We start from the raw sequence: 144,179 nt of genomic DNA, 5'->3' as shown, positions 1-144,179 counted from the left end.
TTAAGCATAAACGATTTGCATCAAGGAACTCTGTCAGGAGATAAGTCTAAGAATTTTTAACTATTCAAAGAACCATTGTTAATTCCTACTTTTAGTGTGGCAATTGTTTTCATCAGGTGCCAGAAAGAAGATGGAGTTTGCTACACGGAAAACACTGACGTGAGAAGAAACCCATACAATTTTAGTGAAATTCTTTGAAGGTTCCATGTAAAACCTCAGAATAGTTAAGCACAGAAAAAAAAATTATGAAAAATAAAAAATAAAGGTCATTGTAGCATGGCAAGTGGTGGATAAGGATCCATTCACAGAAATGGAATAAACAGTTAGGCAATGTGAAATTGCAATCCAAATCAAAATTCAACAACCGTACATGCGGGAGTCATAATACCACATAGTAGAAAGATGAAGGATATTCCAGAACATGAAGAACTAGGAAAATAAGGTAAGGGTCAGGGATAGGCTAGATGAATGGTTTAATTCTATGCAATATGAACATATGAATTGAGCTTTTCAATCGAAGGCCACAGGAAAAATGTCTATTGGTTTTGCAAAGGGACATGTTCACTGTCCTTGTCACAGTAAAACCTGATAAGATTCATAAGATTCTGCTTGTGTCCAACAACAATTATTTTAAAGATCATCTGGACTTGGATGATCTGAACACATCTGAAAGTAAACTTGTTTAAGTAGAACAGTAAAAAAGTTTAGAAGACTCACAAATAAATTTCCACCTAGCACCAATAGTCTGTGTCTCTTAGGGAATTCTTAAGTGTAGAACCTGTGCAAAAAGTATTAACCATCCACAGAACCATGAGTGTAGTTGCAAAAAAAAGTGTTTTTTAGATAGTAAAAATAATAACTACTTAACTTAAAAGGTGTACTTCTGACAAAGGTTCACCTGGAAGTGGAAATAATAATAAAAATAACTTTTAGAGTTTAAAATTGTACCATCAGTAAAATGCCAATGAAGTAGATACCATACAATGGCAAAAAGTACCATTATCTTTATTTGTATAGCACTTTTACTAATAGACAAAACTGAAACTTAAAATTACAGGGGTAATAAAAATATGTATGTTTGTTCTTTAAAAAGTTTATCCTTAATGAGCGAGCCAGTGGCGACTGTGACAAGGAAAAACTGATGACATGTGGAAGAAACCTTGAGAGGAACCAGACTCAAAAGGGAAACCCATCCTCATGTAGATGGGACAGAATGTCCATTTATTACAGTTCCATCATTGTTAAGGTGTGCAGGGATAAGCCATTAAATACCATCTGTGGTCCGGAGCCATAGCAGTAGACTGTTGATATTAATTACAGTCCAAATCTATCCTCAAAATTCTTGAGTTGCTCAGTTTCTTTATGGATCTTTACGCTGTTGATGTTGACCATCCCCAGCTGCACAGAGTAGTCTCAGATGAAGAGAACTCCATCCAGAAGTAGGGTGTTGGAATGAATCGGGCAGATCCAAAGAGAGGAAAGGGCAGGAACACTGGTACCTTAGGAGCATTTGTATCTCGATAGAGAGATAGAGAGAGAGAGAAAGAAGAGGGGTGACAGAGAGAGAGAAATAATAATTTTTTAAGCATTCTTACTGTTTTATTTTGAGACTGTACAGTGTGATTGGGGTGAAGTTATTCAAGTATGCTAAAAGGAAGAGCTAGAAGGTAACACAGACTTGAGTGTACTCTCTTCTACAATACAGCACGCATTATCACAGTCAAGCGATCTAACAATCAGTTATTCTGTCTTATGTCCTCAGTGGTAGTCTGAACCCATTTAACATCTCTCAGCCACATGAAATCATATTAAAATGTACTTTACTTGAAATGAATGCAGATGTTTCAATTTGCAATTAAAAATCAGCCTTTGCTGTTTCCCTCAATTACAAAGCTGGCAAAGCAGGGAACCAATAATTCTTACACTCTGCACCTGTTTTTAATTAGATTTTTCCTCACCAACTCACTTAGAAAAGTATAAAAACATACCCCTCTCTCTGTATTTCACACAACAGTCCAGCATTTTGCAGCAATAAATTATTTCTATTATGTTCTGTGAAATGATGGAGGAAAATGACAAGTGCATAATCCTTGTTTTTACAACCTACTTTCACATGTGCAAAGCTTTTCTTTTCCAGTACAGGATTTATATTCTATTTTTGCTGTAATATAAGATTGCTGTGTGCTGGAGGCTCAAATTTATATGCTTTGCTTGTACGTTTGTGCACATGCATTTCTATTTCAGGAGATCAAGCCATCTAATCCATCTCTTGCTGATGCTATTAGATACTTCAGGTGTGACTAAACACTGATGAAAACAGAGAACACCAGAATAAAAAACCTGAACTCAACCTCTTAAATCACTTAATGCTTATTTATATTCTAAGGATTACAGATGTGCTCCGGAGAGTGTGGGAAAGTCCCGCTTGGTCTTTGTACTCATGTAATGAAATATAGGTAAATAAAAAAAAAAACATGTGAGGTAGATTGGATTGGAGCTAAAAGAGTTGATTAGTAGTGGTGTTTGAGTAAGGGCCTGTAAAAAAATTCAGGCTTATCTGTGGAAAAATAGAAAAAGGAAAAAGGAAAGTTTTAGCCATGGTGTAAAGATCTTTCAGGACAATACTGGCCCAATCTACAGTATAGAATTTCACTTAGTATTATGAGATATTTTTGTGTATGGGATTGTTGTTTATTTACTGCCATTTTTTCATTTTCCAACAAGAGTGGCAATAGTCACCGATTGCCAATGTATCATTTGGATTGAACAGATAATGTGCTCTATTTGTATACAAATAAATACACTATATGAAGAGACACACCTTTTTCACATGCTCATTAACACAACCTGTGAGCTCTTCCACTGAAAACAATCACATTAGCATGCTAGTAAATGCCATAAATGTAAATGTAAATGTAGTAACAATGAAGAATAACATTTTATATAACAAGGTTAAATTTTCCCCTTTAATTCCTTCTTCTTCTGTAAAACCCTTGCATGTCTTTGTTTGAGATCACTGAACAGAGTGTGTCATGTAAGGAGCAGGGAATGGATTTAAGTGCAATATATTACTTTTCATTTAGCATTGCAAACATAAATAACTATTACAAAACAAAAACTAAACACCACGTAAAAACGAACCATGAACATTAAAACGAAAACCATAATGTTAGCAAGCTGCCAAAAATTGCAAAAAACATTATCGATGGAGAACAAATGTGAGGTAAACTGTAAGCTGCAAGGTGAGACTCAAAAACATGTACTAATCAAGCTTGACAAGGAATAGGTGACTAGGTCACATGGCATGCAGGGACTGATGGGACATGTTGCTCTGCAGCCGTAGACATAATCCAAACAGAGTGTAGTTAGCTGCTTTAAATTAAGCTTAATTTAACTGAATTAGTTTGAAAATATCATAGGCAAAAATAAGCAAAACACTGTACATGATCTACGGACCATATGTTGACCATGCTGGCATTCAGGGTTTTAGCCCTGATTTCAGATTCATGATGGTAGGATTAAAATTATGTAATAAAAACATAGAGTATTTAACACCACCTGTATTCATCATTCATTTGTATTCATCATTTGAAAAACTGAAAAGATGAAGATAGAGATTACATTGTTATTGTTTTATAGTTTCCTCACACCCCTAGCATTAAAGTTCAGTATTCATGCCTTACATAAACTCGGCTGAAAAACTAGGCGTGAAACTCAAAAAACATTTTGTATTGTGTCTTTCTTGTTGTTGAGCTGATTATATTATTATCCCTTATCTAATTATATGTTTTTTTTTATTGTCAGCACTGGTTTGTGGTTTGACATGAATTTGTTTTTATAATGACTATTTGGAAATGTTTAATGCAAATGGTATCTCGTGTCTGATCCAGTTTGAGCAGCCAAAATGGCTGACTTGCAATATCCACACTATTATAACAATGACAAATAGTTGGCAAGAAGAGACACATGGCAGTCCAGGTTTTTTTTTATTTCTTTTTTTGGCTTTCACCCAGAATTTATTTTTCAATCTTGGCCGACAATGAATCACGTTTGCCATCGTGTTTTCTTTTGCCTCACCGTATTTACCTAAAATTATGCTTTTCAATTCAGGCTTTTGGCTTTAATAAAGCTTGGTCCAATAGTTTTTAATGCTAGCCTGCACCATATTGCGCAGCTATTATTTTTATTCCTTTCCTATTCATTTCTAAGCAATTCCTCATTTTGCATTATACACATGTTTAGAAAGTTGATTTATTGTCTTGCTAGGATCGCATCCAGATGTCAATATTTGATCTAATAAGGTATCAGTCAAGCGTTTTTTACACAAATGGTCCATGGCTTGTAAAGTAGCGCAAAGAAAGGTGTAATAAAATGCAGGCCCAGGTCTCTACACAAATCTCAATATCCACTACAAAGTGGATGGCTTAGACAGCATGATCACTGATACAGGTACCAAATAAAACATTTTTTTTTATTATTAAAAATATATATATTTTTGTGTGTGTAGTTGCACTTAGTTAAATCCTAGGTTGAAGTCAGGTTACTCACAAAGGGATAAAGGGATGCTGAAACCCTTTTTTTTAGTTGGAAGAGATTTTAATCTTCTGAAGCCAACCAGGCAAAAATAGCAGCATATATACATACATAATGCATATATAATAACAAAATAACAAAATCCCCCTTATACTAACTTTACCACAAATATATCCCTAACTCCATAACTAACCTATAATATATAATATATATATTTTGTGTGTGTGTGTGTGTGTGTGTGTGTGTGTGTGTGTGTGTGTGTGTGTGAGTGTGTCATTTAAATTAAAAGACACACTGGGTAATTTGGAATTACCCATCAGAAATTTCCAAAATGACAAAAAAAAAAAAATCTTCCAATGACAACTCCAGCTGGCAAAATATGAGAGGAAGGCTTATCCCTGGTAGCATATTTAAACTGTCTACACCTTTTTATTAAAAATATGACAGTTTATTAAGTATAAGATTTTACCTCTGCACTGAGGTTTGAGTTTAACGTGAGATCAAAGTTAATATCAATATTCTGCATGTAAAACTTTTCTGTGGCACTGCTTGTTTGAGTACAAAATATGGGCGTGACTCGTGCATTAAATGTCAGTCAACCTTAAGCCATTTTATTATTCTGGTGAGCAGTTGGACAGTTACATAGTAAAAACCATTTTATAAACATATAAACATCATTTATATTATATACTGTATGTATATTTGGATATATATTATATTTTATATTTGGATATATATTATTGCTGTAATTAATCAAAATTTTCTTTTGTATCTATCCACATAGCTGTTTTTGTAGATTAACTGATTATGACTCCTAATAATTATTTAACTGGGGTTTGTTTTTTAGTGTATTTGTGCGTAAGCGAATTACCGTTTTCAGTAGCTAGTTCTGCAGTAGAATTGACCAAAAGATTTGATCTTGGCATTTTGTTACAATCTAAATATGAATTTCAACTATTAAAACAGTGTGATGAATTGAAAGCGTGTGACATGAATATCAGCATCGTGTTCCAGGCAAAAGTGGGGAGAAGAATAGTGTGCTGTGACCATGGTGGTAACAGTGTGCATATGTGTGTGTGAAATCAGGTAGAAGGTCAGTTATTTTTTGCAGCTGATCTGGCACTATTTTACCCAATGGTAGCCGGAACCAAAAATCTGGCCCAGATCAAGAGGGGCTTCCAGAGAAAGCTCTATTTAGTTATTTAGTCTATTCTCTTTGATCATTACCAATCATGAATCGATAGACTGCACTGCACTGTCCTACAGTCTTTCTTTACTACATGAATATTCTATAAGTTCTTGTGTGTGTGTGTGTGTGTGTGTGTGTGTGTGTGTGTGTGTGTGTGTGTGTGTGTGTGTGTGTGTGTGTGGGAGAGAGAAGAGAGAGAGAGAGTGAGAGAGAGCGAGAGAGTATATCACTCATTGTAATGTAATAATAGATGATACACGCTGCTTCAATTATGACTCGGCTTCAAATGTCACTTAACTACTCATATTAAAGAAAACCCCAGGTCAATCTTAAGAAAGAAGCCTGAGTGGGATCTATGCCTACCCATTAACCTCTGTTCTACTGACCTAAAAATATCCCACAAAGAGGAATGATGTGACTGAACAAAATGTGCTATCTCGGCTACAAGTTAATCTTGTTAGAGGGCCTCCAGCAGCAAATTTTTTCTTGGAAAAGGAGTAACGACTTAATATTACTCGGTGCAAATAGGATAAAAGTTAATATAGTTTTAAATGCAAAAAAAAAACCAGAACCCAGAACCCCCGTTGTGCAGCTTAATAAAGTGCCTCCCTGACTTTTTATTTCATGTAAATTTTACCCCGGCTCATTCAGTTTAGTAATAGATAATATTATATTTACAATGTATTTTATGTATATAATATAACACAAAGTGAAGTCTCTTCTGGGTCAGAGTGGCATGATAATCAGGCTTCAAGCTTGAATCATTTTTGGGTCAATTTGTGGGGGGCTAGGAAGTGCAGAGGTGTTTCATGCTGGAGATTGTGCGACATTTTACTTTTTGTTCGGTTTGATAACTTTGCCAGGAATGTGCTTATGCCCTGCTTCATGAAGGAACACTGGGAATTAAAGAATAAATAGTACAGCTCGTTATCAGGCCCTGTACAAGTGACTTCTAACCAAGTATATATATATATATATATATATATATATATATATATATATATATATATATATATATATATATACATACAGTGGAACCCAGGTGAATGAGATTTTCTACAATTTCTGCATTTTAATGATTATTCTTTTTACAACCTTCCTTCCAGCACTTCTACTACACTTCTTGGGATGCTAAATTTATAGTGAAATAAAACCAAAACACTATAAAACCAGACACAAAGCACAATATTCACACAAGAGAATGCACTCAGAACAATGTTTATAAAGCGACTGAGCAGGAAGTGTGGGGACGGAGGTGACGAGCGACGAGCAGAATGCACGACTGGAGCCAAAAGCATCAAAAGCAATGCGCCTTCCCAAAATATGCTCGTAAAAAAGATTTTTACTAGTACACCGTACACTCGTACACCGATATTCTCCTACTACAAGCCATTTTTACACCGGGGTTCCACTCTATATATAAATATAGCTATCTATATACACACACACACACACACACACACACACACACACACACACACAGACAGACAGACAGACAGACAGACAGTTAGATAGATAAATAGATAGATAGATAGATAGATAGATAGATAGATAGATAGATAGATAGATAGATAGATAGATAGATAGATAGATAGATAGATAGATAGATAGATAGATAGATAGATCTTTCTTTATTTCCCTCTGAATTTATTTACTCATTATTACTACATTCTTTCTTTCTTTCTTTCTTTCTTTCTTTCTTTCTTTCTTTCTTTCTTTCTTTCTTTCTTTCTTTCTTTCTTTCTTTCTTTCTTTCTTTCTTTCTTTCTTTCTTTCTTTCTTTCTTTCTTTCTTTCTTCTTTATATCTATCTTCTCGCCACTTTATATAAAAAAAAACTGACCCCCTATCCACAGTGATTATAAAATTATGAAACAGAACTGTTTGTACTCTCCACAGCCTTCATCCTCGAAGCTACGGCCCCCTGCTGCCAATAAAACAAAACCAAACACATCCATCATGCCCATTTTTCATGCTGCTTCATGTAAACTGGAGCTTGCGAGCAGGCTGTGTTTCCGACACCGATTCTCACACTAACTCATTTGTGTGTCATCGCTGGAGACTTCTCTCCTGAAGTGTGTGTGTGTGTGTGTGTGTGTGTGTGTGTGTGTGTGTGTGTGTGTGTGTGTGTGTGTGTGTATTTGTGGACATGTTCCCAACCTAGCCATGCGCAAAAGCTGCACAGATTGCAGAAATCCCAATCATCTACAGGGAGCCAGGGCTCTCAGAGTCTCGTTACAGAACACTTTAACTGGACTGAGCCCAGTGTTCTTCTCGGCAAGCCAAGAAAACCAGCACATGGTACACACTGTGTGAAAAAGTTGCTCTTTACACTCTTATAAGCACATTTTAATTCCCATGAACATGCAGCTTTGCTTGGGACATAAGAATGGAAAACTACACATGTTTTACCTCACCGTGTCATAGAGCACAACCTGAGCTCGGCTCAAAAACAATAAATATATATATTTAGTCCTTCTGACATTTTTAATTTAACATTTATCCTGTTCAGTTTAGCAACCAAGATCAAGCTACCCAATGTAGATAAAATTATAAAGTTTCACAAGAATTTCTCAACGCCAAAGTCTTCTCATTTAACTAAGCGTAATTAGTGCTAAAGCTATCCATGTGCGTTTAAAAATGTATACATCACCACATGCTGCGATGAATACTCCCAGCCTTATCTCTGTAAAATGCTTTAATATGAGTTAGCATGAGTAGGCAGCGACTCTTTTGAAATGAGGCATCTCATTTACCTACCTTGAAGTTATGCACTGCAGTTAAATGTGTTTGGTAAGTTACGCCAATTTGGTAATATTAACGTGCCATATTTCATGTTTAGTTTAGACTAGCGTTCATTTATTATAGCTAGACTCGCATCCAAGTAAAAATCTAGCTAATGGCATATATTGCATCATTAAACAGCAAACTGGTATTGCTTTCAATCCTCAAACAGTTTCAGATGTATAATAAAAGTTAACTTTCACATAAAAACCTCAAATTTACATTATTCAGTTAAAATCATTTTTATTGTGAGTATACAGCAATGTTCTGCAGACTTGTTCAATCTAATTAGAGGGGCATTTCGTACAAATACAAACAGTCTGGAAATTTTATAGACCAGCATGACTCCATTTTTATGACAGTAACACAGAGCAGGCAGAGTGAACAAGTGAAAGTAGGTCATTATAAAGGATATTTGTAAATCCAGGAACACTAAGATTTTGTAATCTGCATTAGCTGATCTGATCGAAGGTGAGTCGGCTGCTCATAGACATAATCTCATAAAAAAACATACTGTACTGCGACAGTTTAAAGCCTCATTACTCACCATGGTTTATTGAGTCTTGTGACACATGCCGCAAGCAGAACCACTTTCATGTCGACTTGGAGGAAAAAAAATGTCTGCATGAGAAAAGATTCCTAGAAATTCGGTGCATGTGTGTGGGAAATGGGATAACTGGTGCTAAGCATCCATTCGTTTAAATTTGTCTTAGTGTGTACACATGCAAAATCAAAGGGATGAGGATGATTTGTACGTGGATGAGGGATTCACTCTGTTCCCTGGTCTTTGGCAGATGATGCTACAGTCCATTTTTACTGTAAATTATTATTTACTGTAAATTTTTATTGTACTGCAAATATAAATTTTTTCATTCCTTTCATTGTGTTTTTTTATTAATTTTTTAATTTCATTTGATCCATTTTCTTTGTTCCTTTTGATTTCATGGAACACTCTTTAATAACATTTTACTGCAGGCCGTAATATGAATAGTTGTTTATGTGACAAATAAAATTTTAATACGAATTCGCAGCTTTGATTTTGAATGTGTGTACATAAGAAAAGAAGTTTACCAAGTGAAACGTGCTGTTCAAGTAGATTTTGCATGGTTGGCACAGGTGGGGGTTATGTAGTGTTTATAATGCATGCAGTATTTATTTTGAGTATACACCGATCAGGCATAACATTATGACAATATAACATTATGTTGAACACTTTTTATAACATTATAACACTTTTTATAACATTATAACATTATGTTGAACACTTTTTATCTCTTCATCATGGCACCTGTTAGTGGGTGGGATATATTAGGTAGCAAGTTAGAAAAACATTATGTTCTCAAAGTTAATGTGTTAGAAGCAGGAAAAATGGGTAAGCATAATGATTTCAGTGAGTTTCATGAGGGCCAAATTGTGATGGCTAGACGACTGAGTCAGAGCATCTCCAAAACTGCAGCTACTGTGTGATGTTCCTGGTCTGCAGTGGTCAGTGTCTATCAAAAGTCATGGGCGGTCAAGGCTCATTGATTAAAGTGGGGAGCGAAGGCTGGTCCGTGTGGTGCGATCCAACAGACGAGCTCCTGTAGCTCAAGCTGCTGAAGAAGCAGAAGTTAATGCTGTTAATGCTCGATGGGTCAGGACTGTTTTGGCACCAGAAGAAAAGCAGAAAGACCAACACAGTATTAGGCAGGTGGTCATAATGTTATGCATAGTCAATGGCCATAAAGTTATGCCTGTTCGGTGTATATTGCTAAAAGCTTGTCTCTGATTGGTCAGAAGGTGTTGATATTTTTTCTGTAATTGAAGCTATGACAATAGTCAATGTGATACATTTTTTTTTGTAAATAATTGTGAATGTTACTTATGGTAAACACACTACATGAACATTGTGTTAAAGTACATAATCAAGATTTTCTGTGATGAAATGTTTATTTAGAGTTTGTTTATTTTTTATTTTCAGTGTAAGTGTTCTGTAACATTCATATTTAAAGCAGTAACTTTTCCAAAATAGGAAAATCCTCAAGATGGAGGTGATCTGTTTTAACAAATAATGCAAAAACAGTTTTTCTTAAAAAATTGTAAGTATATTAAATTTTACATAAAAACAGGTATGAAACACTTCAGGGTGTGCTTTTTATTTCGGAAAATAATAATCTGTGGAACCTGGCTGTGCCGCACCGCTGTGTTATTGATTGTTTTGCTATAACATCACATCCTGTCATGTGGTCTCCATTGAATTATATTGTATCTGAAAGAGTTATATCACTCTTCTTCTATTTGCTTTACTTATACTTGACATCTGCATGCGCTTATGCAACAACAAGTGCCGAGCACATCAACTGTCGAATTTAATTTTGCATTTAACAAGAACTTGGGACTGCCTGCCACAGAATCATTAAGGTCAAAATTATGTTTCATGTTGCATGAAATAAGAAACTGCACTAAAAAACATTCCCAGACGCAAACTCTTCATTTGCATATCAGCTCCTCTTAAGCTTGGTAGCATAGAATTGCAGAGTTACAAACATCAGACGTGCCTTCTGCCAACCCTTAGAGCAAATTCACAAACAAACACGTACACCCACACAAAGTAAATGGAAAGAGCTCCACTCCTTGGCCTATTGTTTATAACCACAGGCTTTCTAGCACGTTTCCAGTTCTGTTTCACAACCAGGCCAAATCTCACATGTTTCTCCTCTCTGCATGAGCTCGGCCGGAGTCCAAACCCATGCTTTTCAGCCACTTATTCACCAAACGTACGTAGGGCTTTTGGTTTCAAAATTGTTTGAGGAAATCATGTGGCATCTTTTCACTGTTCATACAATTTCACATGGTGTCATTTTGGGTGTAATTAGTTTTAGAAGGAACTCTGTTCAAGCAGTGGTGGGTTTGAATGTGCATGCTTGCATTCTTTCAACTGTTTCAACACCAAACCTCAATTCATTGCACTAGTCATCTAAAAACAACGAAGTGTTTAACGGAAGTGTTTTGACAAAGGTTTGGAAAAACAGAATAAGCTTCCTGAAAACAGGGAATTCTATAACTAACTAACTAATGAAGTAACCAAAATAGTGGAATCATCAGTACCACAGAGCAAATGCAATGGTACCAACAGAAGGTACAATGGTTCACATGTAGCAGAAAGTGACACTGCTACAGCACTCTGGAGGGAAAACTAAAAGCAAAAAAAGGTAACCAGTCATTTATCCTTGTTTGAAAATCAAGAGGTCTATAACTTGTTTTTAGCAAGGCTGCTTCCTTTTACTTACACCTTTTACAGACTTTTCAAACCATATACAATATGGTCCCTCAAACTGTTAGCACAAAGTTAGCGGTACAAAGTTGTATAGAATTTTCTTGGATGAGGTACAGGTAGTTGTCGACTTACAACCTATGCAACTTACGACCATTCGACTACAATCGCTAGCCGCGGCGTACGTTATTTTTTTTACCAGCTTAAAATTGTACCATAATTTTACAGTACTGTACATATAGCCTACTCTACTTTTGACCAAATCGTGTTACGAGTGTCATACGCCGCGGCTACGCCGCTAGCCGCTTCGTACGACAGTGCGTACCAGCTTCCGGCATCATTTTACAGTACTGTACATATAGCCTACTCTACTTACGACCGATTTGTCAGTCCCAATTGTGGTCGTAAGTCGATGACTACCTGTAGTATTAAATTATCTCCTTCACTTCAACTAGGAGATCCAAACGTCTTCCAGCATGTCAATGCCCTTGTGCACAAAGTTAGCTCAATAAAGGGTTGGAGTGAAAGTTTTGAGGGGCCTGATATAGAGCTTTGAACTCAGCCCTATTGAACACCTTAGGATGAATGGTAATGCTGATTGCACCTGACCCCAGGCCCCCTCACCCTTCAGTACTTGACTTACTATTGCCCTTGTGGCTGAACACAAATCTCCAAAAACCCATTTTAAAATCTAGTGGAACATCGTCCTAGAAGAATGTAAGTTATTATGAAGGCAGTTGTGGACTAAATGTGTAATGGTATGTACAAAAAGCACATATGAAAAAAAAAAAAAAAATCCTTCAATCATCCACATATCTTCCTTAATGATCATGAATCTGTTTATTATTAAAAGATAAGACATTCTATTATTAAAAAAACTGTTTAATCGTGTTCAGAACACTACACATGAGATGGGAAAATAACCTGAATGGGACATTATATATGCAAAGGCAATACTCCCTCGCACACTCATTAACACCAAGTATAAATAGATCTAAGCCAAGCTAAATGCACCCACCAGCATGTTTTTCTCCGGTGGGTTTATGCTATATATTTGGGTTTGAATTAATATGCAATATGATCTCTGGTATCATCCATGCTGTAGATTATATAGCCTATAAACCAGAACTAGAATCTATGAAATCTGTTTAAAAGGCTTGAAACAAGCTCCTTGTTTTATCAACACTGTCTTGTTGATGTGACAGAATTCTAACTGTAATGTACAATAATCTTGTGTAAGTCTAATGGAGCATTTATTGTTTAAGGAGTGGAGAGTTGTGGGGTGGTTTCTATTAGATGGAGGTCAGATTCATGCCAGTTCCCATCATAAACAAGCTCAATCATCCTGGAACTCTTCTTTCTACAGTATACACAAACACACCTACACACACCCACACACATATAACATTGTAAATAGAAATACCACACCGAATGTATCAATCTTGACACACAGAAATAGTTTTAATCCCTGCATTCTATACACAGTCTTAAATACATGATTAAGTCTTTCGAAGTCTAATTAACCTAATAATTATTCTGGTTTTTCATTTCCACATTTATCCACCAAATTGTATTTTTGTTAAGTTGTGTTTCATATACTGCGCATGTGTGAAAAGAGGTGTTAATGGGTTAGCACGTTTTTCTAGGGGTATGTTGTAGGTGATGGGTGAATAAAGTGGATTTTTCTTCTCATTGATCTACCTAATAATCGCCAATTCAGACCAAGACACCTTTTCCTAATTTATTTCATTTACCGGTAATTTGCATGTTTTGTGAATAGGTTATGTGTGTCAGCACAAAGGGACCTTCATATATACTGTATGCTCACTAAGGAACCTCTAGGTTCTGGACATGTATTCAGTATCCTTGTCCACTTCTAATTCTAATACTAGATTTACATTTTAAGAACTATTTCTGAAACTCACAAAGCACTGATCTTTACACTTTAATATGGGATATCCAAAACATAATTCCTAGATTACCCCAGACTCTATATTGCATGTAGCCAACAACAGGGGGCAGAGCTGATATAGGTTTGATCTCTAGCATTGGCAACTTTGACGATGTCTTCAAATCTGCTTGACCATGCTCCAGACAACAGCGGAAGCAACACTGCTAAAGGTTTCCTCCAGTTTTAATATAAACATTTAACAGAATTTTATTAGTGTATTATATTACTTGGCTTCAAACTCACCATAAAATTGTCCAATATAATTTCAGGTAATGTGCAATCACTGCTGTGAAGCAAAGAACTGTGGTTTACTATTCAAGCCTTCCTTCACAATACTTGGCCTGGTCTATTGTTTAAATACTGTACTTCTCATAAAATCTGCCATAGGGGAATAGTAAAGATGTCTTCTATATGGTAAAAAGAAAGGACATCTCTGTTTTGTGGAAGTTCAAGGCAACAGATTTGGTGTAATTGATGAAGCTCGCTGACTAAAATAGGAAAATATTTTTCTTCCCTCTTGTTTTACAATTTGTAAGATTTTCAGGTACCCCTGTTGCGTAAACATCAAACACATTTCATAACATTCCATTATCTATTAGTTCTACCTTATGCACAATCAAAATGTAAATAAATGTAAAAAAAAATCATATTTGCCAAACTTTAAGAAACTCGGTTTTCATATGAGTTCTTAAGATAAAGAGGTTTCCATTGTACATTAATCACAACACTTCAAGCAGGACTGTAAAACACTAACAGAAAATAAATAAATCTTTGGAGGTTTTATAAATCTGCATGATCTTTCACAGTGAAGTGAGAGGCCGAGGTTGAAGCAAAAGGTTAATAAAAACGGGCACTGAACCACATTTCAGTGTTTCAGATTACGAATTGTCCACTAAAGGATGACAATGACACTGGATACTGGTACTGCAAAAACAAAAAAGAGGTTGACATCAAAAGAGGACTGTATGTTGGCTGCCATCCCATTATTGCCATATTTAAAGAGAGTTATGGATACAGCAGACAAGATGAACAGGTGTGGGATACAATGATGAAAGAAATAGTGATGAAAGACGTGACAGACGAGCTGTTTTGGTAGGCTGAAGGTGAGTGTGGTTATAGTTATAAATCTCAGCATGATGGATTGTATAAAAGCAAATGAAGGACTTAGCTTTATTAAAAAAAGAAACAGTGGTTAAAAATTTTGATTTATACAGATTGGGAATTAGATTTAGGAAGTTTGTTGATTAATACTAAGACAAAAAAGTAATTTGTGAATATTTATACTTTTAATATACTTTTTATACACGTTATCGTTTATTTTTTATATTCTATTTTCATCTTCAGATGTTGGACAGTCATTAAAAGTCGTATGTCACAAATAAAATTAGAATTTGATTAGAATTTTAAGTCAAACATTTTAGCAATGTAATTGTGCTTTCTTGTTCTAGTTTCGACTATTTGTTTTCTTGTCATTGGTTCATGCCTGATTTGTGTTTCTACTCTGGGTTAGATAATTTTGTCTATTTTTACAATACTTTGAACATGAAATGCTTTCTAGTTCCATCATTTCCTGCTTTAAATCCTATTTTTGCTTTCCACAGTCATTATAGATTATTCTTGTTCACCAGTGGCTGCCTATGTTTTGACCCCCTGCAATGGACTCTAATAAATCATATAATTATCCAATAGATTGGTTCTGGGTGCACTTATTTCCTGCCTCTATATAGAGTCCATAGCTGCTATATGCTGGACTATATGATGTATGTGCTAGCTAAACTCCAGACCAGTCTCTAGAACTGTGGATTTACTGTATGTAACAGTGCACTGCAGCAATGAAGCATTAAAGTATGTAAATATTGTAGAAACATGCCATCACATTGCTAGTAAGACTAACAATATTTGTCTGATGAAATTGATTCTTTGTTTTATATCCCTTCAAATAAAGATTTGTTTGCTAATATCATGCTATAGAATCGAACTAGCATACCTAATGACACTCTACCAAGAAGTCAGAAATGTGCTTAATAGAGCAACATATTTAAATGCACCCCTAAAATAAGTGTTTTTGCCAAAAGTTGTTGGAAAGCCAATTTTCAGTTCTGTAGTTCTCTGGTCACAAAATGTATTTTTACTTGCACTATTCAGAAGAAATGTCATGCTGTACTCTTATCCACCATATAAAAACCTCTTAAGTAGGATTTCTTCAGGAGAATTTTAAGCCTTTAAAACAATTACTGATAATTATCAATGCATGCATCCTCACTTTCTTCCCTTCAGGGAGTTTCAGTGTCACTTCACTATGCCCAAATTGTATGCATTCCTCAGATGGACAATCAACACTTTGCCCCAAGCGTGGTGTGATTGGATGGTTGAAAGCTATGTCCTCGATTGCGCCTTCAACAGATTTGAACAAAGAGTTCACATACCGAAGGACGTATGTCTAGCGTATGCTTCATCTCGCTGAAGGCTGTAACGTGCTCGGGTGGGGGGAGTGCGTGGGATTGGAAGCTGTGTACCCTGGAGGTCACAAAGTCAGGGAACAGCATGTACCAGAGACGTCAGAGTAACTCAAGACAGAGCTATCAGGACTGGAGACTAAGTAATACCTTTTCAGTTTTTTTCTGTGAATTTTGGCATGTACTTTAGATTCTTGCTTTATTCCTAAATAGATATAAAGTAATTTTTTCAACCATTCATTCAGTCTTTCCTGCACTGATGTTTTTCCAGTAACCAACTTGATCAAGGTTAAAGTTACAGTTCATTTTTCTTTTCTTAGACTGATTGACTGCCAAAAGATGTAGAAGAAAGGTGTATTTATTTTCCATTCAAAAATCATAATAGGTGTTTGCTTTCAGCTGTATGTAGCCACCGGAGCGAGGAAGTCTTGATTTGCTGACATTTTGGGCAATTTAAGGGTTCCTTAAAGGGTAAGGGAACTTTCTTTTTTTTTGCTTCAAGATGAAGATTTAATAGCACCCTTGTTCCAAATGAAATTTTTTTTATCTCTTTGGCTGTCAGCGTTAATTTGTGGACCTTTCCCCTTTGACAATAAAGAAATAAAGTGAATATATGTTCGTGTGTATCCGGTTGACATGTATCCGGCTGGCTGTAACCAATGGAAAAAAAAAATTCTGAGCTCAAAGTGCACACCGCTGTCAAAATGTTATCCCTGGAAAACATCAAAGATTGTTCTTTTCCACACAAGAGTTTGGTCTTGGCTGTGATCAATATTTCTTCTCAACTACACACACACTTCAAACTTGCAGACACATGAACAGGTGGTCAATAACAAAGCTGTTGGATCAAGTCAAGTCAAGTCAAGAAGCTTTTATCTTCATTTCTACCACATATAGCTGACACAATGATGCAAAGTTGCACATGTATGCAACGTTGCACATGCTTTAATTTTATTATATAATATAATATATATACATTTTAGATTTAATCATTGTTTTAGGAGAAACAAGTTGAGACAAGTTGTTTATTTGCGCCTACATTATTCAATAAAATCACAACAGAAGCTAGAACAAGAGATGAAACCCCATCACCCCATAAAGATGGAAATGTCTAAATAAAATGAGTAATTGCTCAAATATTTAAAGATCTTAAGCCTTTTAATTTCTTTATCTGATTAAACTCTGAGAACTCTGAACAGTTTACAAAAACTGAACAAAAAAACTTAAATAAATTAAATAAACATCTGAAATTGTATATAATCACAAGTCCTTTGACTTGAGCTGCAATTACAGAAAAAATATTACTCTAAACTTAACTGCCTTTTTAAATTTCTTCTCCTGCAAAAACATGCAGAACAGTGAAAATTTATATAAGTGCTTATCATGACTGATTGGTCATTACCGATTAATTCCTAGCTACAAAAGCTAATGAAATTGTAGCACTGCTGCCACCCACAGCTCCAGGCTTTTTGGTTTAATCCTGGTGTCAGGTGACTGTCAGGCTACTGTTTTAAAAGAGCATTTCAAAATGTGTTTTATCAAATTTTTACTCAAGTCATAACTTACGTGATATATTAAAGTGTAAAAAAATACAAAAAACAAACACAAAATAAAATGTACATAAATGTATAATATCTTTATTGATCTACACACGTGTTACAATTCATGTTTAATGGATTACATTTCATTTTATTTTTATATCTTTTCAACTGTATATCTTTATTCAAGTCACAAAGGGATGGTAATACATTTGGTATGAACTGCTTTCTGATTGTACTTTGATATCTATGTACTACAGAGGAATAGCCATGAGCTGTTCTTTGTGCAGTAATGCAGGTTATGTCAAATTCAGATTAGTATTAAACTATTTGATTGTGTTTGTTTAGGATGTTACAACACAAAAGCCACACTCTGAATAATCTTGGCAAGACACCACAACATTACATTATTGTTTCATTGTTTATTTAACTACACAAGTATTAATTTTCAAGTACTTTTCTGGCAGGTGAAAGAAAAAAAATCCAACTGAATATGTTCGTGTTCTAGGTCTGCTATAATAATCCTTATATAGTAGTTACATAATAATTGCATGTTTTGTTTGTTTAACTATTTTTTAATGATTCTTACTGCATTTTGGAAGTTGCATGTTTCGTATAAAACTATTCAGCTGATAAAAACATTTCAACAGATGCCTGAGTGTGTGTGGTGTGTGTGTGTGTGTGTGTGTGTGTGTGTGTGTGTGTGTGTGTGTGTGTGTGTGGTTAACAAGAAAAAAGGAATTGTGTAGCAAAAAGAAAAATCTAGAATGCAAATGGTTAAAAAACAGAGGGAAAAGAGAGAGAGAGAGAGAGAGAGAGAGAGAGAGAGAGAGAGAGAGAGAGAGAGAGAGAGAGTGAGAGAGAGAGAGATAGGACATAATTACCATATCTATGGTAATATGAGAGACTGGGTGCTAAATACTAAGAGCCAGCCAGAAACCCACTATTTAATGACACCTGCCTATCACACACTCCAGCTGAACATTAGCAGCCTTTATTTAGAAACAAAGAGATTTAGATAAGTTAATTTTTTTTTTTAAAACAGTAGCCTATGCATGTAACACACACACACACACACTTCCCTTTTTCACGATAGACTGGACGCAATCTGGCACAGAGAAAGAGGGAGAAAGTGTACAAAAAAGTCTAGGAGAGGAGAGAGGACATGCTTTCATGGAAAAAAGAAAAGAAGTGTCTGTGCATGTGTGTGTGTGTATGTGAGAGAGAGGGGGGGTGGATAATAATAAGTGTAATAAAACTTTGGGCATTGTGCTCTGATTAGATCCGTCTCCAAGTAGCTCCTCCCTGCTCCTGTGGGGATGTGTATATATATGCTCACACTCTGCTCAGCCAAATCACCGGCCTGCCTCGGTGTTGCAGAGTGTGTTAAGTCAGCTTGCACTCTTCTGCATGTGTGTGTCTGTGGTGTGTGAGTGTATGTGTGTGCAAGTGTGTTTGTGTGTAAGAGAGAGAAAGACAGAGGGAGAGAGAGCGTGTAGGTGAAAGGAACCACAAGAGCAAGCAAGCACGTGGGTGCACACTTCTATAAGAGATAGATAGAGAGAGGAAAGAAGAGCTGCAAAAAAAAAAAAAAACTAAAGACAAAAAAGCAGCACACAGCAAAGAAAAGAGAAAATAGAGCTAGAGACCTAGAGAAAGAGCACAATGGATGACTATGCCCTGTCCTTCTGGATTTACATGGGAGTGATGTCTGTGTTCGTCGGAGGCACACTGAAGAAGTTCCTGGCATCCCACGCCAGTGCTGTGCCCTCGCTCGTGGCATGGCTGGGAGCCATGCTGCTGGTAGAGAGGCTGTGTGCTATGTGCATGCCCGCTGTGCTGACACTTGCCGTCTTCTGTGCCACCTGTTGGCTCTACTCACTGTGGGCTGCCCCACCACCGGTCCTGCCTGTCGAAGGCAAAGCAGTTTTCATCACAGGTAAGCACAATGAATGTGCTAAAGCACATCACACAAAAACTCACAAATCTGTCCTTTAGTGTTAGAAAGGTCTCATGATTATTATTATTTTTTTATTTTTTTATTATAATTATAATTATTATAATTTTTTTTATTATTATAAGTAGTAGTAGTAGTAGTAGTAGTAGTAGTAGTAGTATTTGTGAAGTTGTAGTAGTATTTGTTTTTCCATCTAACAAATATATCTAACCTGAAACCTGGTTGACTTCAGTTTTCCATTAACATACAAAGATTTCAGATTAGATAACATTTGTTTAGACCAGACTAAATTAGAATAGAGATGGCCCACAAAGCCATACAAAGAAACCCATTCTGTGCTTCAGTGACCAGTGTGAATAAATTTGAGCTCTAACATTAGTTTGTATAACAAGCAGCTATCCTTCTTCGCCCCCCTCCCCTTCACCCCTCAGGGCCAAAATGTTCAGAGTGTAAGTTTATCCGGATGCTAACCAAAAGTGATTTGCTGTGAAATAATCGACAGTTAGTCTAATGTTGTTAATTCAGTGTGCAAACTGAAATTCAGCAGGTGTGTGTGTGTGTGTGTACACGTGTGTTTTCTTATCCTATAATATAAAAAAAATATTGTTTCTGATTGAATTATATCAAAATGGCAGTTTATTTTTGTAAAGTCCACATGTCTCAGTTGGTTGGAACTGTCTGCTGGATGATATTATAACACATAAGGTTTATCAGATTGTGCAATTACACTTGGGGATGTTTGGGAAATCCTCAGAGTAAAAGAATCCAGAAAGTTTCTCTGCACATTTCGTCCAAACACAAAGCTGCATAGAGCTCATATCTATTTTGGCACTGGACTCTCTCTATGTGCGTGTGCATGTTTGAGTGTGTGAGTGTATGTGTGTACAGGAAGGCAAACAAGTGTTTAGCTTTTTGTGTGATATAATGATAGGTTTACTTGACAATTTTGCTTTTGTGGGAACATAAAATCTTTTTAAAAATAAAAATAAAAATATTCATGCTAAGATTAAAATGAGGGAGATATTCAGAAGAAGAAACAGAATTATACTGTGCTAAAATTTAATTTTTAATTATTGTGTGTGTGTGTGTGTGTGTGTGTGTGTGTGTGTGTGTGTGTGTGTGTGTGTGTGTGTGTGTATTAGGGTGGGGGGGGCACTGTGTGTCCACTCTGTAGTGGACACTGAAAACTCAAGTGACCACAGCATTTAATTTCTACAATTGTGATCCTCGTAATTCCACAGTAGACATTTGATGCAAAAACAGTTTGTAAAATATGGGTAAAAAATTGTCAGATCTGTTTTGAGGTGTCTCTTGTATAGAAAAAAGTTTCAGGAAAGTAATCATTTAATTTGTACGTAGTCAGGTTTAGTTCTGGCAGAAGTATCTCCACTTCAGGAACGCAAGTAAGTGCCACCTGGCACTCGCAGTCGACTGCTATAAAGTCCACGTCTGCTGTTACACATCGAGAAACAAGCGCACAATTCTGCACTTGATGCACTAAATGTAGGTTACGCCTCCTGTGCCAGTTTAGAAAGGTGTTTGTTTTTCCAGCTTCGTTTTGCTGCTTATCTCCTCATTGCTTCCTGAGTCACACACACACGTTGAATGACGCTTTGAACTTTGTTTCGGCTTCTTCCTCTGTAGGTAAATCAGGCTACACAATGAGAAAGCAGGGCATCCCACAGAGATGGAGAAAAGCATTGTGTGATGTAGGTGACCTACATTGTGCAGCCAAAACACCACTGTATCAAGGACATAGTCACAAAATTTAATAGCAACAGAATTTTATAGATTTTCCATCTTTTGGTTAATTTAAAGGAGATTATAGCCCTGGTTTAGAAGTGAGATCTTATTTGGGTTCCTTAAATACCCTATTGCATATATATGTTACACATTTCTTGGCACACACACATAAGCAAGCAAGCAAGCCAAGACTTGGCACACAAACTGCTGTGCTGGACGAAGTCACTCCCAGCAAAATCCCCCACTGCTGATTTATCACCTACAATGTAATCGTTTAATATTAGCATGGAGAAAAATGAAGACAGTGGCTACTTAAATGCTGAGGGTTTCTACACAAAACATGAGAAGCCTGCTGGCTTTTATAGTGCACACATAAACTGTGTTAATGTGCCTAATATTTTTTACGTCACCCACCACTTCTGGGAAGTTAAACCTCTTATTGAGGCAAAGCTGAACAGAACTAGCATTCCACATAGACTAAGTCATACAATTGGTTGAATTGAGCGCACATAGAAATACTGCAGCCAAAGACGTCTAGGAACATGACTCGAAATGACCTTTTGTCTCTTTTTACCTTTGATATCTATTTCTCTTTTCTGCTCTTATCTTTAGCTTATTTTATGCATCATAACTCTCTTTCTGTTCAATTATTTTGTGTTTATCTGTCAAGCGACAAACAAGTCACAGCCAGATGACTTTCTTTGTATCATATTCATGATATCATCATATATCTAAATACTTGGTAAGAAGTCATAAAGGATAAATATGAATCTATGGTTAAGATACATCCTATGAAGCATGTTAGCAAAAAATTTTACTGTAGCAAAAAAATATTTTTAAATTATTATTATTTTTTAATTATATAGTCTGATATAGGGTAAAGCAAGCTTTTCGTTAAGGTGGCACGCGTCAGCTATGTCTATGGTACTGATTTTAATTAAATAAATTCCATGCAGCAATTTTTTTCAGTGTAGGTGTACTGAAACCCTCAACACTATGACTAATGAGACTACTATAAATCTGTTGCATAAGTGCGAGTTGCTCAGTGCCAATCCCCTTGTTGGAGCTTGTGCTGTTTTGCTAGTGTTTCAGTGTACACTGAGAATAACACGGTAGCAAACGAACAATTTGTTACAAATACATATCCAGCGAGAAAGAAGAGCCTGAGAGTGTGAAAATGACAAGATGACATGTATGTGAGTGTGAGCGTGTGTTCATGTGCATAGCTGCTACTCCTTCAGAGTTTTGGCATGCCTTTCCTTTACTCAATGTCCCTGGAGAAGCTCCAGAACGCAGTTTACCCCTGAGCCTGGCGATACCCTGAACGTTTCTCTGAAATATAAATATCACTTTCACGTCGTCCATCTTTCTACATGTTACAATGTAATTATTTGGCTGAACCTTTCATCTAAAATGACATACAAGGGACAAACAGTATTAGCAATTTAAATGTGAACTTTAAAAGCTTCGGGCTGGGAATCAAGAGTTTTAACCAGACATGGCCATAGTTGAAGGTCACCACAATGTTGCAATGTTGCCAGACAAATCAGAAATCCCCCCTTCCCCCCCCCCACTTTTCCATTGTGTTTAATGTTATGATAATATAATAATTAAATGGCTGATTATACAATAGATTTAACAAATTGGCAAAGTGAAATTGCTGTGAGTTAGCAGAGGGAGGGAGATAGATGTGCAAGCTTTTTATTGAGATCCAAATCATCAGGATGTATTATCGAAAGAAAACAGGCAGAGGTCAACACAGAACACCAAAAGGCAATCAAAGTCACAAAAGTGAGTTTAAGAGGATGTTTTCTCTGTTTATAACTAGAGGTTATAATGGTATTTTCCTGCCTTAAGTTTATAGTTCTTGGAATAGGTGTCACATTCGTCATCAGCATGAAGAGGATAAAGCAGTAATGAATTAATGTAAAGTAAAGTATTCACAAAAGAAGCCTTTTTTAACATTTTTGCAAAACCTTAAAACCCTTCTATTTTAGTAACACACAGACTGTAACTAAAACCTTTGAGTGTTTTTTTGTTGGGGTTTTTTTGTAAGAAAAAAAGAGGTTTTATATTTCAGATATCATTTGTGGAAGGAGTCTCCAGTGTCAGTGTTTTACTAGAGAACATTTTCCACCTCAAGAAAGTCACGAATACTGCACAACATTCAACATAACCGTAAACTGAACATTAATTACTGGTGTCATTGTTGACATAATTATAAAATTCAATTTGTGGAAAATTGCTTTCACATTACAAGAACAATATACTTTGTGGCATGCTGGTTTTGGAAAATATTCGGATCAGTGACTTCACCCACTTATTATTTTCCTGCACACTCCCCCAAGGGTTTATTTATTTACTTATCAAGCATTAGTTTTTGCAAATTGCTAGATTTGTTACAGTTTGTTACAAGGTTACAGTTTACTATATATATATATATATATATATATATATATATATATATATATATATATATATATATATATATATATATATATTGCAATAACAAGATAAGGCTAAAACTACTGACTTTTTCCCCCTTAGTTTTGAGAAATAAATCAATACTCATTATTCATTAATTCAACACTGAATGTTAGATTTGGAACAGTAGCAACCAGTTAATCTTTGTGGCATACCTGTTCTACTCCCAAAATAAACACCCATGCGCACACACACACACACACACACACACACACACACACACACACACACACACACACACACGCATGCACGCACTTGGAACACATCTAAGTAATCGGTGTGTACATTTACTCGATACGGTAGGGAGTGGAATGCACTGGTGAAAGAGCTGCCAGATTTTACCATGTCCTCAGAAGACCTTGTGATAAACTTGTGTTGGAAATCATGTGTATGAGCCCATGTTAACAACAATCCCTGTGTGTATAGTATTTAACGATTTTGAACAGCAATACATCACACATTAGAGGCAAGGTGATGGCCCTCTGTAATGTGTTGCAATATCCACATTTTTGGATGTATGCTTTTTCCTTACAATCACCAGCTTACTCTTTTTTGAGAGTATGTGTCATACTCTCTGGTGGAGACCTTATGATTAAAATCTATTGATTGTATTCATTTAGCATTGTTCCTAAACCAAAGAGAGAAGTGACAGCAAGTGTAAAATTTCTTCCTTCCTAGTTTTGTTTCCATTTTCAGTGGAATACACTCCAGTACTGATCATTGAGGTTAAAAGTCCAGCAAGGATTACTCATTTATCTGCTTATTGCAATGGGGTGTTTGATTTCTTATGAATGTGTGATAATGTACTGTAGCTTTTGCCAGCATGTGACCGGTCACACTGCAAGTGTGTTTTTGTGTGTGTGAAGGGGGAAGTTATGTATTGAAATCATTAACTACAAGCTTGGTGATCACAGGTTTGACGTGTAAAGCAGTTGTATTGTGCCATGATGGAAAAACTCCCTTCAACAACATGTCACAAATAAGATTCCCCTCCGGTGTCAAATTAGTTTCATAACATTGCAGAGTACAGGTTTAAATAGGAAGAGTAAAAAAAACATACTGAGTGTGTTAGGATGACCAATATGAACAGGCTGTGAGTGGAAGTGGGGATGAGCTCAGGACAGCTCGTACCATTATAGCTGCAGTACAAATCTAAAATTCTCTACTGAAGCATAGGTGATATTTGGACATATACTGAACTGTTTTGAAAGAAAATATATCACTGCTTACTGAATAAACTGCACATTTACCACTTTATTTTAAATTAAACAATTACATTTTATAGTTGTCAAATTCCTTAAAGTTCAGTAACTTTCTGCATGTGTTATGGTGGTTATCCTGGTGTTAGAGGTCTGGTGAAAGATATAATAAATATCTTATAACCCAAAACCTTGGCACTTGGTTTACTGTTTATTTATTTAGTTATTCATTCAAAATCATATACATGTATATAAATAATACATGACCTGTATCACCTAATTATTTTACCCTGCTGTCTAATATTACAAAACTACAAAAAAATATATTATTTGCATTAAAGCTGTGTTAAACACATAAAAATATGTTAAAATCTTAGATAAGATGTTTTAGATGTTTCACTATAAAACAATTAAGATGTCAACATAATATCTGAAATAAAATGTCAGATTTTAACTAAATTTGAAGGCAATTTACTTTGCAACTAAATAGCTTTAAAAGAAACTACAGTAAAACATGTAACATGGCTTTAGCTACTTGTTGTAAGTAAAAATCATAGTAGGGAAGTATATCGTACCATGTTAGTAGTGTAAAGGATTAAAGGTTTTATCTTTACATAATATTATATAATTTATATTATAATTTACTTAATAAGCTGATCCTAAGTCTCCTCTCTCTCTCTCTCTCTCTCTCTCTCTCTCTCTCTCTCTCTCTCTCTCTTTCCATCTGAAGGGTGTGACTCAGGATTTGGGCACGCCACAGCAAGGCGTCTGGACGCAATGGGGTTCCAAGTGTTCGCCACAGTATTGGACGCAGATGGTGAGGGGGCGAAGCAGTTGAGGAGTAACTGCTCACCTCGCTTGACCTTGCTTCAGGTGGACATCACTCAGCCACAGCAGGTTCAACAGGCTCTGCTCAACACCAAGGCCAAGCTGGGCATGAAAGGTGAAAGATCACAAGTAACACTTTAACACATCATTTTTAGTTAACAACTACAATTCACTCAAAGATAATTCAACAGCAAGAATACTGAACAAACCAAACAATACAAGCAAAAATTTTAAAAAGAATATATTAGAAACAAAAATTCTTTAAAATAAAATAAAATGCAAAGCTTATGAAATGCTAACAAGAAACCCCACACCCCATCATTTCACGTTACACCTGTGCATTTCTGCTTGAACCAGGACGTTCCATTAACAAAAAACTCGAATCTACGTCTCACAAGTAGCATAAATGAAGAATATTGCACGGACACGTTATAAATACCACTGTACAACACTTTCACACAACCATAAACAAGTGGATACGCTCTTTCCCTGTAACTCATGAGGGGGAAGAGACGAAAGCATGGGAACCACACTCGTACCTGACTGACTTTTTTTTTGTTTCGTTTTTTTTAAAACAACCCCAACACAATCACCTAAGCAGAAAACACTTTTAAATATAATTATGCAAAACAGGTGTAGGAAGTATTTACCATCTAGCTACATATATTTGTGATCTACTCATTTCTTTAAATGTGCATTGGGAAAATGTCCATTGTTAATAGTGATATACACATAAAATTGAACCAAATAATTGTTTTCAGAAGCTAAGCGTAATAGCTATGAATTTTGAAGCCCCATTATATGGTAGCATCACTAGCAAGATCAGCCAATGACTTCATAATGAAGCAAGTGGTAACTGCTCAAAGGAATAATAATAATGATTAAAAAAAATATTAGCAACAACAAAAAATATATAAATCACCAGAACCACAAAACACATCGGGACTTCTCCTTCAACACCTACTTGCAGAAATGTCCTCCTCTTTGTTTCCATTTGTCACTGTTCCCTCTCATTTCTTGGCAGGAACAGTGTGTTATAAATATAACTTTGCACACAAACTGTAGCGTAGCAATGACCTTTTTAAGGCAAGCGAAAAATATGCTGTCTTTGGATGACTTCCTCTACTATTGTTTACATTGCAGGAGTCATTTAAGGAAAACAGCATGTGGGCGCATTTAAATGTTGGTAATGCCCTTTTTGCTGAGCCATGTGTATGGCTTGGCAGTGTATCAACGGCACACTTTTCAAAGTGCAAGCTGCTTAACAGGCCAAATGTAAGGACAAGAGGTTCCTTATTGCCTACATAAGATTCCAACACCCAGATGTACTTTCCCCTTATTTTACTGCCATTAATCAAATATTTAAAGTGATAAAAGATAAAAGAATCACAAGGAAAAGTCGAAGGAAAAGTCTCGTATCACATTGTGTGTATATATAGAGTGTGTTCATTTTACAATGCATCTTCATAATTCACTATAAGAAAATCACTTTTACCAAATCACTAAATCACTTTCTGCGTGATGACTTACTAAGTTAGGATTTGGTGTGACGCGTCTGCTTTCCCAGAATTTTGGATATTTTTATATGGCGAAAGATAATTTCCCCTAGGTGTGGTAAATGGGTGTGTGAATATGTGTGGGTGTATGTTTATATGTATAAATAAAAATATTCCTGCGATTGACTGGCATCTCCTTCAATGCATCTTTGCTAACTGCTCAATCATCCTCATTCTGCCCCATGATAGCATAAAGAAAGGCAGTTCGTCTACAATTTGTAATCCACAACATAAAATAATAAATGGTTGTCAAAGCATGAATTATTGTTCATAGACTTAATTGCAAATGCTGACTAATAAGAATAATGTTCTTTAATTCAGCCATTTATGATTTTCCTATAACAGCAGACCATCATATTTTATTTCTTGCATATATCATCTACATCTTTTTTTTATATTATGCTTTCTCTGAAGGTCTATAAATATGTTACTGCTCTGGATAAACATATCACAATAAAACTTTGAACTATTTAGTAATACATTTGGCAAAGAAATACTGCTCTGGGGTGATTACAGAGACGTTTAGTGTTCACTACAAATTACAGATCGAAGCACTCCACAGACATTTAATTTTTTCTTCCAGAGCCACAAGCCATCAAGCACATTTATGTGTGTTTTTCATTTGCACCAGTGATAATAAACTTCAGATAAGTGCTTATTTCTCTGTTTTGTCCATTGCATGAATTCAATTGTTCTTCACTCCAGATGTCTGTAAAAATTCAGGTCAAAACCGACATGCAGTAAGCATTAGTGAAGGGAGATAGGGTCTATTTGTGTGTGTGTGTGTGTAGGAGAGAAAGACAGACAGTGGAAGCCTACAACCAAACCAGCTGGGCTGTCACAGCTGGAACAGTTGTGCAAGAGATCTGTGCATTTGACCTGCTCACAATTAAATTAAAGAGAAAGTGTCATTTCTGGAAAGTGGTTCATTTTCTGCACTCCCAGCATTGTGCAATTTGGAGTGCATATCCTTTAACCTAGTAATACACTCCCTTACACTCATAATCATGCATCTATTTCTCATATGTTTAACTCAGTAAGTCACAAGTTAAAATGCTTTACTTCACTCTCAACAGTTATGACACAATCACAGTTTTTTAAATGTTATTTCGGTGTCATTGGTTATTTTGTAGGACTGTGGGCTCTTGTGAACAACGCAGGAGTGTGCGTGAACTTTGGAGATGCCGAGCTCTCTCTCATGTCAAACTACAGAGGTTGCATGGAGGTGAATTTCTTCGGAACTCTCTGCATCACCAAGGCCTTTCTTCCTTTGCTGAGACAAAACAAAGGCCGAATAGTGACCATCTCTAGTCCATCAGGTACATACACCATTATATACACATCATCTGATTTTACTTCCTTGTTGGAAATGGTCTAAAGGTTTCCATTATGGCCTAATAGTTATCAAGGTGTCTAAGAGTTCAAATCCAGTCAGTATTCAATCTGGCCAGTTTTATGGATTTACTGTTGTATCAAAAGCTATCAAAAGTGCAAAATCTGCAAGCAAATCCCTAATCCTAAGCCTAACATTAACCCAAACATGAACAGGTTGTGGTCATTAAACCACAACCTGCTATCACAAGATTTTCATTAGGTCCCATTAGTCCTATTAGAAGAAATGCATTTGGAAATGGATTTACTGTTCACCTGTTAAATCTTTTTACAAACCTTTTTTTTTTTTTTTTTTTTACCATTTACAAATAAATGTAAAACTTAAAATTTTATTACAATCCAGTGCAAAACACAAGGAAAAAACAACTATAATCGACAGCCACGTGCACGCGCGCGCGCGCACACACACACACAGACACACACACACACACACACACACACACACACACACACACATACTTCTCAAACTAGCGTAAGACCTTATCTTCTCCCATTTAAAGACCTGGAGTTCTTCCAATTATCCCAAAAATTTCTAAACATAGTAAAAATAGAAATAGAGGTTGACATTTAATACAGATTCTTATCTCCCAGATGTGTCTTTGATTCATGTGGGCTTACTGATTACCTCCTCCGAGAACAGCACTTGTCTCTCTCTCAGATGTACTCGATAACACAAGTACGGTGCAAAAGCAGCATTTCTTTCCCTCTTTCCGATTTTTATCATTCCTTGTTTACTGCTATCATGCCAATTCATGCTATGGCCTTGGCATGCTGCTATCTGAGCCTTGGCAAAAGTACTGGCATCCGGCCCTGTTTAACAAAGATGTCTCCATCAGAGGGATCTCACTAGGCAGTGGCGGCAGAGGCGTTTGGGGATTTTTTTTTTTTTTGTTTTCTTAAGAACAGCACACGCTACCATGTGATCATCTCCTTGCCATGTTCCAGTAAAGCCTCCACACAGGTGGGCTGTGTTTTCAAACGTTCTTCAGATCCTGTCAACAGTTAAGCTGGCAATGCTTAAAACACAAACCCCCTTTTTTGAACTTCTCATTCCTTTTAGCAAACCACATGTTTATATAAAGCGATGTGCAACGTACAATTAACCCCCAGCAGACTGCACTTGTGAACAGTTTGGTCCTGGCGCTGTGCCATTTCACTCATTCGTTCTTGCTGTCAGGAGCAAACACTTCACTTAACAATAGAACAATTATGTGACTGGATCAGCAGCTGACATGGTTTGTCTGAAAAAGAGACACTCCACCTACTAAGCCTGGAGAGTAAGCTTATTCAGTTCTTCACGTGTCCTCATTTGCCTACAGATCAGCACGCATTTATAAAAATACACCATAAAAACAAGACAGGAAATCAAAGAAACAGAGTGGTTTTATTGTTTGTTTTATGAAATCTTATGTATGTGGTACTAATAAAAGGAAGATAAGCAAATAGCTTTGATAATGACTTTAACGGACAAACATATCAAACATATTGAACATGTTTTACTTTTTTAATGTGTTTTTGTGTGTGCACACAGGTGAACAGCCCTTCCCTTGTCTGGCGTCCTACGGAGCCTCAAAGGCAGCACTCAACCTCTTCATGAACACGCTCCGCCATGAGTTGGATCCTTGGGGTGTCAAAGTGTCCACTATATTACCCTCTGCCTTTAAAACAGGTGAGAAAAATAAAACATTTACCTACAATTTTTAAGTGGTTCTTTTACATTTATGTGGATGGCCTCAAAGATTTGAATTCAAGAGACTTCACGATACTTTCTTCAAAGGTAGCAGGTGTGGTTTCAGTCACACACACACACGTGCATTTCTGAAGTTCCTATGTCTCTTTCCTTTACCCAATCTTTGCAACATATCTTATGAAAGCAACGGTTCTGTCGATCATAGACATGCTGTCTGCACTTACAGATTGAAGACAAGTCATTTCAAGTACCTGTATTGCCTTCAAATGCATACAGTACACTGTGAAACAAAACAGCATTCCTTCAAGGCCACAGTGCTACTTAAGACAACAAAGAGTTATATGAGATAAAAATATTAAATTTCATTCTGATTTACTTACAAAACCAGCTTGGTGGCTGTGGTGAATTATAAATCGAGAAAGGGGCAGCATGAATCCTGTCCAATGGGCTTCTAGTAGTGATTGTTGCAATTCCCATTTTTGACTATTAGCTTTAATTGGAACTTTGTAGAACCAACTTCAAGGCTGCACTTCCAGAAAAGGCAAAACCTGTAGAATAATCATTAGAACATGAAGTTCAGGTCATTCTGTTCTCTAAATGCACATACTATCATACAGTTTTTGAAAAGACCATCTGACCAGAAATTAAGAAGAAATCAACATTTAAAAATGAAGAAGGAATCAAAATTTGCAGACAATCTTTTTTTCATGACTTAAAAATGAACAGATTCTAGCCATACCAATTTAAAAGACTAATATATGCCCCATTAAACACTTAACTACATTTCCTTTCACTGCTGGGAGAATTTAATAGACATTTGTGCTATTTTTCAAGACCCTTGAAAACCTCTGTAAGGAAGAATAGATTGCAACATCTTAAAACAAGCCCCCCATTTCAGCTCTTCTTAATTCGAACCATTTAAATCCCATATTCTTTTTTTTATATACTTGTTATTGTAACACAGCCAAAAGCAGTTTAAAGGGAGTCCTGGAGAAACAGCAGGATAAAGTGTACCCAGAGCTATGTTTACATTCCCTCTTAATTAATTCATCTCTAATCTCTCAGAAAAAGCATTTTCCCATTATGCTGGAATATGAAGCTAAAATCTTTACTGTATGACCATAGAACAAAAGCGTTGTTACACCAAATTCTGACAAATTACTGTGAAATGTCTGTTTTGTCTATTTTTTTTTTTATATCCAGGTTTAAGTTTTCAGATCTTTCCCGGCTGACCCTTTTTAAAAAGCACACCTCTTTTACTGTTCCTAGGGCAAAGTAGTAACACAGAGTACTGGGAGAAACAGTACCAGCACCTCCTTCAGAACCTGTCACCAAGCCTTTTAGAAGAATATGGCGAAGATTACATGATGGAGACCAAGGACCTCTTCCAGAGTTTTGCCAAATCAGCAAATGAGGACCTAAGCCCTGTCGTTAACACAATTGTGAAGGCACTGCTCTCGCCACAGCCTCAGGTATGCTACTATGCGGGGCCTGGAGTTGGCCTAATGTACTTTATATACAGCTACTTCCCCCTGAGCCTCAGTGACAAGTTCCTGCAAAAACTTTTCCTAAAGAAGAAGTTGATGCCGCGTGCACTCAGGAAACAGAATGAGCTGAACCTCATCAAGTACAACAACAACGACATCATCAGCAACAACAACATCACCCAGATTGAGTAAATCTGTTGTAGTTCCATGTAAATACAAAAAGCTAGAGGACCACTGATGCAGTCAATTCGTAGTGACCTAATGCCAATATGTGAATTGGTTTTTGTGTTGTTTTAAATAATGTATAAAGTATTGTTTATTTTTTATTTTTTCATTTTGAAGGGATTGTTCAATGGGTTTTGCTTTCTAAATAAAAATTCAACACATTTTTGTCATATAAAAATCAATATCAGATGATCCATTCCCCCTAAACTACTTTGGTAATAGTGAATTTTACTATGTGATAACACAAGATGTATATTACCCATACACCTTCCAATTTTCAATACTTGCCTTGGTTACTCCACAGATCATAGTCTTTGCTCTGCTTACAAAAGACTTTCAGATGACTTTGAATATCAGCAGTGTGCTTCTCTAAAACATATTCATAACCTCAGGTTCATAAGGCTCAGACCATTGCTGCTACTAAGTGCAAAATCTATTTATGGGTTTATTTCCGATCATCAGACACATTCATCTACTTCATGTACTCTTGGAGCAAGCTTAAAAATCATTTCCAGCCTACTTACCCACCTTCAAACAAGATAAAGTTCTCCTAAAGTCACAATGTTTTAATCTCCTGTACATACAGTAATTCAATTTTTGTTAAGCAGATCAAGCAGAACTTGCATTATTTTCCTGTTCTTTTGTTTTTTTTATTTTCCATGCCACCATTATACCCACAAATTAAAATATTTATTATTTTTTCTTTATGAATCACTTAAAACTGTGAATTTTTATACGAAACAATTAAAACAAAGAAAAAAGAAAGAAGTGCAAATTGTCAACTTGTTAATTTTTCAATTATAATAAACTGACTTTTTGAATAAAACCATTTGCTGCCTCATACCTTAGTCGTTATAAAGATAATTTATATTAATATATACACTGATCAGCCATAACTGTAATACCAAACCCACCTGCCCAATATTGTGCTGAAAATATGCTCTGGAATCTGGCACCAAAATGTCAGCAAAACGTTTTGCAAATTGTGAGAGTTTGAGTCCTTCACGGATTAGACTTGTTTGTCCAGATGCTTAATCGGATTGAGATATTGGGAATTTGGAGACCAAGCCAAAACATTATCATTTTCCACAAACCACTGCTGTACATTTTTTTTGTTTAGCAGGATGCATTACTTTGAAGAGGTCACTGTCACTGATTACCTTTGCTACAAGAGTATAACTGCAACATTGTTAAGGTAGGTGGTAAGTGTCAAAATAACATCCACATGAGTGGGAGAATTCAAGGTTTCCCACCAGACATTGCTCAGAGTAGCACAATGTCACCAACTGCTTGCATTTCTCCCAAAGGACCATCTCTTCCCCATGTAATTACATACTGTCATCAACATGTAAAAGAATACACAATTTAGCATACCAGGCCACCTTCTGCTACTGTTAAATAGTCTAGTTCTGATGCTTACATGCCAATTTTTGATGGTGGGCAGAAAACAGCATGTGCACTCTGACCAGATATGCAGCCTTGCACACAGCTTTTATGTGCTTTTAGAAAGGCTACTGTATAACAAATTGCTGAAATGTCATGCTTGGGGTCAGAACACACAGTGCGTGTGTTCTGACCCCAAGCATGACATTTCAGCAATTTGTTATACAGTAGCCTTTCTCTGGCATTGTATCAGGATAGCCTTCACTCTCCATATGCATCAGTAAGCCTTGGGTGCCCATGACTCTGGTTCACTCGTTGTCCTTCCTTGGAACACTTTTGGTAGGTACCAGTGCATAACAAGAACCTGACCTTCAAATATGAACAAGACCTTCAATTGCTGTTATGATCTGACCAAGTCATCTAACCATCACTTGTAATAAATTGGCACTTATTAAAGTTGATCAGATCTTTATGCTTGTTCACATCAAAGTGGAGACTTGACAGTGCCATTGTAATGAGATAATCAATGCAAATCATGACGGTCACTTTTCAACATGATTCGGTGTGTTGAAGGAAAACAACCTTAAACTCCTGGCAAAGGTAACCAAGTAAGTTTTTAAAATAAGGAAGTATTGTTTTATTATTACAGATTTAGAGTAGCAGATCAGAACATTCTTTGGGAATTCCACTAAGAGTAAAATGCAATTCCACAGACCTGCTTTAGCATATTAAACTAATTCATTAAATGTGTATTAAAGCTCTGAAGTTTCCCCTGAGCTTTTCAACAAGAAACCCATTAACCCTAAGTTGGCAATATTGACTGTCATTAATGTTTTTAAGTTGGTGTGATTTGATTGAGCCGTGTCAATTGAAGTGACTTGCAAATCAGTCTTTCAACTATGGAAATTCAATACTAAATAATCATTTATAACTGTGAATTGTAATTTCCTGAAACATTTTAGTTAAATCACCAACCCCTTGTCTATGCCCGAGGGCCCCTTGGCAGTACAGGATACCCTTTAAAGGAAGGAAAAATACATGCATACAGTGGTTTTGCAGTCGTTTAGTGAATGGTCAGCAACTGAGAAAGAGCACGGATTTAAAAATGTCTCCTTGTCCACTAAGGAAATAGGGCCGTGTTCCATTTCCGTGCTTGGCTGAAGCAGACACAGTGTCCACAATTCTTGGAAATGGCCTTAAATTACCTGGAATCGAGGATGAGAACAGAACCATGGGGGAACAAGTGGACTGCGATTTTCCCTCTCAAATGGGAAATTTGGCCACCGGAGTGTGGTTATGGTGCCAGACACATTTAGCTCCTGTCATGCATGTTTACCTCATTAATTGCACATTAGCTTTGGACGGTGTTGAGTTTTTTTTAGAGCAGAGACTGCACTCTTTACAAAAGGAAGGAGATGTTGCACATCATTTGAAAATTTGGGCAAGAAAATGATAAGCACTTTGCTCACAATCAATGCCAAAGTGTAAACAGTGAAAGGGTGAACAGGGCTTGTGTAACATAAACAGTGCAGTAGGACAATAGTAAAACTAAGCTTTGCTCTGTTGTAGTTTATATCTGAATTTCTAGACCTTAAATTCAATTGACAGATGCCTGGAGACCAGTGGTCAGTTTAATATTAATAGGCATTTTGTTCTTAAGGGCTTAGAAGGTAAAAGTGCTAGCTTCTGTAGGGTTCTGTGCTACCTAAAAATACCCATAGGCCTGTTCCAAACTTCTAAAACACCATGAATAAGAAACATATGCTTTGGCCTTCAAAGTTAATTGTAGGCTAGTGTCCATCCAGTCCCATTTGCAAGTGAAGACATACATGGTCAATTTCAAGTCTTTAGAAAAGAAATTTTAAAACTGCCAAAGTGAATCATTTGGGCTGGAGACATGGGGTCTCAGGCTTGTTTTTTTTCCAGGAATTAGTTAAAGATTTTTATTGTAACACTGTTAACTAAAGGCAGTCCAAGTGACATATTTTTCTTCCTTTTCTACTAAGTATGATTGATCTGAGCACAGACCACATTTGCTCTTTGCCCAGTCTTTCTAAATCCATGCATCCCTGTGAAGCCTGCTCCTTAAATCAATCCCACACCAGTTTCCCTCAAATCAACAGCAGAACACAGCTGTGCCCAAGTACCTTGAGTATACAAGGGGAGTTTAGAAGCATGTAACTGTGTCACACATGTTCACAAACTAGGGCATCTACTGTAAACAGTGGGGTATGGTGTGCAATCAAAGCATTCACCATCTACTTCAATCATCAATCATGTTTTTCCTCACTTGTGAAGTTGGTTGAGCCAAAAATCTGTTTAAATCCCTCTTGTGTAACATTATGCAAGATGTTCTGCAACAATGCTGCTAGCATAACCAAATTACAGCTAGCATGAATTAAAGGACAGTAGAGGACACATTGTTTTAGCTCGATTCCAAATCACCCACTCAGAAAGTACAAATGTTTCCAGGATGTCTGTCCAAGATTTGTAATTTCAGACCAGCTGTGCAGGAGTGAGAACTAGGATGCAAATGTTTAGCCAATCTTAGCCAAACCTCAGAGGTTAAGAAAAGAAAAGGGAGGAATTGAATCAAAATGTGGCAAGAAAAAAAAACCTAAGTAAAGGTTAAGAGATTGTCATCTGTCCTGTTTTTGGAAAATTATTTCACTATTATACATATTTCACCTTTAAGCCTAATCCAACACACCTGCCTCAGTCTGCTTGATTAGTCACATAAGATCTTTTGAATCTTTAGGCATATATATGTCTAGAAGAATGAAAATTGTAAATAATAAATCATTGCATGTTTTCCAATTTCACCTCAAAGCAGGGGTCACACAGCTGAAAATGAGCCATCTGCAAGCTCTGGTGTATAGTTAATTACTTCATCATGTCAGCTAATTCACCATATTCAGCCTTATCAAACCTAACCCTCAGAAATCTAGTATTATTGAGGGTTGTGTGATAGCATTTTATTAATTAAGCTAATTTAATATTTACAGTATAATTAGCACAGGCAGACATGATCTACAGTAAGTAACTTCTGTAGTTGCAGATTGGTGACTGATAAAAGTTAACTGAGATTAAAATTTGACCATCCACATGGTTTACAATTCTTAGCACACAAACCTGTTATTTATTGATATTTTTGATTGGTGTTGTAAGTGGAAAATAAGTTCTCTGATTAATCTGCTATTAATATAATCCCACTTATACTCCACCTGCAAGTTGGACAATATAATAAAAAATATCATTGACAAATATACTTCCTTGGCACAGTGCTGGTTTTTCCAGTTTACAAAAATAACCAAAATAAAATTAAACTATTAAACTATTAAAAATATCAGTGTCTGCATCAAGACATGGTCTTTACAATAAATTATTTTTAAACTACAAGCTATAAGTAATGTAACCTCTTTGGGTTAATGCTGGGAAAAGCAAAAGAAAAAGGGAGTAATTGTAGCATTGGCATTGTTGTTGATGACAGGCTGGTTTAAGTAAATCAGAAACTGCTGATCTCCTTGGATTTTCAAACACAACAGGGTTGCACAAATTGAACTTTATTTAACAGGGTTGCAAAAATTTAACTTTATTTGAATCATCAAAGTCATATGAAATGGTTCAATATTACAATCTAGGATTAAAAGCAGAGTACATTTAATACCCAGTTTTATGACTTAATTCATATAAAACTTAATATTCATATATATATATATATATATATATATATATATATATATATATATATATATATATATATATAAATGAAAATCAACCAGATCCAAATTCATGTACATTTCTTGTGAGATCAGGCTAAGCATTGCCAAACACTTACAGGAACACTTTCTGTATGGCTACACACAGAGCAGGACTGCACATAGTCACAGTTCAGCAGATGTTGGGAATCCTTCACGTGGCTTTCTGCTTCACCAACACATTTAGCGTAATCAACGCCTGCGACTACTCAAAACAAGACGAGAAGCTGAGCTGATGGAAGATTATTTGACTACCTGTCATGCTCACTTTTAGTGCTTATGTGAGATAGATCCAAGACCACAGAAAGACGTCTTTCCAGGAAAACCAAGAACTGTCAAGTTGTATATTTCCATAGTGTGATTTGAGAGCTTTAGTTCTGTGATCAGGGGAACAGAAAAAAATAAACATGACATTTCCCCACTTTTTAAACAAGTGCTTTTTGAATACTAGATGACTTTACTAGAATTTCTTATGCATTTTGTACAACGTACATAGAAATTAAATAAACAAGTTACAGTAAACTTTACAAAAATGCATCTATTCCAGAAACTGTTAATTAAAATATCTATCGGATATGATTCAATAAGCCAGACTCTGCACCTCCAGAATTCTTGGTAATGAAAGAAATAGCAAAGTAATGCAATCCTAGTGGTCAAAATGGAAACTGCAGCAAACTCTAACAGAGGCCCATTGGGGAGAGAATCATGCTGCCCCATACTCGTACTTTAAACGTGTTCAGCAGAGGAGCACTGGAGCTGTGAATATGCTAGATAACGACATTTTTTTCTGCAAAGATCACAGCTTTTTAAATGCATATAGTCAAGTCCGTACAAAATGGTTTTATTCATCAGAAATGTTTGTGCAACCTTTTCAGTGCTGATTTTTTGACCTAGATTCAGGCCTTTGTGTGATTTTTGATGTGCTTATAAGGACTGGAAGCTTAGCAGCCCCACACCTGCTGTACTGATCACAGTTAAACAAAGGTATGTCTAAAACCAGACAGACAATTCTGGGCAATTAAGAACAGTTTTTGCAAAAGTGCCTGTTGTTTTTGCTTCTCAGGAGACCGCACAGATTTTTCTCATTTTGAAAACCAGAGGTTATACATGTGCTATGATTATTAGTATTATTATTGTGCTCTTTGTCTTTTCACCAGATCTTCAACAGTCTGTTTTCACGGAGAGAATGTGGAGACTGCTTTGTTTACACATCTATCAGCAGGGTTTGTGGTACTAAAGCCAAATATTATTTGCTCAATAGAAACTTCCTCTCTCTGATTAACCTACAGACACATCTTTTGAAAACACAGTGTCCACTTCATTTGTTTATTTGTCTTGGTTTGCTGGTTTAATTCCTGTCCCATGCTCAAGCCTGGGTTATTTGGGCTTGCTGACTGTCAGACCACCGAGTGGGATCTTACCTAAGCTATTTCGAAACAAATGGGGAATTTGTCAAGCTATAAGAGAGCATGAGGAAAGGGGGAACAGAAGGGTCAGTAGGGCATGAAATGGAATCAATCAAGGAGTCTTTGTGAAAATGAAATCAGTAATGGTAGCAGATGTTCATCCATTCAAACGTAGAATTGGAGAAATAAGTTAAACAATGATTTAAGGATTGATAAACTATGGGCAAGTAACTGAGCGATTATTATACGTTACAAAAACATCTGCCTTTATTCTTCTTCTACATGGACAAAGATTTTGAGGAAATTGTAGCACAATGGCAATATGACTGAGGGAAAAAATGAACAGATATAAGCAGATAAGGCTGTGTTGTAAAAGATGCAAGATGTACATGAATCACTCTGGGTTTCTTCTATATCATAAATGTGTGTGCATTTTACCCTGTGATGGACTGGCATCTGTTTCACTGTGTATTTCTGCTTCACTTTCAGTGTTCTTGGAAACAGTCCTAAACCTATCCCCATTCTGAACATAGTAAAGATGAATGAAATGTTTTGAAATGGCACATTGTTCATACTACTTTTAGTTAATCTCAGAAAAATTGTGTTTTGTATGCCATGTATGAACAGAATACATTTTTTTAGTACTGATCTACACTTCATGGCCCAAAGGATATGGACATTTGTGCATCCCAACCCTGTATGCATATTACATCGTGGGCATTAACATCGAATTGAAAATCGAACTTTCTAGAAATCGAAAGTTCTAACAATCTCCACTCTTTTTGGGATGCTTTTAACTGGATCATTGAGTAATTAACATTAGTCAGGTAAAGCCATAGAGAGGGCCAAGAGTGGAGCATTCCAAATGATCACAACCTGGTTTGGTGGCGTTGAGGTCAGGGCTCTCTCAGGACAGTCGAGTTTTTCCACATTAACCCTGGCAGATCTCACTTTGTTCACTGGCACACTGTCATATTGTTAATAGAAGTCATTTGAGACTATCTCCGAAAGCATTACAACATTTCTGAGGTAAAGTGAACTGTATAATCAGTACAAGAAATAGATTATAGTTTTTCAAAGTTCTTTCAAAGGGCCTCACATTTATTAATGGCCAAGCTGCCAGATACATCTAATTGGACTGTACAGTGTGTTCCTTTTTTTACAACTTAGTATCTGGTGAATAATAAATTCCAATGAGGTGAAGGGTGAACTGAGCTACAGTACTGTCTTTAAATACATGATACATTTCTACAATCTAAGAACTATTGAACATGGAGAAAAATGCAAAGAGGTGCAAAATCTCTGTGCATTTAAAAATTGTTTATATATATTCTATTTATATATTTTATATATTCTCTATATAGTGCATTTGGAAAATATTTAGACCCCTTCACTATTTTTAGTACGTTATGCTGCATCCTGATACTACAGTTCAGTGGCGGGCCGTGCATTTGGTACCTGGGCCTTCAGTGGGGACTTAGCCAACTTAATCCACCTCTTAATACCACCACTATCACGTCGCAGTTAAAGAAAGCATCAATACAATACAAAAACGCAATATAACAAAGTGTGGCATTACAGCGAGAGAACTTTCATGTATTGAGGGTGAATACAATTTTACTAAAAAAGAAACCCTGCTGAGGATATTCTGGGCCAGCTAGCTACCCTGTGAGGCAAATATGAAATCTGATTTGTTAAAGAAACCGAGCTATTTATTAAGGAGACTATGGTAAAAAATGCCAGCAGAACAGTCTTTGCAGGCCCTGGGCAGATTAGACTGACATGGCAGCACATAGAGGCTGAAATCTGATCGGACAAAAAAATCTAACATCCACATACACGCAGTGGAAGCAGTGCAGTCAAGAGAAACACTACGAAATGAAGAAAATAAACAATTGGGAATAAATTAATACAATTTTATGGAACAAATATTACAATTTAGGTTGTAAGTGTAGGTCAGTGCTTCTGATAGTGTTTCAGCCTGCAGAGAAGCCTTTTCTGGCCCTGACCATGCGCCACTGCTACAGTTGTTCAGATTGCCTTCATCTTTCATAATTGGAAGAAGTGTGGCAAAACCGGAACTCTGGGTGACCAAGAACCTGATGGTCACTCTGAGCTCTGGAGATCCTGTGTGGAGATAGGACAAAGTTCCAGAAGATAACCATCACTGCCACCCTCCAGCAATCTGGGCTTTATGGCAGAGTGGCTATATGGATGCCTCTACTCAGTGCAAAACCCATGGATGCCACCTGAAGTACTCTCAGACTGTGTGGAACATGATTCTGTTGTCTGAAGGTTTACCTTTCAACATGACGATAACCGTAAGCACCCAGCCAAGACAACACAGGATAGGCCTAGGCACAACTCTATGAATGTTCTAGCATGGACCAGCCAGAGCCCTGACTTGAAACCCATTAAACATCTCTGGAGACCTTAAAGTGGATGAAAAAAAAAAAAATGTAAACGATTTTAGTATCCGGATGCAACATAATAAAATAAAATAAAAAGTGAAGGGCCCTGCGTGTGTGTTTGTGTGTTTGTGTGTGTGTGTGTGTGTGTGTGTGTATCAGTGGTTTCCCACCTGAATCAGTCAACCTCTTAATACCATCATTATGGCACCACTTCTATAGAAGCTATCGATATAATATCTATAAAACTATCTACAAAGCATCACTAAAGCAAGAAACCCAATTAACACAATTTAACAAGTCTCTTTTCACTGCAGCCACAGCTGCACCACTTAAATTATCTCTAGCAGAAGCATCAATATTAACCTCATAAAATGACCCAAAGTTTACCACGCATTTTTGTGCATTTTATCTCTGCTTTCCAGTTTTCTTAGGTATTTAAATCAAAGCAAATTGTGTGTTTTGTGCAAATTCTGTAGGAAAGAAAACCCAAATTTATAAATGTCTTTGAAAAAGCTTAAGAACTGTTTTGGCTAACTTTTCCTCATGATGTCCAGCTTTTCTTGAAAAGCCCGTAAATGTCCTTGTAAGTACATTCATTTTTTTTCCCCTGACGATGCAAGATTTTTTCTGCTTGATGTTTTTTTAAGTAATGGATTCTTTGCTGCAGTTTGACTATGAAGGCCTGACTCATGCAGTTTCCTCTAAACAGTAGATGTTGAAATATATCTATAACTTGAACCACCCAAGAAGCATTTATGTAAATTGCTGATTTCTGAGGCAAGAAATTCCAATAAACATCTTCTGTAGCAGATGTAGTTCCTAGCCTTCCTTTCCTGAAATGGTCCCCATGAGAGCCTGCCTCACCATAGTGTCTGATGGTTTTGGCACTTGAGGATACACTTAAAGTTCTTGAGATTTTTTGGACTGTCTAACCTTTTTTTCTTAATGTAATGATGGACTGTCTTTTCTCTTCACCTACCAGAGTGTTTCTTGCTGTAGTACAGACTTGTACAGTAGTTGTAGTAACACTAACTAAAGACTACACTGATGACACACGTCATTAACAGTTATTGAGGAAATGCATGTGAAATTCTTGTAATAATTATTTTATAGATATTTTGTCATTATTGGATCAAACTGTCTTTATAAAACATATGTTGACTTACCAAATTAGGCATAAACATGACATTCTCATTCTTAAGAAATGCAACATTACTAATTTAAAATAAAACTCTACATAAAAAATTCCAAATAAATACTTTGTGTGGAATAGTTTGCTCCACCTCATATAATGCATTGCTACATCTTAATATTTTCATTAGCAAAATATTTATGGTGAACATCAGGATTTAGCTTCCCACTCAACAACCAGAATATATACTCAGCCTGTTTTCATTTTATGTCATGTCATGTCATTTCTTTTCTTTTCTTTCATCTATCTATGAGTAAATTTCACTTGATGCAGAGCTGACTAAATCTGGATTCAACACGATGCACATGCTTAATTGCTCTCTTTTTTTCTTAGAATCGTTGAAGTTTAATTATCTCCGGTGTTTCAGCCACCCATACTTTACACACACATTTAATTACAGAGTTTCTTTCATGTACTACATATGGCTCTGTTGATTTGGATCAATGTTACAACGTTTACAGACCTCAGCAGAAAAACTAAAGGTTTCTCTGTGAGTCATCTTCCCATTTCTTTTCTTCCACAATTAATTATGGGGGTTTGTAATCCAGGAGAAAAGGGAAGCCATTGTTCTAAACGGCAAAAAAAAAAAAAGATTCTCAATAATTAGAGAACAGTCAATGGGACCGTACATCAATAGTACAAGAAATGCAAATGCCAAAAATTTCCAGGGTTATGGTGCTATATTTAAAGCCTAAAAGAAAATGTTAGAGAAAGTGACTTGTGAGAACCAGGCATTTAATACATCACTAGCTGTTTATATACTGTTTTAACAAAAAAAAACATTTGAATGCTTGCTGATTCTGTCACGCACAAGAGTGTGGTTCATTGCTCATCTTTGTAATGTTTTCTAATATGGCAATAAGGCCTCAGTCAGGCTTCATGCCTATTGTTTTTCCATATCATTGCAATAAAATTACATCTTATATATTGATCATCAAATATAAATATCTATCCAATAAAGACAGAATTATTTGTTATAAGTATTCTGCTATAAGATATTGCACTGTAATTGAACTGGCGCATTGCCAAGATTTTCAATTTATCATTGCTTATCATGTCAGTCATAAATGTCAAATGCAGAGGTAAAAGAAATACTTTTGAGGAATGTCAGGTGTGTGTGTGTGTGTGTGTGTGTGTGTTGGTGTTGTGTGCATAAGAGGTGAATGAACGTAGGATAACCCTGAGATTGCAATGTTTTCCCAGCAGATCATTTATTACTGGCTGACATCATTTGGTGTTGGTACTTTGTCTGCCCTCAAATAACTTATAAACCCAGAGTACTGATAGGCTTTCTTTGAAACCATAATACTTAACTGTTTAAGTGATGGGTGTCAAGACTCAGAACTTCCTAGTTAACAGAATTAATTTGGTGTTTAGAAAACAGAAAAAAGAAATGACATCCAATATTTTCCCAATTTGAAAATATTTAAAATATCAGTTCAGCACAAATCATACATTTATTAGCATTTATGGACTGCAGCCATGTGACTATATTAATTTGCATTCCACTGTGCATGAATGACATTATACTGAAAATCTCTAATGATCTGTCTAGATCTTTTGTCTCATTGCTTAAGTCTCTGTGGCTACAGATTTTGGAAGAAATTTCTGCAAAATATGTAAGAAAGTGAAAAAGAATGTAAAACAGTAGTAGTTTCATTCTACAAGTGTATATTTGCAGCTGTATCTACAAATCTGCAACACAAAATATTACTGGATCATTTGCACCACCTTCTGGAGGCTCGGAGCTGTTTGAAAGAATTAGTCTGTGAAACTGCTTAGTTATAGAAGCTGAAAACATTTTTCCTACTCTATTATAAAAATGCTATAATGTGGTTGGCCAATTAAAAACTATCAATATCCTACATGCATTTAATAATCAAATTCACTGACACAGACTTGGACACAGATTCCATATAATTCTCTGAAACACAAAACACAAGCAAGATTACAGAAATACAATATATTTTTACAGCACAGGATACCTGAATGTAAGGTCATATGTTTAAATCATATTCTTATATAGGTTTGACCTTTCACATTTGGCTCTCCTTGATAAAATCTGAGATACACCATAAGTTAATCAACAGTAATTTCCAAAAAGAAAAAAAGAGCACATTTCACATTAGCATCAACACAGAGTAATGCATTCATACACAAGAAAAGAAAAAAAAACACGTCCACTTGTTTCGAATATAAAATGTCATGTTATTATTATAATTTTTTTTTTTTACACCTATGCTTTCTTAATACTCATTACAACTGGATACAGGTAAACCCATGTAAATGATTGATGGAATTTTCTTCAGAAACTGAAAGTGACATGTCCACACAGCAAGGTTTTACCTGGAAACATTTCAAAATTCTTAATAGTTTGTTCTATGCAGCTACGGATGTACAGACGTTAAAATAATGGAATGTTTGATTCAATCAATCAAGTAGACCTTAATGTTCAACTACACATCTGTTGCTTTATCAAAATTGACTTCCAATGAATTTTTCTTCTCTCTGTCCTAACGCCTTTCAGTATAATAATGAATACAAGTGAAGATTACCAGTGGATCTGTGATAAAAAAAAAAAGGACAATCAGTTCTGGATAACTGAGGGACCAGAATCTCAGAGAGAAGCTGTTACTCTGATCGGACACTATAGACATTAGACATGGCAGCTGCAACAAAATTGGTGTTTCACTTGATGCAGTTTTACTCCCTAGGTACCATAATGAAGTGTTAAAAACTTTAACTGAACCAAGAGCCACCAAAGATAATTCCCTTCTAGACAGAATGTAAATGTGTTAAATCTTAACCAGATAAAGCTCTTGCCTGAAAGCTGGACTTCTAGACAAACATACATCATTAGATATTTTAGAAATGATCAAAATATACAGCACTTATAAATAACAGGGTGTGAATGACAATATCAAGACAAGAGGTACAGAGAGGGTCTAACATTAGAAAATGGGGATATAGTTGTCTATCTTAGCACGGTGCCTCTGTGCAATACACTCTGCAATCCACACAATGTTACGGCATTCCTGCTCCTTCAGCTTTACATAAGCGTAGAACACGCTGAAGTGGAACTGGTTAAGGAAGGCCAGTTTGTTCAGCTTCACCTGTACAAATGACAGACATGCAGGCTTTGTTAATAAAGAGAAAGACAAAAACCTGCTGCTTGCACTTCCAGGGTGATTTCAAATGATTTATTAAGTGGGTTATTTTCGTTCTGCGACAGTGTAGATAATAATTACTAAGATCACTTGTGTTGCATAACCCAATGCCAGAAGCGAATACTGTGGTCCTTTTGGTCCTCTCTAACTTCACTAAGCTCATTGTCTCCTCTCTCATGATCATGCTCACCTCGTGCTCAAAGAAGCGGTCCTCCAGTGTTTTATCTCCTGGGTTACTTCCAGCACCCTCAAACAGAAGCTTGTATTCCTGGGGGAAAAAAAAAATGAAAACACAGAAATGATGCGGTTGTCATAATGTGGCCATGTCTCCTATTTCTTGAAACACATCAAAGTATTCCCTGCAGCATTCTAAAAGGAAAAACAATTTTAAAAAGTCCAAGTGTCTGGGAAGTTGAAGTATAGATTTATTGCTCAAAATGAATCGGATCAGGAAATGGTATTAAAAAGGCATTCAGGACCTTAATGTAATCTGGTGAAGGCACATTTCATTCAATATTTAATTCAAATTAGTTAATAATTATTAAATATCTCGGTTTTGGTTTTCTATATTCCACAAAAAGGACTGAGAGATGAAGCCAAACAAACAAAAGCAAAGCATTTATTACTCAAATGACAAGCATTTGAATTAATCAAACCAGCAACAGACTACTCTATATATATATATAGTACATTTGCACTGGTGTTGTGTGAGAACTTACAGGGTAGTAGTCAGCAACAGCTTTGACCTGCTCATAGTCGTCAGCCCGTGCCAGCTGTGCAAGGCCTTCAGGGTAAAGCTTACCACAGTGAGGAAAGAGTTTAGCCCGGTCCTCTTTAGACAACTCAGTCCCAAATGAGTTGATGGTGATTATAAAGGCTCTCCGATCTGCTTCAAACTGAACAGGAAAAACTCACTTATATATGAAAGGCATCATCAATATCATTCTAGAAGATCAGAGATAAAATGGATTAATGGAATTAAATTACATTTTTGTTTTTTATGTATGTATTTAGAAAAACCCAGTAAAAGGATGTGGAATATCTGTAATACATGTTAATTCCTGTTAATGCGTGCAGCTATCTAATTTCTTCACCATAAAAAAAATTTGGGGGGTTTTATTTGGGGTTTTTTTTTATGCAGCTGGTGCTGTTACAGAGAAACCAATACTCTCTATCCAGAGATACTTTAGCTCTGGCACTGAAGACCTCTTCTAAAAATGTTAAAAATCAACAATGCCACATTGTTGATAACTAAAGTAATGAAAACCTATTAGAACAAATGCATGTAGATTTGCCTTGCAGCTGGCACAAGAATAAAACAGAAAATGAATCAAAACAGCTTTTGACAGGTTTTAACATGCACTGTAGCAAAGGCTTACTCACTTCCAAAATAGGGCACATTGTGTCTGCTGTGGTTCCCCCTAAATTAGTGCAGAACTTATAAAAGGCCTCAAGATAAGCCTGGGGGGGGGAGACAAAACATTTTATTTCAGTGTAAGACTCCTTCTCTTCATTTCAGGTTTACTAATCAAGTTTAAAGATTCTCATGGAAAAGTGAGCTCTGGTTGACACCTTGTAGAGGGTGTTACGGATAATCTCTATGTTCATCTCATCGAGATCCTGCTCGGAGATGCAATCCTGAAAGAAAGCAGCTGAAACAAGACAGATGAGAAGATTATTTTAAAGAAGTAATTATTTTACTATAAATGTTGAGGGAATCAGCACTTAAAAATCTTACAATAGCCACATGGCCAACCTATCAAATTAATTTCTCACCCAATGGTGTATCAACTAGGATGGCGTTGTAGAGCTCAGCAGGGGTCTGAGCAATGTTGACAGCCTCCATCTGCTCAAAGCTGCCCAGCGGGTGGCATTTAGGCACCAGCTCTGAGATAGCCCTCTGGTGCAGCGTGCCCGTGATCAGGAGGATGACATTATCAATCATGTAGCTGTAGCTGCAATAACAAGAGCATGACACAGCTTTTACCAGAGTTTGCAAAAACATTAGAGTTCTTCTAGTAGCTGACTAGCAATAGTAAACATAACAGGAGAAAATTATGGAAATTAGTGAAGGTGATTTCCCAGCATTAAAATTGAAATTACTTCTGTTGATTATGGTCACACACATTCTGCTGAAATATTATTCCAGCTGACCTAATTAAATGATATGCTTACATGTAAAACGTACTCAGATAAATACAAAAATCAACAATGTGAAATATTTACGTGATGAAATCCATGAAGCTGGCTAAAGGCTCATATGACTGGTTCCTCATGTGGCGGAACTCGACCACCATCTTCTCCTTCAGCTTGTCATCGATGACTGATACTGTGAGGGGAGAAGCTTCATTGGCCAGAAAGCTTCCGTAATCTGTGCTCTGCAGGTGAAGCTTCAGATCTGAGGAAATGACAGTAACCGCAAACTGAAGCAAAACAAAATAAATTCTTTTCAGATCAATTTTCGAACAATTAGTTTTTTTGTATCAGTTATGTCACTGGAGCATTTTAAGTAGCTATGTTTATGTTGGTTAGTGCCAGGTGCTGCTACCGATTAACTGCTCATTTTTTTTTTATGTTTCAATTGTTATTGCATGAAAATGATGTCTGTAGAGAACAGTGCAAATGTGGCTGACCTGAACTTCCTGGAATGTATCTTTTAGCATGGTCAAATGGTCAAATGAGTGCACGGTGCTGCAAACTGCACTGTGATTCACAAGCAACATGTCTAAAATGGGAACAAGGGGAGAGGAACAGAAAAGTACGTGTCTTATGCCCCTATTCCTACCTATCATTAAAATGAATCCTCGCTGAGCGGATTATAAGTGGACGGCACAGAGTGTGATCTGATCGCACATGTGGAATGCATAAGGCCAAGTCATGTGTGTGGTGTAAATGAGAATGCATCTTGATGCAGCCGAGGCAGCCACAAAAAAAATTTATAATAATAAAAATAATAATAAAACCTCTGCAACATTGCCAGACATTACTAAAATACATTATGTTTAGACATCATGTTAAAATGAAGGCAGGGCCTTCTCTCCAAAGCCACAAATATTAAAGCACACACATATATATATATATATATATATATATATATATATATATATATATATATATATATATATATATATATATATATATATATAAGCTTCTTTCATTGTCTCATCTGCAGAAGGCGGCCAACATCATGAATTTATATATATATATATAAAAAAAAAAAAAAAGCAGTCACAGGAGATGCATTCATGATGCCATGTATATAAAGAATGTGTCTCAAATGTCCACTTGTAATTAAATCACCTGAGACGGATGTTAATCCAATGTGTGAACAGGAACAGCTACATGCAATAGGATCTCGGTATACTTCTTTCTGGTCCACACTCACAAAGCTTTGTGTGGGCACAATTCAAAGCATCTTGTTTTCGTTTTTTTAATGACCAGGATCACTGAAGATGCTCTACACGCTCAGAATGCCTGCTTTCCTGCACACTATTAAAGACACTGTTTAAATGTCATCCAGAAGGTCCTTTTATATATATATATATATATATATATATATATATATATATATATATATATATATATATATAAAAACACAACCTGCAGTCTGCCATTTCTATTGAAAGATCTCAAATCGTTTCATGTCATTTGTTCCTACACTGCATTTACGCCACACAGTATATCCTAAACATCAATATCCTTGCAGTGGTAAAATCTGTTTGCACGTTAAAAGAGAAGATTCAGACAATTTGCAACTTTTCCAAGATTGTGACAGAACCGTTTCCAGTTCCGCAAACTAAGAAGCTGAAAAAAATAAATCCATGTGACTCAGAGAAAATCAGATATGGTGAAACATAAAAACTATTTGTAACGTAGTGTCATGGATAAAACATTTTTACACGTGTTTAACTAAAGAAAAAATTGGAACTATCTAAGTTGTTACAGATATTAAGACCTATTTAATACTCATACTGTCTATATTGTCTCACATTGTCTGTATTGTCTTGCCTTGTATAGTCCAAGCTGAATGTATAGTTTTTATTTATGTCTGTACTTTGAGAGTAACTAACAGCTAGAACCAAATTCCTTGTGTGTGTCAACACACTTGGCCAATAAACCTGGTTCTGATTGTGATATAAATGAGTTATAGTGAGAATTTGCTGTGTAAGCTGCATCATTCAGCATACCTACTGTACATCACATGACCAGCTAGTAACGCTTTAAATGGCTGTTTTTCCGCCAGACCAACACAAGTCAAAAGGGACATACTAAAATGAATTGTTTTATACGTTGATTTGTGTGTGAATAGCTGTCAAAATACATACTCGTCCTTAACATGTATAAAAAGGGCCGTGTATGTGAAATAAACGCGCTAGCATACCGGTCAGCTGACTCTCAGACCTAGCTAACTGGCTAACAACGCTGTGGTGATGGATGCAGAAATTCTTTTTTTGTTTGTTGTTTTTGTTTCCGTTTTTAATATTAATGAAACACCAAAATATTTTACATCAAAAGCCTAATGCATTTGAGAGCAATTATATATTAATTTCTTACTAAGTGTTTTATGCTAGCTCATCACACGGCTGTGTAGCTAGCTAGCGACATACCGTATTCTAAGCGTCTGAAGTACTGCACTAAAAATAGACTTTTAATGAAAAAAACTGTCACTGGTTTGTATAAAAGACGGAAATCACAAATAATTATGAATATTCAGGCTCACCTTCAAGTGTTTCACACTGTACCAGGTTCAGGTAATCGCTCTGAGCGAGGATTCCAGCCTTAAAACCTCTCACAAGGCCTTCCAAATAACCATTATCCACGTTAAAATATAACTCCGAAAAAGGCATGATGGTTATTTTTTTATTATTTGTCTAATAAACGGTAAATGCTGTTGGAAGAAGAGAGTGTGTCTGTGTCTGAGCCTACAGGCCGAACTGCAGCGGAACTGAGCTGCTCATGTGACCGATCACGTGATCCAGATGTCTGCGTCCTAGTCACTGTCATCAACTCCCAAAGAGATTCACTGTAATGCACAGATGACATTTGCTAATGCAATATATGAGAAACTGCATTAGCAAAGATCTCCATTTCTAATATACCATAACATATATTCTTTTATGGTAAAGTTGCATAAAATGTAATATAAAAAATATAAATGTATTTGACTGTTTAATGTACAAAATGTAGGCAACTGTCTGCTATTTTGAAATAATATAATATTTGTCTTTACTTTTCATGCAAATTCAAATCAATCAAGTTTAATTGTTAGGCTTATATAGAAAAAAGTTTGGGCATCCCTGGCATAGACTAACGTGAGGATGGGAGAAAATAGAAAAATATACAGTTACGCATTATATATACACTTATCAACCACTTTAATAGGAAAACAGATTGATTTATGCACATACCTAATTTGCGAATCGTCTTTAAGCCAATGCATTAAGCACCCTAATCATTGTCATAAACTCCCAAAGATATTAAATATAATGCATAGAGCACAGATGCGCAAACAAGAGGCCGGGGCTAAAGCTGGCCCGTGGTGACCTTTGATTTGACCCACCATGCAATATATGACATGGAAAAAACAAACATCATTTCTAATGTAACATTTAACATGTTATATTCTGAAGCTACAAAAATATAGAATAAATATAAAGAACATAAATTAATTAAACTTTTTCTGTAATTTTATGAACATGCGTACTTCACGATGCAGGTACAGCCTGCTTCGTCACACTCTACAAAGAGCTAATTATGGAGAGATCAAGGTAGTGGTAAACAAACCAAAGGAAATTGTGCAACATCATGCAACATCAAATCAATCATGTCTGATTTTTAACCCTATATAGGAAAATAATTGGGCCTTTTGGAATAGACTAATGTGAGTATGGGCTAAAACAAAAACAATTCGATTCATGTCATGTTGTATATACACTCAATGACCAGGTCAAGACATTAAAGCATCTTAGTCACTGTAACAAACTACCAAAAAGATCAAATATAATGTGAAGACAAGAGATGCCCAAGCAAGGGCATGGGGGCAAAGTCAGCCCATGGTGACCCTTGATTTGGCCCACCATGCAAAACTGTATATAGGAGAATGGAAAAAAGAAGACAAAATGCCCCCAAAATTGGTCTGACAAATGCCATAAATGTAAATGTGAAATGTAAATACGTACTTTAAGTTGCAGCATGCTTTGTAAAACTCAACAAACTAGGGCTGCAACTATCAATTATTTTAGTAATCGAATATTTATCGAGTAATCAGACAAAAATTACTTTTCTTTATTAAAAAGCAATACTAAATATACAAGAGAGAAATAAAACAGGTCTCTTAAAATTAGCAAGTAATTTGTTTCATGTTTAGAAAAATATAAATTTTATTGCATACAAGAATATCTGTGAAAATTTAACATAAAATACATAAAACACATAAAAAAGTAATAAATAAAATTATAAAAATCAATTTCAAATTACTTAAAAAAAAAAAAATAAGTCCAATGCACTGCACTGTGTTTTTGTATTAGTTTGAAATAATCTGAAACTTTAGAAACTTTCTGGGGTTTTTTTTGGCCTGAATCTTCTCCTTGCTCCTCAATGTTTTCTAGATGTTCCTCCATTTTTATTCTGCAGTGTCTTCAGTGTTTACCTTTCCAGAGCGCTGCAGAGTTAAGTATGTGGTGCATCAGTAATAATGGTCCATGTGGAAGCACAGTGCTTCTTGTGTAGTTAAATGGACTAAACAAAGCATCAAGGCTAATAAATGACTTTAATGATTCAACAAACAGCTAATTATGGTGAGATTGAGGCAGTGACACACAGACAAGAGAAAATTGTCTGCTGCTTTTGAAAGAATATAATATTTGTCACCGTAATGAAACCAAAAATTCTTCAGCTTTGAAAGTAATCTAAAAAATGCACACTGTGTGTAAACAGCATCCTTTACTTCCTTACTGATGTATAGAATGAAAACACTGAGTTGATAAAAAAAAGCCATAAGCAATCTTGACCTAAATGTACACTACGACTATATAAGTGCTCTACGTGACTTTCCACATAAAAAAAATAAATAAATAAATCGGAACCACAATAAACAGGAAATGAGATAAAACTACCTTAATTTGTTCCCACTTAAAGTCTACTAGAGTCAACTAATACGAACAGTTAATGGCTGAAGTACACCTTAGGATAGTAGCCTTCCTTCTGTTTTATAGGAAATAAGATCCAGTAAATTGTTCCAGGAAAATGGATTGAAACTGAAATATGTTCAATTTAACAGAATGCAGGTTTTTATGATATGGTGGATTTAATAGATTCCATAATTTGTTGTATTTGTGAATTGATTACATTTTTAGTTAATGAATGAAAAATAATTTTTTAAAACAAAGGAGTTTATAAAATTGTACTTGTGTGTGTGTGTCAAGTAAAACAAAAATACAACAAGAAATTACATTGGTGATCCATGGTAGTTTCACCACACAAAGTCTAGCAAACCAAATATTTAAAAATCCAAGTATAAAACAAATGCCAACTGTGCTACATTTAAACATGAAGAGGTTGGAGCCCAATATTTCTCAAAAGGAAAAAATATACATTTATATTAGCAGTTCATAAGACATTAATAGGAATCCTGATAAATTCTGAATTTATGATAAAAAAAACAAGCAAAAGAGATTTACACTGTATACACTGTATGCAACAATTACAGCCTGTTTTCATATGGATTCAGCATTAAACCCCAGTCCCTGGAGTACAATGCTGCTAACAATCATGGCTGCCACTGACAGCAACTTAAAGACATTAACATTCACAAAATTACTGACACTCACCTAGAGTTAATTACACCAGAGATGGCAAAAAAATACACACATCCTTCATTCAAGCAGAAGTACAAATGCTCATGTTTTTAAAGACTCTGGTAAAAGCTGAAGTAATGACTACACTTTTTCACTCAAGATAAAGAAGTATGGACTCTTATATGTACTTAAGTAAAAATGTTTCTGTTCTCAGTCATGTTTACATCGCTGACTCTCCATACTTCTTGTTGCCTTCTGCCTTGCTCATTGTTAGCTTTATAGGTTAGCATACATCTGTGGTGCAAGGAAATGATACACCAGTGGTAGGTTGAAAAAGCCGCACAATGACAAGAAATAGGTTGATGGTTCGAAAACAATGCGCAATGAAAAAAAATAAATATTGATCAAGTCACCAAATAGATGAAAACGAGTCAGTAAGAAAAGGTAAGAAAGTACAGATATTTGTGTAAAAAAATTAATGAGTAAAAGTAAAATGTTGTCCGAAAAATAAAAAGTGAAGTAAAGTACTGACACTAGAAAAATGTACTTAAATACAATAACAAAGTTACAGAGTAATATTTATATTAAGTTTGTAATCTAGCGAACCAGTGTATATTTATTTATTGCTAGAGACTCAAAGCATTTTTGTATGTCGCTCTGGACAAGGGCGTCTGCTAAATGCCGCAAATGTAAATGTAACAAAGTATTTGTACTTCTTTACTTCCCACCTCTGAATTACACACGGTACATAAGCATCCTCACTGCACCTTTATGCTGTGGATTATATGCTCTGCTTTCACTTTGTTCCAGTCATTTCCAAGCAGCTGTACGATTGTTATTATGGTTTTGCCCATGTCTTTTCTAGCTCAGGTTGTTCATTAATCACATGACCATTGCCTGCACCTTGTTCTTGGATTACATTCAATCCTTGTTTTGATTGCCAACATTAATAAAGTCTTGGATACCTGCACTTATGTCCACACCAATTTCTTGTTATCGTAGTTCCTGTCGGTATCATTCATACGCAATTTCATATTTATCAAAACAAAACCAAAGCAAGAAACATGTTTGGATTTTCAGGTAATTTAATGTTACTTGATGTTCATGATTAACATCCTACAAATATTGCTAATACATTACTGCCAATTTCCACAAATTTTCTGTCAGTCGCTCAAATTCAGACAAAAAGCAAAAAAATTACGTAGCTGAGCTGATTGCAGTTAATAGGCAGATCCTTGATCATTTGTATTGACAATTCTTCTGCCTACTGTGTTGTGTCACTTTTAAAACCACCGGACGTCACCAGTCCATGGAAGATAGGCTTTGATGCTTTTGTGAATGTAATGCTCTGTTTATCAAGCTGTAATAAACATCTAATGGAAAAAGAAGAAGCCAATTGGTCATTTTGTACTCTGTTCCGTTCAGCATGCTGTCTAACACGTACACACACACTTAAAAAAAAATCTAAGTGGCATTAGGAAAGCACCATAATGGAAAATCCACAAGCGGATCAAAGCTATCTATGTGGTTCTTGTGTGCTAGAAAAACACTCATGTGTGTTAGTTATGTGTCATTCACAAACAACTAAACTCTCACTTTTACAAATAAACAATTCAAGTATGAGAAAGTCAAATTTCCTGCAAAAACACACACACACACACACACACACACACACACACACACACACTCTATCTATCTATCTATCTATCTATCTATCTATCTATCTATCTATCTATCTATCCATCTATCCATCTATCCATCTATCTATCTATCTATCTATCTATCTATCTATCTATCTATCTAAACAATTTTAGCAGGTTTTTTGTTTGTTTGTATTTTGAGGGGGGTGGAGATGGAGATTGGAAATTATGTGAAAAATAAACAGATAGAGACAATTTTTATTGCTGAGCCGAGTACTCGGAGGTCTGACTCACTGAAAAAAGACTGAATTTCCATCACTAGCATATGTATGTGTGTGAATGAAAAGAGCACAATGTAAGAGATTAAACCCCCACCCACTGATTAGGATCATGTGGCCCCACTCCTCCTACTTCATGGAGGCTTAAAAACAAGAGTTGGGTACACACCCTGAACCAGGGGTGAAGAACTCTGCAGGTAGGCAAGATCACCACATACACGCTAACACATATACATTTATATAGACGCATTAACAGGCATAAAAAAAAAACACCTGGCACATAGCTTCTGGCTTACTTTTGTCAGTTGGTAGACATGATATATAGGTGAAAAACATTTCTTGCAGTAAACTGGCTTTTTATTGTCCTGGGTTAAATTACATGGCTGATAAATTTAGACCCCAGACACAATTAGCTAATTTCAGTCTGCTAAGCATAAATTTTAAAGTATCTTTTTACAGTGGCTTCACACTAGATGCATTACATATGGATAGATAATAATGAGGTCATTGGCATCGTCATGGAGTTTTTCTCATTACTGCAAATTGTAGCTGTCCATTAGAGCATGAAATTCTGATTTTGATGACTGTCCTTTGCCTCTAAAACTTCGTCTCAATACAGTGAATAGGCAGCCTGCTGACAGTGTAGAGGAAACATTTGTGACTAAGTGGTCATGTTGAATGTCATGATCTTCGGCTGGTTGAGTCTCAGCACTGTCCGTGTGGCGTCAGGTCTTGTCCGTACTAACCGCCTGGAGGTCTCGCATCCGAGCCTGAGGAGGACAGATACCTCGTTTTTCCCTGGCATTTGTAAGTGACATATTTCAGCATATTTTGTACAAGGAGCAATTATGTGTATACATTTATTTTTTTGAAGGGCTTACTAGCATTGAGTTTTGTTATATATGTTAAGGAATGTCTCATGAAGTTAAGAACTGCCTTAAAACTATAAAAAAACTTTTCCAGCATATTGCTGAAGTGAAAATGCCGTTTTAAATAAAAATACAGCTAAGTACTCCTACTGAAGTACTATTACAGACTGACACTCATGATTTCTTTTGTATAGCTGTACAAGATTCAGCTCCTGCAGTGGACACGGTACAACTTCGAATTGATTCAATGGAGGAACAGCTGATGGTGGATCCTGTTTCTTATGATGAGGTAGGCGTAATTTTCACTTAATCCTTATGCACTCTTTACTGTTTAGCGACAGAGGGTTGCTTTAGTAATAAAGTGCATTTTAACAGGCACAGAGAGCCCACAATATTGATCATGTACTGATGCACAGACACACATTCAATTCCCTCACTTCCTCTTCTTCTTTTTTCAACTTCTGCTTCTTCTTCTTCTTCTTCTTCTTATTATTATTATTATTATTATTATTATTAGTAGTAGTAGTAGTAGTAGTAGTAGTAGTAGTAGTGGTAGTAGTAGTAGAAGAAGTAGTATTAGTATTGTTGTTGTTTGTGTGTGTGTGTGTGTGTGTGTGTGTGTGTGTGTGTGTGTGTGTGTGTGTGTGTGTCAAGAAAGCCTGTGATCAGTGATGGTGAGAGTGATACAGAAAGAAAGAAAGGAGCTTGTTGTTGTCATGTGGTGAGATCAGTTATAGTTGATAATAATAAAATCAGCCTAAGCCTGCTTAAGTAACTGGACCTCCCTGTACATTTCTCACTTAAATTCACAGTCAAGAAATCACATATTTGTACTCGTAATAGCTCAAATTTATTTGCTAATTAACAAATTAGCTTTTAGGAATAATAGCTGCTACTTAGAATTTATTGCTGAATTTATTTGTATTAGCAGCTATTCTATAATACATTTTTATAGAGTATAATAATTTAAATTTCATAAATAACATTTCATAGCTTGCTTTTTCCACCATGATGATTAATCTTAAATTTGCATCCCAAACCATACAATAGACACTAATTAGTCTGCATCGGAAAAATCAGATGAATGACATGAACCAGATCCACTGCGCTAAGTAATACACAGTGTGAAGAACAAACCTGTAAAATGTTCTCAAGTATTTTATTACTTAATCTGTGCTTTCTGTGTATTTGTATACAAATCTGTGTGTTTTAACATGAGGTATATTAAAATGAAGCTTGGTATGTCTACTTGAATAAATAGCATGTATAATCATTATTCCTTTATATCAATTTAAGTGTATTCAATATAATCTTTTTAAAGATGACCAGGGTCAGTTGTGCAACTTTTGTTAAGTACAATAAGATAAGATAAGATAAGATAAAGCTGACCTTTCAGTATCCACAGGATATGGCAGATGCTGTACAGCTCCAAAGGAGAGGCACACGTTCACCAGGCCGCTGTATTCCACACCAGCAGTCATGCCTGGGCCACCAGCTGCCCTGCTGCGACTCGTGTGATACCTGCTATTGCCGCTTTTTCAAAGCCTTCTGTTACTGCCGCAGCATGGACCACACTTGTAAACACAGGCGTGCCTAGCACCCATAACACTGCTCCTGCAGTAGTGGCTGGGTTACAGATGATGTGCAGAAATAAATCTTATGCCAATGTACATTTATTAGTATGCACAAGAATCCATAATGGTACTGCTTTACATTAAAGTGGCCTGAATTAACATAAAACTAATCAGGAACTTAACAGTTATGAGCAAATATTATTTGAAAATGATTATTCAGCATCTACATTAACAATAATAGTTTTAGGTTAGTGGTTGAGCATTGGACTTGGGATCAGAAGGTCATGAGTTCAAATCCCAGCCCCACCAATCTGCCCTGCTGGGCATTTGTGCAAGAACCCTAACCTATGATTCTATATATCAGATCATTGCAAGATGCCTTGGATAAGGCTGTTTGCCAAAATTATAATAATGTAAACTTTTAAAGACATGATGAATAGATTAGTTTATACCAACATTTCTCAACACAGTTAAGGAACATTTATAAAAAATGTTGTGAAGGTGTTAACGGTAAACTTTATTAATATTTTATGTGTCCATTTCAACAAATGAGGTAAATAATATTATTATGTAAAGGAAACCTTAATGTGAAGTGTACCATTCATGATAAACATGCCAAAATATACATTTACAAAACCTCACAGGCCTAAACTCAGATCCTCAGTGCAACATGCAGACGAAAAATGTCTATGAATTGTTGTAATTGTTTATACATGTACAAATATATATGTGAAAATGGTGTCCTTTTTTTTTTACGTTGTTAAAGCAAATTGGTATGCAGAACTGCATTGTATTATTTATAAATTTTTAATGTAATAAAACCTATATAATTGTGTGTCATTAATAAATAATAGGCAAAGCACCTGGCTGTGTTTTTGGTAAATACTTTAAAAAAAAGATTTTTAGATCCTATTTCTAGATCTACAACAAAGTAATAATATCTCAAAATGTATTCTGCAATGTGATACTAATTAATATGACTATCACCTGAATGTTGTTATTCTTTGTTGTTACATTTTATGTTATTATTTGTAGAATATCAGAACAAAAGTTAAATTCAATGAAACCTTTTTTTTTTTATCCAAATCGATCCAATTCATTCAGTCATGGAACTTTATGATACAGGCCTGCGATATCTTGTCAATGTGAAGTCAATACGTGGCATTGCCCCAGAAACAATCAACAATTGCCCAGTCTTTAGCCTGACATCACCCTGAAAATAGTTTAAAGAGTGAATTCTCTTGGTGGTTTGATGAATATGGTGCTTCACCACGCATGCCATAGCTTATAAAGCTGCCAGAAGCTCCGGCACAATTAATTTCCTCAATGGTCCTGCTCTCCCAGTGATGTTTGTATTCATCTTTTAACAGTAGGGCCTCAGATGTTAGAATGTTAGAACAAAATAAGTGTGAAAAGACAGCATGCTACATAAAAATATAGATTTTTATTATATTGTATACTACATTAAACCATAGCACAACATGCCTACAAGTTTCACTTTTAAGCCCAATATTATTCTCTCTTTATATACAGATTCTGCCACAAACAACTAGTGTTATAAAAGATACAACTATGAAAATCACACTACAAAGGGCAAACCTAGGTTATGCAGAGCACAACTGCCTAAAGTTATACGTTTATAATGAAGAACCAGTTAGGTTAAAACAAAAAACATTACATAAATTTTAAAATAAATATATTCAGAAATAAATATAAAAAAATATCTCCATTGAAGCAGTGCTAATTGCCAACAATTTACTACGTCTCTGTCAAGCTTCTCAATCTTAACAGAAGATGAGATACTGCAAGTCATCCAAACTTGCAATCCCACCACCTGTCCTCTGGATCCAATCCCTTCAACTATGCTTCAGACCATCACACAAGATCTCTTGCCCTTCATCTCCACAATCATCAATGGGTCATTAACATCTGACTATGTACCAACTACCTTCAAGCAAGCAAGGGTCATTCCCATCTTGAAGAAACCTGCTCTGGATCCATCAGACATCAAAAACTACAGACCGGTATCACATCTCTTCTTTCTTTCTAAATCACATCTTTTCTGGATTGCTGCTATTTGCTCTTTTGCACAACATTTTGTTTACATTTTTGCTACTGTTCACTTTGTCTCTTTACAACAGGTTTACTGGCAGAGCTATTTTGTCTTTTGTGTATTGTCTAGCACTGTCCTGTGTTGTCTTGTGGTTGTTTGCACCAGGTTGCACACATGCACTTCATGTGGTGAGGAAACTTACTAGTCCTTAGCCCTGTGTTTCTTTTTCTGGGTTCTGGAGGAACGTTGTTTCATTTCACTATGTACTGCGTCAGCTTTATATGGTTGAAATGACAATAAAAGCTTCTTGACTTGACTTGACTAACAACTCAACAGTCCAGAGTTTTCTCCACTGACACTATGTTGTTTCACTGTGTGTGTGTGTGTGTGTGTGTGTGTGTGTGTGTGTGTGTGTGTGTGTGTGTGTGTGTGTGTGTGTGTTTGTCCGCGTGCATGCGTGCGTGCATGCATTGGTGCGTGCGTGCGTGCGTGCGTGTGTGTGTGTGTGTGCTTATGAGACTGGTATAATAAGTATGCAAATAAACTAATAAAATTAATAACTGTTTAAAATGATAACAGAATAAATTATGTGAATGAGCGCCAGAAAATGTTATTTTCACCCTCAAGACTTGAATGTTCCAGTTTTGGATTTTCAATGTTATTACTTATGTTTATGGGTTTCTTTCCAAAACACTATTAGCACAATTGATTTGAATCATTTCTACTGTAAAAACATTATTTTGTTGTTAGGAAAACGTATTTCCTATTTATAATGTGTCATGTATACAGTTAACAATATCTAATATTGCTTCTTAATTAAAATATGGATACGTATAATATACACATTAATTTCTTATTTTTAAGCAATAAAAAATGTATTAGTTTTTTTAATGCAGCTTAAATCCTGGGTGATTGTGTAAAAGTTGGTGTGCCTCAATTTAAAGAGTCTCTTTTTACTTAGGGTGACATAATAGTAGACAAGCAAGAGTTACAATTTTAGAAATTGAATACAGCTGTCACAACTTGAACCTGATACTCCTCCTCCAGACCACCAGGGGGCATCCATCATCAATTTTGCCTGCCAAGCCTGTGAGGCCTGAATAGTAAAATATTAATTTAACTTTTTTCTACGACCATACATTGATGCACGATGCCTTGCACTGCCTCATTTTGGCTTTGCCTTAGCCCTTTGCTTTTGTTGCTATTTCTGACATTTGGGCCCTGTCTTCTCTTGTGACCATATTTGTATTATTTGGATTAGGATTCATACATTTTTTGAAATTGACTGGAATTTTTAAAGCCCAGGATATGACAGTCAACAACTTTAGATTATAATATGTCCAGAAAAAGCACCTCAGTGATGTACTGTAGCACTGTAGATGTACTGTCAGCTTCAAGTGACTTATATTAATGTTTGCAATCTGCATAGAAGAAAAATAGAATAGAAAATTCACTACCCAAACAGCAGATTAAGATAAAAAAACATATTTATTAATGTTGTATTTTTAGTTAGCTGCAATGATTCCATCCATCCAGGAACGGAGAGCAGTGACACGGGCATAGACTGCAGGTATGGAGGTGTTACACATGCCACTGCCCCAAGATACAATACCTACCAAAGTCCAAGCATTATTCTTCTCACACACCAGAGGGCCACCAGAATCACCCTGAAAACACAGGTGTTTAAGTTAACTAGAACCTTTAGTTATAGCAGGTTTTATAGGTTTATTGGTTATTACAATATTATGTCTTACCATGCAGGAAGAGACTCCACTGGCTCCAGCACAAATCATTAAATCACTAATTTTATTGCCCCAGTGACGGCGGCAGTCATCATTGATCAGAAGGGGCAGAGAGGCCTGCTGAAGAACAGCGGGGGTGTCGGGAGCTGTTACACAATTATGAAGTAAAAGAGTTAAAACATGACAAATCTGAAAGGAAAGGAAATCAAAAGTTGTTTGACATCCACCCAGGAGGTTTATCTCCTATGTGTACTAACCACATATTCTTGACTAATTACCTCACACACTTCCAGTACAAAGTTTTAGTTAGTTTACGTTTTGACATCTTGGGAAACACTGGTCACGAGGCATGAATACACCCTAAATGGGATACCAGTACATGCACAGACACATTGGGACACACAACTAGGGACAATTTAGCAAACATAGCTACAACTAGGGACAATTTAGCAAACATAGCCACAACTAGGGACAATTTAGCAAACATAGCCCACCTACTGGCATGTTTGTTGTCCATGCACCCTAGAGAATAACATATGTTCAAAATGTGGGCTGTGAGGTAGTGACAAAACTTTCTACAAAAGCTGCAGGAATTAAGGTATTCTTAATACTAGTTAAAGAGATAGTAGTAGTAGTTGTAGTAGTAGTAGTAGTAGTAGTAGTAGTAGTAGTCAAGCATGTGATAAGTGATATAATGAAGGTACCGTTGTATCTGGTCAGACCCCATCCTGAAGTCACACACTGCATGCCACCAGGGAAGTTGTCACTGCTCTCAGCCACACACACAGGAGACACATGAGCATTGAGCTGAGCAGGAGAAGCGAGCTTGATGAGAAGGATGTCGTTGTTGATGGTCATGGGGTTGTACTGCTGGTGTTTAAAAACCTGGCCATTTGATCACAGGGGGTAAAAGCCATGGTTAGTTTAAAACTTGAAACAGCAGTCGATTTAATTCATCAATTTGTGAGATTCACTGAAATATCTTATGATTGTTAGAATTAAATGAATTCAAACGCACCTTGGCAATCCTTATGGTCTGGATGGGCTCAGCATTGGAAGAACGATCATGCTCTCCTAGGATCACACGATGGTAAGTCCTGGTACAAAAATCAAAAAGAGAAAGAATTCAATTAGTAATATACTTGAGTGTGTTGAAAATATGTCCAGTGTGACTTTAGTCTTTAGCACTTAGTATTTATGTGAGCTTGTGAAATTATCCACACAGGAAAGAGTGAGGCTTAGGCATACCCTGTTTTTTATTTTTCTTTATATAGAAATATATTTAAATTTTTGTATAATGATAATCTTAGAACAAGACTTACATCACATTGCAGTGGGCAGCAGACACAACCCACCATTCATTGATCAGGGAGCCACCGCAAAAGTGGAAACCAGTTTGGTCCTGTAACCACAAAAAAAATTACATATATCTTGGACAACATTCATTTATTTCACTGTACAGACAAAAATAATATGTACTAAAAAGAATAATTTTAAATATACATTACTGTTGTTTTAATATGTCTATTTAGTTAATTTTGTAAAAAAAAAAAAGAGAAGAGATACCATACACCATACCTGCAGTGACACCTGCCAGGGCCAGGAATGAGGAACTGCCTCCTCACCATTTACAATCCTGGAATACCCAGTGATGACTGGAGTTACAGCAGGAGCTCCACAGCCTGAGAGACAGATACACACATTACATCTTTAGTACCTTTTTTTTTTTTTACAAAATTTTAAAAGCACAACAGTTAACGAGATTCCCTACACCTTACCATAGGCAGCACTGACAATAGCAACGCAGGAGAGGATTCTAAGGAGAGCCATGATTTTAGCTTCACTGTGTGCTTCAGTCTGAGGGCATTTTATGTACCTCGCACCAGGCCCTAAACATGATATCTTATCTCAAACCTGTGGGATAATGTACAGCTTGTAAAGGAAGCAAAGTTTTTTTTTTTTTTTTTGTGGAAAGTCTGCATATGTCTTTTGTCCTTGAAATCAATCTTTTCACAGACATGCCATAATCACATTTTAAATGAGATAAGATTCAGCTTTATATTGTAAAAATAATAGATGATTGAAGACACACAAACACATTTAAGTCCTTAGGTTTAAAGGGTTTTGACATTTGACAACCTCAACTCCTGGAAGGTTTGGATTCCGCGTTCATTTTAAATAAAAACATAATTCAATGATGGGCAAATCATATATATTTCATATGTAATTCACAATAGAACATATTAAATGTTTATACTGAGGAAATGTACCATTTTAAGGAAGAAATAAGGTCATTTTTAATTTGGTGTCAAGGTGTCAAAAAAGTTTCTCAAAAGTACCTGGAGAGTTCCTAAGGGAGTATCGTTCACCCATTATTGTTTATATATACAGTATATATATATATATATATATATATATAATGCAGGTGTAGTAGACAGGTTGGTACATAGATTGCTAGATAACTGGACAGACGGATGGACGGATGGACGGATGGACGGATGGACGGATGAACGGATGGACAGACAGAGAGAGAGAGAGAGAGAGAGAGAGAGAGAGAGAGAGAGAGATAGATAGATAGATAGATAGATAGATAGATAGATAGATAGATAGATAGATAGATAGATAGATAGATAGATAGATAGATAGATAGATAGATAGACAGATCTCCCCATTTATCCGGGCTTGGGACTGGACTAAGAGTGCACTGCATCGTGCAACCCTGATGGCTGATTTATTATGTCTACATTGGACTATTCAAATAAATTGTTACCAAATCCTTGAGATTGCTGGTTACATGTTTGTGTTTCCAAGTAACCATCTGTTAATTTCCCACACAATGTGTATTACAAAAGTGCAGCTGTATTCATTCATACAAATATGTGAACTTGTGTCTCTTTATTTACTTTTTTCCTGCCTTTTTATATAATTTTATTTACATGCACACTTTTAGATATGTGTCTGTTTCCAATTAACATATAACTGTACAAAAGTCACTAACAAGATTTTTTTCATGCTGATTATCTTAGAATGGTACAGTTTATGGCCTGTGCATTTTCTCATCTCTAATCAAGCATGCCAGGAATATCCTTTAAAATATGTATGGTTATTTAATAAATAACAATTTAAATAAAATGTTTAAAGCTGTACACTGTGTGCATAATGTGCATGGCTTAATTATAGTGCATATTCCTTTCGAAAAACAGTATAGAGATACAGTGACATTACATGTATATTTACTTTTATTGTATTCTTATTATCACCATAATTTTATTCATTAATTAGGTTTTTTGTTTCTTTGTTTATGCCTTCTTTGTACTAACAGTTGAAAAAGATCAATATATGAGTCTGATGGTTAGGTGTTTTAGCCTTATAGTGTATTATAAGACTTGTAAGACTTACTGTCCCTGTGAATGATTTAATTAATATAGAGATAATAACTTACATTAAAGTATGTAACTGTTTGGATTCCTTTTACAATAAGTATATATAATATAATATAATTTCTAATTTATGTCACTATTTCGAGGTTGTCGTTTGTCTCACCTTCAAATATTAAAGAAGCGTATTACAACATTTTATTTTTATATGAACATAATTACATGTATTTTATTAAAAGTTTCACTTAATGATTTAGTTAGCAGTGATGGAACAGAAACAGTTCCAGAACCAGAGAGCATTAACACAGGCATGGACACCAGGGATGCTCCAGGAGACAATACAAAGAAGAGTCCAAGCTCCAGACTTTGTACACACCAGAGGGACATACAGTAAGAGTCACCCTGTAACACACAGTAAAGAGGAAAAACAGGATCAGAACAAGAAATCAGAGGACTGTACCATGCAATAGAAGATGCCTGTGATGCACCAGCTCAGATTACTGTTTTAGTAATCACATAACCCTATAAGCACATACACATACAGTATCAGTGTCCAGTATAGGCAAAGATTCCTGGTGGAGTACAGGTAAAGCCTCATGTGCTGGAACAGGAAATAGAAGACTGAAAACTGCATTGTCAAAATACATATAAATAAATTGATAAAGCGAAAGAATTTGATCAGACCCCATCCTGTGGTCATACATATCATTTCACCTGGGAAATTATCAGTGGTCCAGCCACACACACAGGAGACAGAAAAGCAGTAAGCTGTCAGGGGAGGCCAGTTTCATCAGAAGGATGTCATTGCAGATGATGATAATTTTTTACCTGAGGTGTTTAAAAACCTGATCCAGGATAGGAAGGTCAAATAGGAATGGTATTAAAGTAAAGCAATGGCACCACAACTGAAAATTTAAGATTTTGCTTCCAATTGCTTTCTTTACATTTTTGTCAGATGATTTCCTATTCCATAATGTTCATAATATCAGAAATAAAAAAAAGAAATCATAGTTATTGATATTTATTATTTTATCTTACAATTTTTCAAGCTATTTTGGTAATTACTGATCTTCTATGTCCAGACTTAGACTAAGTGCTGGTTTGACCTGAAAATTTTAGTGTTTTCTGTGATTTAGTTCATTAAAGTTTTTAAAGCTTTACTTTCTTTTTATTTTCAGAAAAAATACTGTCAGGGATCCACCAGCCACACCCTCGCCAAACCCTCCAATCACTCCAAGCAGCTCACCAACTTACTAATCATCCACACCTGGTCCAAATCAGTCACCACACTATAATAACCCCGTTTATCCACAAGCTCATCGTCCGTTCTACAGCTTAGGCTAATGAACATTCCGGACTACCCAAGCTACTCCGTTTGGTTTCGCTTAGCGTGCAAGATTCTGTGTGTTTTTTGTTCTCACTCTGCCACAGTATTCTCCAGGTTTAGTTTACCCTTGTTTGTTCGTGCTTTCTGCCTTGCCCCTTTGTTTCTCATTAAAAGGCCATCGTTGAATTCACTTTGGTTCCCGTACGTTCTTTGCACCTGACAAATACCCAGTTGATTAAAATGTTCTATAAGTCCTCAAAGGTTGTAAATCAACATCATTCACACACTAGTTCATACATTTTTCACAGTATACACTATTTCCTCATATTTTTTTAATTTATAATAAATAATTTAATAAATATGTTGTGTAATTATTACATTTTTATATATTTTGTGCAGTTTTTAGAATAAAGAAGATTTGCAAAGATTTTTATTTATACAAAGGCTTGGGTTTTTTTTTGTGTGTGTGTGTGTGTGTGTGTGTGTGTGTGTGTGTGTGTGTGTGTGTGTGTGTGTGTGTGTGTTTCTTTTTTCATGTTAAGAAATAAAAACTTTTGTTTGGAATTGCTTTAGATTTTTGCTAGATTTTCAAAACATCTTTATTCCTAACCCTAGGACGTTTTCAGAATTAGCAGACCAATTATGCTCACCGAAGACCACACAATGAGAAGACTTTCACTGAAAACAAAATTTAATTAAAGCTCATATACACAAGGATATTGGCTTCAATACACAGGCTGCATGAGAGCTGTAATAATTGCAATCAAATAATAAATTATATTCATTAGTATGTACCAGGTCGCCTTGTGAAAATAACAATATATTCATTTAAGCCGATTCTTAAGAACATTCATGTATATTTTACAAATAAAATGTATTATTTACCTTTAAACATATGGTAAGCTCACCATACATTGCAGTAGGCAGCAGATAAAACCCAGCATTTATTAATCAGAGAGCCATGGCAGAAGTGGAAACCAATCACGTCCTACATTATACAGAAAATATTATTTTAATGACATATTTTCAAAGATAATCACACACAATAAGATGATGATGATGATAGCTGCACATCAACCTCTCAAGCAAGCCGTAACAGAAAACTCATTATGAAATAGCATTATGCTGTAATGATATAATGCTAGAGATGATTATAGAATAATAGAAATGTCACAAGGTCACTGTTTTTTTTGTTCTGAAAATTATGCTAATACTGCAGTTCCTGAAGATTTTTAGCCAATGTTAATATCCATCCTATTATTATTTTTATTATTTCTGTTTAGACAATAAAACAATAAAGATCCAGGAAAAACACATATACAGCTAAAAGTACAAGTTAACAAATCTGCAGCTTTCAAACAAAAATCAACATAAAGTAATACAAAATATATATCAAATTGTAATAGTCATTATATTATAAGCAATAAAAGGCAATCATGATTTTTTTTTACAAAAGTCTTCCTTTACCACATCCATGAACCTCCTCATTGGTCTTCCTCTTTTCCTCCTTCCTGGTGGCTCCATCCTCAGCATTCTCCTACCAATATACCCCATGTCCCTCCTCTACACATGGCCAAACCATTGCAAATGAGCCTCCCTTACACACACACACACCACACACACACACACACACACACACACACACACACACACACACACACACACACACACATATATATATATATATATATATATATATATATATATATATATATACACATAATTTTAGATTTATTTATTTATTTAAATTTTTATTGTCATGTTGCTTGTAACAATAAACAAAAAAAATTATTTCACTTTTTACTTTCACTTTTGCTGTTTAGAGAGTCCAAGAGTCCTGAAGGATTTTTTTTGTCAAATAGTAGTGCTACAAGTTGAGGTCTAAACACAAGCCTGCAATGTCACACTTATCCCAGATGGAGGCGCTGGTTGTCCATATTGCTTCTGATAAATTGCATACAAATTGAGAATGTGTCCCCTGTGCACGATTTATAGCTAGTTTAAATTATTAATGTTCCTTGTGTTGTACATATGAATTTTCTCTGTCTATGGTTAACCTCCAAATGGCATCTATGTTAAAGCATATCAATTCAGGCGAGAGGTGAAATTAAATCAATGCATTAAACTCAAAATGTGCAATTTTGTTACAGATCAGGTACAACATTTAGCCCCAGGCCTCTCTTGCATTTGATACCCACACATCATATAGCACATACAAACACCAGTGCCTACAGGCCAACAGCAAATGATACCAATAATCTGTTCTCAGTGAACTGCTGTCAACAAAGTAAAGACGAGAATGACGAGCTGCTTTGCTTATAGTTGGCGTTATGAGGCCATCGGGTTGTTTGTGAAATGCGCTGTCGTTGGCGTACATAAGTGTCACTAGTACTAAATCAACCAATTTCACTCAAGTAATTTTAAACCCTGGGGTCCTCGAGTCCTCTAAACAAGATAGAAAACAGAATCAGGGATTTCCATGACAACAGCCTAGGTTTCATTTAAGGTGCAGAGCTCTGAATGGTCACTTGTTGAAGTCTGAAGTACACTGAGAAATAGACAGAAGAGATAAATTGATGCATATGATTCAAAACAAGTAGCACGTCTATGATGCTGTACAAATCTCTCAACACAACAGAGGAACAGAAGTCAGTGTATAACTCTCTTGAATGAAGACTATAGACAAAAGTAACAAGGATGCAATTGTGCCAGTTTCATTTATTTGAGGTAACTACATATATTCTATTTATTACTAGGATTTTCTCTTCACTTTTCTGTACTGCATTGTAGAGCTGGACATTTTCCCTGCAGTTGAACAGTTATTAGTTTTTTTATTAGTTTTAATTGTCCATAAATTGGATCAGGTGTATTGGATTAAACTTCAAACTGTGCATGGCGATACACCATCTGCACAGCGCTGAATTCCACCTGTAATTGTATTTATTCAGCTGCAAAACAAATTTTAAATCACAGATTTTAGCACTCATTTTTGCATAAATACCTATGATGATGTTTACATGTGTTTATTAGCATAATAAACAATTTTTAACAATAACATTTAAGTTTCAAATGTGAACATACATTTCCACTTTGTCAGCAGGTCCAAACACATATTTTCCACTCTTGTAGCTGTTGTACATTTCTATTCAATTTACTTTATTCACAGTAGTTGCTGTAAATGTGTTTTGATCTTGTGAAATTATCTAAATCTGGGAGTTTAAACAGGTGCAATAATAATAATAAAATGTCAATAATTTTAATTTTGCTAAATAAGCTCCATGTCCACTATGTGACTGACCAGGATAAAGTGCTTGAATGAACGAACGAATGAATGAATGAATGAATGAATGAATGAATGAATGAATGAATGAATAATGCTGATTTTAATATTTTATTTATTTTAATAAGATATTTTTTAACAAAATAGAACACTATTGTTTCCAATTTCAATCCTACCCTGCTCCACACAAACACACAGGGTTAAATAACTTTGTTTCTATTTATCTATGCTTATTATTGATCATAGCAAATAAGGATGGGATGCGACGATTTAGTGACACAATTAATTGTTAAAACCAAAAGATTTTGTTGTTATATGTTATTCATTGATTTTAACATTTAAAATACATCTGTATTATAACCATTGAAAATATGCTAGTAGTTAATAGTCTTTTCCATCACTGTAGCACCATTTTATACTAAAACATAAATTTGAGTTCTTCTTCTTTGTTTTTCAGCTGCCCCCATTATGTGTCACCACAGCGGATCATCCTTCATACTACCCTGTCCTCTACAATAGCATTTTCACATTAACCACCAGTATGTCTTCCCTCACCATATCCATTAACCTCCTCCTTGGCCTTCCTCTTGTCCTCCTGCCTGGCAGCTACATCCTCAGCATTCTTCTATCAATCTACCCCATGTCCCTCATCTGCATATGAACAAACTATCTTAAAAACACCTCTCTTACCTTGCCTCCAAACATCCGAACTGCACTGTCCCTCTAATAAACTCATTTCTAATCCTGTTCACCCTCGTCACGCCCGATGAAAATCTCAGCATCTTTAACTCTGCCACCTCCGGGCTCCGCCTCCTGTCTTTTTTCCATTCGAAAAGTTACAGGGTTCAAGTATTTTATATATTTCTGAATCTATGTCTGTTTGTTCACTGTGGCTCACCATGTCCTATGTTCACTCATACTGAGGTGGTGGTGAAGAAAACTAATCAGCACTTCATCTTTTTTAGACAACTGAAGTTTGGTATGAGTCGCAACATCCACAGCGTTCTACAAGGGCACCATGTGGAGCATCCTGACTTGCTGAAATCACTGCCTGATATGGCAACAGCACTGCCCTCAACTGTGAAACTCTGCAGAGAATGGTGCAGACAGACAAGCCCATTTTCAGAGGTCAGCTTCCCTCCCTCCAGGACATCTAAAATAGGCAGTGTGTGAGGAACACAAAGAATCATTAGAGACTCCAGCCACCCAAACTATGGACCGTTCAGGCTGCAGCCTCAGGCACGGTATCGCAGCATCAGATCTCGCACCAGAGAGTTTCTTTTTGCAGGCCACGTGACTTTTAAACTAACTAATAATACAGCCACAAAAACAACCCATATTACCTTCTATGCACTGCTCTTTAAGCATTTACCTTTACACTTACACGTTGTTATAACTGATGCATTGAGTGATTTCAGAGTGCCTACATATTGTATGTGCAATATCCCACTGATACAATATTTACATTAGTAACAATTTATTATTATTTTTACTTGCTTAGAGTTTGCTTTTGCATGCTTCTTGCATCTTGTCTTTTGTCTGGATAGGAATATACAACTGCAGCACACCAATTTCATTCTTTATAGCTGCTTAAAGCACTTTCTGTGCACATAAGAAACAAAAGGAAATTGAAACAAATCAAAATATACCTTTTTTCTACTATTTTTATTTGAATGTTCGTTGTATACATGCTCATGCTCAGACTCTGGAATTGAATGTTCCAGATTGAATGAGTACAATCAAATTCAACTCACAGCTTATTTTTGATGCTGCCTAACGCTAAACCACATGGCTTATGTCAGTCCAGGGTTTCTGCTTGCTGGGATTTGGGTGACACTTCAGTGTTAACGCGCTATTGATGATCTTATTCAGAGAACTCACGAAATGTCTAGACAAAACCTGTTAGCTTTTAATGAATAGATCCTTATTAGTGTCAACAAAACAAACTTTTATTTCTTTAGATCTGAGACTTTATTTCCTGTGGATTTATTGAGCGAGTCATGCACACATTACCTGTGTGTGTGTTTACCAGTGTGAACATTCTTAAAATAAGCTCTAATTAAATTAAAAGCAGCATGAGTTATCATCATTCATCATTGCGCTCACTCGCACTCTTTTAATTACACAAGTCATGAGCGCAAGTGTGCCACGGCTTCATTATTACACAAATGAAAAGTAGAATGGCACAACCTTAAACTGTACCTTTTCTCCATCTCTGTCTTTCTTGCTGTCTGTTGGGGCAAAGGTTTTAGGCAACATGGACAATATTTTAAATGAAGCCATTCATTCAATAAAAAACACCTGCTGCTTGAAGATGAGACTTATTGTAGAGTTTTTCTTTTTTCTGTCTCGTTCTTGAATTTGGTTATTTGTTGTTCATTCATTATTCATTAATTATTTATTATTCAGAGGGTGCTTCTATTACCAGTAACCGTCTCTGTGATTCCGGCTTCGTAGCAAATGATTAGAATTTACAATGTTGTACATCTCAGGAGTTAAGCATACGAAAGACTAATCTGATTGGATTATTTGTTCTCTGCATTAGTGTTATGCATTTGGAATATGGCTGAGTTTTGATATATGTGTTTGGTTGAAACAAAGGGTTATGCTTACATATTCCCTGAACTGCAGCTACACCTCATTGCATCATCACACACACTACTATATCAGTGTCACTGCTGTACTGAGATTTAGTCATGACACAAATAATATCTTTGCTTGAATGATAAGGTTGGGGGGGATTTGACAAACTATTGTCCAATTTATTGTCACTGTTATTTATACAGTCAGTAACTGTACAAACCTACCTATACAGAATGCATATCAAATGGGACAGATTGATCTTAAAGCAAACATGACAAATATCTTTATAGTGATATTCATAGTGATATAGAAATATTTGTGATTATAGAGCTAATGCTGTAATCACAGGGGGATATAATTGCTATTATAAACTGTTACTGAAGTTGTGATAACATTCAGATTTCATTAACTCCGAAAAAACAATAGAACAAAAGCTTTTTCTGACTAGATATTTTCCAGTTATAGAAAAAAATTACATTTTGTTAGAGACACTATATCTTGGACTTAGTGTTCCAGAATGCAATTCAGCCAAATGGCACAGTTGCATCAAGTTGATTAGTGATTTAAAAGATCATGGTGGTGTTTGCATCGATCTTGAAATGTTTAGATCCTGATCTGTTTGTGGAAAGGCATTAAAGTGTGCTAAGTGCTGCTTTAAGTAGAGATTAAGTGAGGGCTAAATCCCACTGGTGCCAGAATCACAGGTCGGTATCACATTGTGGATCATTTCTATATAAATAAAGATTTAACTAAATAAATGTAACTAGGTAATGTTTCATTGGCACCATCAAAGGGCATGTCAGTTTCTATTAATATACAATCCATCAAGCAAAGCATTGTTTTTCAGCAAAGCAAAACATACCACCCATTTAATTAGAGTATAAATTCCAATTCGCCTTTGTTTAGTTATTTAGTTCGGTGTTGTTTTGACCAGAATGTGTTATATTGATCTTTTATATTTGATTATTACCCACGAGTCCAAACCACTATGATTTGTTGTCAAGTGGTTAAAGACATCTACGTCAAATCAACAAAGCACATGATATTATTCCCTGACTGCTCTCCTGCTGACTTTAAAAAACATACTTGCTCCTCAATATTTTTTTCAACGGCCCCAAACGTGGATATTAAACTTGGACTGCATGCTGTACATGTTTATGCTCATAATTATCCATCTTCCTCTTGGGAGGTCTCTGGCTAAGGTTCTCTGGCCTGGAAGATTTCTAAATATGTTGTCAGGGAAAATGAACTATTGTTTGAAAAAAATGACCTATGAGTCCCCAGTTCTAGCTAATCCAGGCAGACACAATGTGTACACAGAGTAACAAAAGAAGATAGAAATACAATGAGTAAGTTAGGGAGAAAGAGAAAGAGCGAGAATAGTGCTGAAGTAATTGTTCTCTCATCATTCTAGGTGTTGTTATTGATGTTTGTCTCCAGATGCCAAACTAGGAGAAAGTATTTCACTTTTTTTAAGCAGGTTTTTTTTTTATTTAGTCAGGTTCATCTCTAGAACACAATGACCCACATCTACCAATTGCTTTAAAAAAAGCCCCTGAAGATCAACACGTCTCACTATTATGTGCAAGACAAAGTGAGAAAGGCAGAGATATAAAGCAGAGATATTGCTGTGGCCTCTGTGCTCACTGTAAAGAGAGAACTGTCTCCCACAAGAGGTAAGGGTCCAGAAACATTTCCCAACAACCTTTTGTTTTTAACTAATGACAGACAGAGATGGAGAACTTTGCCAAGAAACCACATACTCTAACATTTACAGGGACATAAATAAAGATTCCCAATGTGGAAATGCTAGAACTTTATAAAGAATGTGAGTTTCATTAGTAGTCCTCCATAATAAAAAACAGGTGCTTTCAGGGACAAGATGAGTACTTCTGGTAGTTAATAAAGCAGCAAGCGTTAATAAGTATTCCCAGAGGAAGGTGTTAGCAAAAACATGACACGTCTATCATGACATCATTCTGCCTAAATGCATCATGGGCAAAACAGAAGGGGGTCAAATCAAGTCAAATCAAGAGGCTTTTATTGTCATTTCAACCATATATAGCTGATGCAGTACACAGTGAAATTAAACAACGTTCCTCCAGAACCCAGGTGCTACATACAACAACATAAAACAACAATAACAGAAACAGAAAAACACAGGGCCATAAAGTGCATGTGTGCAACTGGTGCAAACAGTGCAAAAGACAACACAGGACAGTGCAGGACAATACACAATACACAAAACACAAAATAGCTCCGCCAGTAAACCTGTTGTAACAAATATAAGTTCAATCAATCATTCAATCATTCAATCATTCAATATATCTATCTATCTATCTATCTATCTATCTATCTATCTATCTATCTATCTATCTATCTATCTATCTATCTATCTATCTATCTATCTATCTATCTATCTATCTATTGCATAGTCTGGTTGAAATAGGTCATGTGTAGATGGCTTCGATTCTGGGCAAAAAAGAGAACAGGTTAAGAACTGCAGACCTTTAAAATTCTGTGCACACACGCACGTAGACAAAATTTGGCAGAAATTGGGGCATTTAAGTCTTTTGAGTTGGTGAGTTTAAGGGCTACTGCTGGACATCAGAATCCAAAGTTCAAAGCCTTGTGATTTCTCTTTCATTTCCTTCTGCTTCTATCAAGATCTCTCTCTATTATTCAAGTGTTCAAGCATTAAGGATTTACGTAAATCGTCATGCAGTGTGTCCACAAAGAAGTCCATACTAGTCCTAAATTAATTCTTTATTTCTCATTATCTACAGATTGACTTAACACAATATTAGTATACACCAAACTATTAGTGGGTACCATGATGAAGAGATAATCAGAGCATCTCCAAATGTGCAGCTCTTGTGGGCTGTTCCCAGGCTACAGTGGTCAGTATCTATCAAAAGTGGTCCAAGAAAAGAACAGTGATGAACTGGTGATAGGGTCATGGGCAGCCAAGGCTCATTAATACACATGAGGAGCAAAGGCTGTCCCGTGTGGTCTAATCCAACAGAGAAGCTACTGTATCTTATATACTGTAAATTGCTGAAGAAGTTAATGCTGTTAATTTTCGATGGATCAGGACTGTTTTAGCAGCAAAAGGGGGACCAAAACAATATTAGGCAGATGGTCATAATGTCATGCCTGTTAGGTGGTCATAATGTAATGTCTGTACGATTTTTGCAACTAGATTTTAGTTAAAATCCAAAGTGGGTATTTAAATTACTCTGACCCTGACCAGGCACTTACTAATGATGAAAGAAGTAAGGATGTAAATGCATCACACAGTCCTATATGTTCATGTCTTTGTTTATCCAAGCTCACTTGTGCTCATGTGAAAGGAAAAACATCCCATTCATGGATGTATTTCTTAGAACACATTAACAGTTCATTTAAGTAATGTACTTGTAAGCGGCTACACTGCAAGTTTGGTTAGAGAATAATTACAGATTAAATTATCCCATTTTTTGTCAATTGTCTATACAATACCGAGATCTGAGAACTAAGTCCATTAATCAAATTCCCACATAACATCCTCTGGAAGCTTTGATTGCTAGTTTATTTTAAAATTCTTTGGAATAATTGACATGTTTAGTGTCTGGATTGTGTAATTGACATCACACAAATGTATACCACAAAGTAGAATTAAAGATTCAATTTTATACCAATCCTGCATTTCAGGTCAATATCATCACTGATCCTGATCCATCACTGATCAGTGCATCACTATTTTAATCCTTACAACCATATCTGCTTAAAAATAATTCACTGCTTGTCAGTGAAATTCTTCATTTAAACTGCATTATGAGTGAAATCATCTAAACAGAAAACTCTTGTAAGCAGCATCCGAGAACACTTCACTATGTCTTAAAGAGTTTTTGCAGGTTATAATGAAAGAAATCTTTCTGCTTTGAACAATCTTGCTGATTCGGATTTATACTAGAGACTTATTTGCTGTCAGCTTAATAGGATTTGTTGTCGTCAAGCCTCTACACCAATCTTTCAGGTGTTTCTATTTTTATTTTTTATTTTAAAAAGGAGCTAGTGCTCTTAAAATCATCACATTCAGAGGCCAACTCTAATCCAAACACTTACCTGCCTGGTGCACATGTTTGAATTGTTAAAATGCTCCTTAAAAAGCTCAATGAAAATCCTTTGACAGGGTCATTTAAACAGCCACCACATCATACAATTTCCGCAGCAGCGTATCACCTGTGTAGCTTATTTTAGCTCTAGGCAAGCGTCATACCTTCAACACTGTCTGCAGCTTTAACACACGCTAAGAGTAGGTTTATTCTAAACAAATTAAACACTGCGCATTCAATATCTTTAAACAATTGTCTCTAAGCACTTCATTAGGATTCACAAGAACTGGCAACACTTTGACAGTCTATTATCTGAGAAGCATCTGATTTTTACTTAAAAATGGGTGATGCTAATAAATAGGGCATGGCATAATTAGCACAGTAGTGTCCTAGAAATGTTTATTGCCCATCTGCAATACAGAGCACACAATCAAGATGGGGAACCTGCTGTGAATTTGTTTGCAAATGAGTCTCAAGATTTGGAGCAAGGTTCATGCAGAGTAGGAAAAAGCTACTTCACAGGACCTCCAGGTGTGGTTTGAAGTGTTCTCAGTCAGAGTTAAAGAGCATCTGTGGTACATTTGTTGAGGAGTCACAAGCACTGGTTGTGTATTTTGTGTAATTTGATAGTTTACTTTAAATTAAATGTTTGGTAGAAGGGTTTCCCATATTAAGATGGCACCAATTTAAAAAAAAACAAAAACAAAAAAGATCCATTAAATACATAGAATTAATTACACAAGACACTGAGTCCTCATTCTGACCTCATTTCTTTTACAGTATAGAGCAATCTAGAAAAGTGTCAGATGATGCTATACATTGAATAAATTGGGCTTAATATTCATTAATAATACATTTTACTAAAATGATGTGGAAATATGGTGTAATCATTGCATGTACAGAACAATTCAGAATTGGACAGTTTCTGTTAGTTTTTATAATTTTTAATAACTCAGTGTGATTTCCTCACACAGTAAATGTCAGGCATAGAATAAGTTATTGCATAGCCACATATGTTTGCATATGTATAATCTATTAATTATTTGTTCTATAAATTATCCACAGCACAAAAATGTCGAAATGTCATCCAATGAAAGGTTTTCTTAGACCACCATGCATTTTTCTTGCTCTAGTATCTATGTTGTTGTTGGCTCAAGTAGAAAATCCTTCAAAAATAACCGGGATGTCTCTTAAACTGATACACTACCCCACATTGTTTGAGAGTGAAGTTATTCAGATGTCAGATACAAATAAATATTCAGTTTAAATGTACAAACCCGATTCCAAAAAAGTTGGGACACTGTACAAATTGTGAATAAAAAAGGAATGCAATAATTTACAAATCTCATAAACTTATATTTTATTCACAATAGAATATAGATAACATATCAAATGTTAAATGTGAGACATTTTGAAATGTCATGCCAAATATTGGCTTTTTTTGCATTTCTACACATTGAGAGCTACACATTCCTAAAAAGTTGGGACAGGTAGCAATAAGAGGCCAGAAATGTTAAATGTACATATAATGAACAGCTGGAGGACCAATTTGCAACTTATTAGGTCAATTGGCAACATGATTGGGTATAAAAAGAGCCTCTTAGAGTGGTAGTGTCTCTCAGCATTCAAGATGTGCAGAGGATCACCAATTCCCCCAATGCTGCGGCTAAAAATAGTGCAGCAATATCAGAAAGTGGTTTCTCAGAGAAAAATTGCAAAGAGTTTGAAGCTATTATCATCTACAGTGCATAATATCATTCAAAGTTTCAGATAATCTGGAACAATCTCTGTGCGTAAGGGTCAAGGCCGGAAAACCATACTGGATGCCCGTGATCTTCGGGCCCTTAGACGGCACTGCATCACATACAGTAATGCTACTGTAAAGGAAATCACAACATGGGCTCAGGAATACTTCCAGAAAACATTGTCGGTGAACACAATCCACTGTGCCAATCACCGTTGCTGTCTAAAACTCTATAGGTCAAAAAAGAAGCCATATCTAAACATGATCCAGAAGCGCAGGCGTTTTCTCTGGGCCAAGGCTCATTTAAAATGGACTGTGGCAAAGTGGAAAACTGTTCTGTGATCAGATGAATCAGAATTTGAAGTTCTTTTTGGAAAAATGGGACGCCATGTCATCCGGACTAAAGAGGATAAGGACAACCCAAGTTGTCATCAGCGCTCAGTTCAGAAGCCTGCATCTCTGATGGTATGGGGTTGCATGAGTGCGTGTGGCATGGGCAGCTTACACATCTGGAAAGGCACCATCAATGCTGAAAGGTAAATCCAAGTTCTAGAACAACATATGCTCCCATCCAGACGTCGTCTCTTTCAGGGAAGACCTTGCATTTTCCAGCATGACAATGCCAGACCAAATACTGCATCAGTTACAACATCATGGCTGCGTAGAAGAAGGATCCGGATACTGAAATGACCAGCCTGCAGTCCAGATCTTTCACCCATAGAAAACATTTGGCGCATCATAAAGAGGAAGATGCGACAAAGAAGACCTAAGACAGTTGAGCAACTAGAAGCCTGTATTAGACAAGAATAGGACAACATTCCTATTACTAAACTTGAGCAACTTGTCTCCTCAGTCCCCAGACGTTTGCAGACTGTTATCAAAAGAAGAGGGGATGCCACACAGTGGTAAACATGGCCTTGTCCCAACTTTTTTGAGATGTGTTGATGGCATTAATATAAAAAAATAAAAATTACTAGAATAAAATATAAAATCAACTTATTTTTCCCCTAAAATGATACATTTTCTCAGTTTAAACATTTGATGTCATCTATGTTGTATTTTAAATAAAATATTGAAATGCGAAACTTCCACATCATTGCATTCCTTTTTTATTCACAATTTGTACAGTAACCCAACTTTTTTAAAATTGGGTTTATATTTCATCATTAATGAATTTAAAACAACTGCAAAAAAAAATTGACATTCTGATATGGGAATGCATATCTCAACAACAACAATGTGGAAAGTGATTTAAAACCAGAAAAATGCACCTTAATGTATGACTTCTGAAAATATGCAATTATTTTTTATCTTTTGATGAATTCACTCAGGTATGACGTTCTGACGCACTGGGGAAAGAAAAAGAACTTCACTGAGTTTCTATTTTATATTTCTTTCTGCTCTTTGACTAGGTTATAAGTGATAGTAAACACCAAATGCCCTGAAGCAGAGCCTTAATAAAACTGATTCATTCAATGATTTATATTGCCTATATTTGTGCATACAATTAAAAGCCTTAGCATGCATCCAAACAATAGTAAATCTATTAGAAGTGTTGATTGACAGCACAGTATTGTATTTGCTATTGATGCTAATGAATCTCTTTCTTTTTATTTGTATTCTGTCAAATGTAGACATAATTATAGGCATAAATAGATCATATACTTAATTAAACATTTATTAAAATTATCAATTAAACAAAGACTGGCTGTTTTTCTATGACTAATTTGATTTATATAATAATGTGTTTACACTGATCCAATATTTTGCTCACTGTACTTTGGCTCTCTTTACACAAAATATCATCTTTCTTATTTGAATATTAGAAAAATAGTTTGTTGGGGAATACTTTTTAATGTAGCACATGCAAAACTTGAGGTCTGTGGAACCGCAGAGAATATAACAGAAAGGTTAAATTAGTAATGAAATTTCATGATATCATTGTGAAATATTTGTAACTGGTTCCAAACAAAAAACCCACCAAAAAAAAACATAATATCAATGAAGGAATGTTCAAATGACATCAATATTGTGTAGCTTAACGTGCCTGAAGTTTACCACAAGGTCTAATGCCTGTTGCTCTTGAAGTTGTTGCTGTTTGCACATTGTTAAGTCTGTACTTTGTCCCCAGTTGGATAATACAAGAAAACCTCTTTGGTTTTATGGAACTGGAGGTGTCTGACGCTTTCAAAGTTCAACGAAGCTTGTAAAAGCACATACACACACCCACTCGAGCACGCGCGCGCGCGCACACAAACACACACACACACACACACACACACACATTGAGAAAGAAGCTGCACTTCAACATTCGTCATTTTAATCCCAATAAAAACAGCCGTCCATAAGTTTATTCCACGTGATGTGAGAGAAGTCTCCTAAAACCCGTAACCTCTCCGTTGCTCCTCGATGACTCGCCGTGCGTCTTGGAGACAGGTACGGCTGCATTTTACGCGTGCAGAACACACTCCAGCTGCGGCACTGACACACACTCCAGCTGCGGCACTGACACACACTCCAGCAGCGGCACTGACACACACGCACGGATATGCCAAGCTTTCCGATAGATAGTGCACATTATCTCACACACACTGATCCGTCTACAGCGCGCATTAGACTTGGACCATCTTCCCCAGTACAACATCTAACAGTCTAGCCGGAATCTGGAGTTTCTTTTTTTTTTGCCAGAAAAGTATCTTTCGTCTGTATTTTTAAGGACACAATCGGACCTATGTTATTTCAAGTGGAATAAACTACACCAGGAGCATGGGTTTATCCACAAACGAATCTCTGTGGACTGAGGATGAGTCGGAAATCGAGGCTCTCGGTCCGGAGGTGGTGATCGTTCCGGGTATATTTGGATGCATCTTTTTTTTAGGGATTGTCGGGAACACTTTGGTAATGGTGGTGATCGGGAGGATCAAGTCGAAGCGCTCGAGAAGCACCACCAACATTTTCATCCTCAACCTCAGCATAGCAGACCTTTCTTTCCTTGTCTTCTGTGTGCCTTTCCAGGCCACCATCTACTCGCTACCCGAGTGGGTTTTCGGCGCATTTTTGTGCAAATTCGTGCACTACGTGTTCACGCTGAGCATGCTGGTGAGCATTTTTACGCTCGTCGCCATGTCCGTGGACAGGTACGTGGCCGTGGTGCTCTCTAAGAAGTCCCCGTGTATACGGAACCGCAGAAACGCTCTTGCCGGGGTGTGCGTGATCTGGGCGCTGTCGTTCGTTTTTGCCGTGCCCGTGGCGCAACATCAGATTCTGACTAATCACCCGGAAGCCCCGAACAGTTCCTTCTGCTGGGAGATCTGGCCCGAACCGGTGGCCAGGCGCACTTACAAAGTGACCATCCTGGTCATTGGTTATCTGTTACCTCTGCTTTTGATCACATGTTGCTACACCAAGGTAAGTTCCCTTATTAGTGTGAAGCACACTGGTGGTAGCTTCTCAAAGTTGATCCCATTAACTTTATTGATAGAGCACAATCAGCCAGCACACCTGACTGATGAGTTAAATCAAATGTAATTGGAGATGAAATGATCTCAGCAGAAATGTCATTCTCACAGCCAGAGACTACATCTTACCAATAAATTAATAAAAACAGTGCCTTTATTTCTAAATTGGCACGAGCCAGGGAAGTGTGATTCACCAAATTGCGCGCGTTGCGCACGGAGAACGCAGTCCAATCTCAAATATAGTCTGACCGTTTCTGATCATTATTGACAAACACCATGGTGCTGGGTCTGAGAAGATGGTTTGATGATCTAGTGTGTAAAGACAACCAGCTCTTCCGTCCACCCACATGGGGATCACGACGTATTTATAAAAGCGTACGAACGGTAATTAACCTGCGAAGGTGCCGAGGCGTGAAAAAGCCCTCCTCCACACGGTCAAACGCCTGAACATACACCAGAGCACTGCTGTAGTGTAAATGTTTTTGGAGTCATCAATCCCACACTATTCAAACTGCAAACCATAATCCCACACATTCTGCAGTGCAAACTGGAGTTGAATATTAAAGACAGGACAGAGCTTATTTGTGCAGTAATAAACTTTACAGAATTTTCCTCGTTTCTGAATTAAATTTCTGCTTAACTATTGTTTATTTGAGTCCATGAAGACTTAAGTGATCACAGGACATTTTCTCCGATGTTTAACTTTTTAATCCTGTCATGTCCACCATTATTTTTAACCCAGGTTAAAAAAAAAACTTCAAATCTGCTAATATTTACAGTATACATTTCATTCAATTGTCTTCATGTCTTCAAGACAGTCATGACACTTGTTAAGTTGTGAATAAACCTATGGTATGATATATGAACTGAAATCTAACTATTTGTGCTGGAAATCCTGATCTGTCAATATAGATATATATTTAGTAGATTCTTATGGTATCAATCATTAGTGAATCAGTGTCATCTTTTTCAAAAACATACAGCACTGTGCACGTTTTAGGGTATACAAATAAATGCTGTTAAGCAAAGAAGCCTCAATCAAATAATGAAATAAAATGTTTATACAATTTTAAAAGTTCTATAAAGAGCAAAAAATTCGAAAATTTTGTAAAATTGAACACATTTGTGTCATGTTTAAAAAAATTTAAAGAATTGGTACTTACAACATATTCTGTTTTCTATACTGACATATAACATTTACATTTTTTTGGGTTAGAATATTTGATAAAGGATTGGATTGGCTGAAATACTTGATAAGAAAAGAAAAAAAAACACCAAATAAGCCTATGAAATTAAAACATATGTAAATATAGAGAAATGCTTTATGTCTAATACAATATGAAAATATGATACGTTACATTTGAATGTTTTAATGTGTGTGAAAAAATATATATATATATGCACTGTTCTTTTGACATAAAAAAAAAATACTGAATTGAAGAAAACACCATTTGTGTTTAGTCAAAAATCTTCCAGGTTTGTAACATAACCACACTGGCCACTTTAATAGGAACACCTGTACCCTTGCTAATTTATGCAATTTTCTAATCAGCCCAGACTTTACAGTGAATCCATGCCTGTGATCACTGTTGTTGTTTGACAAGACTGAAACCAAATGTAGAAGCATTTTAAGGTTTAATTTGTTCTGATCACCACAGTAAAGAATTGTTATTTGACTTGTCTTTCAGGCAAGTCTAGTCCTGCGCCATTAACTTCTCTTATGATGTGCAGAACTGCAGTTTTATGTTTGTTGCATTATTTTTTGTGCAGCATTCTATGTGAATTCTTAAGATTGTTGTGCATGGACAATGTATGGTGGGAACAGTAATAGCAACGTCTGGCTTGTATCTGCATAATTTGTATGCATTATACTGCTGTAACACTAGTGGCTTATTGGATAATCACACAAACGAACAGAGTACAGATGTTCCTAATAAAGTGTAATATGAGTAATGTGGAAAATATGGCAAGCAAAAATGGCTAGAGTTGGATTACAATTGCAAATTATATTTTCCAAATGTGTATGCCTCACAAGGAAACAGGTCAGTATCTAATTGGGTCCATAAACAGTATATCCATTAGCATGATTACCAGGGGCATTTAAATAGACACACATCAGTAAAAATGTTCATGACTTAAATGATGAACTCCGTTCTTGTTTTTTTTTACAATATATAATCCGTACAAATTGTGTTTTGCCAAATGGTGCTTTCTTTTCATGTTGAAAAAGGCCTTTGTGCCTGAATAAGGGAAAGGCAGGGCTGCACTGACAATTGCTCTGTTAGTAAGGATTAAAACACTTGAGGACAGTTATAGGAATCAATGATAAATTGTTAGTTGGTTAGTTTCCAATAGTAGCACATCCTGACGTGTTTTATTTCCATTGTAACACAGTAATGTTTCACTGATGGCAAGTATCTTAGTGAAGACAATGGTAATTCTTTATTGTTTATAGTTATATTTAATTTTGTGAAACATCCTCCAATTACTAAACAGTCACACTTTACTGCAATTATCTAATTCTTTTTTTTTTTTTTTTACAAAACGATTTATAACAAACATTTATATTACATTGCCATTTTCACATTATTACCATCTGCACATCTTCATTTACTGTATATATATACTGTTCTGCATCATATTACATGCATCATACTCTTATCTCTACCTTAACCTACTGCACCGTAATTTATTCAACATAATCTATATGCTACATGCATTGATATGCACATTTACCTGCTTAGTGTTTCATAAGTATAACTTCATACTTTAATTTAATTCTTTTGCCAGTTGCACTAATGGTTGGTTGCTCACTGCATTTCATAGTTTTTTGTGCTTGTACTCTGATAGTGACAATAACTTAACCTAACCTTACTGTTCAAAACTAGTATCTAAACTATTATAGAAAATTAATCAATTCATCAACAAACCTGGAATCAAGAATCTCAATACACACACACACACACACACACACACACACACACACACACACACTCACACTCACACACACACACACACACACACACACACACATATATATATATATATATATATATATATATATATATATATATATATATATATATATATATATATTTGCAATGTGGCATTTCCTAACATCTCATTTTTCTTGTTTGTTAGTTTTCATATATTGAGATTCAATGCTGAATTATTTTCCACTCTTTCTAGGTGTTGTATCACCTTCATAAAAAAATAAAGAACATGTCCAAGAAATCTGAACGTTCAAAGAGAAAGGTAAGAGTATTCATTTTAAAGCATATATTGTTTTTTAGTGCACACTGATAAAAAAATAAAGCTTTTTCTTTTATGCTTTGCATGATATGTCGTAAAAAATATTTCAGCATGGATTTATATGGCATTATTCACCACTTTAGCAATAAGAAATCTAATTTATTGACTTTTCCTTTTAAAAAATTCAACAAGTTTGCTAATTTTATGCATGCTGTTAGTATGATTGGCCTAAAATGATGTCTGTAGTATCAGAGTGTATGACAAGGTACTAGAGTTTAAGCAGCAATCTGCACTTTAAAATTCTTCACACACTCACGCACACATGAGAGCGCTATACTTCAGTTTTACTTGATCGCTCAATCTTCTCCACTCTGACTGAAACACATTCAAACCAGATGCTATGAATGCACGCCAGCTATATTTTTAATTGAACCATACATCTCTGAGGCCATTTCATACACTTTCATCTATGGCATCAAGTCTTTTTTACAGCTAATGAGCCTTAATAGAGAATGTTTAAAAGCGGCTCTGTTATCAGTCATGATGAGGTCACCTTGTTTACCGTGAGATGGTGTTGGAGTTTCAAAAAATGCTTTTAATAATTGGCAAGAGTAAGATATCCTGTACCTGTATGCAAGATATTTACTTGTCGCTCTCAACCACCTGATTTGGGGTGGACTGTAATTATTATAATGAGGTAAAATTGACATCTAATGTTTCAGAGAAAGCTAGCTTTTAGTGCAGAAATGAAATTACAGAGGGCTGTATCTATAGCAACGCATCAGCAGCCTTGGATCATTGCAGCAAAGGTTGCATTTTCTGACAGCAATCAGTGAATATTATGGGCTGGGCATTTTTTATTTATTTATTTTTATTTAATGTTTTTTTTCCCCCTGAGATTTGTGTGTGCAGAATCAGAAAAGTGCAGTTCTTTCCAAGTCAGTGGGTTTGTGGAAACCTCTTACATTAACTACTGAATGTCTAAGAGGTGAATTTATTAAATTGTCCCCAGGGGAAAACACAGTCTGAAGTCCAACAGGTGCCAATTCTAGCTGCATTACACTGCTGTGTTATTACCTTAACAGGAAATTGGGGAACGATGGGTCAGTGTTCAAGGCCACAGTTGATCACATTTGTCTGTAAGCAGCTAATAACATAGAAAATGTAGGGAAATTATAATACCCTTAAGCACATTAACAACATACTAAGGGTCTGCATGGTATTAAATGCTTGTCCTTGTTATATATTTTGAACTACACTGGAATAAAAACTTTCACATTTTTGGTTTACTCGAAGATACTTTTTGATTATTTCTTTTACTACATTAAGCATATGAGCCCAGCTCTAAACCCAGCTTCCAAGCAAGTAGTAATGTCTAAGCTATGCTTAAATTATAAGAAAGTAGTAAAAGTAATAATAATAATATTAATATTAATAATAATAATATTATTAATAATAATAATAATTATTATTATTATTATTATTATTAACAAACAAAGGTTTTAGTATATTACTATGCAATAGATAATATGCACATAAAAGCCATAAGTTAAAAATACTAAAAATTCATCTTGTCTTCTTTTATCAGTCCTTAGGGTATTCTGTCTATGCCAACTTCGTACATGTATACCTGTGGCATGAAGGCTGAGTTGATTTATTAATGCCGCACTAAAATTAGAGTCAACGTAAGATTTTTGCTTTCCTGCACATTTTTTTTCATCGTTCAAAAATTTTAAATGAAATGTTCAATAATTCAGTGAAGGTTCATGGTATAAAAACAAGTAGATCAATTCAAGAACTGATTCCTATATATATAATTGTTAATTGTTTGGGGAAAAAAGCTAGAAGCATTTATTATATTCTTTTTACAGTTTTCTTGCACACAATGTTAATATCACAATAAAGATTTAAATGTAGAATGTAATATATAATATATAATTAATATATTTATTTTTGCTCTAGAGTGTATATGTGAAAACACTTACATTTCAAATGAAATCTAGGCTCAAAATTTTGTTTTACATCTGAAAGAATGTGAGGTAAAATCAAATACCTTGATTTCCAGGTATAAGTATTCAACTGTAACAAAGAAGGCAGATTCTGCCTGATGATTTCAATATACATAGATCAATGCATAGATAAAGAGAGAGAGTGAAAGTATTACTTGTCCCAAGAACGTGTTGCACACTATTTCATGTTTTTTAGAGAGTATATTGACTAAATCCAATCTTTCAAGAAAATAGAGAAACTGTAGCAGAGTACGTGAAGTCATAATTATTCTTAGCTCAACAAATACCCGCACCCATCCACTTATCCTGTGTTGTTTGCAAATTGTCTAGTGAACACTTAAACAATAACAATACCTTTTCTGACAGCAATTCTGAGCAAACCCTATTAGCAAAATTATTTAATACATATAATACAGCTTATCCACCCATTTTAAATATTATACTACATGGCCATTAGAAGAATGGCATTCATGGCAGCTTTATTCTTTAGGCTTTGTTTAATTATTGACTGCGTCCACATTAGTAGCATGGCACTATTCCAGCTAATTGTTTGCTGTTTTCATGAACTGTTATCTTCGCTATTTAATGAGTAGGACTGTGTACGTGACCTTTTGAACCTCTGAGTCAACGTTATGGAAAGAGTTTTTGCAAAAGCTAAAAGTCGAGTCTTATTCATTTAGGTGATCAATTAGAGATGCGGACGTGTAAACATGTCAGTTATTCAATTCAGTTGATTTTTATTTATATAGCACTTTTAACAATGAACATTGATTCAAAGCAGCTTTTTCACAGATAATGTGGTGATAAAGAATGAATAAGACACTTTATAAGTGTAAGTTTGTCCCTGATGAGCGAGCCGGTGGCGACTGCGGCGAGGAAAAACTCCCCGAGATGGTATAAGGAAGAAACCTTGAGAGGAACCTGACTCAAGAGGGAACCCATCCTCATCTGGGTGGCACCAAATGTCCATTTATTACAGATAAACGATGTTAAGGTGTGCAGTGATTGTGAGCAGATGCAAGTCCTGAGTCAGTGTAGCAGACTGTTGACATTAACTACAGTCCAAATCCTCAGAGTTTCTGTTTTGATCTGTTTATGACTGTTAGATTGCTGGGTGTTGAAATGAAAGTGCATTATTCAGTTTTAGTAACACTGCTTTTCCTCCAAGTATTTAGTTTTTGTTCTAATACAAATTATGTGTTTGTTCAAGGACACACATGTGACAGATATACAACTTGTGTTATTGGAATAATTCACATTTGGTTACGCGCTTTACCGCAACACAATAGTAAATCATTATAACCATAAATATAAGTAAACCATGAGAACAGTGAGTTGAACTCTGATCTTATTTTTCGTATCATTTAATAAATGTAAATAATGGCGCTTACCTCAGGAAATTAAGTACTATAAAGACTTGCCAAAAAATAATAAAGTATGTCAATAAAATCTCATAAATAAAAACTACACCTTGTGTGTCCAATAAATCAACACACTAGCCAAGAGTAAGGGCTCTATGTGAGAATTTGTGATAGTTTAAACCTTTATTTTAATAATCTTACTAATAAGAAACAGACATAATATCCTTGTTTAATTATGCTTTCGAAAGCAATTGGATTGGACCCATAGCAACCATGTGGGATATATAATGAGCTACAAGCCTGAGCACAGGTTACACAGGGTAACCAGTAAGCTGATCATTGTCAGTGTTTCAGTACTAATGTAGATACTACATTTACAATTACTAGCAATAGCAACAAATCCTATAAGGTTAAAATATCAAGTAAAGGAGAAACTAAGTTCAGTATCCAGGGTTGTGGTGTCAAAGAAGAAGAAGTTATTCAGCAGAAACAAAGCCAGGCAGTTCCAGTGAATTACCAAAAAACACAGTCCACTCAAAGTCTTGATATACCCTCTTCAGCCATATGTGTATCACCCACATTCCTCATTATTTTTGAAGAGTACCATGTAATTCATGTATGGCTGCTTTAGGACCCTTTATCCCAGCCACCACTTTAACTCTTGGCTATCTGTTCTGTTTGACACATTTATTACTCTTAACAATCCACCCTTCAAGAACAAAATATATTGTGCTCAAGTGTGCTAATTCTAATTATTCATTTAGGGCTGCTTTGTATGTACTGAATTGGCTGTGTACCAGAAAATATATATTTTATACATGACAAAAACACACAATAATGGACAGGTTAAACGTACCATAATATATAATTTCCTAAAAGTTTTTAGTAAATGATTTAGTTGATTTCTGTTTATTGGTACAAGATCAGAGCTGTCATAATTCTAATATATTTCGATAATGCACTTCACTCACTCCACTGCCTTGTAGAAGCTAGTTTCCACAAGCTAACCTGACAGGATGTCTGAGAGGATTTTTGAGTTATAGAGGTTAATGATGTCTATCATACACAATAATGTCTACACAAAAATGTTCAGCTTTCAACATCATATGCCTTTGCTTATTTCCATGAAGCAGGTGGCAAGGTGCTTAGATGCTAATGCAGTCACGTTTAGCCACCTGTTCCAATGGACAACTAAATAAAACTGTTCAAATGTAACAAATAATTTCCTAATTTAGATCAAGATATTTGGAAGAGTGGTTGTACTAACCAAATTAAAAACTTTATTAGTTTTAGGTATAGAAAAACATTTGACATGACATGGTAAGATGAAAACATACTTAAACATATTAGCAAAGATTTTCTACCACTGTGTACAGAGAGGTTTAAAAAAAAAAAAAAAAAAAAAAAAAAAAGAAAAGGGGGGGGGGGGGGGAGGGCAGATTGATTGTGTATTATATTAGGAATAAGATGAATTGCTGCATTCATATTTGTTTGACTACATTAAATTCTGTGTTAACCAGCATTCTAACCAATGATTCAGTTAAGTAAAACTGAACTGATTTCAGATCCCCCCTGCACTTCATTTGTACTAATTACTTAAAAGGCTTCTTTATTTATCTGCAGTTATGTGTTACCTTGACCTTTTCTCAGCTCCATAGGGCCTCTGATTTTTCACTCTGACACTAGAGTCAAGTAATAAGAATAAATGATAATAGAAAAATAAGAATTCATGTTCCATTGGGACGAATGGAGACTAGAGACTAGTTGTTTCTATTCTTTAATGATCATGACAAGTAAGAAGTCACCCATGATTGACTAGTGTCTTAACTAACTTTATTTTCATAATTAATATAATAAAAAAAAAATCAGTCACTTTTACTCTAATTGCTCTTTCACTTATAAATATGCCTTCTTACATAAAAAAAAAATACTGTCTACAGTGTATTATTTTGTCAAAGGCCTTATTTTGATGCCTGTCCACCGATGGGCACTGTACATTGGAGCTGATAAATAGAGCAAAACAACAAAAAACTAAGCAATAGTCTGTCATTTAATAGCTGCAGATTACTTCAATGTGTTTTTTTGATAAATTGACAATGACATCCAAAATGGCTTTAGTGCATCTCACACTATAATACAGACTCACTGAATCACTGCTGACCAACTACTGTATAATCACCATATAATTCTGTATTTTACTGATAACAGTATCTGAGATCCACCTCAGCTCTACATGCTCTAATGTTCATGGATTTTGTGACCTGTCTGCCATTTTATCCAGTTTATAACATCCATCTTCTACCTATATATTATATATTTATCTAAAAACCAGGACTTTCACATAGAAAATTAGATTAGAGTTAACTGCTGTGAAATATTTTGTTTAAATAGTATTTCTTGCAAGAAAAACAAAAGGTTAATTATTCAGTGACCTGTCCTAATGTTCAGTACTTAAGAGAGCAGACAATTTTACTGCTCTCAATTTGTTCTCTTAAATATTGTGACTCAAAATGTTTCTGAATTAATTAGTAAAACCTTTCTCCTTGCTTTCATGATATGAAAAAAAATTGAGGACATTAAAATACATAAGCTTTTAGAGAAGGTCACTGAGTTAACAAAACTTTTTACACACTCATTCTAGTAGATTAACAAATCTAGCCAAGTTGTGACATGTTTTAAATGGCCCATTAGCAAAAAAAAATAATTTAAATAAGAAAAATACTTTCAAGTTGAAGATGAATTCTTTTCAATATAGTCTATAGTCAGTATGTATGATAATACCTTTGTTAAAAAATAATACACTTTATATATTTAATAGACCACAGCATTTTCTCTTTTGGATAAATACTGTGGCACTATATGTTTTTTAAAAATCTGGCCAAAGTTCAGTAAGATTTTTTCTGGACACGTAGCAACACGGCTTCTGTAGGATATTTTCAATTGCAGCTATTCCAGTCACATGCAGTAATGTTAATTATTTAGATAATGGTACCTCATCATACCAGAGATTATCTACAGAGTTCAACACATTAACTCAGCAAGGGGAGAGTTTTCAAACTTTTATAAGTTATTAATTTTCATTATCCCTTCTGGTCTGTTGAGTAATCTATAGACTCAAATGGAAAGAAAGTTGTTAACGAGAATGTTTAGACAGAATTGTACAGAGAAGTATGTGTTTATTCTAGTTAAAACTGTTACTAAGAAGCGCATTACCAAAAAAGAGTTAAAAACTTGTATCTCCCACTATATTAAATATTAATATTTTTTTTATACCAAAGCAAAGTTCATTTTTTGATTCTAATTGGATTTGGCTGCAAGGTAAATGACAGATTTATATTAATGTTCTCTTTCTAATATATTACGTGCTGCATTAATATTGATACTATACATGAAATGCTATCTCTGATATGGTGCAGGTTTTTCTAAGGAGACATTTATTCAACATTTATGTGAGGAACCTCAGGGGGTTGAAGGTAAAGGATACCATGTTCAGTTTTCCACCATCTTAACGCAACAGGACTTCACATTCAACTGTTTCTTAGTAACATGACAAGAAAATCAGAAAGTGATAGAATGGGTGTTTATAGCTGTTATAAGTAAAAACATGAAATAAAATAAAATAAAATGATCTGTCATGTAAATGGTTAAAATGTACAACATTTCAATATTTGTTAATCTCTGAAAATTTGAGTAAATATTAAACAAAACTACAGAACAATTGATCAGTTTCAAAGTGGTAACCTGTCACAATATCCCTATGCTGTTTATTTTCTGTAAAACACAAAAGTGACACTGTAAAAATAAAGAAATAAAACAAAACAAAAAAGTATTCGTTTGCAAAATAAATGAATGAATGAATGAATGAATGAATATGAACACACACAATCCAATCCCAATATATAAAAAAATAATAACCAAATGACTAAGATTAGGACAGGGTACTGCATAAGCAACCATGACCAAGTGTCATGTGAGCAGTTTATTACTAAACCTTTTTTCTCCAAAAAACATTGCACTTTTAAAATCAAATTTACAAATGTCCTAATGATCTTAGATTCTTCAGAAGAATTGGAAAAATTAACATTGGGCTTTGGACATATATTGGTGCTCTGAGTACAGAAGAAACAGTCACATGACATTTCCACTTTTGCACAGTCACTATGTGAGTATGCTTTTTGTTTTTTTTCCATTTAAAGACTGCATTAATGCCTTTTATTTACTTGACATTTAAATTGCAGCTGTAACAGCTTACTGTGATCACCGTGGGTGGACGTGTTTGTTAATCCTGTTATAGTAGCTATGATTCGTGACTGGTGTTATTTTAAGCTGAGTTGTAAAATAAGCACAATTTGAGACACGTCGCACTTGTGTTTACAGTGTTGCAAATCTGTCACCAACTGCTTACTCTCTACCTATCATAGAATACCAAGTGTTAAGGGTGTTTTATGGCATGACACTGTCTGTTTTCAAATTTCACTAAATGCTGAGCTTAAAATGCACTTTAAGATGGAAAATATTACTTTGTTTTTATGCATAGTTTTAAAATGTTGCTTTTTGAGTATGCGTTAGAATCAAGTCTTGTCCTTGAATCTGCACTCTGAATAAGCTCATTCGATCAACTATTTGAGTCAATTCTTAAAATAGGCTCCTTGAATATTCATTTTGAATTTACTATATGAATCAACTTACTGCATCGCTCATTATGATTAACCCTTTGACTCTGGCTCTTATGGCTCTTTAAGTTATTTAACTGAGTCTAACCTTTACAGTGAACACTAAGAGCCGACATCACACAAAAACAAGTGTTCATACTTTGCTATTATACACTACTGTAGATAACTATTTAATCATTTATTAATTGATTAATTCAAATCTAATGACAGGTTCATACCACTTGACCTTTTATACAATCGTTGTTGAAATACTTTTATTGCAGATCCAACTTGTCAAAAGAATGTGATGCTTAAGGGCAGAATTTTGAGATTCTGAAAATTTCAACTGGTGAATTTTCATTTCCTTTGAGACAAGCTTTTGTATGTCAAAGGAATTAGACTGGCAGGTCCTGGATAAATGTTGCACATCTTGGTGTCCATAAATAAACAGTGCTGATATTATAGAAGGATTCTCTTAATCAGAATCAGAATCAGGTTTATTGGCCAAATGTGTTGACACACACAAGGAATTTGGTTCCAGCTGTTAGTGACTCTCAAAAGTACAGACATAAATAAAACCTATACATGACAAAACAGACAAGACAAGACAAAAACAGACTATACAAGACAATACAGACAATGTGAGACAGTATAGACAGTGTGGGTAATAAATAGGGATACAGCTCAGTAATGTACATAAAGTGGGAACCACCTTTAATAAAACCATCAACACCATTATCTATACAAACAGGTTTGTTAAGAAATATTTATAAAGCATTTCTAGGTTTGGGCAGTTGATTAAATATATGGTACAAGATTAATTGTCTCTTGTTATAATTATTTTTTTACTATTTGTAGTGTTACCACCTGAAATTTTACAGAATTTTATATCTGGATACCAACATTTTTGTTCTTGGAAGAATTGTTCAAGCTTTGCCAAATTGGGTGAGATTTGTTGGTAAGCTGTAATATCAAATGTCTTGCAAGAGATTTTCAATTGGTTTGTGGCCAATCCGGCTAAGTCTTAAGGCTTTTATAACCTGTACCAGGATTTCTTCTAGGATTGGCTGCAAAATTCCCTGATCAGTTTCCCAATCCGTCCAAATAACATGCTGCTACCCCACAATGCTTTATTGTGAGGATGGTGGATTGAGGGCGATTAGCAATGTTTGATTTCCATGAACTACTACTATCTTCGTGACAAGACCAAAAATTTCATAGATATACAACAGAACCTTTTTCCACATGTTCGCTAAGGTACCGACTCCACTTTTAGTCAACTATTTTTAGTCATGCTGGTGTAACCAGGCATGTATGTCCAGGGAGCAGCTCCTCCTATCCGAACTGATCTCTACAGCTTCTGCAAATTTATCTTTGGGCTCTTGGGGAACTTCAGAGTTTGAGATTTTTTGTGATTAAATGAAGCTGTGTTTCTAAACTAGTTTTGATAGCTCTTTGGTCTTCCTAATGCGGTTTGTTTAGGCATGTTTTTAATCCGATACAGTGGTACTCCATCCAACTATGTATTTACATTTTACTGCAAGTTGTATTCTGCATATAACTATGTTTATGAAAAAAGTATTGAATCTATGTAAAACTTCTGCTAGAAACTGGTTGCACTTGAACTAACACAATGGGGATTTATTTTGCACCCTGCTTCAATATTCTAGGTTAGTTTAAATAGATTTATAACACATAATCCCATTAGGTACATTGAATTTTTAGACAAAACACAGCAACAATGTGTAAAGGTTTATTTTTTGCAAGATGTTACAAAAAGGACAGTAAATGTGTGTGTGCGTGTGCGTGTGCGTGTGCGTGTGCGTGTGTGTGTGCATGTGTGTGTGTGTGTGTGTGTGAGAGTGCCGAGTGTGCGGATTGATAGAAATAGAGTGAGAATTAGACACAGTCAGTATCATTCATGCGGTAAGTGCCTTGGTTCCCAAAGCTATCCTAAAAGCTGCAATCCTCTCTGTCTCTCTTCCTATCTATTTCTTCCTGTCTCTATATCCATTTCTATCTGTGTGTTGTTTATCCAGCAGGCTGGGTATATTGATTTCCTTGAGCATATTTCACTTAAAGGCCCTCCTGCTGAGAGAAAGTGGGTTGTTTTTGCTGAGCTAAACACATTGTTTGAGACAGATGACAAAAACCAGGGGGCAAGACTACAGCAACAATGTCAAAAGTCACTGGAGTACGTCGAAACTGAATTTATTATAACTTACTATGTAAGAAAAATGTGCTGCATCTTTTCCATACCACCTGGTGATACAGTGAAACTCAGGCAATGATAGAGTATCGTAATTTCCGGACTATAAAGCGCACTCATATATAAGCTGCACCCACTGAATTTTACAAATATTTTAAATTTTTACATAAATAAGCCACACCTGTCTATATAGTACAATATGTCTACACTAATGTACTTTACACAGGCTTTAAGGAAAGACACGTTACACACGGTGTAACAGGTGAAATATGTTGCGCTTCCTTTAGGAGCATAGCGGTATTTTGGGAATAGCCTGCCGCCGCATTTTTCCAGTATTACTGCGTGTGTTCAAGACGAGGATTATGTCGTTATTATTTTCTGATGCTGATTTCTAAGTTTCTTTGACTAACCCGTAACGCTGTTGCCAAGAAAAATAAAAAAGCACGAGTTTTGGAAACCTGTCTGTGCTTATATGATTTCTGTTGCAACTGGAGTTAGCGAGCTCTCCTTCACCCAGACTCAACGCGCTACAACGGCTTGTATCTAAACAGTAGCTGACCAAGTAAGTCATTGTTCACTGTCTTCCTCCTTCCTTTCACAACTATTTCTCTCGGGAGTTTATCTTTTGGCATCGTCGTGCGTTTAAAAAAAACGTTTTTTCTCCCAAAGACGTGCAGCTCAGAACACAGATGAGGTGCGTTTTTTCGTTTCCGTTCGGAAATTTCATTGGTCTAATGTTATGTCGCAGTTTATGTCGCAAGTTTCTGAAACCGGGAAAAACCCAGGAAAAATTCATCAATTAGTCGCTTCGTTGTTTAAGCCGCGGGGTTCAAAACGTAGGAAAAAAGTAGCGACTTATATTTCGAAAAATACGGTAACTGTTGTCGCCCTCAAAACATTAGTATTGTTTCGCCTGTTTGGAAGTTACTATTAATTTGAGCACTTTTATTATGTTTACTAATAATTCTGAAAATTTTGATAATTAAGGGTTCAAAATGGGTTCAAAAAAAATGATTTAAAATGACACTCAGTCCCTCCTCCTCTTCTCCAGCTACTGCCATGATCCAAAATACAGCTTAAAGCTGTGAAACACAATGCTTCAGAAATTAGATTCACTGTTCAAAAACAGCATTTAGCTCTTAAAAAGTCAATTCACATTTGATTGTTTTCCATGTCGATTGATTAACATAAAAGCAATCCAGTGAACATTTTGCTTTGCAGTCAGGCCTGTTGTTTTCTTTTTTGATGTTGTTTGCAGACAAAATTCATTTCACATATATACAATTTTTGTGAAAATACATTTTCTAGTTCACCTCTGTTGTTCTCCTAAGCCAAAATTTTACAGATTACAATTCTCCAACACTTTTGGTTCCAAAGACATCAATCATTTTACTAGATATCCTGAAAACATTTTATGTAATGTTTATCCAGGTTGCATTAACATTCAACAACGAAAATCTGCAATAAACCTAGTTGATAGGACCATCATATATTATTTTGTCTAATAGGAAGTGTTGTGTGAAGAGATGCTTTAGTACATATGTAGATTATTTTTACAGTCTAACCGTTTTAAGACCTTTTAGAATATATTTGAACTTGACCAACTTCAATTTCACTTCATTTTACCTAAAGTCTGGCGTATCAGTGACGTTTACAGTGCTTACACAAAACAATATATTGCATTACCACATTACACACTTACTGTATCTGTTTCTTCTTTATTTACTTTTTACTCTAGTATTTTTTTCTTATATGTCATCTATAATGTAAATTGCTTTAGTATACTTTTTACTCTCTGTGCTGCTGTTTAAATATAGATACTGTCCTTCCCCAGGTCACTTTAACTCAGTTAAACTGTGGATTACATTTAATCTGCATGGTTATGTAACTGTCTGGATTTCGGGATAAATTGCAAGTGTGCCTTTCTGATTACATTTTTGCAGCACCTAAAATCATCTTTGCTGGCAACTGTAAGTATTGCAAATATACTTGCACTGTTGCAAAAATAAACAGAATTGGAGAATAGCTAAAATTAAACTGTAAGGCAAAAAGGCAAGGACTCGAATGAGCATGGGACAGAGAAGGGGAGGGTTTAAGGTGGTCTTAGTGTTTTGGTGTAGCTGTCAAAGGGTCAATATATAGATTATGATAGAAATGGCTATTCTATTAAATTACTGACCACTGCAGAACTCGAACAGCCCACAAGAGCTGCAGTTTGGGAGATGCTCTGACCCTGTCATCGTGACATCACAATTTCGCACTTTTCAAACTCGCTTGCCCATTTTTCCTGCTTCTAACACATCAACTTTGAGGACAAAGTGTTCACTTGCTGTATATGCTAATATATCGAAGTACAAATACTTTGTTACTGTACTAAAGTAGTTTTTTGGTACCTTTTTTAGTTTTTCATTACTTTACTTCACTATTTATTTTTCGGACAACTTTTTAATTTTACTCAATACATTTTTACACAAATATCTGTACTTTCACTTCTTAGATTTTGAAACCAGGCTGGTTACTTTAATCTATTTGGTAAAATGTCAATTTTTTTTCCTTCTCATTGCACGCTGTTTTCAGCCCATCAAACGATTTCCTGTCATTGCGCAACTTTTTCAATCTACCACTGGTGTATAATTTCCTGGCTCTCACACACCACAGACGTAGACTAGTTTCTGAACATAACAATGAGCAAGACAGAAAGTCTATATAGTGGATGTTCAGCCTGGATACATACATTAGGTAACAAAATTCTGTATTTATTTTGTATAATTTTTTTTTTATTAGGGCTGTCAAAATGCAAATTCATTTTAAGGGCACTGGTTTCATTAACGCACGATTAATGCAGCGCAGCGCGCATTTCTGTTTGACCATTTTTATTAAAAATATAAATAAATAAATATAAAAGGGACAAAATTAAACCTTCAGTGCAACACACGATTATCCACAACGTCCTTTCTTTACTCAGATATAAAAAATAAATAAACTTTTTAATCAGTAAACATTTGTTTTACTGATGCGCCAAGTCTCAAATCTCAAAATTCACCCTGATGCACACAATTATCTCTCTGGGGGGGCGACAAATGCACCAGTGACAGTTTTGTGGCATTTTTTCTTCATAACGTGGAAACAAACTTGAATTACTGTCTTTTTTGCAAACAGATAAGAGCAATACATAATTCGAATATGTAAAGAGTCTATCTTTATTTACAGACTCATAATAACAACAAAACGCTGTGCTTTTGTAAAATAAAGCAAACAGACAGGGCGTCTCTATCATCTCTCTTCACAGACACATAAATAAAACAACCTGAATCTCAGTGAATACTCGCCTCACACACATGATAAATATATGTATAGAAAGCCCAAAAAGTCTACTTTTAAATAAACCAATCACATCAAATACAAATATTCTCTGATTATGTAATCCGTATGAAAGTTATGAGGTATAGTTTCCTAGAATCACCTCATTAACCGTCCGTGTGGAAACATTGTAAAGGTTCTGTTTAGTGTCGTGATAATTTACCTAATTTAATACACCATAATTACTTTTAAACATCTACAAGAATATTTTGTCATCATGCTCTATTTTGAGTTTGGTTTTACAAATAATAAACATACATTTGCGTAAAGCATTAATATTTGTCCATGTTGATTAGAGTACAAAAAATTAGAAAGTATTAATTCAAGGTACATTTAGAACAGATAAAAATGTGTGATTATGTTGCAATTAATTGTGAGTTAACTCAATACAATCATGCGATTAATCACGATGAAATATTTTAATCGATTAAAAGCTCTAAAGTGGTTTGCCACCACTGATCCCACCCACTAGCGGGTGTACATCAGTACATCAGTACATCAGTACCTAAATTTACTAACACCCTTGTGGCTGAATACGCAAAGTTTAACCCCCACATTCCAAAATGTAAGTGAAACATTTTCCCAGAAGAGTGGAGGTTTTTGTAACAACAAATGGGGACTAAGTGTGGAATGGGATATTCAAAAAACACATATGAAACAGAAAACAGGATGATGCTAAATAGTGCATGCAACGCTATACAAATATGGTTTTCATACTGGATTCAGTATGAGATAACAACCCAGCATTGTACTCTCTGTTTGTACATTAAATGGCAGGATTTGCTAAAGCTATTATCAGTTTTCGGTAAACCAACTATCAGAGGAAGTTCCCCTAACATGCTATCTACATTGTTTGTACAACATTCCTGTCACACTTGCTGGTTGTACTGGTGACAGCAAGTTGTCATATTAGAAGGCTATAAATGCTTCAAGTATTAAAAAAATTAGGCTAAGTAAATCTTAATATCATGAGGTCCCATCGATGTGAATTAGAATTTTGTGCAAACAGTGTGTTTGGTCTATCTACCTTTTCCTCCAAAAGCATTTTTGGGAATGATAGAATTTATAAATTCCACTGGGAGCATGAAGTACAGCTGTATTTTATATAAGACTTCTTAATTTCTGTTGAAGATACAATACAACAGTAAATATCAGCCTAAATTATGAGCAAATGTAGTCAGTTTTTCAAGTCATGACTGTTCCCCGAAAAGCTACACTCTAGGCTGAACAGAAATCAGCTGCAGCCATTCAGTGCATTTTTCTTATGCTTTTTTTGTGCTTCCTTTATCAATGAAAGCCAAACAAATGTATTAAACATGTGTTAATTGTGAGTAATATGATGCAGATAAATACATTAGTAAATTGATACACTGCTGTTTAACACTGCTAGGATTTTACACTTTTTTGTGTGTAAAAATAACAATCATTTTTGGTGTTGCGTTCTATTCATGAACCCTAATAAAAAGCATTATAGAACATTGTAGTCATTTATTATACCATGAGGCTTTTAGTATGTATGATCAAAGAGGGTTTTTTTGCCATCACCTGTGTGCAAATACAGAAGTTTTCCTCTTTAAAGCCCAGCATACTAGGAGCATGAGTAGGTGTAAAGGAGTAGAAAATAGAGATGCTTCAAAAAGGTCTTGAATATCGACCCAGAGTAGGAGGGGAGTCAGTGCACTTAGTGGGCAGATGGCCTAAAACTGGCCCAGACACCTCTGATTAAGTGAAGATTATTGTAATACCCATGCATTCTTATTTGGAAAGGCTGACAGTAATTACTGGCGCTGTGACCCACCATGCATGTTTAATGCCTGTGAAAACGTAAGACTTCACAAAGTGTCTTCATATATTTTGCCAATTCAGATTAACATGAAATAACATAAAAATAATTTTGCTTTAAGTTTCTGAATGACCACGAATGATTCCTAATGAAATTAATAAAAGTTGCTCTGTGATAAAAGTGTAATATAGGTGGAGTTTTGACCAAGCACTAAACTCACTAAAATGTTAATTAAAATGTATATACTATGAGATTATACCATGTGGCATAATATAGTGATTTCATTAGAACTTAACCCTTATGTGATTTATGGTATAATAAGATGACTAAAGCCTACTCTTGTATTACACAGCGTTATCTGCTTTGCCTACAGAATAGAGCGACCTTTTTGCCATTTTTGTCCTGTGGTCTCAAAACAAAGCATGCCCACCTCACATTCTCTACATTAACATATGAAAGGCATTCACAGTAGGACAGCCATTAAGGGCAACCAAAGTGTAAAATTTCAATGTGGAATTTCCATAAAATTTCACAAATGCCCGTAACTGTCTTCAGGGTTTTTTCTCCTGAAAATTATGTTTTTGAAAGTTCGAAATATTATATGATATGTAAAAGGTAATATACAGCTAGGGGTGCATTAAATGATATAAATGCATTACATGCTTATACCATGTTCATTTGTCAGAATAGACTAAATAAAGCTGTCATTGATCCAAAAATAATGGTTAATTTTTAATTTGTTATAGGGGTCATTAGATCTTGAATTCTGCCTGGTGTAAATCATACACAGAAATACAGTAGTGTGATATGATTACAGTAATTTGAATGACGTTTAATAAATAATTATTAGATACAGAAAGAAAGAGAGAGAGAGAGAGAGATTGTGTGTGAATTATCTGCATCTGTTCCATATCAACTGTTTATGTTGCTGTGGTTACAGATTTAAAAAAAAAAGCATGTTCAGATTTAGAACAGAGATAAAAAAAAATAAAAGGAAATAAATATAATAAATTCTTGTGTGTTAAATGGTTGAAGACACACCCTTCAGCCAATCAGACTTGAGTATTCAGACCAAGCATGGTATATGATCAGATATATGATCTGATTTCATACAGTATGATACAGTGTATTATACAGTAAATATAAATATCAGAATATACTAATGTTATGTAAAACAAACTTACAAGTAAGTTTGAGTCAGAGTCTGGGTCGGCCATATAGGAAGCCCGTGGTGGTGGTTGAGAATTAGGGTTTTATAACAGTTACTCGTTGTTGGTAAATTTTGATTTATGCAAACCCATATTTTATATACTATTATTTGCTAAATATATACTTTTTTACGTTTTTTCATACTGTGTAAGGAATGCACTCATAAGCCATAGGCCATGCTGCTATAGTAAAATAGTCCATTAGCAAATATGATGCTATTTTCTTATAAAAGTACATTTTTACTCTTATAACACATCAATTTACATATGATTACAACATTTATTTAATATTAATAAACATTTACCACTTTTAAATGCAGTTATAGTTGCATTTAATGCTCTGCAAAACAAATTACTTACTTTAAAGTAGCTATAATGTAACAGAGACAGATTTACTGAAAACCTATATAATATACGATATAATATAGTTATATACTATATAACTTTCAAGTCAACAACACATTTTTTAGTCAAGATACTATATTACAATACATTCTTACATTTGGATTAATGTGGAGCCTTTACCATATACAAATCCTTGTGCACCTATGTTACAGCTAGTACTACCATCAGAGGTGATGGTATATATATATATATATATATATATATATATATATATATATATATATATATATATATATATATATATATAACTACCCTTTGTTTTGGAAACACAACTGCACTGTGATATAGAATATAATTTCAATGTTTGTGGTTTTACCAAAAACTAAATATTTCAGGGCTAGTGAATTATTTTGTCAACTGACTGACATGGATAAATTACCTTGCCCTGGCATGAGTAAAAAAAGAGCTGAGACATAACCTTGGTTATCAGATAATGATACTTTTCACACAAGGTGTCCTGTCAATCTCAGTAGTCATTTAGAAATGACCAGGCCATGCTCGTGCTTTTGTTCTGCACTCTCAAAAGGACAGTCATTTGTGCTCCTGTCAGGAAAGGCTCTCATTTGAGTGTCTACATTTGCTGTCATCAGCCTAGTGATGAAAGTAGCATTCAGTGGAATACTAAGAGTGCTTGCCCTATAGACAAATATCTAACACCCTGATAATGCCCAAGAGCTCTTGAGTTTTGCTGATGTGATGACTGAACATTGGTACAGATTCTTTATAAGCTACAATGTACAGTAAGTCATGTCTCCAGGGGGGCTCCAGTATGGAGAATGAGAACTAACAGCTCCAGCATAAATTTTCACATCTTCTTTATGTATTCTGTGACAAGAACTGAGAATTGGCTTGACATTCACAAGGTTAAGGTGTCTCATTAACAAAGAATCCATGTAGTTGTCTGGTAAGCTGCACAGCCCCTAAAACCATCTAGAATTACTTTGTAGTGTCATGTCTACAACAGAAACAGTTCACTGACAGAAATTATGATGTTAGCTCAAGGTATTTCTTTGACTTACATTATACAGTCCTTGTACAACTTTGGCTAAAACTAGCTGACCAAAATGAAACTTGCTGTGACCTTAAAGAAGGTTACATAACAACAATGAATTTAACATGACTATATTGAGTTTATTGCATATTCATTCACATAGAGTCTCTTGTGTTTCAAATTGCATCTGCAGTTTTATACAAATCAAGGTGAAGGTTACACTGGTGCTGCCTTTGTTAATTGTAAAGAACCATAGTGAGAATATAGAAATATGGTCAAATGTAAAAGAAAAGCATGTTGAAGAGAGCACATCTTTTAGAAATGATACTGGTGGTAGCTAGAAGAAAATGTAGGCAATTACATCAACAAATGCATTACAGCCAATAACTTATAATTCAGGCAAAACAACTGGAGGTGTTTTTAGTATGCAATAATCTAGAAAAAAAGCAGCAGCTTTTTATTTTTTTCAAATTGGTGAATATAAATGTGCTAGTATAAGATTAAGCATCAGACTTTTAAAGCTGACAAAAAATCAGTGCAAGGTTTGATTTGTTTAGCATCCACATCACTTTACTGATAACCAGCATTTTAAAAGTGATTATTTTAGATTTACCAATACTACGAATGGCATTTCTTCCTAGCCAAGACTGTAAATTCATGCACCCATCAATGACAGTTATCTCACATGGTTAAACCTGGCATGCCCAACTCTTCGCTTGTACTGCTATTTATTAAAATATTTTACACTGTTTGGCTTAAAATTGTTTCATTCCAGCATATGACAATGTAGAAGCTTTTTGGACTAATATTAACATTTAATTGTAAAATAATTGTCTTTTTTAAGTCAAACCTGCTAAATAAAGCTAAGGGTTAAACTTTGTTACAGTTACACAAACCAACATACAGTACAAACATACAGTACAAATGTTATTATTATAATAATTACAATAAACTTTCTCTTTTTTTTTACACAGATTAGCTCAAATTCTGTTCTGAAATATACTTTAAATGAAATATACGGTAGATAAATAAATATTTAATACAAAAGAATTGGAAATGGTGTAATGAAATCATTTAAAGGTGTGTAATAAAATTATTTAAAATAAAACACAAATTTAAATAAGTTTAGAGATTATTTATTTTTAATTTCTGTGAGACCATCATTACTCAGCAAACAGTATCAAAATGACTAATAAATGTGAATTGCCCAGAGCAGAGTCTCATTTATATTCAGAATATATATTATAACTTTACTTATTAAGTTTGGGGTATCAGCAAAGGTACTAGCATGCACACTTCTGTTATGTGCAGATTAATATCTGAATATAGACATCCCTAGGAGTGCATACAGTATATGCCCCTAAAATGTCATGTTTTGCATTAAAATACAATATGTTCCTTCTTTAATCATAGGTCATGCAAAAAATTTGTGTTTTATTCCCCATGCAAACAACAAACACCCCCCCCCCACCTACACACACACACACACACACACACACACACACACACACACACACACACACACACACACACACACGAATTTTACATGCCACAGAGAATCATGATTGGTAAATGTCAGATGCAAGTTTTACTTTTTATCCAAAGTATCCTGCGAGGGCTTGCAGTACTTACAGAAAAATGTGATTATGTGAGCTTCATGTAACTAGGTCTATTTGCTATTCATTATATCAATAATTTATATTTAATAAATATCACTACAATGGCAAACAAATATTTGTTAATTATCCCATTATACAATTTAGTAATTTTATTTACTAGTCACATGATGTTCATGTGTAAATGTATGCCATCTAAGCATAATAAACTGACTCTTACTTTATTTCACATATACTTGTTGGTTCTTGTTTGTTGTAGATAATTGTAGATACAGTATTTTCCATTTATTGATGTCTATTTATCAAAATATTAATATTAATAATCAGCATCACAAAGTAAAATGTATTGCATCTGTATAAGGGAGTTTAATTAGCCCTCCACTTTATAAATGTATGTTAGTTATATTAGATCTTTTTTAAATTTGATGATGAACAGGTGATTATTTTATTTAAGGAGTCTCTAGCGTCAGAGCTTTTTTAACAGTTAGAGGTGAAGATTTAAAATGAGATGTAATAAAGCATGTATGACGTGTAATTCTTTAATTAATAACACCACCATTTCTTTATAGAGTATTTCATGTAACAGCATACACTAGTGTGTTTAATTCTTTAGGGTCTTTTTTTCACATTTTATTATCACACTTTTGATCTAACCAACAAAATATACAGGTATGGTTACTGAACTTATTGACTTTGCTTATGCTGTCCATTTGTTATTAGAGAATACAATATGCTCTCAAAGTACTGTTTTATGCTTGTTATGATTTTAATTCATAATTAATAAGACATTTTATCTATCTAATTTATGAAATTCGGGAACACAATTTGCGACTATATATATGGCCATTCATAACTTTATCGCCACAGATCAGGCATAACATTATGACCACCTGCCTAATATTGTGTTGGTCCCCCTTTCGCTGACTAAACAGTCCTTACCCATTAATGCATTAACAGCAATAACTTCTTCAGCAATTTGAGCAACATTTAGCTCGTCTGTTGGATTAGAACACACTGGCCAGTCTTTGCTGCCCATGACTCTGTCACCGGTTTACCACTGTTCCTTCCTTGGGCCACTTTTGATAGATACTGACCACTGCAGACCGGGAACAACCCACAAGAACTAGCCATCACAATTTGGCTCTTGTCAAACTCGGACAAATCCTTATGCTTGTCCATTTTTTCTGCTTATAACACATCATTTTTGAGGAAATAGTAATCAGTGTTATTCACTTCACCGCTCATAATGTTATAATGTCATAATCTTATGCCTGGTAGAAATATATAAAGATCTAAAGTGTAGATGGTCAAAATTATCACATCACTGTTAGTACACGTAGACATTGACGTGAATAAACTTTTTTACCTGATCTAAACAGTAAATAACCATATATTTTTCTTAATGTCAAGTGTTAAGTTGTAGCATGTCCTGCTACAACTGGGATAGATTTATTACAGTTTATAACCAGCTGATGTGAATCTAATGTTGATTATTCACAATATATTTGAGATGCAATTCAGTACTTATTTTACATAATCTCTAAATTTTGAGAATACAGGGGACATCCACACTCTCTTGTGTGCTTTTATTTCTGTGTGATCTTTTTAATCCATAATCTCATTGACTTTAACATTGGTTATGTTACTGAAACAAAATTATAAACTTAACTACAATAAACTTATACTTGCCTACAACATTTTATAAAGATTTATTGTCCTAATTTTTAGAGACACTATTTTTTTTCTCTCTACATAATGCTTACAATATTTGTATATTTAAACCAAAAGCTACAAGCCTGATTTATGGTTAGTGTCAGGTGTTTTATCATTGTATTTTTTCCATTAAAAATGGTCATTCATTTCCAAGATGATTTTTTGCATATCATACAAAACTAACTTGTGATAAACATCTAGAGAACATAAATAAATACAGTCCTATCACAGAGTAAATTCATCATTACCTTTCAGATCGGAGATACAACATATCAGGGAAGTCATTGCACCATGCATTTAGGCTGTTCATTTGTCAGTGTCACCAGTATTGGGATGAAAAACATTACTTCATAGAACTAAAAACATTGTGGGAATGCCAAATTGCTACTAGAGCTGAAAGTAATGCTTTTCTTCACAAAATGCAGATATATGTGTACAGACACTGGTTTATAAGCTGATCTTTTTTGACAAACGCAGAATTAAACAGATTGCGTGGGATCAGTGGTTGGATCCTTTTCATGCTTATATTGCTTTGCTTTCGTGTTCTTCTTGCCCGCTTTTTTACTCTTTTGCTTTTTGCCTTAAACAATTGTTTTTAAGTTGTTTGTTTTTATATTGTATCAAAATTTATTTTCAGATGGATCTGAACATTTTAGGTTTTTATTTTCATCCAATATGTAAAAAGCAGCTCTCAGAGACATCAAAAACTTGTGAACGTTTATTTTCTTTAAAGATGGAAAGTCAAAAAAATCAAGTGCCAAAGTTCCAATTGTGTCAAACTTTTTACTGTCTAAGACTCGTCTCGCCCAAATCTAGTGCTCTAATGGCAGTGTTAATTGTTTTCTAAACATTAAAAAAAAAATCTTTATAAAATATTAAAAGGTTAAAAGGCACATTTTCCAAGCTTATCTTACCTATAATGTCATCTCTCTCTCTCGCTCTCTGTCTCTCTTACTGTTTTCCTCTCTGTCTTTTTTTCTCCTGAGTCCTGTTTATAATATGGTCACATTTATATTTGCATAAGAACGAGCTTGGGTATACGTGCTCAAGTGACAAAGTGCTCGCAAACACTGCCAACAGCTGCCAATCTACTAAAGGTTCATTTTCCTTGAATAATAAACACAGAAGACAAAAAAACACTGTTGAACAAATTGTTAGTCATCTCCAGTGCTGATTTATTTCACTAATTAAGCCAATTCTGTGTTAGTTTCCAGTGAGTCATTTGTCATTGTAAGGCACATATCTTGCTATTAATAGCTTTTTGGGATTTAGCTTTATCCATCTGTGGTGAGGGTACAGTTTTGGCATTGGCTTTTCCCATAGGAATGCATTAGTGTTTTGTATTTCATTAAACCTTGTAAAACACCCAGAGGTTATACAGTGCATACAGAAAGCATTCATTTCTTTTCCTTTTTGTTCTTTCAATTTTTTTTTCAAGACACATATTAGCATATTCTTGGAATTCTTTTTGTAAATTCTGTGAGGTCTTTCATGTATCTTTTACCAAGCAAAGTATTCGCTCTGGCCAATCTGCTATAAAGCCCAGATGTTGTAATAATGCTGGACCTTTTGTATAATTTTTTCCATGTACACACATGATCTCTGGAGCCAACCAGCGTCAGCATTGGGTTTTTGGTTACTTCTTTTACCATGTTTTATTCCCAGGATTGCGCCTGGTAGCCAGCTATAGGAAGTGTTGTTTGAATGTGTGCAATGTGTTTTCACTGGTTTATTTCTCTGTGAAAACACTTCATAGAGTAGGTCATATAATTTGAAAGGCTACATCAGAGGTAAAGCAAAATTCTTCACTTAAACCATTAATCATTCAAAAATTCCTTAAAAATGGCCATTTTAAGATCTAACACAGTCCAGTACAGTAATGTGATTGCGTGTATGCATTCATCTAACACCATTAAGGGGTTCTATGGTTTATTTCTCAGAGGGAACCCTGCATAGAACTCTATAACCTTTCAGAAAGGGTTATACGTAAGGTTGCAAGTAAAAATTGGAGGTTTCATAAATAGAGCTTTGTCTTCTACATAATGCTACGCTATATGTAAAACCCAGACATGCCACTATGTAGGTTATACTATGTGAATATATTGTGTTACAGTGGGTTCATTTGCTCTCTCTCTCTCTCAGACAGCCCAGACAGTGCTGCTGGTTGTCGCAGCATTCCTCTTCTGCTGGATGCCACACCATATTATTGCCATGTGGGTGGAGTTTGGAGAGTTTCCCCTGAACGATGCCTCCTTTGCATTCCGCATCATGTCACACTGCTTGGCCTACGGAAACTCCTGTGTCAACCCTATTCTCTACGCCTTCCTCTCTGAGAACTTCCGGAAGGCTTGTCGGCAGGTCTTCACCTGCCATCTCTTCTACTCGCCCCCGCCGGTGAAGAAAATAGCACGGCTCAGAATGGAGAATTTCTCCACCACACACTCCACCACCAATGTGTGAGAGAAAGGACTGAAGAGCTCTGTGAAGTTAAAACTGAGCTGCTGTTTCACCTAAAAATGGTCTTCAATTCATCATTCAATTGACGTTCAATCCCTTAATGCTATTCAAGCTGAAAATACAGCAGTGCGTCTACGACTTGCACATCCGCAGGCTGTAAATATATCCACTAAAAACATTCCACAGTTACCTATTCCTAAGAAGCCTTGATATCTGAAAGCATAGACATTTTCAAGAGGGGCTTACATGTCCAGAGCAGTGACACTTTAATTACATAACTGAAAAAGAAACTTTCATGTTGGTGTGGCTCAGTGAATAGTGACTGCAGTGTTAATATTTTTTTCACAGTGAAACTTAATTTGAATATGCTACTCTACAATGTTTGTGTGCTATAATTTGCTAACTGACTTGTTAACATTGTGTTGTGTAATGTTCAGTCTGCCATCATCAACAAAAAATTAATAGACAGAAACACAATTTCTTTAATGTTTCTCACACCTAAGGTAATGTCCACACACTAATACAAATACAATAAAATTTTTGGGTTTATAAATGAACATCTCTTGGGGGAAAAAATAGTTTTATAGTTTTTCTCATTTGCTTTGGAGCATTTCATGAATCACTCAGTAAATACATTTCTCAAAACAATTTGTATACACAGCACCACGTAATGGATTGCAAAAGGATGTATTTTTCTCAAAATTGTTAGTTCATCTTTTAATAGTAAGTATTAATGTCAATGAACATTCTGCCATCAGAATAACAAATCCTTTTATTATTGTTCATAAACAAGATATTAAAAATGTTTAGTCATGTTGTCAGTATGACAGAGCACAGTTTCAGCATTTCCGATGTAAACTACGGTTTGAATTACAAAGGTTGAAAATGCACAATTACAGCACAGTAAAATTCTTTTCTTCACATAGCCCAGCTTTTTTGGAAGCTGGGGTCAGAGCACAGAGTTTGCCACGATATAGAGCTCCAGGGGCCTAGAGTGGCAGCTTGAACCCTTGACCTTCCGATAAGCAACCCAGCACCCTTACCACTGAGCTACCACTCCCCTCTCTCCCACTCCCACTCTCCCACAATTTGCAGAAATTGTAATTCTGTGTTTTGTCTTTATACGCTCACCAACTGTAGGTTCACGAGATTTTAACTATTTTTATAGAAAGAATAGTTCTTGGGTTGATTTACAGTTTTTCTCATTTGCTTAGAAGCGTTACTCAAATCATACTTAATATTTGCAAACCAGGAAGTGCATTCTCAAAACAATTTGTACAAACAGCACAAAACATTGGATTTCTTGCAAAAGCCTGTACTTTTCTCAAAATCCATAGTTCATTTCTTAAAAGTAAGTATTTGTGTCAATGAACATGTCATTCCCATCAGACTGAAAGTTTTCTTTTGTTATTGTTCACAAACAAAATCATCTGAATGTTTAATAATGTTGTCAATATGATGGCGCACAGTTTTAGGATTTACTTGATATAAACTATGGTTTGGATTACAATGATTGAAAATGTACAAAATCTGACTGCTGTTGCTTTGATCAAATTGTGAATGTTCTGGTACATTCATTTAATCGATTGTGTACAATTTGTCTGCTGTTTCCTACATTATCAGTTGTTTGTCATATCGATCAAAATATTTTATACTAATTTCACCATAATAGTCTTAACCCCCAAAACATCTCAGCATCAGTTCATTGAATCTGTCATCTAAAATCTCTATTAAACCTTTTTTTTTTGTAAATGTAATTGAATTGATGAATGGTGCAGATGAATCTTGAATGTCACTAATGAAGGCAAGCAAACAGCATCAAATTAACCAATAATTAACTAGTTCTCTAAAATAGGTCAAAGTTGAATCTTGTGAACCTTCATTTGGTGACAGAGCAAAACACAAATTTACAATTCTGACAATGGATGAACAACCAAGAAACAAACAGACGCTATTACAGTACAGTAAAATTGGGAATCCTGTCTGGTCTTTTGCAATCAATATAAATTAAATAAATAAATTTGTGCTGCTAAAATGTATAGATGACATACAGAAGAAATTTTAATTTTGTGCAATTTTAATCTGTGTAATTCAAACCGTAGTTTATATCAAGAGATACTAAAACTGTGCGCCATCATACTAACAACATGACTAAACATTTTGATGATTTTATTTGTGAACAATGACAAAGGGACTTTTCATTCTGATGGGAATGACATGTTCATTGACACAAATACTTACTTTTGAGAGATGAAAAAAGAATTTTGAGAAAAGTACAGGCTTTTGCAAGAAAACAAATGTGTTGTGCTGTTTGTACAAATAGTTTTAAGAATGCACTTCCTGATTTGCAAATATTAAGAATAATTTGAGAAATGCTCCAAAAGCAACTGAGAAAAACTGTCAATTAAAAAACAAAACAGAGATGCTTATATCTGTCATCTTCTTATGTCTCTAGTTGCCATGTGATCCAACACAGAACTTGCATTTATTTATTTTTTTCAACTAATTTACGTATATGAACACTACAAGGTAATTACGTAGCTAATGTATAAAGAGTATTTTCGTGTATAATTTGTCTTTGCCAGAATACATGGCATTAAAGCATGGAAAATCTGTGTAATATGTATACGATCATATCATACACAGAAGTATGTAGTCACTGAACCACAAGTGCTATTTCATTGTTACAAATGTCCTTATTTCTGACCTAACTGATGAACTTTTTACATTTAATTTAATCACACTATATTGACTATAATTAATAATTTTATAATAATTATATATATATATACACAGTATATGATATTTAAGCATTCAAAGAATGAGACAAACTTGTAAAAGGCAAGAAGACTAGTGGGCTTAAATAAAGCAGATCCCTTCACCAAAAGGCTTTTTTTAGCCTGCACCTCAGCCTCCGTCTGGGTATTTCCTGCTTTGATGTGGAACGGATACGAAACAGACCTGGAAGCAACGAGACAGAAACCTGACAGCAAGCAGAGAACTCTTTGCGTCCCTAAAAATGTGGAATGATTAAATGGCAGTTTAATAATTAGTAAAATGTAAGCACAATGGCTGCTTAACTTCATCGTTACTCCACAGCTGAAGGCAAATAAGATTTGTTTAGAAGCCATGACTGAGCACGATACTGGCTTGGAACGAAGTACATCAGAGTTTATGTCTGTTTATTTTGCTTGTGAGTGAGGTTTCCAAAAAGCTCCATCGTCATGCACCGTCACTTTAAATATAGGCCTATTCCATGGCAACCCTGCTGTTATTCTGTGATAATAAACAGTGGGTGGCAGACTGTGCACTCATCCTTCATCCCTCTTTCGTCACTACATTCATTATTTCAAACAGAACTGCTTATATAGTAGAGTCGCAGTAAACGTCACACTCTGCTCTCTAAAAACATTAAGAATTAACGTGAATAAAAGCTGGACACGCTACTGGGCTGGAATCCAGAAATCCAGATTTTCTACATTTATATATTTTTAATAAAAGGTTTTATTTAAACCTAATTGAAAAAAGTGGGAGAAAATTATAAATATTCATATGCAGGTTCACTGCAGCCTCAAAGGTGGGAAATCATCACTTAATACAAATTGTCCTAGAATTAATAAAGCAGAATTTTATAAAATAATAATAACGGCTCTCTGCTGATCACATGTACATTACAACACAGTAATATTCTTCCTTCGCATACCTTAGAGATTTTAGGAAATTAGGGTCAGAGTCAAAAGTGCTGGAGCACAGAGGGTTAAGGGCCTTGCTCAAGGGCCCAAGAGTGGCAACTTGGCAATAGAGGAAATCTTGTTTGTGTAAAAGGTTCTGTGTTGCCCAAATATTTTCTTGCATTCTTGAAATGAGAGCTTCACTATTTCAGAGATGCCCTGCTGTACATTTGTCAGCATTAGTCATGTATCAAAGCCTTTTATCCAAAAAAAAAAAGAAAAGAAAAAATAATGCAGCAAATGATGACTAATACAAATTCATATTTTAAAATTCCAAGCAACCAAAATTGCTTTGCTGAGAAGAATTTCTACAACTTCATGGAAAAATCAATACAAGGTAGGAAAATGGTCCTTGTAACCTGCTGTAACCTTGTAACACTATAAATAACCTCAATGTCTTCAGATGTAAATGAGCAACACCACACTGTTCTATCACAATCATTTCACTTTTTTTATTCAACTTGTGTAAAAAAATTAAATAAAAAATTTAAAAAAATCTGTAATTCTTATTCATCTAAATATTACAAAGCACATTTGCTAAATATAATTATGTGCAAACGTTTGTACACCCTTTACATTACAGGCAGAAGAATTACATTTCTAGCCACAAAACATTTGCTGCATTTGAGATGTTTCATTATGTACGATTAACATTTGAAATAAATGAGCATAAATGAGAGTAGTATACTGTGATTTGGAGACTGCATTAGAAAGATCTTTTCCATCTGCCTGTTACAAAACAGATCAGTGCCTTTTTTTTCAACATCTTGAAATACATTTTTATGCATTCACTTTACAAGAGGTATATTATTCTCATAACCCAGCAGAATTATAGTGGTGCATCTGCACTCCAATATATTACACATTTTACCTATCAAATGCAGTAGAAATTAGTTATTTTGAGATCATTTGCTTTCCTGGGGTAATGTTTTGACTGGATTCCGAATCTCTGTCTCCATTCCTGGTAAACACATTCGTCTCCTGGCTGCTGTCTCGATGCTCTGCACCAACTCCACATCCCAGGGATGAGTGATGAAACTCAGAACATGTCCACCACCTGGGGAACCTGCCCTGCCTACACGGCCTGCTCGGTGGATGTAGTCTGTATGGGACTCTGGGAAGTCATAATTAATGACCAACCCCACTCTATGCGTGTCGAGTCCTCTGGAAGCGATATCGGTACAAACCAAAACATCTACATGGCCTTTCTGGAAGCTCTGAAAGATTCCTTCCCTCATCGAGGCAGGCATTTCTCCCTGAAGACGTACATGACGAAAGCCCATCTCTTCCAGTGTGTAACCAAGCCAGTTAACAGTGGCAGCCGAATTGCAGAACACCAAAACACCTTTCCGTTCAGGCTCCGCCTCCTTCAAGGCTTGATGAAGCTCCAGAACCTTCTCAGTGCCTCTTACTTTTATGAAGGTCTGCTTGACATGTGGCATTAAATAATGTAACATCCGGCTCTTAACCGTCAGCAGGTTCCCCAGGTCAGTCATTTTACCCAGTAGCTCGCCAACCCCTCCAGGGAAAGTAGCACCCACAACCACCAGCTGTGCTTTTCGAGGATGTCCAGTTATCTCTGAGGGGTTTGCAGCGATCTGGGTTTGCCGAAGGATCTTCTCGAGCATGTCTACAAAGCTGGGGTCAAACATTGTATCCGCCTCGTCTATTACCATAAACCGCAGTGCACTCAAATCCAAAAAGCGTCTCCAGAGCGCCTTGAGCAAAGCGCCAGGTGTAGCAACCAGAACGTGAGGCTGACCATAGCTAAAAGCTGCTTTGATGCTCCCGACTCCTCTTCCTCCACCTACGACTTTAACCTTGAACCCGAATGGTTGGCTCATAGTCCTGGCCACTGAGGTCACCTGCTCAGCTAGCTCTCTCGAAGGCACGAGAACCACCGCTTGTGTCTTTTGTTCTGACCCGTACTCCATCTGAGGCATCTCCGCATGCAATTTTTGGATAATGGGCAGAAGATAGGCGAGCGTTTTCCCGCTGCCTGTCTCAGCAGCACACAGGATGTTGTGACCCCGGAGCAGTTTGGGTATGGTCTGCAACTGCACAATCGTAGGATGAACGATATTGTGAATCTGCAGTATCTCAACCAGCTGTGGGGAAAGACGGAGATGACTGAAGGTTCTTCTGTGTTCACTTCCATCCTGTTTATTCTCCTCTTTCAACTCAGGGAGGAACGGAGGAGCACTCTGGGTGCTGTTGATGATAAAGTAGTCCCCGAATGATTTGTTATTATTCCATCCCTTTGACGTGAGAACTGGCTCTTCAAACTTGCCCAGGGTGTAACTGACAGACTGATTCAGCGTGGGGTTTTTGCTCTTTATCAGAAGCCTACCAGCTTTTACAGTGGCCACCTGAGCAAGGGTTTTGCGTTTCACCTGCTTCACGCTGTCCAAGCGGTTCTGCAGGCGCCTCGGGACGCGGATTATCACCGGCTCAGACGTCGCCGACGATGTCCTGCATCCACCAATACTACAGAATAAATCCTGCACACAAACCGCACCACGGCCAAAACCGGAAATGAAAGTATTTTGGCTGAACAGCTGCCTGGAAGCGAGCAAGCCAAAGCACGTGGACTTCACGCTGTGCATTCTGACAGGTCGTTCACACTAAATCGGCTAGCTAAGGAAGATTTAACGTGACATTTCAGAACAAGCTAACACTCAATTGCACTTGATCTCTAATACGAGGCGAGTTCTCACCGGTAAACAGCCATATTTATTCACCGCTCACCATCCACTCATCCACCAAACAGTATTCACATGAATCGGTAGAAAAAAATCCAAATCCACACCTAGTGCCCTTCATTCTGCCCAAAAGTGCCATCACGTCGTAACCTATGAAGTGCACTTATATAGGGAGGAAGGAGACAGTTAGGATTTAACCGAGTTAACCACGAGTGCCGTCGCTGTTTAATGACGTAATACGTCCCTACAGGCGGTCAGGGCATGGCGCGTATAAAAGACGCAGTTGACAGTTGAAAGGTGAATTATTATTATTATTATTATTATTATTATAATAAATTAACACATATATCCTGAAATAAATAATTTAATGTCTTAAGCTTATATCTTTATTAATATATAAATATGATGTCTTATTGAACACAAAATAATAATTATATTTTGTAATTATTTATTGATTACAGTTTTGTCTCATTTGCTTTGGAGCATTTATTTCATTGATATCAGAATAAGAAGTCCATTTGTCATTGTTTACAAACAAGATCGTCAAAATGTTTAGTCATGTTGTCAGTACGACGGTGCACAGTTTCAGCATTTCCTGATGTAAACCACGGTTTGGATTACAATAATTGAAAATGCACAAGGCTGAATTTTTCTGTATGGTATACAATACATAATATGTATATGAATTCAGCAGCACAAATTTATTCATTTGATTAAATATTTGATTCATATTGATTGCATGAGACCAGACAGGATTAAAATTTTTCTGTACTGTACTGTACTAGTGTTCATTCATTTCTTGGTTGTTCATCCATTTTCAGAAATTGTAATTCTGTGTTTTGCTCTGTCTGTATAAGCTCGCCAGTTGAAGGTTCACCAGATTCACCTTTGACCTATTTTAGAGAACAACTTGATTATTGGTTGATCTGATGCTTTTCACTCGCCTTCATTAGTGACATTCAAGACTCATCTGCCCAATTAATTAATTCAAGAAACATTTACCAAAGAAAAGGTTTAATAGAAATTTTACGTGACAGATTCTGACAACAGGTTTAACCATTTTGCATCCAATGACATACAATAAACAGATGCAGAGATGTTTTGGGGGTTTAAACTATTCAGGTGAAATTAGTATAATATATTTTGATCAAACGACATAATCACCTGATAATGTAGGAAACAGCAGACCGTTGTACACAATCAATAAAATAAATGTACCAAAAGCATTCACAATTTGAACAAAGCAACAAGAAATGCTTTTATGATGTGCACAAGTGACTAAATAATGTGAAGATTGAACAAGTAATTTAATTTTTGATCTGAGAAACACTAAAGCAACTGAGAAAACGATATACAAATACAGTATAATGATACTTGTTCATTAGGTAATGGTTTAAGAGTACAGTCAGTCCAAACCCTCTGTTGGAAAGGTAATATAGTAAGATTATCATTGAAAGTTTTTGTGCTAATTTAGGTAGTTCTGTAAAAGGTAGATCTTTATAGTTTCCTAGGGGGAAGTTCCTTGTACCACATAGGTGATAGAACAGAGAAGATTGTTGATGCATGCCTTCTTTAACTCTGAGAAATGGCAGGATGAGTTTAGCAGTAGAAGAGTATAAGTGGGAATACTGTACAGTGCATTGCAGAACATTTGAATGTGGGTCACATATGTGAACGCAGGTCATAACTGCATTTATTTCACTTATTCATCAGTTCAACATAGGAAGTTGTGAATTTTTGGGAGAAAACAGAAAAACCCAGAGAAGCACTGGTCACAGACTCTAAACCAGGCTCGCAATTAAACCTGAGACTGTGAGGTGACTGTAGCTAACCCCCAGCCAGACAATGGTGAAGCGTGCTGATGTTTCAAAAAGCCTTTATTTTGTGTTCAGCCGTCAGCCTTTCCTTGGGAAACACAAAATCTACCTTTCCTTGATGAGAAACCTTTTCTTAGTGAAACACCGTAAGAGCTACAGAACAGATAAATAACAAATAATACAATCAGTTTTACAACTATAACAATACAATACAATGTTCCTTATACCTTTCATCCCATTGTAATTTTCTTTTAAGGTGAAGGAGGTGCGTAATAGCTGAGCCTTTGTTGTCAGGCAGGCTGGGTCTGGTTTTATAGGGCAGAGGCATTTCATAATGTCCAGACACATTTTTCCTTATTCCTTTCTCCAGTATGTTAAGAAATGTGATGTCGTCTTGTGACACAATTTTGCTCTCGTCATTGCCATCTTTGAAGTCAGACTCTAGAACGCGAATGACGTCAGTAGGAGTTAACGTAGGTAGCTCTTTAACTGTAATTCTGTGACACAGATGATGTGTGCTCAACGCATTCTGGGTTTGTAGTGAGCGCCCTACAATACTCCATCCTAAATCAGTCCTTACAGCATAGGGTTCCCAGTCGTCTCCTAAAAGGACCTTTCTTGGTGCCATAGCTCTTGAGCAGTTGTAGCCGATCAAAAGACCTACTACACAGTCCTTCAGTGGTTGTATTTCATCCACTATTTCTGCCAGATGACTCCATTTTTTAGCCGTCTCACAAGTGGGAATGTGAGAGCGGTTGACAGGTATGCAGTCCTTTGTATAGGTGACCGGAAGATCGACTTGAACTGCAGAACTATATCCTCTAACACGAAGCCCAGAGACACCTTCGCTTGTGATCACCGTATCTCTGCCGCTCATAGTCGTCAACTTCAGTTTCACTGGATACTTGTCAGCATTAAGACCATCACTCACTTCTTGGTCAATGAACGTAGTATCGCTTTGAGTGTCGAGCAGTGCATAGACGAGTTTCTCAGTGATTGGATCATTTTTAGATGAAACCCAGACTGGTATCACCATAGATGTGTTTGATGAGCCTTCACCTGCTACACTGAGTGACATTGCAGCAGCGCGTTGATTTGTTTCTGGTTCTGATGTAGTCCTTTCTCTTTTATAGTTGTCATCATGCAGGGCTGTAGGATGCTTTCCTTTACAGTGGTCACAGAAAAGACAATGACGGCAGTCTCTCACACTGTGGCCGGGTTTCAGGCATCCATAACAGAGTTTCTTCTGTTCTTCTTTTCTCCTTTATATATTTGCGTCGCTCAACTAATACCATCTCAGTGAACTTGTAGCATACGTGTAGTTGGTGTCTATTATCTTGACAAAAGATACATGAAACCTTAACTTTCCCCTGTTCTGACTTGTGTTTTTCATTTTTAGTGACTATTTGAGTGGTAAACACACTAGCTTTGGTTTTCTTCACATCTCTGAGGTTTCTCTTCTCAGTGATAGAATCTGACAAATGAAGGGCATGAAAGGACGTAATGGGATTACAAGCAATCTCGGCTTCATCTGACATGAATCTAGCAAACTCTTTGAAACTTGGGAATTCTTGATTTTCATTTAGGCTTTGCGTGACTTGTCGGTTCCAGCGTAAAGCTGCCCAGTCAGGCAATTTGTGAACGAGCTTCCGATTTTGTTCCCAGTCGTTTAATATGTCAAGACCCTTGACATGAGGCATGGCATCTTGACAAGCATTCAGAAAATCTGAGAAGCGTCTCAGTCCTTCAGCATCCTTCGATGGAATTCTCGGCCAGTTGGTGAGCTTCTCTCTAAACGCTCTCTGAATGGCGAATGGCTGGCCAAAGCGACTATTTAGTTTTTCGGCTGGCGTGATTGCCCTTTGGTCTATGAGTGAAGTGAATGCTGCCTTCCGTTCAATGAATTGTATGGGATCGCCATTGAAGACAAATGGCTCAGGAACAGGAAGCCTATTTAAGGCTGTGTTGTCTTGAAAGAGCTGAGTGAGAGAGGGAATGTCTGTATGACGAGGCGTTGCAACTTGAGAGAGGGGCACTGTAGTTACAGGTGTATCCTTTGCTTCCATGTTCCTTTCCTTCTTGAGATAAATAGCATCCTTGTGATCCGTCTCCCTTTCGTAGATCTTCAACTTGGCTTGAGCGGCCCTTATCTCTTTTGCTGCCTGTAATCGCTCCAACTTACGCATTTGTGCCTCTAGAGCCTTGCGTTGTTGTTCCTCTAGCTCTCTTATAAATTCCTTTTGCTTTTCTTCTTCTTCCAGCAGCAACTGATAATTTGCTTCCTTTACTGCTAGTTCAGCTGCTGCGCCCACGCGTTTTACTATCATGGATGAAGTTATGGAGTAGTGATTGGACTGGCTGTGACTTGTCCAAGAAGCTGCGGATCCATGGACAGACTTTGCATAGTCGTGGCGGAGCAGTTCGTGAAGGCGGTGTCTTTCCTGCGGCTCATCAAACCCGCTTTCCTCATTTATAGCTCTGCTGTATGCAATGTTGATGATTTCTGTGGTCACAGCTTCACACGTATCAACTCTTCTTCTTATGTCGGTGGAGGGTGAAGTGAGATTTCGATTTTCATAATAAATGTTCATCACGTCTTCTTTACTTTTCTTAAGCTCGGCAATGAGAGGCCAGAGCTGACTCTCTGACATATAAGTCTTTAGCTGATCTCTTGCCTTCCTTGCGTGGAGCTTCCACTGTTCGTACATGGCAAACAGCCTTTTCTCTTTTCTCTTGGCCTCTTCATATTGGTGCGTGAGCATCTTCTCTGTAGGATGGCGTGTGCGTTCAGAGCGTCTTGGACCTTGTAAATCTTCATGCTGGTAACCAGCCATCTGCTCCTCCACCTCTATCTCATTTCCTGACTGTGACATTATCACTTTAAATTTTTAACTCTAATGGCGGAAGAAGACCCCCTTAACAGATATGGAAAAGCTCTGAATATGAACTGTATAAACATAAAATATCAGAACATCAATTTAAGCAGCTGAAACATATGCATGTACATATAGACACTAGAATTATTGTAAATGTCAGTGTAAATACTACAATAAACAAGTTATCAACAATAATAAATCCAAATGAGGGAAATGTGAATGTTAAATCCTCAATAAACACTGTTAACTAAGTGGATGAATGCAAAATAAAAAAAAAAAAAAAATCTATGTCCTTAATTAGACAAAGTCCATGTGGATGCCTGCAGGCATGGGCGCAAATATAATCACAGTTTATCTTGTTGCTCTTGTTGCTGAGCCGGTGAGTATTGAATGTTCAGTTCGAGAAGCCGTTCATCCGTTGCTCGTCGTATTGTCGTACTATAGTAGATTAATACTCACGACCTTGCATCAATGTTCGTAAGTGTGGCTGTACTTAACCATTGCACCGAATCTGTGAGACTGCTGTCCGAAGTATAGGTCAGGCGCGAGGAAGCAGCTTGATGAGTCCACGCTGATGCCTTGTGACGGTGATGTAGCAGAAGCTGTAACTGGCGCTTTGAAGACCCTTCGTGGCCTTTTGTAGACAACAGTTATTGGAATCGATGCAGGTCAAGTTCTTAATGTAGCTAACCCCCAGCCAGACAATGGTGAAGCGTACTGATGTTTCAAAAAGCCTTTATTTTGTGTTCAGCCGTCAGCCTTTCCTTGGGAAACACAAAATCTACCTTTCCTTGATGAAAACCTTTTCTAAGTGAAACACCATAAGAGCTACAGAACAGATAGATAACAAATAATACAATCAGCTCTTACAAACATGAACATGAATAGCCATTTAAAAGAAACCCTTTTGTGATGTCACACGATGATGTCACAGATGTGACAGTGATAACAACACATTAAAACACTTCTTCACAGTTAAATAGATTAACCCACATATTAATGCATATACACATTAAACAATCAAGCATAGTACCTTGTTCCTGTTACAGCTAGGTGCTTAATTATCCCTTACTTTCCTTAAGAACCTTGTACGATTTCAGAGCGTTTTAGCGACATGACTTTCCTTTTCCATGTGTGCTTCACACTAACTAGTAGGGCGGAGTTAAAGGACTATACCATATGGGGCGGAGTTAAAGGACTATACCGTATGGGGCGGAAGAGACCAAACAAAATGGAGCTCAAAAGGATTAACTTATTTACTCTTTTCTTAGAGTTAGTTACACTCCCACCAATCATGAGTGAATAATGGGACGTATTAAGCACGAATGATTTCAACTGAAAATTACTCTCCCGGAACCCGTATAAGGACAAAGACAACCTATGCCAAAGTTGGAAACTTAGCAACGACTATGTACTATTATGCACTATAGAGGGAAGGAGCAGATTTAATTAGACTCCAGCAACAGAACAAGCTTCTGGATTGGGCGCTCAACTTCTGACAATTCGTGAAGACGCTCCCCTTTCTTGCCAAGCTTACGGTCTCCAAGCTGGAGTTTAACTCTCCGTACAAGTCCATCTTTGTCAGTAGTGACTTTTGAAACTCTACCCAATCTCCACTCATTCCTCTGCAAATCCTCTCCTTTCAGGATTACAATATCTCCAACTTGTAAATTCCTTCTTGGAGCATGCCAGCGCTGTCTAAGAGCTATGTTGGTGAGGTATTCCTTTCGCCATCGACTCCAAAACTGTTCTGCAAGGTATTGAACATGTCTCCACCTTTTCTTGCCATACATATCTTCCTTGGCAAGCTGAATAGCATCTTCAGTGTTTTCGACACTTGCGAGCCCATCGTCCCTCATAACAAATCTCGAGCCTTGAGGGTAGATGTCATGATTCACCTTAGCTAGATTTAAGTGGAGAACTCCACTTAAGTTGTTCAACATGTCGGGCCCAGAGAGGAGGTGATCATTCAAGCTTGTTTCTTTGTATCTGGCTGAGCAATCAAACACTACACAAAGTTTATCTGGCTTCTTCGTGTGACGCACACCATGGTAAAGGAAAGTCATGTCGCATAAATGCTCTGAAATCGTACAAGGTTCTTAAGGAAAGTAGCTGGAACGGGAACAAGCTCAGCTGGAACGGGAACAAGCTCTTACGGTGTTTCACTAAGAAAAGGTTTTCATCAAGGAAAGGTAGATTTTGTGTTTCCCAAGGAAAGGCTGATGGCTGAACACAAAATAAAGGCTTTTTGAAACATCAGTACGCTTCACCATTGTCTGGCTGGGGGTTAGCTACAGTGACAATGTTACGTTTTGCACTACCATGCCACTTATTTCACTAAGTAAATTTATAGATTAACATCAACAAATTGTCTGATGTTCAGCTGCTCATTTGTGTTACCTGGCAATATGTAAAGCGCTGACAAATGATGCAATTTATATTTGCAGTGACAGTATTTGCAATATTCACCCAAGAAACTCATCTGTTTTCTTTGCAGACACAGTAAAGAAGTTATTTTTTCATTTTAAAAGAAAGGCATTGTAGTATCCCAAATGTCCTATTAAATTAAATGAGTGTTTGTCTGAATATGTATAAAAAATGTTGTGTTGGTTACCAATGGGGTAAAGGAGACTCTAAAATGCATATATAAAATGTCTAATAGCTGCCTTGGTATGATAATACACAGATAACCTTGTGCTGTGCATTGCCTCTTGTAATTTTTCACAGGAGTATTTGTGTATGCATGCTTCACTCCAATCTCAATTATGTAATAGTCTGGCCGTTATACATCATAGCAAGCAACAGGAGAAATGACTTTTATTCAGTCCAAAGATAATATTATTGTCACGCGAGGAAACTGGAGGCGAAAGCCGAAGTGAAAGCAAACGAAAGTTTATTTGAAACACAAGGCAAATCCAGATACACTCGCTGAAAAAAGGGTATAATATCCGGTGGGGCGCAGAAGCAGCGCGGTCCACGGTGCATGGGAACAAACACCGGGCAGTCGGTGTATGAATCCCGGTGCGCTCGGGGAAGAAGCACGGTGCTGAACAGTCCAACGGAAAGCGTGTGACGGGCAGCAAAACCATGAAACAATAACTGACAGAGTGTGTGTGTAGGTGAGGGGTTTATATGGGTTAGGTGATGAATGAAATAAACGAGGTTCAGGTGTGTGTCCTTAGTATGCTGGGGATGAGCTACGAGTGGGCGCGGCCTGCACAGGAGAAGGAACAGGTAGCTCCCTGACACCACCCCCTCCCCCAGGGGCGGCACCGGACGCCCGGACTCTGCGGCGAGGGCGACCCCTAGCCCGGGGCGCCGGGCGGCGCGGGTGAGCCGCGTGGAACTCCGCCAGCAACGCTGGGTCCAGCACGTCCCGTCGGGCCACCCAAGACCGCTCCTCCGGGCCGTAGCCCTCCCAATCCACGAGGTACTCGAGGTGACCCCTGCGCCGCCTGGAATCCAAGACTTCCCGCACAGCATACACGTCCGGCTGCGCCACGACCTCCGGCTGGACGGACGTCGCGGGGTCACCTGGAGGACGAGAGGAAGGCGAGACACACGGTTTTAGCAGGGACACATGGAAGGTGGGATGAATGCGGTACCCGGGTGGCAGCTCCAGCCGGTAGGATACGTCTCCGATCTGCCTGGAAACCCTGAAGGGCCCGATGTACCGGGGGCTCAGCTTACGGCACGGCAGCTTCAGCCTCAGGTCCCGTGTCGACAACCATACCAGATCCCGGGCGGAAGCGAGGAGCCTCAGGCGCCTGGCGTCAGCGTGCGGCGGTATTGCGAAGGGCCCGGCGCAACTGGGTGTGCGCCGACTCCCAGACCGGTTACTCTCCGGAACCAGGCGTCCACCGAGGGTACGCCGCTGGGCTCGTCCGACCACGGGAACAGGGGTGGCTGGAACCCCAGCACGCACTGGAAAGGGGTGAGACCTGTGGAATCCTGCCGGAGCGAGTTCTGGGCGTATTCGGCCCAGGGCAGGAAAGCGAGCCCAGTCCTCCTGGTCCTGGCTGCAGTAAGTCCTCAGGTACCTGCTCAGCTCCTGGATCTTCCGCTCCGCCTGGCCGTTCGACTGCGGGTGGTAACCAGGCGTTAGGTTCACGAAACCCCAGGAGCTGGAAGAAGGCCTTCCACACCCGAGACGTGAACTGGGGCCCACGATCTGAGACTATCTCCTCCGGGAGACCAAAATTCCTGAATACGTGGGTGAACAGGGCCTCGGCTGTTTCGAGGGCGGTGGGCAGGCCCTTGAGGGGAACAAAACGGCAGGCTTTGGAGAAGCGGTCCACCGCTACCAGGACGCACGTGTGTCCCCCTGACCGTGGCAGGTCGGTCACGAAGTCGATCCCCAGGTGGGACCAGGGGCGCTGCGGGACGGGGAGTGGCACCAGCTTGCCTACGGGTAGGTGCCGTGGCACTTTTGACATGGCGCAGGTGGCACACCCCTGGACGAACCGGGTGATCTCCTCTGCCATCCCCGGCCACCAGTAACGCGTCTGGACGAGCTGAACTGTCCTCCTCTCCCCTGGGTGACCCGTGCCGGGCCCCTCGTGTACCGACTGCATGAGCCCTCGTCGGCAGGAGGTGGGGACAAAGACACGTCCCTCAGGACACCCCTCGGGGGCCGGTTCCTGGAGAGAAGCTGAGCGGATCTCCCTGTCCACGTCCCAGACGATGGGCCCCACGACGAGTGTGGGAGGAAGGATGGGGTCCGGATCGCTGGGTTCCTCGGGCCCGAACACCCGGGAGAGGGCGTCGGCCTTACCATTAAGCGCCCCGGCTCGGTAGGTGACGTGGAACCGAACCGAGTGAAGAAGAGGCCCAGCGGGCCTGCCTGGGGTTGAGCCTCCGGGCCTCCGTAGGTACTGGAGGTTCTTGTGGTCTGTGATAACAGTGAATGGGTGCTCGGCGCCCAGCCAGTGCCTCCATTCGCCAGAGCCATCTTTATTGCCAACAGCTCACGGTTGCCGATGTCGTAGTTCTGTTCAGCCGCTGAGAGCTTATGCGAAGTAAGCGCAGGGATGGAGCTGTGGCGGGTTGCCTGATAGCTGGGAGAGAGCCGCCTACGCCGGTGGAGGAGGCGTCGACTTGACCACAAACGGTCTCCGGGGATCTGGATGACGTAACACAGGGGCGAGGCAGAAACGCTGGCGGAGCTCGTCGAAAGCCTCCTGAGCCTCTGGGGTCCATCTCAGGGTCCGTGCTTTACCCCTGAGGAGGGTCGTGAGGGGTGCCGTGATCTGGCTGTAACCCTGGATGAACCGACGATAGAAGTTAGCAAAGCCCAGGAACCGTTGGAGCTCTTTGATTGATTCAGGAACGGGCCAGTTCCTTACAGCCTTCACCTTGCCTTCATCCATCTGTATTCCCCGTGCACTAATCACGTAGCCCAGGAACTGTATCTCGTCCAGGTGGAACTCGCACTTGGAGAGGTTCAGATAGAGCTGGTGGGAACGGTGCCCCTAGTACGTCAAGCACGTGACGATGGTGCTCCTCCAGGTTACGTGAGTAGATCAGGATGTCATCGATGTAGACCATGACACACTTCTGGAGGAAGGGCCGGAGCACCTCGTTCATGAACCCCTGGAACACTGCCGGAGCGATCGAGAGGCCGTACGGCATGACCCGGTACTCGTAGTGCCCTGAGGGTGTAATGAAGGCGGTCTTCCATTCGTCTCCTCTTCTGATGCGTACTAGGTTGTATGCGCTCCGGAGGTCGAGTTTGGAGAATACCCTAGCCTCCCTTAGGTCCTCCAGAGCTGACGGTACGAGAGGGAGGGATAAGGAGAGGAGCGATCTGGGCGTTTAGCTGCGGTAGTCGATGCATGGGCGAAGACCCCGTCCTTCTTTCCCACAAAGAAAAAGCTTGAGGCTGCCGGTGAGGTGGATTGGGTGATGAACCCCTGCTGGAGCGCCTGTTGGACGTACTCCTCCATAGCTCGATGTTCAGGAGCGGATAGGGGATAGACACGGCCCTTGGGCAGCTTAGCCCCAGGAAGCAGGTCGATGCAGCAATCCCCAGGCCGGTGAGGGGAAGGCAGTGGCTGCTTTGGCACAAAACACATCCTTGAATGCCTGGTATTCCACAGGAATCGCCGCCTGGGTCTTTGTGGTGGCTTCTTCCACCCTGGTGGCACCGACCACGACCTTATGGACCCGTGTGGGTAGCTGGAGAGGCAGTTTTCCGGCAGTGTGCACTCCACTCTAGAATGTCGCACGGGTCCCAGGAACACCGTGGGCGTGTTGTTGTAACCAGGGCCGTCCCAAGATCACACTGACTGTAGAGTCGCCGAGTACCATGAACCGGATGTCCTCCCGATGGAACAGCCCCACCTGGAGGGTGACAACTGGCGACAGTACTTCACCCAGCCCCTTCCCAGTGGGCGGCCCTGGATGGTCTGGACGGCTAAGTCCTGGGAGCCCTCTCTCGGGGAGCCAAGGCGGTCGAGGCAGGCTTGGGAGATGAAGTTACCTGCTGATCCAGAGTCCACCAAAGCACATACGGAGACAGATAGGCTTGGGGTTAGAAGCATTACCGTGAGCTTAGACAAAGGAGAGATGTCTGCAGGGAACTCAACAGTACTCACCGCCGTGCGAACGGACGCCTGGTGCATCTGGCGATGGAATGACCCGGTCACCGCAGTACAGGCACTTTCCGGTGGCCAATCGGCTGTTTCTCTCTCCTGGACAGCCTTTGTGAGCCCAGCTGCATTGGTTCGGGATCGGAAGCCGGGGTGGTTGCAGGATGGGTCCCTGAGGGATGGTGTATCGGTGGGCATGCCGCGAGCCGCTGTGAAAGGCCGATGGACTTTCCTATGAACTCCTCCAGCCCCATCCTGTCGTCATAGATCGCCATTGCCTGTTTAATTTCTGGTGTGAGTCCCACTCGATATATGCCCAGAAGCGCTGACTCGTTCCAACCACTAGATGCCGCCAGTGTGCGGAAGCGCAGGCTGTAAGCCGTGATGTCATCACTCCCCTGTCGCAAACTGAGCAGCTGGTCGGCGGTGGTTAGGACCCCGGAGGCGGCGCTGAAAACTTCCAGGAAGTGCGCGTAAACAAAGCGTAGGTGTTTAATACTGGGCTCTCCGAGTCCCACAGCGACAGCCCAAGCTAGCGCTCTCCCGGAAAGTAGAGAAATAAAGAACGCTACCTTGGACCGTTCGGATGGGAACCGCTGCGGTTGCATCTCTATGTAGAGGTTCACCTGGAGCAGGAAGCGCGGCACTCCGGCCTTCTCCAGCGTCCCGGGGCGCCATGGGACTGCCGGTAACCGCAGGGGGGGTTGTTCGAGCCGCGGCTGTTGGAAAGGCGGCTTGCAGCGCGGCGACGAGATCCCGAACCGGGTCGGCGGAGCTGCTCCCGGAGGAGCCGCTGGGTCCGGTATCCATCTACAGGTAAGAGCCGGAAAACAGCTCCTACTGTTCTTCGAGGTCAGTTATTCTGTCACGCGAGGAAACTGGAGGCGAAAGCCGAAGTGAAAGCAAACGAAAGTTTATTTGAAACACAAGGCAAATCCAGATACACTCGCTGAAAAAAGGGTATAATATCCGGTGGGGCGCAGAAGCAGCGCGGTCCACGGTGCATGGGAACAAACACCGGGCAGTCGGTGTATGAATCCCGTGCGCTGGGAAGAAGCACGGTGCTGAACAGTCCAACGGAAAGCGTGTGACGGGCAGCAAAACCATGAAACAATAACTGACAGAGTGTGTGTGTAGGTGAGGGGTTTATATGGGTTAGGTGATGAATGAAATAAACGAGGTTCAGGTGTGTGTCCTTAGTATGCTGGGGATGAGCTACGAGTGGGCGCGGCCTGCACAGGAGAAGGAACAGGTAGCTCCCTGACAATTATAGCAAGTTATTACTTAATTATATTATCTTAAATATGTAGGTGCTCTTCTAGATCCTTCTAGAAGCTGGACTGAATATACCAGCCTGATTTGAATCAAAATCCCAACGTGTGTAAAAAAAAAAGAAAAAAAAAAAAAAGAAGAAGTGGCTCAGGGACTCACACAATGAGAAAGAAAAAAAACTCACTTTCTTTCATAAATGATGAAAGTTTGTGCTGAGACAAGCAAAAGATTTTGCTTTGTTAGGGAAATAGGATATAATTCACTCATTTTTGTGTACAGAAAAAAAACTATCCATACAAAGTTTGCACATTTTCTACATTGCTGCTCAGAAATCTTTTATCCTCAACATCAAAAAAATGTCCTTGCTGTATACTCGGGATTTGAAGTCTGATGTAATGACATGGACATTTTTTTTAAAGGGCTATTCTAAACAGCAGCTCTGCTAGATTGGAAAGAAATGAAAAGAAATTATCGCTCCATGATCCACTTAGTGATAATTATCTCTTTTGGTGACAATGTTCATTTTATAAAATTACAGTTTGCCTTTTTAATCTAGTTCCTTCAGTAAGTCTACTACGGTATACTGATTACATTAGGAAGGGGTCAAGGAGCTGTAGCTCAGGAAAACTTTTTTTCTACAGTACATGAAAATGTTTCACTCTCTACAAGGGATCTGAGGTCTGATGAAATCACACCAAGATCTGCTTTGGAGAAAGGAACAGTGAAGTAATGTGAAAAGGGAGTAAAATATAAATGAATTATTCGTAAGAAGATAAAACTTTCCAGCATATTCTGTGTGTGTGTGTGTGTGTGTGTGTGTGTGTGTGTGTGTTTGTGTGTGTGTGTGTTTGTGTGTGTGTTATATTTACAGGCTATATACATTTTTCCTACAGTATTATTAGTTTATGAATATCTTTAAGTACTTATTCAAAGGAAACAGCAGACAAAATAAGTCAAAAAAGTTAATTATTGTGTGTTAGAAAAAAGTAATATGTTAATTTTTTTTGCGCTGGGTTGCAGTCTGCATATTATTGCACTGTAGAACTGCTGGTTGCTCTGGTGATCACAGCTACTCTGCTGCATGTTCAGGATTACATACTCTCTGTTTTGCACCTGAAATGACCCTGATCATACCCTGTCTTGCATTTACAATTTCGCATATAATCTGAAGTCTTGTGTCCATAAGGGGGTTATTAAAATATCGGAGGTATGAGGTGGTTTGAGTTTGAAACAGACTAAATCTGAAATATTTACAGTTTTTCTCAGTTGTTTTAGAGTGTTTCTCAGATCAGAATTTAAATTCTCAAAATTACTTGTTCAACCTCCACATCATATAGTGCACATCATAAAAACATTTCCTGTTGCTTTTTTCAGACTGCGTATACTTTAGTACAATTATTTAATTGATTGTGTACAATTTCCTTTATTATTAGTCCTATATTTTCATGTTGACCAAAATATATTAAACTAGTTTTCACCTCAATAGTTTTAACCCACAAAACATTTAGGCTTTGACTCATTATTCATTATTTATAAGTCATTGATAGCAAAATAGTTAAACGAACATCATTACAGTACAGTAAAAAGGCCAAATCTGTCCTGTTTCTTGCAATCAATATAAATACATTTGTGCTGTTGAAATTCATAGATGTCATACAGAAGAAATAAAACTTTGTGCAATTTCAATTGCTGTAGATCATATCAAGAAATACTGAAACCGTGTGCCGTCATACTGACAACATAACTAAACATCTGGATCTTGTTTGTGAACAATAACAAAAGGAATTGTCATTCTGATGGCAATGATATGCTCACTGACACAAATACTTGATGAACTAAGACAATCATATGTCCTTTACTTAAGTTTGTATGTGAGTGGGAGGCATATTAACTATACTTATGGCAGTAAATCTTCTCCGATGCCACGATAAATTTCAATCACGCCTGAGAGTTCGGATGGATTTAATGCTTTAGAGGAATAGCAAGGCTTCAGATTGCTTGGACTAAATTAGCAGGGGAAATGGAAAAGTCTGCGTGATAGATCTGCATCTAATTCATTCCCCTTTAACACTGGAGCCAAGAGCTTATAGAAAAATAAAAGTGATGGTTAAGATTGCTATTATGGAAAAGGGATAGGAAGTTTAAAAGTAAAGCCTTAAAGTGAGTATTAATCCCAATTTAGGACGTATCCTGTCTAAAATTGTTTTCCAATCATCACTGCAAACCAGTGTGGGAGATGAATGAGAACTGGAAATCAAAAGTATTTTGCAACTGACAACATAATCGTCCTAAACTGTTCTGGAAAATACACATTCATCTGAAAATTATTTACATTATAATTTTTCCTTCTGTGTGCTGGTTGTTTGTCTTAGCTCCAAATTTTTAATTGTTTTGAAATTTAAAATAAAAAATTAAATCACTGAATTGAATTCAAATTAAATCAGTATGACACTGTACTTGTGAGCTGTGCATCAAAAGACATTACGTTGCTTTAGTTCAAGATTAATACAACTGTGAAAGATTTATTTATTGTAAAGAATGTTTTGTTCTTATTTTATCTTCTTTTTTTTTTTTGCGTTACTAATAAGTTTGTATACAGCCAACAGCCTTGTGGCCAACTTCACTATCCCACTGATATGTGGTTCATGTTTGGTTGAAAGCACAAAATTGCAGTGGTTAGAGTATTTGAGTAAATGTACTTTGTTACTGTTAATTTTACAGTTAATCTTTTTTTGCTATTTATAGTTTTACTGAGTATCAAAAATATAATCAACTTTTACTCTTTTCTCAACTACATTTATGGTTAAGTATATGTACTTTTTGCTCCACTGTATTTTAATTGACAATTACTGTTACCACTTACATTTTGCAATGCAGCTTTATCTGCCTTGACTTTTTTATTCTGCAGAAGAGGCGATGTTGTTGAATAGGTTGTTGTGTTGATCTTGGTTTATGCAGTATTAGGGTGTACAATTTGATTTGTATTTTAGGAAATTAAACTGTTTTTCTTTTTTCACTAACATTTCTTGGTGTTGGAGACTAGTGCTGTGAATCTGTGAATTTACATTAAATATAAGTAAAATACACAAGTACTGTTAAAATGAGAATTTTTCTAAAATCATATTGGAATTGGTGACTTTTAACTTGTAATGGAGTGAGTTTTGCAGTATGATTTTCAGGTAATCTTTACACCTCTACAAAATTAAAAAATTGTTTTTATGCTGTAGCATTACAATTCCTTTTCAATTAAACCAAGAGACCAGTAGATGTTGACTTGGTTTGCCAGGGCTGAAGTGAAAGATCTTGATTGTCCTGCAAAAACCCCTGACCTCAACCCCACTAAACACCTTTGAGATGATCTAGAACATCAAGTGAGTACTAAGCTTTCTTGATTGACATCAGTACCTGTCTTACTAATGCTCTTATAGCTGAATGATCAAAAATCCTAAATCTGAATGAGATGTATAAAATCTAAATATAAATGTGATTAAACAGGTGTCTATATACCTTTGGCCATATAGTATATAATAAAGGAATAAACTTGGATTGACTGTAATCAATTCGTATCGAATATAATTACACAGGAATTAGATGAGGTCATTTCTCTGACACTTACTGTTCACACAGGATTCACCCGATGGCCTATTAGTTCAGTTTCAGCAGACTACTCTTTCAGTAATGGAAGTCCCCAAGGTAGTGCCCAGTTCTTTTGATCAAATTATTAATCTCTTTGAAATAGTTAAATATGGGAATTGGGAAATAGTCTTTGGTATGGTGTTATCAGGCTATCAACTATTTTAGTAGTCTTTATATAATTAGTTTTTTTGGTTTGGTGAATGTAAGACCACATTTAAAAAAATAATAATAAAAAAAATAATTTTTAAAGTGCTCTCAAGGTCAAATGTATATGAGGTGGTATCAAAAAGCTTTAAGACTAGCTTTGTTTACAAGTATGTACTTTGTTTATCTACATTTACACACCATCACCTTCAAAAAAGTCCCCTTAAACAGCAATACAGTGCTCCATATAAATAACCATATAAATCATTAACAAAAACCCCAAAAATGGTTACAAAACTGACATATATGTACTGCTGATTGAACAGACTTTATTATTGGACTAAATTGACTTAAGTACACAATCCTCCTTATCCCTATAAATCTTGTATTTCTATAGTCATTACAGGCAATTTAACCATGCTAAAGGATATTGAAGCACAATTTTGTTGGGTCGATGCACATGTCAAGCCCTCGAGGAATGAGACATGCTAAGAAGGCTTTAGGAGAAAGTGAGCTGAATATAATCATTCACCTGAGAAAACTCAGGCTTAATCTTTTTTCAGAAAGCCAGCTGGCAGAAGAGAGCAGCGAAACTGAATCTATACAGGAGGACGGAATTGTTGTACAGTTCAGCTTTTAATAAAGATGTTTCTTCAAAGAAATCAAATTGAACAGATTTTGCTAGCCAGAATGGGATCAGGTTTCAGAGTTTTTTACTGCAGAGGGTCAGGATTTTAAACTGCAGAATAAGAGGCTTTAAAGTATACTTGATGTATACTTGACACTAGGTAAGGTATTAGGATAAGATTTCTGTTCTTTATTTAGTGCAACTTGGATTGGACTTGGATTGAAGGTCAAAGATGAAAAGCATAGAATGTAGACCAACAGATTCATACTAACAGATTCATCTCCTTGTAGCTAGATAATCATCAATGTTAGATTGATTACAAATACAAAAAACAATGTGTACATTTTGTAAAAAACACAGATCGAGATGTGCATGGACCTTCGATGTGCATTCAACCTGGCCAAAAAACTGTTCATTACATGGGCCATGCAGACACATTAGTCATCTTAAAATGGTTGCTTTTTAACATAAAATCTTATTATTATTATTATTTTGTTTTTGTATGAATCCTGCATCCATGTAAATACAATTATGTAAGCACAGGATGATCTTCATATGAATGGCTCTTTATGCTGCTGAGACTGAGATGGGAGCAGATGGCCGAGAATCACTCACTCGATGAGCATGTCTCTCTTAGGTCCTTCAAAATCCTTAGATAGCAGTTTACGTCCAACAAAATGCAGGTGCTTGTTAGGGAAATGGTGCCTAAACTGGAACCACTTGTTTTTATCAAGTTTCCAGGTGGTTCAGTCCCAGCAGCAATTCTGTTCTTTATACTGTCTTGGTAAGCCTTTATGGGTGAAGTCATCTCATCGTCATGACAGTTTACACCACTCAAATTGTGTACATGGCAGCTATTAAAACAGGAAGCAAACATTGTGTTTAGAAATGTTTATGCTAGAATACACTTTCAAAATGTGAACATTGTGGATTCGAATCAAGGGTCTGTGGTTGGCTCCTCCAACTGCAACTTGTACATCCAAGTAATTACATTCAGCTCTTGAATGGCCTACTCGAGGGGTTAGAAAGGCACTACATCCAACAGTAAACAAACGATTAGCAATGGATAAGCCGATTAAAAATCAGATTTGGTAAACAGTGCCAGTGAGATAATTTGACACATTTTTCCAACAAAGTCCATCAGCTCAGAAGCAGCCTTTCAATTTTAATTAGACAGACATAGTCGCAGTGTTTAAGGCTTGTTAAACCGTATTTTGTTTAGTTAAGTAGCTTTTCACTGGGAAGGAGAGAAATCCTTTGACCTTTTAACCTTTGACAATTTTGCTGTCATAGCAAGACTGCTCACAATCCTTTATAAAGCAGAATAGGTATACGTGTAGGTGCTGATTGGTTGAATAATGGTGCCTGATCCTGACTTCCTCTGCCCTCCAGAAATGCTTGTTTTATACTAATGTTCTACTCCTATTCGAAGCTTCATTTACTTTAGGATCACTCCCTGCTGCTTCTGCTTCTAAGAATTGCACCAGATAAATAGCCTAAAGCCTGCTGTGAGGTTGCTGTGGGTGGTGTCACATGGATACCCTAAAGAATACTGTGGATGGTCCCACTTGTATACCCCTAATGACCCTAAATCACTTCAGCTTCAACTTCCATTGTAACTTCTAATTAAATTCAGGGTTTTTTTGCCAAGCTTGTGTATATTGGATTTTGATTCTATTTGACTCAGATTCCATACTAGCCTCTGCAGAAATAGCAACTCTAAGTATTTAAAGAGAACCTTTAAATTCAAGTCACCTACACTCCTGCCGAGGCACCAGCTCGCACTAGGCAACATGCAATCAAGCATATACAGAGTAGCTGAGCATCTGAGAGTTAATAGTCTTGCTCTGAGGGCACTGAGCAGTGGTTCTCTGGCTGGCTGTGAGCTTGAATTTTCAGCCTTGCAGACACAAACTCAGTTTTAGGATGTTAATGGAAAGTCATATTGTAAAGACGTCATTTTGAACGGTGATTAGGGAACCATGTATTAAATTAAATGTCACTGTAACTGTGACATTGCCATAAAAATTCTGTCAAAAAAAATCTTTTTTCTAGTGATTTTATTCATAAATACTGTGACACCTGAGACTTCATACTTATTTGTTTAACTGAAAATTGTTGGTTTCTTTAAGTTACATATAAATACAAATAATTTTGTAAAATACAACAGGCTTTGGCAGACTACAAAAATATTGTGTATGGCCTTGAATCAAGATTATCTTGGAACAACTTTTTCCCCACTTTTTTACCACATGTACACAGAATTTATGTATGTACGTGTGGAAGCATTTGTTTGTGACCTTCACAATTTTCAACAGTTATTATCTGTCTCCTTCTGATGTTAAAGCCATCACTCCACAGTAGATGTGGTAGATGGTGCAGTTTGAATTCAAGGGCTTCTCAATAGCATCGAATACACTTCATAAATATTCCAACTCTTATTTTTGAACAGGGGTTTGTAGTTTTGGAGTGGCCTGTTTATAAACTGCTGCGGATGCACTGGCTCTCATGGGCTTATGCTAAGTTCTTCAATTTTCTTCTCCTCTCTTCACTTTGCATTTCACTGCTTTTAATTGCCAGGCATGCCACGAATAAATCTCATACTTTCAGTAATGAAGTCAATGCAGGACATGCAACAGTGTGGAACAAATATCAAAGAAGTCGAAACGTCATTTGAATATTGGAAGTTTACCTCATTTACTACATGTATACTAATGTATATTTGTAAAAACGTGCAGTTTACATTTTATATCCCATCATGTCTAATTATAATATGTAAATAATATATATTATATAATAATATTATATATATATATATATATATATATATATATATATATATATATATATATATATATATATATATATATATATATATATAATATCAAAGAAGAAAAGTACACTAGTGTGATTTGTATATGTTAGCATTTATAGGAATATTGAACAAAAAACACAATTATATTGAAACTATTATTATTATACAGTGTGTCCAGGGGGCATAAAAAGTATTCAAATCCCTTTAGGAATGAAAGAGAAACATCTAAGCAAGAAATTCTCTTCTGGGATGTATCCTTGGGTGTTCTCTTCAAATGAAAATGACATCAGAAAGGCCTGTGAGGTGGCTAATGGATAAGCTCCATATCTCCCATATATGACTTTTTTCCCCAGTCTTTTTTTTTTTTTTTTTTGTCACATCTGCTGAAAACACATTTTGATGCATTTTTGTCTTTTTTTGTTGCTGCTGCCAAAATATTATGATCCATTACAGTGTAATGTTAGTGTAAAGTAACTGGAGAGTGAGACATGTTGGTTAGACTAATACATTTGAGAGCAATGATGAAAAAAAAATAAAATGATGATTTTGGGAGAAAATGATGACAGTGTGGTACAAAATGTCAGCCCTTTTCATACATAGCCTTCCACACATAAAACATATGACACTCTAATTGATTACTAGACTGCAAATGTATATAAAGCACGGAGTGATCAAAAACAGGACTTCATAACTCCTTTTGGATAGATAGATAGATAGATAGATAGATAGATAGATAGATAGATAGATAGATAGATAGATAGATAGATAGATAGATAGATAGACAGACAGACAGACAGACAGACAGACAGACAGACAGACAGACAGACAGACAGACAGTTTCACTCTGAAAAACCAATCAGAGGTAGCTAGCTGGAAATCTAATTGGTTGAAGAAACATATTTATTTCTTATATAGACTAAGGTACATTGGCCAGCACTAACGAATCTAAAGGCCCACGGCAGATTAAATTGACATGGCAGCAAATTGTTCTCAAAAATCTGATTGGACAAAAAATCTAACATCCACATACACGTACTGAAAGCAGTGCAGCCAAGAGAAACACTACGAAATGAAGAGAATAAACTGTTGGGAATAAATGAATACAATTTCATGGAACAAATATTAGAATTTAAGTTGTAAATGTAGGTCAGTGCTTCTGATAGTGTTTATGATATCTATCTATCTATCTATCTATCTATCTATCTATCTATCTATCTGTCTGTCTGTCTGTCTGTCTGTCTGTCTGTCTGTCTGTCTGACTGTCGGCCTGTCTGTCTGTCTGTCTGTCTGTCTGTCTGTCTGTTTGTCTGTCTGTCTGTCGGTCTGTCTGTCTGTCTGTCTATCTATCTAATAACTTAGTACTGCTGTAAAAAAGAAACTGATTCGGGAAGTCTTAATTTTGAGTTTAGCTGCAGGAGTTGCTATTGAAAAATTCTTTATATACACAGGTATGTCCATTTATGTTTGCATTTTCTTGAAGGTAGCCTGCAATTCTAAGGTAGTTGAAATGTACTAATATTTACTGATATTTTTTCTTATAGAGCAAGGACATATGTTTAAAAAATGGTTGTATGGGTTAGTTGCTCTAAAGAAGGATATCTTCCAAATGCCATAACTGTAAACGTAAATGGCATATTCCATTATTCTTATACCCATCAGGGACGGTAACATTTACCAATTCGCATCGGTGCATCTGCATAAAAAGTTAATGTTGCGATGCATCAAAAAGTGTGCATCAGATACAAGTTGGCATTTGTATCACGATGCATCGTTTTTAACATATTTGCGGTTGAAACTAATTTATTTATATGAAGTGAAATAAAATTTTATAAATGATGTACTAAAACTTTTTTTAAGATCTGGAGATCTGCAAGAAAAGTGACCCGCGACTTGGAATTGCAGGAAAGAACAGTGCGCGTGGGAGTTGGGATTGCTTAGAGAGATGAGATGCACTGTTTAATCCGCTGTGGCTAATGTATGAGTTTCACCTCCAAATCTGATTGCACTGCTTCCTAATAGGGGTTAATCTTATCGCACCACATCTTTGGCTGCTTCATATGTATCTTTACTTTATCATTAACTATGCTTAGAGAATCACATCGGCCTCAGTTATGGAGATGCACATCCCTAATACCCATCATTAAATTCACATTTGATCAAATCCCAGGTTTAATTCTGAACATCGGTTAATGTCAGTTGGCAAATTCTTCACCTCCTTGTTTCCTTCAGTTTCTCAGGTCACTTCCCATAAACAACTAAATGGCCTAAATTTGTTCCAGCATTGATAAATGCAGTGATAAAATCATTGTTTGCCAATTTTGGTGTGGAACAACTTGAGTGTTCTGCACAGAGCTCTGACCTCATTCTTAGTTAACACCAATGGGATGAACTGGAATGCAGACTACATGCTAGATCTCCTTACACATCAGTACCTGATCTCACTAATGGTCATAAAAGCATAGTCACTCAGAAATCTACTGGAAAGCATTTAAAGATGATTCAAGGAAAGTATACTAGCAAATGATGGACCAAAAATAGTCTTCCATATACATTTGGCCATATAATATACTCTATTGAAAAAAGGAAAAACAGTATTTGCCGGAAAGTCTCTGGGCCCTCCACAACCAAGACTTAGATCACAGCTACTGAATATAGAATGATGGAAGTGATAGAAATGTGTGTGTGTGTATATATATATATATATATATATATATATATATATATATATATATATATATATATATATATACATATATTTACATGCCTACACAGATATCGCTACATATTTTATTTAGCCTGTAGTTCTTTTCTATTATTGCAGCTGAAACTGTTTACCTCAAAAGTCGATGAATTTTTAAATGATAAGAATGATATATCAAAAAAGGCCATGCTGTTTTGTAGTGCTGTTGAAAAACTGATTGTCAATAACAAGTTTATCTACAATAGCATGTGCTCATTTCCTTTCACTTTGTAAAAAAAACTTTGCCATTGTAATGACAGCTACAGTCATATAAACACCCAGTTAATATTAAAATATGCCACAATGTCATTATTTCATTTTCTGTGATTAAAGTCATAATATAATAATGTTTTCATTTTGCCATAAGTGACGGAAAGGACAGATATCAGTATTATTCTATTCATTTATAAGCTGCACGTTCAAGGTTTTTATCACAGAGGAGTAATTTAGTCGCAGATACTACTCTGAGAAAACTATCACCATTATTAGGACAAAACTGATATTGTTATTGAGCATTAAGACCAATTTGTCATGTGTGGAATTAAATAAAAGATTTTTCATTTTAAAATTAATTTCCCTAGTCACAGCTTTGTTGAGATGAGATGGTCAATTTCTTTTTTCTTTTTTATACACATTCTCGATTATTTTTATTTTTTACAGGATATTATTATTTCCCAGTCTTCAATTTTTATGTGGTTCTGTTTGTTCATTCATTCATTCATTCATTCATTCATTCATTCATTTATTCATTCATTCATTTATTCATTCATTCATAAAGCATGGATTGGTGAATTAATTAGCCCAGAGGTGTAAATGAATGTGTGTGTGTGTGTGTGTGTGTGTGTGTGTGTGTGTGTGTGTGTGTGTGTGTGTGTGTATATGTGATTCCAGGATGTATGATGTGTTCTCACCTCCTGCAACAGAGAGCAAATCCACGGAATACTGGTTTCTAAATCAATAATGAATAATGAATCAATTAATTAGTGAATTGATTTATTGTGGTTTCAATTATATTATACATTATCATTACATTATTTAGGTTTATTAGATAAATGGATGCAAATGCAAGCACAAATACAATTAAATAAATGGACACAAACACAGATACAAATAAAAGAAGCACTACTTGGTAGTTTTTTTATTTTTCTTTGTTTTGTAGAAACCTTACTAATCTGAATACTTGAAAAGAAACAAATATGAATACTTTGAGCACAACACAGATACAAATAAAGCTAACACCACTAGATCCCTTGAATGAATGAATGCAGGCTAAAAGTGAGCTGCTGTTGTGAATCAGACAGAAAGTTTGCCACATGAATGATAATTTTAAGCTCACCAGACATTCCATCAGAAGTCCATCAGTTTTTTCATCAATAAAAATAGTGCTTTCATGGCATTGACAAGATTGACTTTGGTCATTATATTAATAAGGACAAGAGAAAGATGTTCTATTGTGCATAAACAATGCAATGATACACTTGGCTTGTCAGGACACAAATCCCCTAAAATGAGCAGACTGTGTATAAATACAGTTGTGCTTTCTCATGGCTGCACTCTCCACTTGAGTGAACAATAGTCATTGACAACATTTAAATTTGTTCAAACATTAAGCAAAAACAACTACAATTGAGCTATGGCCCATTGACTTGCAGCCTGCAATGTATATCAGTTTGTAGTTAGAGAGTTAAAAAAAAAAGACTTTTGCAGATGATTAAATAAGCTTTCAAAATTTTGACAATGTTTAGAGATTGTAATGCTCTTTTTGCCCATATGCGTCAAAACTCGTCTGTGAAAAGTTTGTCTGCTTTCTTATAAAGATTGAAAGCAGCAAGCCCTACAACAAAGTGATTTGAAAATAAAGGAAGTCAGCATGAGGACAAAGAAGATGCCAGTGTGCCCTTGAACTCATTCTGTTTCTTTTTAAACTCTAGAGACCTATTAAGCTGTAATAGCTTTTTAGAAGCTAAGGTCAGGAGTAGCTAGTTGATGGACACAATGCACCTAATACCTATAGAGACAATGATGCTTTTAGTGTTTTCCATTTCTGCCATGGGTTCAGAGCTGCATTTTCACTTTCGGTGCACAATGGCTGTGTGTGTTTCTCAGCAATCATGCCTGCTGGATTACTACATAAAAGCTTCGTTTCAAAGGCTGAGAGAAGAGAGAATAAAAAAAAAAAAGATTTGCCATATCTCTTCATCAGACACCCCTACACACTCACTGACACTCGGACTCCTGCCTCTGCAAAATGCCTTTATCAAGCTATCTCCATGACCAAACAGGCTTTTATGTCAGGCACACACTGAGTGTGTATGTGTCTGCATCTTTGTTCCAGGTTCTTTGCAAGTTTTCCCTTATGGCTCATTCAGACAAATGAGTGTTACAAAAGAAGGCATGTGCTTGCTGGGTAAATTCTCACTGGTTAGAAAGGTGTTGATTAATTTATTATTACAGCAGATCAGACAGAAGTTCCAGCTGTAATTCAAATCACTTTACTAGTTTACTCATACTAATATGTTATTGTTACTATAGTAACAACTTAACAGGAATTTGCATAATGGATGCTCTCTATTATTTATGGCTAAAATGCTTTTAAAAAAAATATTATTGAAATGATGAAGCTTTCTTTAAGAAAACATTTATTTCACATTTATGGAAGAAGTTTTCAAGTCTTCAAGACAGAATACTTTATCTTTGTATCTTTATTATCAATATTTTTGTTAATTTCAAGAGAGTAAAAAACACAAACTGATGAGGAATATCTTTACATGTAACTACATTATGTGTTGAAAAGTCTATGGACACCCGATAATAAAATTCATGTGCTTTTCAATCATCCAATTCCACATTTAGCTGGAAAAGTCAGGTGTCCTTCGATTTTTGTCCATATATTGTATCAATGGGTAAAAATCTAATATCTTTAAAAAAAAAAATTGTTTTGGTATGAAAACAATAAAACACATCAGACATGCTAGCAATGAAGTTTGGAATGGTATCAGTAATTCTGCTTTAGGTCAAGCCAGATCACTCCTACAACACACAAAAAAGAGTTTCGTTATTTACTTTACTTATAGCTTGCAGTGTATGTAATAGAGGATGAAGCTACGAGCAAGAGTACTTTAGCAGTTTCATCTAGAAAGCATAATGTAGCATTTAACAATGATCAAGTCTACTCTATCATGCTACATGGGATTAAAGAAGAAAAAAAAGAAGAGTAAAACAAGAGGGAATTAATGAATAAATTAATGCCAATACTTGTCATTGTAATACCAGTAATAAGCCTAGTAACTGTGGGTCATCCACAAACTAGAAGATCATAACTAAATAAACACCACCTTGGAAACCAGAAGCTAAAATGCAAAGATGCTATAATGTGTTTTTTTGCTGTTCATGTCCACAAACAGACTGTTCTGCCTGTCAAGGTCACAGCCACACACACTCACACTGGCCACTCTAATCCGCTTGCCAGAGCACAGTAATGAGGGCTCATGGATTGGTTTGAGCTTGTTATGGCAGATCTGATTGCTGACTTGCACTCGTTAATCGAAAAACCACCAAAGTTTTCCTCCAATAGGGTTACAGAGAAGTCATTCCTTTTGGGACTAGCTTAATTGCAATACCACATCCTAACATTACTATACTTATACTTATAGTTTTTTTTCTAAAAGTTTGGTTATTTAAATGACTTAGTTAACTAAGTTTAATTATACAGTTATCTTTTTTCATGGTTTGGCTTTAAATCAATAAATAAATAGAACAAACATTCTTGGTGTGGACTTCTGCTGTTTTGGCCCATTAGCCTTAGTACAAAGACAACCAAACTAGGGCCCATGGGTAAAAGATGGCCAGGGGACACTTTTAATTTGGCCCACCATGCCATATATGAGAAGAGGAAGAAAGGGGAGAAAATTGCCTTTCAGAAAACTTATTAAACTCTATTGTACAATAAATTAGATTATTGTATGAGCAAGTCAGGTGTTGATGAGAAGTATGTGAGGGTGATGAAGGACATATACAGTGTGACAGCAGTGAACTGTGCAGTAGGAACGACAGACTGGTTTAGGGTGGAGGTTGGACTGCATCAAGGGTCGGCTCTGAGCCCTTTCCTGTTTGCAGTGGTGATGGTCAGGTTGACGGACGAGGTCAGACAGGAGTCTCCATAGACTATGATGTTTGCGGATAATATTGTGATTTGGGGTGAGAGTAGGGAGCAGGTTAAGAAGAGCCTGGAGAGCTGGAGGTACGCGCTGGAGAGAAGGGGAATGAAAGTCAGTAAGACAGAGTAAGACAAAGTACATGTGTGTAAATAAGAGGGAGAGCAGTGGAGTGGTGCGGTTGCAGGGAGAAGAGGTGGTGGCAGAGTTGAAGATGCTGAGATTTTTATTGGGAGTGACAAGAATGGACAGGATTAGAAATGAGTTTATTAGAGAAACAGCACATGTAGGACGTTTTTGGAGACAAGGTGAGGGAGGCGAGATTGAGATGGTTTGGACATGTGCAGAGAAGAGACATGGGGTATATTGGTAGGAGAATGCTGAGGATGGAACCACCAGGAAGGAGGAAAAGAGGAAGGCTAAAAAGGAGGTTTATGGATGTGGTGAGGGAAGACATCCAGGTACTTGGTTTGAACGAGGCAGATGTAGAGGACAGGGGAGTATGGAGACAGATGATCCGCTGTGGCAGAAGCAGAAAGAAAAAGAAGAAGAAGAGGAAGAAGAAGAAAAAGTACATTAAATGTGATTGGTTCTCATTCTACTAAAGTTTCACTGAGCTAGAACTCTGAAAATTATACTCTATTAGTTAAGCAAATAAAAAAATGTACATTATATTCATTCTTAAATTTGATGAAATCATAAATAAGAGGAACCTCGACAATGTACATTTTTAGTATATATAATGTTTGGGATAATTCAAAATAAATTTTTGGCCCACAGCCCTCAATCAAGTTTGATATTTGGCCCTTCACTGGAACAGGTTTGGGCACCTCTGCCTTAACATGTGACATGTTGGGGTGTTATACATGAGATGCATTTTTACTCACTGTTGTTGTAAAGAGTGGTTATTTGGGTTAACATAGAATGTGTGCAGAATTGATGCTCACACCTGCAGTAATGATGCTCACTGAATTTTCTGGTTTTGATGTTGTTGTTTTATTTTTTGCACCTGTACAAACTCTGGAAATTGTGACTCTCTGACACCAACAACTATGCCACTGTATAATAAAAAAAGAAGATGTGAATGTTGCAGTAAGTGAATGCATCACACTGCTGCAGTTTCTATTAAAGTGAGTGTATATTGGTTTTGTTGAACTGAAGCTGGATGGTCTGCATTACAAATCATTACAGATTATTTATTTTATGCCTGCAATACCATTGCAAATACCATTTTGAAAATAGTGTACTACAAAAACATTGTCAGCTCCAATATTGAAAAGTCAGGCTAATAGCCGAGTTGATTATATGAGAACACTTTAAGAATGTGGTCAAATTGCTAAAGGATAAGGAAATTGAATGCTAATTGTTTTTCATTGGACATAATCTCTATGAAATACAACTATGCTGCAGTTACTCATTGAACCGTATTAAAAATATATATTTAAATGTCTCATCACCATGCATGCATTTCTAATACCTTGCTGAAGGGAAGTGTAGTTGAATCAGTTGATTTAAATTGAATTAGCCAACAGCAGTGAGGAAAGTCTGAGGTTATTTTAGTGAAATTGCACTTTTTTTATTACAAAGTCTTTAAGCCGAGAGGGAAATATGACTCATTTTCTATTGTATTTTGTGTGGTACATCAGTGGACCATCAGTGTGACAAATCCTACTGGCAATTCAGCATCTGGCAGTGTTACAATAGGGAGCAATTAAACCAGTAAAGATCCAATCTATTAATGTATTCTGTTCAAAATGTTGACAGTTTCACTTCCCTCAAACTTTCTAGAATTAAGATAGCAGATGTTATGTTGGTCACGGTGCATGCATTTATATTTAAGCTGAATGACAGTCCAGATATAAATGTTAACAAATGCTTACAAAAGCATGAGACTTTTTCCGCTTTTATTTAACCAAGTGGAACATGGAGCTATTTTTAGCCAAAAACATAAACAATATTTGTGTGATCACAGCATTTAAATTTTCAGGTAATTACAAGGACCTAAATGTGGTTAAACATGTTAATCACAACCAAAAAGTATTTAAAAAAAGAAGCCACATCATACATTTAACTATAAACAGATAAAAAATATGTTGTCATTCCTTTTCAAAGAATTAAACACAGTGATTTTCTATTATTGAAAAAGATAAACTTTGGATTGGGACACTTCACAACACCCCCCAGATGATTTTTACCCCAAAAACATCATACAGCAAAGTGTTTATTTATTAGCGGCTACACTACCAGTTTGAAATATTTTTGAGGACGAAAAGGGAACATTCGATAAATGCTGTTTACATTCAGAACACTGCAGTGGTTAGAGCGGTTAGAGCTATGTGATTAAAAGTTTGCTAAAGGATGAAAAATGTCACAGTGTCGAGACTGCCACCCACACGCCATCGAGCCAACCTCGCTCTCCACTTTTCCCCATAATAGAAGAAGAGATTTGGAATTGGAATTAAATGTGGACAGACATAAAATAAAAGCTGCTTGCTGCTCATTTGGGCAAAATTCTTAAGCACTTTCCTACAACCACACATACACATATTGTGCATATGCCAGGTCTTCTAATACAGCTTGTTATAAAATCTAGCTGGTATGTGCAGCTCTACAGACTGTATTAGTGTGTGACATTTGCAAAGAATCAGCTGCAGGACCA

At 36.5% G+C, this 144,179-nt stretch overlaps 6 protein-coding genes across 7 annotated transcripts; 3 read left to right on the top strand and 3 right to left on the bottom strand.

Moving 5' to 3' along the window:
- The first annotated feature begins 19,047 nt into the window (after positions 1–19,047).
- Positions 19,048–33,093, top strand: hsd11b2 (hydroxysteroid (11-beta) dehydrogenase 2). The gene is made up of 5 exons (XM_046840636.1): positions 19,048–19,642; positions 25,817–26,029; positions 28,604–28,789; positions 30,394–30,531; positions 31,822–33,093. The coding sequence occupies exons 1-5, from the start codon at positions 19,369–19,371 to the stop codon at positions 32,229–32,231; spliced, it is 1,221 nt and encodes a 406-aa protein (XP_046696592.1). The 5' UTR covers positions 19,048–19,368; the 3' UTR covers positions 32,232–33,093.
- Positions 33,094–44,313: 11,220 nt separating this feature from the next.
- atp6v0d1 (ATPase H+ transporting V0 subunit d1) lies at positions 44,314–50,545 on the bottom strand. 2 transcript variants are annotated; one of them, XM_046840914.1, is made up of 8 exons: positions 50,302–50,545; positions 47,808–47,979; positions 47,358–47,536; positions 47,154–47,233; positions 46,965–47,042; positions 46,301–46,477; positions 45,772–45,849; positions 44,314–45,527 (listed from the first exon to the last, which is right to left on the bottom strand). In XM_046840914.1, the coding sequence occupies exons 1-8, from the start codon at positions 50,426–50,428 to the stop codon at positions 45,366–45,368; spliced, it is 1,053 nt and encodes a 350-aa protein (XP_046696870.1). In that variant the 5' UTR covers positions 50,429–50,545; the 3' UTR covers positions 44,314–45,365. The 2 variants fall into 2 exon arrangements, with proteins under 2 accessions (XP_046696870.1, XP_046696869.1); XM_046840913.1 differs by lacking the exon at positions 50,302–50,545 and adding an exon at positions 48,215–48,319 and having other exon boundaries at positions 47,808–48,004.
- Positions 50,546–55,921: 5,376 nt separating this feature from the next.
- On the top strand, positions 55,922–58,567 carry LOC124380044 (agouti related neuropeptide). Its single transcript, XM_046840724.1, has 3 exons — positions 55,922–56,102; positions 56,359–56,453; positions 57,570–58,567. Exons 1-3 carry the CDS (start codon positions 55,967–55,969, stop codon positions 57,759–57,761), a joined length of 423 nt encoding a protein of 140 aa, XP_046696680.1. The 5' UTR covers positions 55,922–55,966; the 3' UTR covers positions 57,762–58,567.
- Positions 58,568–61,266: 2,699 nt separating this feature from the next.
- Positions 61,267–63,490, bottom strand: LOC124379939 (chymotrypsin A-like). The gene is made up of 7 exons (XM_046840585.1): positions 63,312–63,490; positions 63,112–63,215; positions 62,856–62,935; positions 62,552–62,630; positions 62,238–62,418; positions 61,546–61,679; positions 61,267–61,458 (listed from the first exon to the last, which is right to left on the bottom strand). The coding sequence occupies exons 1-7, from the start codon at positions 63,361–63,363 to the stop codon at positions 61,297–61,299; spliced, it is 792 nt and encodes a 263-aa protein (XP_046696541.1). The 5' UTR covers positions 63,364–63,490; the 3' UTR covers positions 61,267–61,296.
- Positions 63,491–80,244: 16,754 nt separating this feature from the next.
- galr1b (galanin receptor 1b) lies at positions 80,245–109,239 on the top strand. The gene is made up of 3 exons (XM_046840970.1): positions 80,245–81,349; positions 84,589–84,654; positions 108,101–109,239. Exons 1-3 carry the CDS (start codon positions 80,708–80,710, stop codon positions 108,416–108,418), a joined length of 1,026 nt encoding a protein of 341 aa, XP_046696926.1. The 5' UTR covers positions 80,245–80,707; the 3' UTR covers positions 108,419–109,239.
- A 3,332-nt stretch (positions 109,240–112,571) lies between these two features.
- Positions 112,572–115,051, bottom strand: ddx28 (DEAD (Asp-Glu-Ala-Asp) box polypeptide 28). Its single transcript, XM_046840969.1, has one exon. It carries the CDS (start codon positions 114,750–114,752, stop codon positions 113,052–113,054), a length of 1,701 nt encoding a protein of 566 aa, XP_046696925.1. The 5' UTR covers positions 114,753–115,051; the 3' UTR covers positions 112,572–113,051.
- Between the last annotated feature and the right edge of the window lie 29,128 nt (positions 115,052–144,179).

Source organism: Silurus meridionalis, chromosome 26, assembly GCF_014805685.1.
Source record: "Silurus meridionalis isolate SWU-2019-XX chromosome 26, ASM1480568v1, whole genome shotgun sequence".
In the NCBI taxonomy this organism is placed as follows: domain Eukaryota; kingdom Metazoa; phylum Chordata; class Actinopteri; order Siluriformes; family Siluridae; genus Silurus; species Silurus meridionalis.
The sequence above is the reverse complement of the archived record's forward strand: the minus strand, read 5'-3'. Positions and strand labels throughout refer to the sequence as shown.

What these genes read in the sequence shown, in the direction of transcription:
- hsd11b2 (XM_046840636.1), top strand. Translation starts at nt 19,369, where the DNA reads ATGGATGACTATGCCCTGTCCTTCTGGATTTACATGGGAGTGATGTCT. An exon ending in GACCATCTCTAGTCCATCAG is followed by an intron (nt 28,790 to 30,393) that starts GTACATACACCA and finishes GTGTGCACACAG; the next exon opens with GTGAACAGCCCTTCCCTTGT. An exon ending in ACCCTCTGCCTTTAAAACAG is followed by an intron (nt 30,532 to 31,821) that starts GTGAGAAAAATA and finishes TACTGTTCCTAG; the next exon opens with GGCAAAGTAGTAACACAGAG.
- atp6v0d1 (XM_046840914.1), bottom strand. Translation starts at nt 50,428, where the DNA reads ATGCCTTTTTCGGAGTTATATTTTAACGTGGATAATGGTTATTTGGAA. An exon ending in ACAGTGTGAAACACTTGAAG is followed by an intron (nt 47,980 to 50,301) that starts GTGAGCCTGAAT and finishes TCATTTCCTCAG; the next exon opens with ATCTGAAGCTTCACCTGCAG. An exon ending in AGCTTCATGGATTTCATCAC is followed by an intron (nt 47,537 to 47,807) that starts GTAAATATTTCA and finishes TTGTTATTGCAG; the next exon opens with CTACAGCTACATGATTGATA.
- LOC124380044 (XM_046840724.1), top strand. Translation starts at nt 55,967, where the DNA reads ATGTTGAATGTCATGATCTTCGGCTGGTTGAGTCTCAGCACTGTCCGT. An exon ending in CTCGTTTTTCCCTGGCATTT is followed by an intron (nt 56,103 to 56,358) that starts GTAAGTGACATA and finishes TCTTTTGTATAG; the next exon opens with CTGTACAAGATTCAGCTCCT. An exon ending in ATCCTGTTTCTTATGATGAG is followed by an intron (nt 56,454 to 57,569) that starts GTAGGCGTAATT and finishes CAGTATCCACAG; the next exon opens with GATATGGCAGATGCTGTACA.
- LOC124379939 (XM_046840585.1), bottom strand. Translation starts at nt 63,363, where the DNA reads ATGGCTCTCCTTAGAATCCTCTCCTGCGTTGCTATTGTCAGTGCTGCC. An exon ending in CCTGGCAGGTGTCACTGCAG is followed by an intron (nt 62,936 to 63,111) that starts GTATGGTGTATG and finishes TTGTGGTTACAG; the next exon opens with GACCAAACTGGTTTCCACTT. An exon ending in AGACCATAAGGATTGCCAAG is followed by an intron (nt 62,419 to 62,551) that starts GTGCGTTTGAAT and finishes TCAAATGGCCAG; the next exon opens with GTTTTTAAACACCAGCAGTA.
- galr1b (XM_046840970.1), top strand. Translation starts at nt 80,708, where the DNA reads ATGGGTTTATCCACAAACGAATCTCTGTGGACTGAGGATGAGTCGGAA. An exon ending in TCACATGTTGCTACACCAAG is followed by an intron (nt 81,350 to 84,588) that starts GTAAGTTCCCTT and finishes CACTCTTTCTAG; the next exon opens with GTGTTGTATCACCTTCATAA. An exon ending in CTGAACGTTCAAAGAGAAAG is followed by an intron (nt 84,655 to 108,100) that starts GTAAGAGTATTC and finishes TCTCTCTCTCAG; the next exon opens with ACAGCCCAGACAGTGCTGCT.
- ddx28 (XM_046840969.1), bottom strand. Translation starts at nt 114,752, where the DNA reads ATGCACAGCGTGAAGTCCACGTGCTTTGGCTTGCTCGCTTCCAGGCAG.